This window comes from Dendrobates tinctorius, unplaced genomic scaffold (assembly GCF_039654945.1).
Source record: "Dendrobates tinctorius isolate UK_male_01 unplaced genomic scaffold, ASM3965494v1 ptg000152l, whole genome shotgun sequence".
Lineage (NCBI taxonomy): Eukaryota > Metazoa > Chordata > Amphibia > Anura > Dendrobatidae > Dendrobates > Dendrobates tinctorius.
In genome coordinates, this window is record NW_027361819.1 from 4,773,049 (window position 1) to 4,904,757 (window position 131,709).

Genomic DNA, 131,709 nt, shown 5'->3' on the forward strand with positions numbered 1-131,709 from the left:
CATGACAGTGCCTAGTGTAAAAGGTCCATAAAGTCATGGGGAAGAACATGGGCACAGAGCCCGGACCCCAACTCCATCCTGTAATGGGGATTGTGAGCCTGTCACCCCCTTACATCAGTGTCTGACCTCACAAATGCTATTCTAGAGGAAGAATCCCCACAAACGTCTCAAAAATCTTGTAGAAGTCCTCAGAAGAGCGGGAGCCGTTAGGTCTGCAGAGGAGCCACTCCATATTAATGTCTATGGATGTAGAATGGGAGGTCAGGAAAATTCCTGGAGGGGGCACTTACTTTCCTCCATTAGTGTTCTTAGTATAAATTTTACACAATGACCACAAGATGGCACCATCTCCCAGAGAAAAACTTGCATGCCCTATGAAGGAATGTCTGCGGCACATGTCGCTGGGATCACTGCTCCGCCGTCCAAGGCTCCGCGCGGCCCGTATCCCACACAGCACAAAACGGCGTGAATTGCTATAATTTATTGTACTATAATCAATATCACAATATAATAAATTAATATAAATTATTGCATTTTTATTGCTGAATTACGAGGTTGTGTTCACACTTTGCAAAATCTCCGTAAAACCATTCTGGATTTATGGAGATTTTGATCCTTAGAAACATGAATGACTTGGCCACATCTCATCTGTTAGGAGGTTCCCACAGGTAACCCCCCCCCCCCCCCCCCTCATTGTTCTTGGTCCTGCTGGTACTTTTCTTATCCGGTCTTGATCCAGGAACAGGTTAATCTCTTTTATATTCTCTGTTAGAGAATATGTGGCTATTAGGGGGATCCTATCAGGTGCAGCCCCCTCTATTGGCCAGGGTGTCTCCCTCTCCAGAGGATACAGGGTTCTGTGCATTACACCCATCGGGATTCGGCTTGGTTACCTATAGGATTGCACGCTGGACCGGTCCTGGCCGCCTCAACAAGTTTTCTGTGCCTTTAAATAAAATGTTCTCTGCTGGTTAGAATGGCAGTGATATAGAATATATAGATAAATGGAAACATATATAGGCCGTCGTTCAGACAGCGCTTATTACCAGGCAGCGGAGGAGGATTTCTCATCTATTTTTACAAGAGAGAACATTGGATATTTCTGATTCAGCCACTGTAGTAACGATCCCAGCCTGTAGGTGGTGTGTGAGGAAGTAAATCATGTAAGAGAGATCTCCACCTACAGATTGTAAGTGGTACTGCAACGTGCAGGCTGTAGTGATCATTGCCCCCGTTATCTGTATTGTATAGTGACCAATGCCCCATTATCTGTACTGTACAGGGACCGGTGCCCCATTATCTGTACTGTATAGTGACCGGTGCCCCATTATCTGTACTGTATAGTGGCCGGTGCCCCATTATATGTACTGTATAGTGACCGGTGCCCCATTATATGTACTGTATAGTGACTGCTGCCCCATTATCTGTACTGTATAGTGACCGCTGCCCCATTATCTGTACTGTATAGTGACCGCTGCCCCATTATCTGTACTGTATAGTGGCCGGTGCTCCATTATCTGTACTATATAGTGACCGGTGCCCCATTATCTGTACTGTATAGTGACCGATGCCCCATTATCTGTAATGTATAGTGGCCAGTGCCCCATTATCTGTACTGTGTAGTGACCGGTTCCCCATTCTCTACTGTACAGGGACCGCTGCCCCATTATCTGTACTGTATAGTGACCGGTGCCCCATTATATGTACTGTATAGTGACCGATGCCCCATTATCTGTACTGTACAGTGACCGGTGCCCCCATTATCTGTACTGTACAGGGACCGGTGCCCCATTATCTGTACAGGGACCGGTGCCCCATTATCTGTACAGGGACCGGTGCCCCATTATCTGTACTGTACAGTGGCCGGTGCCCCATTATCTGTACTGTACAGGGACCGGTGCCCCATTATCTGTACTGTATAGTGACCGGTGCCCCATTATCTGTACTGTGTAGTGACCGGTGCCCCATTATCTGTACTGTACAGTGGCCGGTGCCCCATTATCTGTACTGTACAGGGACCGGTGCCCCATTATCTGTAATGTATAGTGACCGGTGCCCCATTATCTGTACTGTATAGTGGCCGGTGCCCCATTATATGTACTGTATAGTGACCGGTGCCCCATTATATGTACTGTATAGTGACTGCTGCCCCATTATCTGTACTGTATAGTGACCGCTGCCCCATTATCTGTACTGTATAGTGACCGCTGCCCCATTATCTGTACTGTATAGTGGCCGGTGCTCCATTATCTGTACTATATAGTGACCGGTGCCCCATTATCTGTACTGTATAGTGACCGATGCCCCATTATCTGTAATGTATAGTGGCCAGTGCCCCATTATCTGTACTGTGTAGTGACCGGTTCCCCATTATCTACTGTACAGGGACCGCTGCCCCATTATCTGTACTGTATAGTGACCGGTGCCCCATTATATGTACTGTATAGTGACCGATGCCCCATTATCTGTACTGTACAGTGACCGGTGCCCCCATTATCTGTACTGTACAGGGACCGGTGCCCCATTATCTGTACAGGGACCGGTGCCCCATTATCTACTGTACAGGGACCGGTGCCCCATTATCTGTACTGTACAGGGACCGGTGCCCCATTATCTGTACTGTATAGTGGCCGGTGCCCCATTATCTGTACTGTGTAGTGACCGGTGCCCCATTATCTGTACTGTATAGTGGCCGGTGCCCCATTATCTGTACTGTACAGGGACCGGTGCCCCATTATCTGTACTGTACAGGGACCGGTGCCCCATTATCTGTACTGTACAGTGACCGGTGCCCCATTATCTGTACTGTATAGTGACCGGTGCCCCATTATCTGTACAGTGACCGCTGCCCCGTTGTCAGGGTCATCGGCTCTTTTCCCCCTCCTCGAAGCTCCTCACCCAGGCCACCGTACGCCGCTTACTCTCCTCCCAGCTGAACAGTGGCCGGTAACCGAAGTGGCGCTCCGCCTTGTCCGTCTGCACGGTGAACGTGGTGCTGGCCACCGCCAGGGTGTAGGCGTTGAGTATCGGGGCGTAGGTGCAGAATGGGTGGAGAAGCCATTGCAGAACAGAATTCAGCAGCGCCAACAAGTAGAGGAGGAAATAAGGCACCAGCGGGCGCGAGCCGACCATCCGAAAGCCGCAGGGCGACAGGAACTCCATGTTGAAGTCCTCGTAGCTCTTATATGGAGAGCTGTCATAGCAGAAGTAGACCTGACCGCCCAGCGCGGACGGGCGGTCCTGGAGGTGGTGGGCCGCCAGGAGATGCATCCAGGCCACGTTACCTGCAGGAGGAAGGAATGATGAGAGGACATGGCGTCCTACAGCAGAATGATGAGTGCAGCTCCGCATGGGACGTCCTTACCGACATAGACGCGTCCGTGTTCTGTGGATGACGGAATGGCTCTGAACACCCGCCGGCCCTTCTTCAGCCCCTGCTGATAAAACTGCCTCATCAGCTCGTGGCCCTCGCCGTAGATCCCGGTGGGGCGTAGCGCGCAGGTGTAGAGCGTCTTCCCGCCTTTTATCTGCGTGCACAACATAGGTTATCCCCCCCGTGATGACATCATACACCACGTGCACAGTGCTGACCCCTGCGGGACGCTCAGGGCATTACCTTCCTCCCATTGGCCTCCAGCACCAGCTTCTCGGCTTTGGACTTGCTCAGCGGGTATGGCTGGTTGTGGTAGACGGTATACGCCGTGTCCTCGTTACCCCTGCCACCGGCAGAAACCACAAGCTTCTTAAAGGACAGGTCTGAAATGGCTGATAACAGGGAACAACAGAGAGCATAGACATTACCTATAGAATGGGTCCTTGTGTAAATTGGGCCCCACGACCTCCATGCTGCTGGTGTAGAGCAGGTACTGGATGCCTTCCTCCTCGCAGACCCTCAGCACGTTCTCCGTCCCTGCGGACACATGAGCGGTCGCCAGTCACCGAGCTGCCAACCAGTCACATTTACAGAAGTGTCACATGGGGGGTAGGACCGGGGGACACAAGGGCCACACAACGGCTCGTACGTGTCGCCACCTGGTGGTCAGTGCTGGAGGTGCATCGCTTTCATCTGCATTTACAGGCAATATAAGGGGACGATCTCTGACACCATTCACACCATGCACAAACACCTGACGAGTGTCTATGGGGGCAGAAGGAAAAATCCTCCGTCCCAAAATTAGGTTATGAAATGGTTTTTCCTACATTTGTGGAGCTGCACAATGTGACTCATCTGTCAGATCCGGAGGCCGGAAATGGTAAAATAATGTACAACATGTGCAGAGTAATAGTCCAACATCACAAAACACTCCGCTCAGTGTGATGTCCAAGAAAGTCAGAGCTCCGATGTAGGGAAGGTGACCGGATGGACGGACTAGTCTGAGTGAAGAAGGAAAGGTTTGCACAGTGTAGGTAGGTGTCAGTTATTACCGGGGGAAACAACTAGGTAAGTGTAGTGGACGTGCAGTACCTTGGGTGGACATTAGATGGCAGGGAGGAGTGTGAGCAAAGGACTTGACAGCAGCTTAGGGCTTTAGAAACCGTTGGTCATGGGGGGCGTGGTGACAGTTAGTGACAGTTTCAAGGAACCGGGTGAGCTATAAATTCTGAGGGAGGGTTCCAGAAGATTCCAGTCCCCAGGGGGAGCTCAGGTGACAGGAGGACTGCGACAGTCTGTGCGCTCTGAGGAGAATCCGACCAGGGGGACTGAGGAGAGAGAACGTCAGGGGGGTGGTCCTGACAGGAAGAACCGCAGAAGAGACGTGGCAGTGGGTGCAGGATACCGTATTTAACACGACGACTGACCAGTGGAAGCGCTGTTGGTTTATGGGCCTAGGGCGGCCACAGTGACGGACCTGTCAGGAACGTCAAACACTGAAGGAGGGACGGTACGTACAAATACGTCCCTGGTGACAGTGTGAAAACGGCTCTGAAATCGAAGAGCCGACAAGTGAAGAGAAGTGCGGTGTGTTGCGGAGGCCGTTAGGTGAACGGCAAGTAAAGAAATAAACTTGGACCTGTTGTACCCAGTAACTGCCTCCATCTTGTCTCTGTGTCATCTCTGCGCGGTATAAAAGAGGGACCACCCCCCCAGCTCAGCCCGGCCCCACCATCACCTATACATTTGGCGTAGTCGGCAGGATCGCCGCCGCTAATACATCATCTTCTGCGGCAGACCTGCCTTAAAGGATGGAGAAGGACTTGGACTGTGCTGCTTGGATTATAAATACCTGTGGATTACAAATTGGGAGCGCTGTGGTGACTCCGTGATGCTGACAGAAGATCCGGGGCGGTATCAGGAGCTGCGCAAGATGGCGGCATTACTGCAGCGCAGGGGAGAGGTCCGGGTGTTTGCAGTCATGTTGAATGGACTGGGACCCCCTCCAACGTACCCCCGTGGACAGCAGTATGTACCCGGAGGCCGACGCTCCCATGTACTGGACCCTAGCAGATGGGTGGAGAGGCCTGCCGACACCCCACCTCACAGAGGTAGTGGCACAGAAGAAAAACTTGGCTGCGGCTGTCTGATGCCATTCGAGTGCTGCCCATCGGACGGTATGAGACGCTGCGGGTGTCGGGGCATCGGCCGACTAGCGTGGCAATGGCGGCAGGAGATGGAGCTGCACCAGAAGTCATCTGTAGAACCACGGGCAGGCAGCGGGATGCTGAGTCGGGGAGCAGAGCCTGAGCGGAGTCAGCGAGAACGGCCGCCACCAATACCAGCAGAGGACTTCTCAGCGGAGCCCCCGGGTCCGGAGGGAAGGCCCGCAGGACAGTGGAGCAAGGAACGGAGGCTGCGGGGGAAACCGCGTGATGATGGGACGGAGGCCGCAGCGCCGGGGAAGGTGAGAGTAACCCCGGCCCTACTAGTGCCTCCGCAAGTGGCCCCCACCATTCTGCTGCAGCACGCGGCCCCCTGCGCACCGGAAGGCCTAGTTACCACGGGCCCCGTGGTGTATGCGGAGCTGAGCGAGGCCCCCGCTCATGTCCCCGAACTACCCCGCCCGGAGTCACCAGTGCAGAGCTCACCCAAAGAAGACGCTGCTGCGCTTTCCCTGCTAATAGCAGCTGCATCGTTGAAATCGGCCGTTACTCCGGCTCCGTTGGAAGTAGTGGATGCGGCCTGTACTGGGGCCGCGGTTATGCCGCTGCTGGAGTCGGCTGCGACTGACTTAGCGGGCCCTGTGATTCCAGCCCCCGAGGACCCGGTTGTCCCCATTTGCCACCTGACCCCAGCGGCTGCTGGGCCACAAATCTTCGGCCGTTTCTGTCTTGCGGTCTTTTTCAGTGGAGTCCCGCCCACCGGACTCCAGGGCCCGTGCTGTTCCCTCCGTGTGGGAAGCGGAGGTGATCAGGAAGAAAAAGGCCCGGGAGCAGGAAGTGTGGAACCTGCTCCACACTCAAGGAGAGGCCGTCATGGAAAAGAAGAGGACATGAATGGACACTCTCGGTTCCCCCAGGAGTTTCACGGCTGTGGGGCCCTCACCTCTGTCCACTGAGAGGAGGATAGACTGTCAGGAGTTCGATGCACCGTTGTGCAGATTATAAGGACAGTTTCATTTAGAAAAAAAAGTTTTGTTGTTGTTTAACTGATGCAACTATTTTCTCTCTCTCTTTCTTTCTTCTTTCTATGTTCTTTATATACGAAAATATGTTTACCTGACAGAACGGGGATACAGAAAGCGGAGGAGTGTCCAGGTCTAAGGAAGGGGGGAGGAGGAAAGAAGACATGCAATGTTATGTTATATTTTGGTTTTAAAAGCAAGAGAAAATGAAAAAAAAAAAATTATAAAAATGGGTACTTGTGATATTGTAAAGTTGTTTTGGTGTACAATATGCACAAGTAAAATGCAACAGGTCCGGGTAAGGGAAGGTCTGCGGGACCAAAGGAAAGTGTGAGATCCGGTAGGGATCTAAGAGTTGAGGAGGTCTGGGAGACCGGGACGCCGACCATGACATGTAATTTAAAGAAGGGTAAATGAGTTGGAAGACGTGAGAGAGACAGCCGTCCTAGGTCAGGCCCCCAACACCACGGACACCCCTGAAGGAGGAAGGCGGGCGCTGGTAATGATCTTGAAGGTAAGAGACCTCGATCATGGCGTACCGAATAGTGAAAGGTAACAGAAGGGGAGAGTAGGGGAAAGATACACGCCGTAGAGAGAATACGGGTGTACCTTGCCCAGTTTGAAAGACGTCATGTGGCGTGCGCGCTGGTGAGTAGCAGTAGGCTGCTCAGAGCATAGTGCTCCCAGTATGGTTCGGCCCCCGCAGATAGTGGGTTTGGCTCAACAGCTGGTCCGACAACAGAATGTAGGTGTAGCTTCAGAACGACGAAGGCAGGGATGACGATTGTCGAGGACGACAATGGACAAAGGGGGAGTGTAGGGAAGGTGACCTGACGGACGGACTAGTCTGAGTGAAGAAGGAAAGGTTTGCACAGTGTAGGAAGATGTCAGTTATTACCGGGGGAAACAACTAGGAAAGTGTAGTGGACGTGCAGTTCCTTGGGTGGACATTAGATGGCAGGGAGGAGTGTGAGCAAAGGACTTGACAGCAGCTTAGGGCTTTAGAAACCTTTGGTCATGGGGGGCGTGGTTGGAGTGACAGTTTCAAGGAACCGGGTGAGCTATAAATTCTGAGGGAGGGTTCCAGAAAGTTCCAGTCCCCAGGGGGAGCTCAGGTGACAGGAGGACTGCGACAGTCTGTGCGCTCTGAGGAGAATCCGACCAGGGGGACTGAGGAGAGAGAACGTCAGGGGGGTGGTCCTGACAGGAAGGTACCGCAGAAGAGACGTGGCAGTGGGTGCAGGATACCGCATTTAACACGACGACTGACCAGTGGAAGCGCTGTTGGTTTATGGGCCTAGGGCGGCCACAGTGACGGACCTGTCAGGAACGTCAAACACTGAAGGAGGGACGGTACGTACAAATACATCCCTGGTGACAGTGTGAAAACGGCTCTGAAATCGAAGAGCCGACAAGTGAAGAGAAGTGCGGTGTGTTGCGGAGGCCGTTAGGTGAACGGCAAGTAAAGAAATAAACTTGGACCTGTTGTACCCAGTAACTGCCTCCATCTTGTCTCTGTGTCATCTCTGCATGGTATAAAAGAGGGACCACCCCCCCCAGCTCAGCCCGGCCCCACCATCACCTCTACACCGACACCCACAGGGGCAAGGAAATCTGCTCTGTAGATGTATACAAAAAAACATCATTTGAAAGGTAACTCACCAAGCCCTGACTGATGCACTGGCCGGATGCAGCAGAGCCCCATTGATAAAGGCTGGGGCAGCACAGGTGCATACCACTGATAAGGACAGCCAGTAACCCTATATGGTCCAGCTGCCCAGTGGAAAACGGTTATTAGTTATATTCTTGTACATAGGGGGCAGTATTATAGTAGTTATATTCTTGTATAAAGGGGCAGTATTATAGTAGCTATATTATTGTATAAAGGGGCAGTATTATAGTAGTTATATTCTTGTATAAAGGGGCAGTATTATAGTAGTTATATTCTTGTATAAAGGGGCAGTATTATAGTAGCTATATTCTTGTATAAAGGGGCAGTATTATAGTAGTTATATTCTTGTATAAAGGGGCAGTATTATAGTAGTTATATTCTTGTATAAAGGGGCAGTATTATAGTAGTTATATTCTTGTATAAAGGGGCAGTATTATAGTAGCTATATTCTTGTACATAGAGGCAGTATTATAGTAGTTATATTCTTGTATAAAGGGGCAGTATTATAGTAGTTATATTCTTGTATAAAGGGGCAGTATTATAGTAGTTATATTCTTATACATAGAGGCAGTATTATAGTAGTTATATTCTTGTACATAGGAGCAGTATTATAGTAGTTATATTCTTGTACATAGAGGCAGTATTATAGTAGTTATATTCTTGTATAAAGGGGCAGTATTATAGTAGTTATATTCTTGTATAAAGGGGCAGTATTATAGTAGTTATATTCTTATACATAGAGGCAGTATTATAGTAGTTATATTCTTGTACATAGGAGCAGTATTATAGTAGTTATATTCTTGTACATAGAGGCAGTATTATAGTAGTTATATTCTTGTATAAAGGGGCAGTATTATAGTAGTTATATTCTTGTATAAAGGGGCAGTATTATAGTAGTTATATTCTTATACATAGAGGCAGTATTATAGTAGTTATATTCTTGTATAAAGGGGCAGTATTATAGTAGTTATATTCTTGTATAAAGGGGCAGTATTATAGTAGTTATATTCTTGTATAAAGTGGCAGTATTATAGTAGTTATATTCTTGTACATAGGAGCAGTATTATAGTAGTTATATTCTTGTACATAGGAGCAGTATTATAGTAGTTATATTCTTGTACATAGGAGCAGTATTATAGTAGTTATATTCTTGTACATAGGGGCAGTATTATAGTAGTTATATTCTTGTATATAGGAGCAGTGTTATAGTAGTTATACTCTTGTACATAGGAGGCAGTATTATAGTAGTTATATTCTTGTACATAGGGGCAGTATTATAGTAGTTATATTCTTGTACATAGGAGGCAGTATTATAGTAGATATATTCTTGTACATAGGAGCAGTATTATAGTAGTTATGTTCCTGTACATAGGAGCAGTATTATAGTAGTTATATTCTTGTACATAGGAGCAGTATTATAGTAGTTATATTCTTGTACATAGGGGCAGTATTATTGTAGTTATACTCTTGTACATAGGGGCAGTATTATAGTAGTTATATTCTTGTACATAGGAGCAGTATTATAGTAGTTATACTCTTGTATAAAGGGGCAGTATTATAGTAGCTATATTCTTGTACATAGAGGCAGTATTATAGTAGTTATATTCTTGTATAAAGGGGCAGTATTATAGTAGTTATATTCTTGTATAAAGGGGCAGTATTATAGTAGTTATATTCTTATACATAGAGGCAGTATTATAGTAGTTATATTCTTGTACATAGGAGGCAGTATTATAGTAGATATATTCTTGTACATAGGAGCAGTATTATAGTAGTTATGTTCCTGTACATAGGAGCAGTATTATAGTAGTTATATTCTTGTACATAGGAGCAGTATTATAGTAGTTATACTCTTGTACATAGGGGCAGTATTATTGTAGTTATACTCTTGTACATAGGGGCAGTATTATAGTAGTTATATTCTTGTACATAGGAGCAGTATTATAGTAGTTATACTCTTGTACATAGGGGCAGTATTATTGTAGTTATACTCTTGTACATAGGGGCAGTATTATAGTAGTTATATTCTTGTACATAGGAGCAGTATTATAGTAGTTATATTCTTGTACATAGGAGTATTATAGTAGGTATATTCTTGTATATAGGAGCAGTGTTATAGTAGTTATATTCTTGTACATAGGAGCAGTATTATAGTAGTTATGTTCCTGTACATAGGAGCAGTATTATAGTAGTTATATTCTTGTACATAGGAGCAGTATTATAGTAGTTATACTCTTGTACATAGGGGCAGTATTATTGTAGTTATATTCTTGTACATAGGGGGCAGTATTATAGTAGTTATATTCTTGTATATAGGAGCAGTATTATATTAGTTATATTCTTGTACATAGGGGCAGTATTATAGTAGTTATACTCTTGTACATAGGGGCAGTATTATTGTAGTTATATTCTTGTACATAGGAGCAGTATTATAGTAGTTATATTCTTGTACATAGGGGGCAGTATTATAGTAGTTATATTCCTGTACATAGGAGCAGTATTATAGTAGTTATATTCTTGTATAAAGGGGCAATTTTTATTATAAAAACCCAAACATAAATACAATTATAATAAAACAAAAATCATCCAGTATTACAAAACACAAACCACTTAGGTAATATATACACAGCACTAATGATCAGATCATATTCATAAATAAATTAAAGTGTCCACACCTGGGGATGGAAAAAGAAAGTTAGAGGGAAAAAAAAACAAAAAAAACATTATCATATTTTCTAACTGAACTTTACGTTTCTCCATAACGTTATGTTTCTTGGACTCCTTCCAACTTCCAGTGATTTTATCCTGACATAACCTGATTGGCGGCAGCGGTGTGATCGAACAGCTCATTGTGCAGTGACACCCGGGTTCTCATGTGCCAGTGATAGTATTTGATGACACTGATTATAATGTACATCGTCTCTCTGTCGATGTTACTAACAGTGTAGGGGACACCATAGATTATGTCGGGATACTTTAGGGTCCGCAGTCTGGGGATTTTTAGATTATCTGACACTTCCTCCCAGATCTTCCTCCCTCCCCAGCAATCACATATAAAGTGCTCCATAGTCTCCTCCTGCTGACAACCAAGGGGACACGTCCGATCAGAGACACACAGATGTTTCAGGTTCCCTTTGACAAAGAGCCGACTATGCAGTGAAAGCCAAGTGACATCAAACAGTTTAGGAGGTAGCCGTTTCCCGTTTAGGAACCTAAGGCTTTCCTGCAGGGCGGTGGTGACACAATCTCTCAGGGCCAGTGGAGAGTAGAAGAAAGTCCTACATACACGAGCATACAGGTCTCTTCTCGTACTGCTCTCAATGTAAGACCTCTCCAGTCCCCACTTCCTAACACACTTCAGACCATAGTCCAGATACTGGGGGAGGTGGTCACCTGTCCATCTCCTCCTCTTGAGACTGCCGCCTCGCACCCAAGATTCTGCAAAAGGCAATATCCAGTACCTGATACTATTTACCCACAGGGAGCTACTGTTTGAGTCCATGTTCCCAAAATTCACCTTTAGAAACAAGGAGTCAAAGAAAACCCTTGGATTCAACATATCCAGCCCACCCTCTCTCCGCCGTAGGTACGTTATTCCCCTCTTTATTAGGTCCAACCTATTCCCCCACAAGAGCTGGAAGAACAGGCTGAAGAGCCTCGCTGAGAAAGATTCTGGGAAAGCGACAGAGACATACAAGAAAACGGGGACCAGGTACGTCTTCAACATTGTGACCCTTTCTCTGTAGGTCAGCCTCCAGTTCTTCCATCGCTGAACCTTTGCATTTCCGGTTTCCAATTTCTCCTCCCAATTTAGCGTGGCATTATCATCCCTCCCAAATTTAACCCCTAGGATCTTAATATGGGTGGAGGCTTTGGAAAACTGCGGCAGATCAAAGCTGGGCTCAGTATCTAATGTCCATAGAGCTTGACTCTTTTCAAGGTTGACCAGAGACCCGGAGGCCTCTGAGTAGCTTCTGATGGACGCAGATAACATCTGCACCTCACAAGGATTGGAGATCACCAGTGTCACATCGTCCGCATAGGCAACAACATTCAGAGGCGGGCAGTGGGGGACCGGCACCCCCTGAAAATCGCACTGCTGCAGTGACCTCAGAAACGGGTCTAGGGCAAAAACATACAGGAGCGGACTCATTGGGCAGCCCTGTCTCACCCCCGCCTCAACTCCAAAAGTGTCACCCTGCCAACCATTAATCAGAGGAAAGCTCACCGCCTCTCTGTACAACGTCTTCAGCCAATCCACAAATTGTCCCGGAATACCGTACTTTGACAAAGTGGCCCACAGATAGTCATGATCAACCCTGTCAAAGGCTTTAGCCTGGTCCAGACTAACAACATATCTCCCACACCGCAGAGCTTTACATCTCTCAAACATCTCTCGTATCGAGATGACTGCTCCAGAGATGTTCCGCCCTTTTACTGTGCCAAACTGAGAGCCTGCCAACAGTGCCGGGGACAAACAGACTAATCTAGAAAATAGGATCTTTGCTAGAATCTTCCTGTCCACATTCAAGAGGGCAATCGGCCTCCAGTTCTTGATGTCACTCGGCTCTTTACCTTTAGACAGCAGAATTAACGAGGACACTCTCATGGATGGAGGCATCAGGTGATTTTCTAGACAATTTCTATACACATCCACGAGAATTGGAGCCAGGAGGTCTCTGAATTTCTTATAAAATTCTGCCGTTATACCATCTGGACCTGGTGCCTTCATCAGATATAACTTATCAATAGCCTCCTTAACTTCCTCCACCGTTAATTCTGCCGTCAAAGGAGAAAAGTCCAGATCATTAGTATCAGGCACTGGAGTTGCCTCCAAGAATTGAGTCATCTTATCTTTATCCAAAACTTTCCTCTGAAACAAGTCAGCATAGTAAGATCTCACCACCTCCAGGATACCCTCCCGTGAATCCTGCAATACACCCTGGGAGTCAATGAGACCCGTGACCATTTTTTTGGCCACCCTCTCCCTGCAATTCTCAAAGGGATCAGGGGCCCCTAAGGACCCATAATCCCGTTCAAGAACCAGGGAGGTATACCTGCTATACTGATACTGCTTTATCTCAGATTTCAGGCGGTCGATCTTCACTATGTCATCCCCGCCCACCGAATACAGTGACTCCAATTCTTTGCGCAGCTTTAGGTACTGGCTGTACTTATTCCTCCCTTTATTAACTGACAGTCTCTTTAAGAGGGATCTGATATCCTCCTTGACGTCCTCCCACCAGTCGGTCATGTTGTCATAGAAGTCAAACCTGTCTAGATGAAGCTGGATAAGGGAGTGAACACGGCTCTGAACATAGGCATCATCCAGGAGACTGGAATTGAGCTTCCACAACCCTCTACCAATGTCCGGACGGTTAGAGGAACCCAAAGAGAAGCACAAGGCAAGGTGATCAGAGTAAGGGACGACCTTCTCACTCAGGGCGCCGACAGCCTCAGTAGGACTGACAAAAGCAAAATCTATTCTACTGCTCCTGTTGGAACATGAATATGTGAATTTTGGTTGTCGCCCACCCTGTGTGAAAAAGTCGGTCAATCCTGCCTGCATTATGACGTTATGTAGGACCTTACCGTCCCTGGTCACTGCCCTGCCCGAGGAGCTGTCACCTGATGTCATTATGGTATTAAAGTCCCCCGCCATCACCACTGGAAGAGAAGTGAAGAGGTAAGGCTTGACGTCATTAAACAGCTGGATCCTGTCCGTCACTGTCTGTGGCCCATAGATGTTAATAAGCCGGAGTCGCCTCCCATGGACAGTGACTTCCAGGACCAGACATCTTCCCATGACCACCTCCGTCATCCTATGCACAGTCACATCATTGGTGTTAAACAGGACAGCGACCCCGGCGTAAGGCTCCACAGCCAGTGACCAGAAAGAAGGACCGGACCGCCATTCCCTCTCAGCCTCTCTCATAAGCCCCAGAGACGTCAGTCGTGTCTCCTGCAGGAAGATGACATCTGTGTCCAGATATTTGAGATGTTCATACACCGTGTGTCTAGTTCTCCTCAGCTTAATGCTATTCACATTGCTCGAGGTCACTGTCAATGAGAACCCCGCCATCACAACACAATATAGAAGGAGCAGAGTAACAGCCATCATCATGAGTCAGAGATGTTCTGTCCACCACTTGTGTCCATGTCAGACTCTACCTGAGGGTCCACAGATAAGGGCTTCCGCTTTGGCGGGGGGTGGTCCTCTATGTCCCTGTCACACTCAGCATCAACTTTCCTCAACTCTTCCTCATAATCGTCACCATTGGAGTCAGATAAAACTCCATACTTGTTGGACATGACCATCACTCCTGCAGAATTCTGAACCTTCTTACTAGCTCTCTGACCAGTGTCATATTCTGCCTCAGGTTTACGGGAGGATGTGTTCTTTTTCTTCCTTTTATTATTATTAATGCTCCAGTCATCAGATACAGACAGCGATGCTGAAGGGGGGCTATCTGAGGCTGCTGGACCTGATGGACGACCTCCATGTTCCCCTCTGCACCCTGCTTCTCTGGTGCTGCCTGAGTGGACTCCTGGTGGGCATCTGAGCTGGTCAGCATCTCTCCTGACATTAAATACTCCTCCTCATGTGTCCCTGCCACCACATCCTCATCCTCCTGAGCCTCTGCCCCTGCCATCACAGACTCATCAGGGGAGACTCTGCAGATGTTGTGCCAGGCATCTGGACAGTCCCTGTGAGGGTGGCCCATCCTACCACAGAGGTTGCACCTGACGTCCCGGCAGTCTGCAGCGACATGGCCGATTGCCCCACACAGACTGCACTTCACCACAGTACAGGCGTTAGCCAGATGACCTTTCCCACCACATTTGAAGCACTTTCTGGGTTGCCCGGGATAATAACACCTTCCCTTCTCCCTCCCAATGAAGAAGGAGTTGGGTAAGTGGGCAGTGATGTTATCACACTGCCGCAATTTTACCAAGACCCGCCACCCCATTGTCCAGATACCATCCTCATCTCTGACCTTCGTGAGTCCAGAGACGAGGTCACAGTGTCTCCGGAGCCACACCTCGATGTCCTGTGGAGGAACGGCCTCATTCCAGAACGTGATGTTTACTGTGACAGTGTCCGGCCTGGAGATAGGAACCAACACAAACTTATTCCAGCCCTCAACATCTCTGAACTTGGGGTAATTGGCCCAGAATCTATCCAGGTCAGACATGAGCTTGAAGCTGACCTCGTAGCCCTGCCTGTCCTGAAGATTAGACACTGCCAGTATCTCATTTGCCACAAACCCCATCTGGCCGCAGAGCAGCTCTCTCACCACATACCTGCGTTGTGGCAGATCCTCCTTGGCACCTATGTATTTAAGCCGCACCACATTAATGCGTTTGAATGTCTGGCCGGTATACCTGGTGCTGGAAGTGAAGGATGAGGCGCCGCGGCTCCAGGCATTCCTGGGGGGCACCTGCGGGTCACACTAGGCTGACTGACAGGGAGAGGGCCTGCAGCAGGGGGGGCTGTCACACCTTGTGGACTGGATGGCAAAGGGGGATAGTCACACATATCATGCACATTATCATGAGCAGCATCATTATCAGACAGTGCGACGTCCAATACAGAATGTGAAACCCCTCCAACCCCCGACCCCATGGGCACAGCATCCCCAGCCACAGTCTGTGCTTCAGCCTCGGCCTCATCAGCATAAACAGTCTCAGAAATACTGTCCTGCTCCTGTGTGGGGCATTCTGGGACCTGTGGTGCCTCTGCTGGAGTCTGCAGTGTGTGCTCCTGTTCACACTCGGCTGCCTCAGCCTCATCAGCACAAACAGTCTCACATACACTGTCCTGCTCCTGTGTGGGGCATTCTGGGACCTGTGGTGCCTCTGCTGCAGTCTGAAGTGTATGCTCCTGTTCACACTGAGCTGCCTGCTGCTGCAGCTGTTTTCCCTCCTGGAAGCAGAAGCGGGCAGCCTGTAACAATGGCCGTGTCCGCTGCTGGGGGGTCCCGTCGTGAACATCAGGGGTCCTGGCCTCTACAGCACAGTCCTGTTTATAGGAGGTGAACCGCTCGCGGTTCCTGTAGGTCTCTGCCAGGGGCCCCATGCTCTCCAGCACAGATTCAGTGTCCTGCACAACACTCGCCAGCTGTACACCCAGTGTGTTCAGTCTCAGGTCATACGCGTCATTACTGGCAGGATTAGTGGTCTTTAGGCTATAGATGAAGTCTACCTCCATTTGCAGCGCTTTTTTTTGCTGCTGTAACTCACCCAGTTTTCAGACAAGTCCCTGTATCTCATCTGCTAGCTGCAGCTCGGGTGCACGCGCCGGCTCCACAGGCTTAGTCTTGACCACGGGTACAGGGGTTTTGAAGACAGTCTTGTGCGGGTCCACCACGGATGGTTTTGTGGCCCCTTGGCTGGATGCAGGCTCCACAGCAGGTTTATCGCTGCCACCTGACTGCGACCGTGTGCGTCCTGACCGCGCCATACTGCCATGCTGCTGTAGGTTCTCCTGCATTGTCTGCCTTTCCAAAGACGTCCGTCTCTGCCTGGAAGCAGGAGAGGTGATCTGCACAGCTGGGGCCGATCTCACCTGTGCACCTGGCAGGAGCTGCTTACTGACTGGGGAGCTACAAGACTTCATGTTCTGCTGGTTTCCATCACTCACTGACACATTGCCTTCTTGTTTCTTTGCTGGAACTGGAGAAGGTTTTCCTCCCAAAACTTTACTCACAACTGTTTCTTTCTTCATAGAACTGCTGCAGCTTTGACTCGCTGCATTCACTGGACTCACAGCGGCTTTGGGATTAACATTCCCATTAGAAGCCTGGGAGGCTAGTCCCAGTGTAGGCCGGGAAGCCTGGGCCTTGCCAGGGGAGCTTCCCCGCCCAGGGTGGCCCCTCCCTGGGCTGGCTGCAGACATGAGGAGATCCACTGACACACAACCTCACAGCTAGGAGGCAGTATTATAGTAGTTATATTCTTGTACATAGGAGCAGTATTATAGTAGTTATATTCTTGTACATAGGGGCAGTATTATAGTAGTTATATTCTTGTATAAAGGGGCAGTATTATAGTAGTTATATTCCTGTACATAGGAGCAGTATTATAGTAGTTATATTCTTGTATAAAGGGGCAGTATTATAGTAGTTATATTCTTGTACATAGGAGCAGTATTATAGCAGTTATATTCTTGTACATAGGGGCAGTATTATAGTAGTTCTATTCTTGTATATTCTTGTACATAGGAGCAGTATTATAGTAGTTATATTCTTGTACATAGGAGCAGCATTATAGTAGTTACATTCTTGTACATAGGAGCAGTATTATAGTAGTTATATTCTTGTACATAGGGGGCAGTATTATAGTAGTTATATTCTTGCACATAGGAGCAGTATTATAGTAGTTATATTCTTGTACATAGGAGCAGTATTATAGTAGTTATATTCTTGTACATAGGGACAATATTATAGTAGTTATATTCTTGCACATAGGAGCAGTATTATAGTAGTTATATTCTTGTACATAGGAGCAGTATTATAGTAGTTATATTCTTGTACATAGGGGGCAGTATTATAGTAGTTATATTCTTGTACATAGGGGGCAGTATTATAGTAGTTATATTCTTGTATATAGGAGCAGTATTATAGTAGTTATATCCTTGTACATAGAGACAGTATTATAGTAGTTATATTCTTGTACATAGGAGCAGTATTATAGTAGTTATATTCTTGTACATAGGAGCAGTATTATAGTAGTTTATATTCTTGTACATAGGGGCAGTATTATAGTAGTTCTATTCTTGTATATTCTTGTACATAGGAGCAGTATTATAGTAGTTATATTCTTGTACATAGGAGCAGTATTATAGTAGTTATATTCTTGTACATAGGGGGCAGTATTATAGTAGTTCTATTCTTGTATATTCTTGTACATAGGAGCAGTATTATAGTAGTTATATTCTTGTACATAGGAGCAGTATTATAGTAGTTATATTCTTGTACATAGGGGCAGTATTATAGTAGTTCTATTCTTGTATATTCTTGTACATAGGAGCAGTATTATAGTAGTTATATTCTTGTACATAGGAGCAGTATTATAGTAGTTATATTCTTGTACATAGGGGGCAGTATTATAGTAGTTATATTCTTGTACATAGGGGGAAGTATTATAGTAGTTATATTCTTGTATATAGGAGCAGTATTATAGTAGTTATATCCTTGTACATAGAGACAGTATTATAGTAGTTATATTCTTGTACATAGGAGCAGTATTATAGTAGTTATATTCTTGTACATAGGAGCAGTATTATAGTAGTTTATATTCTTGTACATAGGGGCAGTATTATAGTAGTTATATTCTTGCACATAGGAGCAGTATTATAGCAGTTTATATTCTTGTACATAGGGGCAGTATTATAGTAGTTATATTCTTGCACATAGGAGCAGTGTTATAGTAGTTATATTCTTGTACATAGGAGCAGTATTATAGTAGTTATATTCTTGTACATATGAGCAGTATTATAGTAGTTATATTCTTGTACATAGGAGGCAGTATTATAGTAGTTATATTCTTGTACATAGGAGCAGTATTATAGTAGTTATATTCTTGTACACAGGGGGCAGTATTATAGTAGTTATATTCTTGTACATAGGGGCAGTATTATAGTAGTTATATTCTTGTACATAGGAGCAGTATTATAGTAGTTATATTCTTGTACATAGGAGGCAGTATTATAGTAGTTATATTCTTGTACACAGGGGGCAGTATTATAGTAGTTATATTCCTGTACATAGGAGCAGTATTATAGTAGTTATATTCTTGTACACAGGGGGCAGTATTATAGTAGTTATATTCTTGTACATAGGGGCAGTATTATAGTAGTTATATTCTTGTATATAGGAGCAGTATTATAGTAGTTATATTCTTGTACATAGGAGCAGTATTATAGTAGTTATATTCTTGTACATAGGAGCAGTATTATAGTAGTTATATTCTTGTACATAGGGGGCAGTATTATAGTAGTTATATTCTTGTACATAGGGGGAAGTATTATAGTAGTTATATTCTTGTATATAGGAGCAGTATTATAGTAGTTATATCCTTGTACATAGAGACAGTATTATAGTAGTTATATTCTTGTACATAGGAGCAGTATTATAGTAGTTATATTCTTGTACATAGGAGCAGTATTATAGTAGTTTATATTCTTGTACATAGGGGCAGTATTATAGTAGTTATATTCTTGCACATAGGAGCAGTATTATAGTAGTTTATATTCTTGTACATAGGGGCAGTATTATAGTAGTTATATTCTTGCACATAGGAGCAGTGTTATAGTAGTTATATTCTTGTACATAGGAGCAGTATTATAGTAGTTATATTCTTGTACATAGGAGCAGTATTATAGTAGTTATATTCTTGTACATAGGAGGCAGTATTATAGTAGTTATATTCTTGTACATAGGAGCAGTATTATAGTAGTTATATTCTTGTACACAGGGGGCAGTATTACAGTAGTTATATTCTTGTACATAGGGGCAGTATTATAGTAGTTATATTCTTGTACATAGGAGCAGTATTATAGTAGTTATATTCTTGTACATAGGAGGCAGTATTATAGTAGTTATATTCTTGTACACAGGGGGCAGTATTATAGTAGTTATATTCCTGTACATAGGAGCAGTATTATAGTAGTTATATTCTTGTACACAGGGGGCAGTATTATAGTAGTTATATTCTTGTACATAGGGGCAGTATTATAGTAGTTATATTCTTGTATATAGGAGCAGTATTATAGTAGTTATATTCTTGTACATAGGAGCAGTATTATAGTAGTTATATTCTTGTACATAGGAGCAGTATTATAGTAGTAATATTCTTGTACATAGGGGGCAGTATTATAGTAGTTATATTCTTGTACATAGGAGCAGTATTATAGTAGTTATATTCTTGTACATAGGGGGCAGTATTATAGTAGTTATATTCTTGGACATAGGGGGCAGTATTATAGTAGTTATATTCTTGTACATAGGGGGCAGTATTATAGTAGTTATATTCTTGTACATAGGAGCAGTATTATAGTAGTTATATTCTTGTACATAGGGGGCAGTATTATAGTAGTTATATTCTTGTACATAGGAGCAGTATTATAGTGGTTATATTCTTGTACATAGGGGGCAGTATTATAGTAGTTATATTCTTGTACATAGGGGGCAGTATTAGAGTAGTTATATTCTTTTACATAGGAGCAGTATTATAGTTAGTTATATTCTTGTACATAGGGGGCAGTATTATAGTAGTTATATTCTTGTACATAGGGGCAGTATTATAGTAGTTACATTCTTGTACATAGGGGGCAGTATTATAGTAGTTATATTCTTGTACATAGGAGCAGTATTATAGTTAGTTATATTCTTGTACATAGGGGGCAGTATTATAGTAGTTATATTCTTGTACATAGGGGCAGTATTATAGTAGTTACATTCTTGTACACAGGGGGCAGTATTATAGTAGTTATATTCTTGTACACAGGGGGCAGTATTATAGTAGTTACATTCTTGTACATAGGGGGCAGTATTATAGTAGTTATATTCTTGTACATAGGGGCAGTATTATAGTAGTTACATTCTTGTACACAGGGGGCAGTATTATAGTAGTTATATTCTTGTACATAGGGGGCAGTATTATAGTAGTTATATTCTTGTACATAGGGGCAGTATTATAGTAGTTACATTCTTGTACATAGGGGGCAGTATTATAGTAGTTATATTCTTGTACATAGGGGGCAGTATTATAGTAGTTATATTCTTGTACATAGGAGCAGTATTATAGTTAGTTATATTCTTGTACATAGGGGGCAGTATTATAGTAGTTATATTCTTGTACATAGGGGCAGTATTATAGTAGTTATATTCTTGTACACAGGGGGCAGTATTATAGTAGTTATATTCTTGGACATAGGGGCAGTATTATAGTAGTTATATTCTTGTACATAGGGGCAGTATTATAGTAGTTATATTCTTGGACATAGGGGGCAGTATTATAGTAGTTATATTCTTGTACATAGGAGCAGTATTATAGTTAGTTATATTCTTGTACATAGGGGCAGTATTATAGTAGTTATATTCTTGTACATAGGGGCAGTATTATAGTAGTTACATTCTTGTACACAGGGGGCAGTATTATAGTAGTTATATTCTTGTACACAGGGGGCAGTATTATAGTAGTTACATTCTTGTACATAGGGGGCAGTATTATAGTAGTTATATTCTTGTACATAGGGGCAGTATTATAGTAGTTACATTCTTGTACACAGGGGCAGTATTATAGTAGTTATATTCTTGTACATAGGGGGCAGTATTATAGTAGTTATATTCTTGTACATAGGGGCAGTATTATAGTAGTTATATTCTTGCACATAGGAGCAGTATTATAGTAGTTTATATTCTTGTACATAGGGGCAGTATTATAGTAGTTATATTCTTGCACATAGGAGCAGTGTTATAGTAGTTATATTCTTGTACATAGGAGCAGTATTATAGTAGTTATATTCTTGTACATAGGAGCAGTATTATAGTAGTTATATTCTTGTACATAGGAGGCAGTATTATAGTAGTTATATTCTTGTACATAGGAGCAGTATTATAGTAGTTATATTCTTGTACACAGGGGGCAGTATTATAGTAGTTATATTCTTGTACATAGGGGCAGTATTATAGTAGTTATATTCTTGTACATAGGAGCAGTATTATAGTAGTTATATTCTTGTACATAGGAGGCAGTATTATAGTAGTTATATTCTTGTACACAGGGGGCAGTATTATAGTAGTTATATTCCTGTACATAGGAGCAGTATTATAGTAGTTATATTCTTGTACACAGGGGGCAGTATTATAGTAGTTATATTCTTGTACATAGGGGCAGTATTATAGTAGTTATATTCTTGTATATAGGAGCAGTATTATAGTAGTTATATTCTTGTACATAGGAGCAGTATTATAGTAGTTATATTCTTGTACATAGGAGCAGTATTATAGTAGTTATATTCTTGTACATAGGGGGCAGTATTATAGTAGTTATATTCTTGTACATAGGGGGAAGTATTATAGTAGTTATATTCTTGTATATAGGAGCAGTATTATAGTAGTTATATCCTTGTACATAGAGACAGTATTATAGTAGCTATATTCTTGTACATAGGAGCAGTATTATAGTAGTTATATTCTTGTACATAGGAGCAGTATTATAGTAGTTTATATTCTTGTACATAGGGGCAGTATTATAGTAGTTATATTCTTGCACATAGGAGCAGTATTATAGTAGTTTATATTCTTGTACATAGGGGCAGTATTATAGTAGTTATATTCTTGCACATAGGAGCAGTGTTATAGTAGTTATATTCTTGTACATAGGAGCAGTATTATAGTAGTTATATTCTTGTACATAGGAGCAGTATTATAGTAGTTATATTCTTGTACATAGGAGGCAGTATTATAGTAGTTATATTCTTGTACATAGGAGCAGTATTATAGTAGTTATATTCTTGTACACAGGGGGCAGTATTATAGTAGTTATATTCTTGTACATAGGAGGCAGTATTATAGTAGTTATATTCTTGTACACAGGGGGCAGTATTATAGTAGTTATATTCCTGTACATAGGAGCAGTATTATAGTAGTTATATTCTTGTACACAGGGGGCAGTATTATAGTAGTTATATTCTTGTACATAGGGGCAGTATTATAGTAGTTATATTCTTGTATATAGGAGCAGTATTATAGTAGTTATATTCTTGTACATAGGAGCAGTATTATAGTAGTTATATTCTTGTACATAGGAGCAGTATTATAGTAGTTATATTCTTGTATATAGGAGCAGTATTATAGTAGTTATATTCTTGTACATAGGAGCAGTATTATAGTAGTTATATTCTTGTACATAGGAGCAGTATTATAGTAGTTATATTCTTGTACATAGGGGGCAGTATTATAGTAGTTATATTCTTGTACATAGGAGCAGTATTATAGTAGTTATATTCTTGTACATAGGGGGCAGTATTATAGTAGTTATATTCTTGGACATAGGGGGCAGTATTATAGTAGTTATATTCTTGTACATAGGGGGCAGTATTATAGTAGTTATATTCTTGTACATAGGAGCAGTATTATAGTGGTTATATTCTTGTACATAGGGGGCAGTATTATAGTAGTTATATTCTTGTACATAGGGGGCAGTATTATAGTAGTTATATTCTTGTACATAGGAGCAGTATTATAGTGGTTATATTCTTGTACATAGGGGGCAGTATTATAGTAGTTATATTCTTGTACATAGGGGGCAGTATTATAGTAGTTATATTCTTTTACATAGGAGCAGTATTATAGTTAGTTATATTCTTGTACATAGGGGGCAGTATTATAGTAGTTATATTCTTGTACATAGGGGCAGTATTATAGTAGTTACATTCTTGTACACAGGGGGCAGTATTATAGTAGTTATATTCTTGTACATAGGGGGCAGTATTATAGTAGTTATATTCTTGTACATAGGAGCAGTATTATAGTTAGTTATATTCTTGTACATAGGGGGCAGTATTATAGTAGTTATATTCTTGTACATAGGGGCAGTATTATAGTAGTTACATTCTTGTACACAGGGGGCAGTATTATAGTAGTTATATTCTTGTACACAGGGGGCAGTATTATAGTAGTTACATTCTTGTACATAGGGGGCAGTATTATAGTAGTTATATTCTTGTACATAGGGGCAGTATTATAGTAGTTACATTCTTGTACACAGGGGGCAGTATTATAGTAGTTATATTCTTGTACATAGGGGGCAGTATTATAGTAGTTATATTCTTGTACATAGGGGCAGTATTATAGTAGTTACATTCTTGTACATAGGGGGCAGTATTATAGTAGTTATATTCTTGTACATAGGGGGCAGTATTATAGTAGTTATATTCTTGTACATAGGAGCAGTATTATAGTTAGTTATATTCTTGTACATAGGGGGCAGTATTATAGTAGTTATATTCTTGGACATAGGGGCAGTATTATAGTAGTTATATTCTTGTACACAGGGGGCAGTATTATAGTAGTTATATTCTTGGACATAGGGGCAGTATTATAGTAGTTATATTCTTGTACATAGGGGCAGTATTATAGTAGTTATATTCTTGGACATAGGGGGCAGTATTATAGTAGTTATATTCTTGTACATAGGAGCAGTATTATAGTTAGTTATATTCTTGTACATAGGGGGCAGTATTATAGTAGTTATATTCTTGTACATAGGGGCAGTATTATAGTAGTTACATTCTTGTACACAGGGGGCAGTATTATAGTAGTTATATTCTTGTACACAGGGGGCAGTATTATAGTAGTTACATTCTTGTACATAGGGGGCAGTATTATAGTAGTTATATTCTTGTACATAGGGGCAGTATTATAGTAGTTACATTCTTGTACATAGGGGGCAGTATTATAGTAGTTATATTCTTGTACATAGGGGGCAGTATTATAGTAGTTATATTCTTGTACATAGGAGCAGTATTATAGTTAGTTATATTCTTGTACATAGGGGGCAGTATTATAGTAGTTATATTCTTGTACATAGGGGCAGTATTATAGTAGTTACATTCTTGTACATAGGGGGCAGTATTATAGTAGTTATATTCTTGTACATAGGGGGCAGTATTATAGTAGTTATATTCTTGTACATAGGAGCAGTATTATAGTTAGTTATATTCTTGTACATAGGGGGCAGTATTATAGTAGTTATATTCTTGTACATAGGGGCAGTATTATAGTAGTTATATTCTTGGTCATAGGGGGCAGTATTATAGTAGTTATATTCTTGTACATAGGGGCAGTATTATAGTAGTTATATTCTTGTACATAGGGGCAGTATTATAGTAGTTATATTCTTGGACATAGGGGGCAGTATTATAGTAGTTATATTCTTGTACATAGGGGGCAGTATTATAGTAGTTATATTCTTGTACATAGGAGCAGTATTATCTCTCTTCACACAGGTAATCAACTGAGCCACCCTGCATGTATTTACTCCATTCACTGCCAGCAAGCAGCCTGAATGATACAACTTCCCACCTCTGCTGCCTCTATTCTCTGCTGTAATATATCCAAATGGTAATCAACTGAGCCACCCTGCATGTATTTACTCCATTCACTGCCAGCAAGCAGCCTGAATGATACAACTTCCCACCTCTGCTGCCTCTATTCTCTGCTGTAATATATCCAAATGGTAATCAACTGAGCCACCTTGCATGTATTTACTCCATTCACTGCCAGCAAGCAGCCTGAATGATACAACTTCTCACCTCTGCTGCCTCTATTCTCTGCTGTAATATATCCAAATGGTAATCAACTGAGCCACCCTGCATGTATTTACGCCATTCACTGCCAGCAAGCAGCCTGAATGATACAACTTCTCACCTCTGCTGCCTCTATTCTCTGCTGTAATATATCCAAATGGTACAACTCCATACTTCTGCTGCTTTACCATTTTGCTGCATATTTAAATGTGCTTGCTAAAGCTTTGGTATAATTCATTTGTTGCACTGTATGTAATACTTACTGCTTTAGATCTGTGACTGGGGCCTTTCTAGATCTTATCAGGTGGAAGGTGCTATAGCATTTTGCCACATCTTGGTCTAGTGCCTTTGATCATCTAACCATCCCCTGGTGTGCTGGCCCCAGCTGCCAAATTATACCCAACCATCTCCCACAATCCCTCTCTCCTGACCCTGTAGTGTGGCCTATATATGTAGTAGTTGCTAAGGGTAAGCACGCAGTGTGGGGTACAGCACGCAAGCATCCCATAAGCAAAGCATCACAGAAGATAAGCATCCAGCAAAACGGCAGTTATACATGGCAGTTAGTCAGGGCAGGAGTCAGGTAACCCACACCTTGCCTTCCCCTTTAACCATGAGCTTTATTTTTATCCTCCTGTGTTCCCTTGCCATCCACATTCATCACCCTATCCCCCCTCCATCACGACTCATACACATCAGCCCCTCTATACTTCCCTCTCCCATGTACAGCTCCCACACACTCCTCACCTTCCTGAGAAACCTCAGCCCATCTTGCCCAAACACATCGCAGAAAAAAACTACTTACAATTCCAACAACTATTGGCTCTTTATCTTCCTTCTCCTACTGATTTCAGGGGACATCTCCCCCAACCCTGGTCCACCATCCCCCAACCTCAACCCCTACCCTACCTCATATCGAAACCACAATAATCTGATTAACATTACTTGCACTCCCTCATCTCCATCTTTTAATTGTGCCCTCTGGAATCCACGGTCTGCTTGTAACAAGCTTCCTTTCCTACACAACTACTTTCTGAACAACTCTCTTAATCTGTTGGCCCTCACTGAAACCTGGATTCAGGATTCTGACACTGTCTCTCCTGCTGCCATTTCCTACGGTGGCTTACAATTCTCTCACTCCCCGAGACCCACAAACAGACCTGGTGGTGGAGTTGGCATACTCCTGTCCCCACAATGCACTTTTCAGGTCATCCCCCCCCAGTCCCATCACTCTTATTCCCTTCTTTTGAGGTCCACACCATCAGGCTCTTCCGTCCCCTCTCCCTCAGGGTAGCGGTCATATACCGGCCCCCAGGCTCACCCACCCACTTCCTTGACCACTTTTCAGCCTGGCTGCCACACTTCATGTCCTCAGAACTACCAACCCTCATCCTGGGAGACTTCAACATCCCCATTAACAGCCCTAATTCCACATCTGCATCCCAGCTTCTATCACTAACCACCTCTCTAGGCCTCTCACAGCTTTCAACCTCTGAGACACATAAGGACGGTAACACCCTTGATCTGGTCTTCTGCCGGCTCTGTTCAGTCTCCCACCTAAACAACTCACCGCTTCCACTCTCTGACCACAACATTCTCTCCTTCACGCTCACAAATCCTCGCCCACCCCAGCTCATTCCTACCTACCACACAGTCAGAAATCTACAAGCTATTAACCCTCAGACACTTTCAGATTCCCTACATTCATCTCTGTCCCCAATCTCCTCTCTTTCCTGTCCTAATCTGGCTGTTCATCACTACAATGACACTCTTAGAAGCACCCTTGACCAAGTAGCTCCCCTCACCCTCAGAACCTCCAAACACAGAGTAAAACAGCCCTGGCTCACATCGCAAACTCAACTTCTCCAGCGATGCTCCAGGAGTGCTGAACGCCTATGGAGAAAAACCTGCACACCAGAAGACTTCATCCACTTCAAATTTATGTTAAGAACCTATAACGCTGCCCTTCACCTTGCCAAACAGACCTACTTCACCACCCTGATCTCCTCACTAGCCAACAACCCCAAGAAACTTTTTGACACTTTTCACTCCCTCCTCAGGCCAAAAGCACAAGCCCCTATCACAGACATTTGTGCTGATGACCTGGCCTCCCACTTTACAGAAAAAATAGATAATATCCGTCAAGAAATCTGCTCCCAACCACCAAGTGCTGTGACTCCCATCCCTTCCTACATCTCCCCTGGCTCACTCTCCACATTTGATCCCATCACAGAAGAAGAAGTCTCCAGACTCCTCTCTTCTTCTCGTCCGACTACATGCACTACCGACCCCATTCCCTCACATCTCCTCCAGTCTCTCTCTCCAGTCGTCACAACCCACCTAACTACAATCTTTAATCTCTCCCTCTCCTCGGGCATTTTCCCATCCTCCTTCAAACACGCCATCGTTACTCCATTACTAAAGAAACCTGCTCTCGACCCATCCTGCACAAACAACTACAGACCAGTCTCCAATCTCCCCTTCATCTCTAAACTTTTGGAACGCCTAGTTTACTCCCGCCTTACCCGTTACCTCTCCATTCACTCCCTTCTAGACCCTTCACAGTCCGGCTTCCGCCCCCTACATTCGACTGAAACTGCACTTATCAAAGTGACCAATGACCTTCTGACAGCAAAACGTAACGGTGACCACTCTCTGCTCATTCTTCTTGACCTATCTGCAGCTTTCGATACTGTTGACCACCATCTCCTACTCTCTAGGCTCCAGTCACTAGGCATTAAGGACACTGCACTCTCCTGGTTCTCTTCCTATCTCTCTGACCGCTCCTTCAGTGTTTTGTTCTCTGGCTCCACGTCATCTCCTCTTCCTCTTGCTGTCGGGGTACCTCAGGGCTCAGTCCTTGGCCCCCTTCTTTTCTCTCTCTCTACATGGCCCCAATTGGACAGACCATCAGCAGAATTGGCTTTCAGTACCATCTTTATGCTGATGACACACAACTATACACGTCTTCCCCCGACCTTACCCCCGCTGTACTACAGAACGCCAGTGACTGTCTGTCCGCAGTCTCCAATATCATGTCCGCTCTCTATCTGAAACTCAACCTCTCCAAAACTGAACTTCTTCTGCTCCCGCCGTCTACTAACCTCCCTAAATCTGACATTTCCCTCTCCGTGGGTGGTACCACAATAACACCCCGGCAGCAGGTGCGCTGTCTGGGTGTTATGTTTGACACCAATCTCTCCTTCACATCCCATATACAATCCCTTGCCCGCTCTTGCCGCTTACACCTAAAGAACATCTCTAGAATCCGCCCTTTTCTCACTATGGAAACAACAAAACCCCTCACTGTTGCATTGATCCACTCTCGCCTGGATTACTGCAACGCTCTATTAATTGGCCTCCCCGTCACTCGACTATCCCCTCTCCAGTCCATACTTAATGCAGCGGCCAGGATCGTCCATCTGGGTAATCGGTACTCGGACGCGTCCGCTCTTCGCCAGTCCTTACATTGGCTGCCCATTCATTATAGGATCCAATTCAAAGTACTTCTTCTCACCCACAAAGCTCTCCACAGTGCGGCACCCCCTTACATCCATTCTCTCATTTCTGTCTATCGGCCTAGCCGATCGCTGCGCTCTGCAAACGACTTTCGACTAACCTCTGCACTAATCCGTACCTCCCACTCCCGACTCCAAGACTTCTCCCGTGCTGCTCCTATCCTCTGGAATGCTCTACCCCAAGAAATCAGGACTATCCACAATTTGCATAGTTTTAGGCGCTCCCTCAAAACACACCTGTTCAGAGCGGCCTATCACATTCACTAATCAAAGTCATTCTCTGTGTAAGTGTGCGTGTGTAGCCCATTCACTATCTCCATCCATCCTTCACTCCCGCAAGATGGCTGGACCTTCATTGTAAATACACCATTGTAAATACACACCTGTACTCTGTATCTCCCTCACCTCATTGTAGATTGTAAGCTCTCACGAGCAGGGTCGTCTTATTTCGTCTTATTTTGCTTTAATTATTGTATTGTTAGCGTTGTTACTTATGACTTGTGTTTTGAAACTGTTAAACTGTAAAGCGCTGCGGAATATGTTGGCGCTATATAAATAAAGATTATTATTATTATTATTATTATTATTAGTTATATTCTTGTACATAGGGGCAGTATTATAGTAGCTAGATTCTTATACATAGAGGGCAGTATTATAGTAGTTATATTCTTGTACATAGAGGGCAGTATTATAGTAGTTATATTCTTGTATATAGTTGGCAGTATTATAGTAGTTATATTCTTGTACATAGGGGCAGTATTATAGTAGTTATATTCTTGTACATAGGGGGCAGTATTATAGTAGTTATATCCTTGTACATAGAGGGCAGTATTATAGTAATATTCTTGTACATAGGAGCAGTATTATAGTAGTTATAGTCTTGTATATAGGGGCAGTATTATAGTAGTTATATTCTTGTACATAGGGGCAGTAGTACAGTAGTTATATTCTTGTACATAGGAGCAGTATTATAGTAGTTATATTCTTGTACATAGAGGGCAGTATTATAGTAGTTATATTCTTGTATATAGTTGGCAGTATTATAGTAGTTATATTATTGTACATAGGGGCAGTATTATGGTAGTTATATTCTTGTACATAGGGGCAGTATTATAGTAGTTATATTCTTGTACATAGGAGTAGTATTATAGTAGTTATATTCTTGTACATAGGGAGCAGTATTATAGTAGTTATATTCTTGTACAGAGGGGACAGTATTATAGTACTTATATTCTTGTACATAGAGGCAGTATTATATTAGTTATATTCGTGTACATAGGGGGCAGTATTATAGTAGTTATATTCTTGTACATAGGAGCAGTATTATAGTAGTTATATTCTTGTACATAGGGGCAGTATTATAGTAGTTATATTCTTGTACATAGGGAGCAGTGTTAAAGTAGTTATATTCTTGTACATAGGGGGCAGTATTATAGTAGTTATAGTCTTGTACATAGGGGCAGTATTATAGTAGTTATACTCTTGTACATAGGGGCAGTATTAAATTAGTTATATTCTTGTACATAGGGGCAGTATTATAGTAGTTATAGTCTTGTACATAGGGGCAGTATTATAGTAGTTATATTCTTGTACATAGGGGGCAGTATTATAGTAGTTATACTCTTGTACATAGGGGCAGTATTATAGTAGTTATATTCTTGTACATAGGAGGCAGTATTATAGTAGTTATATTCTTGTACATAGGGGCAGTATTATAGTAGTTATAGTCTTGTACATAGGGGCAGTATTATAGTAGTTATATTCTTGTACATAGGGGCAGTATTAAATTAGTTATATTCTTGTACATAGGGGCAGTATTATAGTAGTTATATTCTTGTACATAGGAGCAGTATTATAGTAGTTATATTCTTGTACATAGGGGGCAGTATTATAGTAGTTATATTCTTGTACATAGGGGCAATTTTTATTGTAAAAACAAACCAAATACAAATAACATTCCTCCAATAATACAAAACTGAATTCACTAGGATTGTACATACATTCATTACATATCCAGTTTATACATATCAAATTAACTTAGAGTCCATACTCCTAGTTTGAGGAGAGAAAAAAAAAAAGAAAAAAACACTTTACAAACAAAGCTCATCATGTTCCTACCCAGTGACTCATCTTTCCATATCTTAACAATTTCCTAATTTCTCCTAATGATTTTCCCTATCTGAGTTTGGACATTATCTGGTTGACAGCGTCACAGATCTGAGTCGGAGTTATTCTGTTCACCACCGGTCTCCATCTCAGACTCTACCCGAGTGCCCTCAGGTAAGGGCTTCCGCTTTGGCGGAGGACAGTCCTCTACGTCCCTATCACACTCTGCGTCAATTCTTTTAAGGTCATCTTCAAAATCGCCGTCAGACTCAGACAGAACATCAAACCTGTTAGATACGACCATTACACCTGCAGAGCTCTGGAATTTCTTGGCCAGTGTCATACCCCTCAGGTTTACGGGAGGCCTTGTCCTTTTTCTTCCTTTTCTGATTATTGCTATACTCTTCAGACACAGATGGTAGCACTGAAGTAATGCCTTCCTGTGACCGCTGCCCCTGAGGTACAACCTCCATACTCCCCTGTTCTCTCTCTGAACCCTGCTGCTCTGGTGTTAGCTGAGTAGACCCCTGGTGGACCTCTGGTCTGGTCAGTATTTCCCCTGACAGTAAAGCTGCCTCCTCCAGAATCTCTGCCCCTGCCACCAAGTCCTCGTCAGGAAAGTCCTTACAGATATTGTGCCAGGCGTCTGGACAGTCCCTGTGAGGGTGACCGATCTTCCCACAGAGGTTGCACCTGATGTTCTGGCAGTCTGCAGCTAGATGGCCGACCTCCCCACACAGGCTGCACTTCACCACAGTACAGGTATTTGCCAGGTGACCTTCCTTGCCACATTTAAAGCACTTACGAGGCTGCCCAGGATAGAAACACACACCCCTCTCCCTCCCAATAAAGAAGGAGTTGGGTAAATGGGCAGTGATGTTATTGCATTGGCGCAGTTTCACCAAAACCCGCCACCCTCCCGTCCAGATACCATCGCTGTCTCTGCATTTGGTGAGGTCAGAGACCAGGTCACAATGCCTCCGGAGCCACACCACAATGTCCTGCGGGGGAACAGCCTCATTCCAGAAGATGACATTTACAGTGACAGTATCTGGCTTAGAGATAGGAATAAAGCTGAACTTACTCCATCCCTCCATGTCTCTAAACTTGGGGAAACTAGACCAGAATCTGTCCAGGTCAGACATGAGCTTAAAGCTGACATCATAGCCCTGCCTGTCTGGAAGATTAATCACTGCCAGGATGCTGACTGGCACAAACCCCATCTGTTGGCACAAGAGCTCCCTGACCACAAACCTCCTGTCCGGCAGGTCCTCCTTGGCACCTCTGTGCCGGAAACGCACCACGTTTCTCCGTTTAAACGCCTGGCCTGTATAATTGGTACCAGAGGTAAAGGACGGAGCACCAAGACTCCAGGCATTATTGGGGGGACCGTGCGGGGTCACGTTGGGTTGACTGACGGGGTGAAGGTCTGCAGCAGGAGGGGCAGCCACACCTTGTGTGCTTGAAATTAAAGGGGGGAAATCACAGACATTATCATGCACATTGTTATCATCAGCATCAATGTCATTATCAGACTGTGCAGCGTCCACCAAAGATACTGTGCTCCCCCAAGCCCCCGACCCCCCAGATACAGTGCGGTTATCCCCAGCATCAGAGCCCTGCTGGGCACCATCAGTAATGACCGGCACATGTCCACTTCCCAACTGTTGTGCTTGGCATTCTGAGACTTGTAGTCCCTCTGCTGGAAAGTGCAGTCCATGCTGCTGCTTGGAATCTGCTGCAGGCTGCTCTGCTGGGCATTCTGAGACTTGTGGTACACCTGCTGGAATCTGCATAACATGCTGCTGCTTGGGGTCTGCCGCAGGCTGCTGCGGCTGCAGTATTTCACCCTTTTGGAAGCAGAAACTTGCAGGCTGCAGCACTGGCCGCACCGGCTTCTGGGGCCCACCTGGGACAATGTCTGAGCTGGAACCTGCAGAGTCCTGCTTGTGTGACATAAACAGTTCCTGGTTCCTATAAGTCTCTGCCAGGGGCCCCATCCTCTCTAGGACACAGTCCATGTCCGTCACCACTTTTGCCAGCTGTATGCCAAGCATGTTCAGAGTCTGATGACAAAAGGTGTGATCCCCACCAGGATTAGCAGCCTTTACATTATAGCCCATTTCTATTTGCTTCTGCAGCAAGTCTTTGAGCTGCTGTAACTCACCGAGCCTCTTGACCAGTCCTGGGATCTCCTCTGCGACCTGAAGCTCAGGTGCACATGGCGTCTCCTCCTGGGATCCTGCTTTCAGCAATGTCCCTGGATGCTTGAAACCAGACGTCTCCTTAACTTTCACCACCGCTGGTTTCGTGGTTCCAGGCTCCACAGCACTTTTACTGCTGCCACCTGACTGCGACCTTGTGCGCCCAGAGCTCGCCATGCTGGCCACCACATGCTTCTGCTGCAGGTTCTCCTGGAGCGTCTGTCTCTCCAGTGAGGTTCTCCTCTGTCTGCTGGGAGTCAGCTGCACACCTGAAGTTGGTGATGGCACCTCCTGACCTGCAGTCTGCTTTCCTCCATTCAGCTTCTCACCAGTAGATTTCTTCTGGATTTCTCCTAGTTGCACTTCACTCTGCTTGCCTTGGCTGGCCGACTGCTTAACTGGAACTTTCTTACCCACAGCCAGGGCTTTTCCTTGTTCCGTTACTTTTTGCACTTTCACAGCTTCATCTTTCTTGCTGCTGCTGCTGCTGCTGCTACTTCCATTCTGAGCTTTCTTTCCCTCAGAAACAACTTTGGGACTTGCATCCGCCTTAGACACAACTTGAGTGTTACTTCCAAGTGTAGGCCTGGAAGCCTGGGCCTTGCTTGGGGAGTTACCCCGCCCAGGGTGGCCTCCCCCTGGGCTTGCTCCAGACATCAGGAGAGCTACAAACACACAACCTCACAGCTAGGAGGCAGTATTATAGTAGTTATATTCTTGTACATAGGGGCAGTATTATAGTAGTTATATTCTTGTACATAGGGGCAGTATTATAGTAGTTATATTCGGCTAGTTATAGTCGGCTAAACGCTTGAACCCTAGACAGGCTAGGTGGGCCTTGTTTTTTACACGTTTTGATTTTGTGGTCTCTTTCCTTCCTGGAACTAAGAATGTCAAGGCAGACGCCCTCTCTAGGAGTTTCTTTGCTGATTCTCCTGTGGTGACCAAGCCTGCTACCATCTTAGGCGAAGGGGTAGTTCTTTCTGCCATCTCGCCCGATTTGAGACTTGCTCTGCAAGAGATCCAGGAGGACAAACCTGAGCGTTGCCCCAGTGGAAAGTTGTATGTTCCTGACTAGTGGAAGAAGAGAGTGATGTCTGAAGTTCATTGCTCTGCATTGGCTGGTCATCCAGGTATTTTTGGTACTAGAGATCTGGTGAGTCGCTCGTTTTGGTGGCCAACCTTGTCTCATGATGTCAGGAATTTTGTGCAGTCCTGTGGGACTTGCTCCCGGTCTAAATCTTGTTCTCGCTCTAGTGGGTTGTTGATGCCTTTGCCGGTCCCCAGGAGGCCATGGACCCATATTTCAATGGATTTCATTTCTGATATGCCGGTCTCTCAAAGAATGACTGTTATTTGGGTGATTTGTGATAGGTTCTCTAAGATGGTTCATCTTGTACCACTCCCTAAGTTGCCATCTTCCTCTGAGTTGGTGCCTCTGTTTTTGCAACAGGTGGTTCGCTTGCACGGGATTCCTGAGAACATTGTATCTGACAGAGGAGTTCAATTTGTGTCTAAATTTTGGAGGACTTTCTGTTCCAAGTTGGGAATTCAGTTGTCCTTCTCCTCTGCTTTTCACCCTCAGACCAATGGGCAGACAGAGAGAACAAACCAGACCTTGGAGTCGTATTTGAGATGTTTTATTTCCGCTGATCAGGATGATTGGGTTTCATTTTTGCCCTTGGCCGAATTTGCTTTAAATAATAGAGCTAGTTCTGCCACTTTGATGTCACCTTTTTTTTGTAACTTTGGTTTTCACCCTCGATTTTCTTCAGGGCAGGTGGAGCCTTCTGCCTGCCCAGGTGTTGACACTGTGGTGGAGGGAATGCACCAGATCTGGGACCAAGTGGTGGATAAGTTATCTCTCTCCCAGGAAAAGGCCCAGCGGTTTTCCAATCGACATAGGACCATTGGTCCCCAGTTTAAGGTTGGTGATATGGTGTGGTTATCATAAAAAAATATTGCTATGAAGGTGGCTTCTCCTAAGTTTAGGCCTAGATTTATTGGACCTTACAAGATTTTGGAGATTATAAATCCGGTCTCTTTTCGTTTGGCTCTTCCCGTCACATTTAAGATCCATAATGTGTTCCATAAGTCCTTGTTGAAGAGGTTTGTTGAGCCAGTTGTGCCTGAGGTGGCACCTCCGGACCCTGTATTGGTTGAAGGTAACATGGAATATGAGGTAGAGAAAATTCTGGATTCCCGTCTGGCTAGACGGAGACTCCAGTATTTGGTTAAGTGGAAGGGTTATGGTCAGGAGGATAATTCCTGGGTCTCTGCCTCTGATATTCATGCCAAAAGATTGGTGCGTGCCTTTCATCGGGCTCACCCTGATCGCCCTGGTAGCGTTGTTGAGGGTTCGGTGACCCCTTCTCAAGGGGGGGGGTACTGTTGTGAGTTCATTTTCCCCTCCGTCACTGAGGCCTGGTGAACTCCCTATTCTAGTGAAGGAAGGTAAAGAGCCTGATTATCAGGCACCTGGGACTAATGAAGACGATTGGCTGAGTGGAGTCACTGACTGGATTTAAGGCAGCCTACGCCCTTTCTGCCCTGCGGGTGACTTCTCTGTGGACTCTTGGACACCAGTCGGATTCCTGCTCTCCTAAAGCTAAGTTTTCAGTTTTGCCTTTTTGCATCTAAGATTTGTTTTTGTTTTTCTTGCTTTTTGGATTCTGCCACTCCCTGCTGGAGTGTGCAGTGTTCCGTGAGCTCTGTCTTCTGAAGGTACCTGAGTGCTGATTTAGTTTTTGAAGCTTAGTTGCTTCAGGGCCATTTTTATATCAGCTTGTTGGCTTTTGTCTCTGATAGGGTTTTGGCAGATTGCAGACAGCAGCCTTCCTATCCGTTCCTATCTAGGTAGTTTTTGGGCCCCGTCTTTGCTCAGCCTGTCTTTCTGTCTGTGTAAGTGTTTTCATCTTGCTTCACCGTCATTATATGTGGGGGGCTGACTATTGCTTTGGGGTCTGCTCTGGGGCAGTTAGATTTCCCCTTTCCTTCTTTAGGCCTATGTATCTCTCCGGCTGTGATCGAGGGGTCTAGGGCATCGTAGGAACCCCCCACGGCTACTGCTAGTTGTGTTGATAGGTTCAGAGGTCTGCAATCTGATAGTTGCCAACATCTCTGGTTTTCAGGACTTAGCTAGCATTTCTGTTTTTGCCTCCTACGGTGACTCAATCATAACAGTACTTATCTTCTTGTACATGGGAGCAGTATTATAGTAGTTATATTCTTGTACATAGGGGCAGTATTATAGTAGTTATATTCTTGTACATAGGAGCAGTATTATAGTAGTTGTATTCTTGTAGATAGGAGCAGTATTATAGTAGTTATATTCTTGAAAATAGGAGCAGTATAATAGTAGTTATATTCTTGTACATAGGAGCAGTATTATAGTAGTTATATTCTTGTACATAGGGGCAGTATTATAGTAGTTATATTCTTGTACATAGGAGCAGTATTATAGTAGTTATATTCTTGTACATAGGAGCAGTATAATAGTAGTTATATTCTTGTACATAGGAGCAGTATTATAGTAGTTATATTCTTGTACATAGGGGCAGTATTATAGTAGTTATATTCTTGTACATAGGAGCAGTATTATATTAGTTATATTCTTGTACATAGGAGCAGTATTATAGTAGTTATATTCTTGTACATAGGAGCAGTATTATAGTAGTTATATTCTTGTACATAGGAGCAGTATTATAGTAGTTATATTCTTGTACATAGGGGCAGTATTATAGTAGTTATATTCTTGTACATAGGAGCAGTATTATAGTAGTTATATTCTTTTACATAGGAGCAGTATTATAGTAGTTATATTCTTGTACATAGGGGCAGTATTATAGTAGTTATATTCTTGTACATAGGAGCAGTATTATAGTAGTTATATTCTTGTACATAGGCGCAGTATAATAGTAGTTATATTCTTGTACATAGGAGCAGTATTATAGTAGTTATATTCTTGTACATAGGAGCAGTATAATAGTAGTTATATTCTTGTACATAGGAGCAGTATTATAGTAGTTGTATTCTTGTTGATAGGGGGCAGTAGTTGTATTCTTGTACATAGGGGCAGTATTATAGTAGTTATATTCTTGTACATAGGGGCAGTGTTATAGTAGTTGTATTCTTGTATATAGGGGGCGGTATTGGACTCTGGAAGCCGCTGGGAGTTGCCCCCAGGTATATTGAAATTGGATTTTTATTATAGTTGTGGTGCCATTCATGGTACATTTGCACTATTATGGGAATGTGTGCCATATTTGCCAATTATATTTAATTGAGGGCCTTGGTGATTTGTATATACTGAGATACCATTAGCTTATCACCCTTGCTCGGCTTTCCATTTTCCAGCCCCTTTGCTGCTGTGCCCATTTGGTATGGTTGTGACACTACACGGCCCTGTATCCCTATCTGTCCTTATTATTTACTTGTTGTTATGTAATGAAGTATATTAATAAATTCATATTTTATGATATTATGTGTGGACCTTCTATCGTTTTTTTGGAGCTTCGCTCATGTTTTTCTTCGGGGCGGTATTGTAGTAGTTGTATTCTTGTACATAGGGGCAGTATTATAGTAGTTATATTCTTGTACATAGGGGCAGTATTATAGTAGTTATATTTTTGTACATAGGGGCAGTATTATAGTAGTTATATACTTGTACATAGGAGCAGTATTATAGTAGTTGTATTCTTGTAGATAGGATCAGTATTATAGTAGTTGTATTCTTGTTGATAGGGGGCAGTAGTTGTATTCTTGTACATAGGGGCAGTATTATAGTAGTTATATTCTTGTACATAGGGGCAGTGTTATAGTAGTTGTATTCTTGTATATAGGGGGCAGTATTATAGTAGTTATATTCTTGTACATAGGGGCAGTATTATAGTAGTTATATTCTTGTACATAGGAGCAGTATTATAGTAGTTATATTCTTGTACATAGGAGCAGTATTATAGTAGTTGTATTCTTGTACATAGGGGCGGTATTATAGTAGTTATATACTTGTACATAGGAGCAGTATTATAGTAGTTGTATTCTTGTAGATAGGAGCAGTATTATAGTAGTTGTATTCTTGTTGATAGGGGCAGTATTATAGTAGTTGTATTCTTGTACATAGGGGCAGTATTATAGTAGTTATATTCTTGTACATAGGGGCAGTATTATAGTAGTTATATACTTGTACATAGGAGCAGTATTATAGTAGTTGTATTCTTGTAGATAGGAGCAGTATTATAGTAGTTGTATTCTTGTTGATAGGGGGCAGTAGTTGTATTCTTGTACATAGGGGAAGTATTATAGTAGTTATATTCCTGTACATAGGGGCAGTGTTATAGTAGTTGTATTCTTGTATATAGGGGGCAGTATTATAGTAGTTGTGTTCTTGTAGATAGGGGCAGTATTATAGTAGTTGTATTCTTGTATATAGGGGGCAGTTTTATAGTAGTTATATTCTTGTACATAGGGGGCAGTATTATAGTAGTTGTATTCTTGTACATAGGAGCAGTATTATAGTAGTTATATTCTTGTACATAGGAGAAGTATAATAGTAGTTATATTCTTGTACATAGGAGCAGTATTATAGTAGTTATATTCTTGTACATAGGGGCAGTATTATAGTAGTTATATTCTTGTACATAGGAGCAGTATTATATTAGTTATATTCTTGTACATAGGAGCAGTATTATAGTAGTTATATTCTTGTACATAGGAGCAGTATTATAGTAGTTATATTCTTGTACATAGGAGCAGTATTATAGTAGTTATATTCTTGTACATAGGGGCAGTATTATAGTACTTATATTCTTGTACATAGGAGCAGTATTATAGTAGTTATATTCTTTTACATAGGAGCAGTATTATAGTAGTTATATTCTTGTACATAGGGGCAGTATTATAGTAGTTATATTCTTGTACATAGGAGCAGTATTATAGTAGTTATATTCTTGTACATAGGAGCAGTATAATAGTAGTTATATTCTTGTACATAGGAGCAGTATTATAGTAGTTATATTCTTGTACATAGGAGCAGTATAATAGTAGTTATATTCTTGTACATAGGAGCAATATTATAGTAGTTATATTCTTGTACATAGGAGCAGTATTATAGTAGTTATATTCTTGTACATAGGAGCAGTATAATAGTAGTTATTTTCTTTTACATAGGAGCAGTATTATAGTAGTTATATTCTTGTACATAGGGGCAGTATTATAGTAGTTATATTATTGTACATAGGAGCAGTATTATAGTAGTTATATTCTTGTACATAGGAGCAGTATAATAGTAGTTATATTCTTGTACATAGGAGCAGTATTATAGTAGTTATATTCTTGTACATAGGAGCAGTATTATAGTAGTTGTATTCTTGTAGATAGGAGCAGTATTATAGTAGTTGTATTCTTGTACATAGGGGGCAGTATTATAGTAGTTATATTCTTGTAGATAGGAGCAGTATTATAGTAGTTGTATTCTTGTACATAGGGGGCAGCATTATAGTAGTTATATTCTTCTACATAGGGGGCAGTATTATAGTAGTTGTATTCTTGTACATAGGAGCTGTATTATAGTAGTTATATTCTTGTACATATGAGCAGTATTATAGTAGTTATATTCTTGTACATAGGAGCAGTATTATAGTAGTTATATTCTTGTACATAGGGAGCAGTATAATAGTAGTTGTATTCTTGTAGATAGGAGCAGTATTATAGTAGTTGTATTCTTGTACATAGGGGCAGTATTATAGTAGTTATATACTTGTACATAGGAGCAGTATTATAGTAGTTGTATTCTTGTAGATAGGAGCAGTATTATAGTAGTTGTATTCTTGTTGATAGGGGGCAGTATTATAGTAGTTGTATTCTTGTACATAGGGGCAGTATTATAGTAGTTATATTCTTGTACATAGGGGCAGTATTATAGTAGTTATAAACTTGTACATAGGAGCAGTATTATAGTAGTTGTATTCTTGTAGATAGGAGCAGTATTATAGTAGTTGTATTCTTGTTGATAGGGGGCAGTAGTTGTATTCTTGTACATAGGGGCAGTATTATAGTAGTTATATTCTTGTACATAGGGGCAGTGTTATAGTAGTTGTATTCTTGTATATAGGGGGCGGTATTGTAGTAGTTGTATTCTTGTACATAGGGGCAGTATTATAGTAGTTATATTCTTGTACATAGGGGCAGTATTATAGTAGTTATATTTTTGTACATAGGGGCAGTATTATAGTAGTTATATACTTGTACATAGGAGCAGTATTATAGTAGTTGTATTCTTGTACATAGGGGGCAGCATTATAGTAGTTATATTCTTGTACATAGGGGACAGTATTATAGTAGTTGTATTCTTGTACATAGGAACTGTATTATAGTAGTTATATTCTTGTACATAGGAGCAGTATTATAGTAGTTATATTCTTGTACATAGGAGCAGTATTATAGTAGTTATATTCTTGTACATAGGGAGCAGTATAATAGTAGTTGTATTCTTGTAGATAGGAGCAGTATTATAGTAGTTGAATTCTTGTAGATAGCAGCAGTATTATAGTAGTTGTATTCTTGTACATAGGGGCAGTATTATAGTAGTTATATACTTGTACATAGGAGCAGTATTATAGTAGTTGTATTCTTGTAGATAGGAGCAGTATTATAGTAGTTGTATTCTTGTTGATAGGGGGCAGTATTATAGTAGTTGTATTCTTGTACATAGGGGCAGTATTATAGTAGTTATATTATTGTACATAGCGGCAGTATTATAGTAGTTATATACTTGTACATAGGAGCAGTATTATAGTAGTTGTATTCTTGTAGATAGGAGCAGTATTATAGTAGTTGTATTCTTGTTGATAGGGGGCAGTAGTTGTATTCTTGTACATAGGGGCAGTATTATAGTAGTTATATTCTTGTACATAGGGGCAGTGTTATAGTAGTTGTATTCTTGTATATAGGGGGCGGTATTGTAGTAGTTGTATTCTTGTACATAGGGGCAGTATTATAGTAGTTATATTCTTGCACATAGGGGCAGTATTATAGTAGTTATATTTTTGTACATAGGGGCAGTATTATAGTAGTTATATACTTGTACATAGGAGCAGTATTATAGTAGTTGTATTCTTGTAGATAGGAGCAGTATTATAGTAGTTGTATTCTTGTTGATAGGGGGCAGTAGTTGTATTCTTGTACATAGGGGCAGTATTATAGTAGTTATATTCTTGTACATAGGGGCAGTGTTATAGTAGTTGTATTCTTGTATATAGGGGGCAGTATTATAGTAGTTATATTCTTGTACATAGGGGCATTATTATAGTAGTTATATTCTTGTACATAGGAGCAGTATTATAGTAGTTATATTCTTGTACATAGGAGCAGTATTATAGTAGTTATATTCTTGTACATAGGGGCAGTATTATAGTAGTTATATTCTTGTACATAGGAGCAGTATTATAGTAGTTATATTCTTGTACATAGGAGCAGTATAATAGTAGTTATATTCTTGTACATAGGAGCAGTATTATAGTAGTTATATTCTTGTACATAGGAGCAGTATAATAGTAGTTATATTCTTGTACATAGCAGTATTATAGTAGTTATATTCTTGTACATAGGAGCAGTATTATAGTAGTTATATTCTTGTACATAGGAGCAGTATAATAGTAGTTATATTCTTTTACATAGGAGCAGTATTATAGTAGTTATATTCTTGTACATAGGGGCAGTATTATAGTAGTTATATTATTGTACATAGGAGCAGTATTATAGTAGTTACATTCTTGTACATAGGAGCAGTATAATAGTAGTTATATTCTTGTACATAGGAGCAGTATTATAGTAGTTATATTCTTGTACATAGGAGCAGTACTATAGTAGTTGTATTCTTGTAGATAGGAGCAGTATTATATTAGTTGTATTCTTGTACATAGGGGGCAGTATTATAGTAGTTGTATTCTTGTACATAGAAGCAGTATTATAGTAGTTGTATTCTTGTACATAGGGGCAGTATTATAGTAGTTATATTCTTGTAGATAGGAGCAGTATTATAGTAGTTGTATTCTTGTACATAGGGGGCAGCATTATAGTAGTTATATTCTTGTACATAGGGGGCAGTATTATAGTAGTTGTATTCTTGTACATAGGAGCTGTATTATAGTAGTTATATTCTTGTACATATGAGCAGTATTATAGTAGTTATATTCTTGTACGTAGGAGCAGTATTATAGTAGCTATATTCTTGTACATAGGGAGCAGTATAATAGTAGTTGTATTCTTGTAGATAGGAGCAGTATTATAGTAGTTGTATTCTTGTACATAGGGGCAGTATTATAGTAGTTATATACTTGTACATAGGAGCAGTATTATAGTAGTTGTATTCTTGTAGATAGGAGCAGTATTATAGTAGTTGTATTCTTGTTGATAGGGGGAAGTATTATAGTAGTTGTATTCTTGTACATAGGGGCAGTATTATAGTAGTTATATTCTTGTACATAGGGGCAGTATTATAGTAGTTATATACTTGTACATAGGGAGCAGTATAATAGTAGTTGTATTCTTGTAGATAGGAGCAGTATTATAGTAGTTGTATTCTTGTACATAGGGGCAGTATTATAGTAGTTATATACTTGTACATAGGAGCAGTATTATAGTAGTTGTATTCTTGTAGATAGGAGCAGTATTATAGTAGTTGTATTCTTGTTGATAGGGGGCAGTATTATAGTAGTTGTATTCTTGTACATAGGGGCAGTATTATAGTAGTTATATTCTTGTACATAGGGGCAGTATTATAGTAGTTATATTCTTGTACATAGGGGCAGTATTATAGTAGTTATATACTTGTACATAGGAGCAGTATTATAGTAGTTATATTCTTGTACATAGGGAGCAGTATAATAGTAGTTGTATTCTTGTAGATAGGAGCAGTATTATAGTAGTTGTTTTCTTGTACATAGGGGCAGTATTATAGTAGTTATATACTTGTACATAGGAGCAGTATTATAGTAGTTGTATTCTTGTAGATAGGAGCAGTATTATAGTAGTTGTATTCTTGTTGATAGGGGGCAGTATTATAGTAGTTGTATTCTTGTACATAGGGGCAGTATTATAGTAGTTATATTCTTGTACATAGGGGCAGTATTATAGTAGTTATATACTTGTACATAGGAGCAGTATTATAGTAGTTGTATTCTTGTAGATAGGAGCAGTATTATAGTAGTTGTATTCTTGTTGATAGGGGGCATTAGTTGTATTCTTGTACATAGGGGAAGTATTATAGTAGTTGTGTTCTTGTAGATAGGGGCAGTATTATAGTAGTTGTATTCTTGTATATAGGGGGCAGTTTTATAGTAGTTGTGTTCTTGTAGATAGGGGCACTATTATAGTAGTTGTATTCTTGTATATAGGGGGCAGTTTTATAGTAGTTATATTCTTGTACATATGGGGCAGTATTATAGTAGTTGTATTCTTGTACATAGGAGCTGTATTATAGTAGTTATATTCTTGTACATAGGAGCAGTATTATAGTAGTTATATTCTTGTAGATAGGAGCAGTATTATAGTAGTTGTATTCTTGTACATAGGGGGCAGCATTATAGTAGTTATATTCTTGTACATAGGGGACAGTATTATAGTAGTTGTATTCTTGTACATAGGAGCTGTATTATAGTAGTTATATTCTTGTACATAGGAGCAGTATTATAGTAGTTATATTCTTGTACATAGGAGCAGTATTATAGTAGTTATATTCTTGTACATAGGGAGCAGTATAATAGTAGTTGTATTCTTGTAGATGGGAGCAGTATTATAGTAGTTGTATTCTTGTACATAGGGGCAGTATTATAGTAGTTATATACTTGTACATAGGAGCAGTATTATAGTAGTTGTATTCTTGTAGATAGGAGCAGTATTATAGTAGTTGTATTCTTGTTGATAGGGGGAAGTATTATAGTAGTTGTATTCTTGTACATAGGGGCAGTATTATAGTAGTTATATTCTTGTACATAGGGGCAGTATTATAGTAGCTATATACTTGTACATAGGGAGCAGTATAATAGTAGTTGTATTCTTGTAGATAGGATCAGTATTATAGTAGTTGTATTCTTGTACATAGGGGCAGTATTATAGTAGTTATATACTTGTACATAGGAGCAGTATTATAGTAGTTGTATTCTTGTAGATAGGAGCAGTATTATAGTAGTTGTATTCTTGTTGATAGGGGGCAGTATTATAGTAGTTGTATTCTTGTACATAGGGGCAGTATTATAGTAGTTATATTCTTGTACATAGGGGCAGTATTATAGTAGTTATATACTTGTACATAGGAGCAGTATTATAGTAGTTATATTCTTGTACATAGGGAGCAGTATAATAGTAGTTGTATTCTTGTAGATAGGAGCAGTATTATAGTAGTTGTATTCTTGTACATAGGGGCAGTATTATAGTAGTTATATACTTGTACATAGGAGCAGTATTATAGTAGTTGTATTTTTGTAGATAGGAGCAGTATTATAGTAGTTGTATTCTTGTTGATAGGGGGCAGTATTATAGTAGTTGTATTCTTGCACATAGGGGCAGTATTATAGTAGTTATATTCTTGTACATAGGGGCAGTATTATAGTAGTTATATACTTGTACATAGGAGCAGTATTATAGTAGTTGTATTCTTGTAGATAGGAGCAGTATTATAGTAGTTGTATTCTTGTTGATAGGGGGCAGTAGTTGTATTCTTGTACATAGGGGCAGTATTATAGTAGTTATATTCTTGTACATAGGGGAAGTGTTGTAGTAGTTGTATTCTTGTATATAGGGGGCAGTATTATAGTAGTTGTGTTCTTGTAGATAGGGGCAGTATTATAGTAGTTGTATTCTTGTATATAGGGGGCAGTTTTATAGTAGTTATATTCTTGTACATAGGGGGCAGTATTATAGTAGTTGTATTCTTGTACATAGGAGCTGTATTATAGTAGTTATATTCTTGTACATAGGAGCAGTATTATAGTAGTTATATTCTTGTAGATAGGAGCAGTATTATAGTAGTTGTATTCTTGTACATAGGGGGCAGCATTATAGTAGTTATATTCTTGTACATAGGGGACAGTATTATAGTAGTTGTATTCTTGTACATAGGAGCTGTATTATAGTAGTTATATTCTTGTACATAGGAGCAGTATTATAGTAATTATATTCTTGTACATAGGAGCAGTATTATAGTAGTTATATTCTTGTACATAGGGAGCAGTATAATAGTAGTTGTATTCTTGTAGATAGGAGCAGTATTATAGTAGTTGTATTCTTGTAGATAGGAGCAGTATTATAGTAGTTGTATTATTGTTGATAGGGGGCAGTAGTTGTATTCTTGTACATAGGGGCAGTATTATAGTAGTTATATTCTTGTACATAGGGGCAGTGTTATAGTAGTTGTATTGTATATAGGGGGCAGTATTATAGTAGTTGTGTTCTTGTAGATAGGGGCAGTATTATAGTAGTTGTATTCTTGTATATAGGGGGCAGTATTATAGTAGTTATATACTTGTACATAGGAGCAGTATTATAGTAGTTGTATTCTTGTACATAGGGAGCAGTATAATAGTAGTTGTATTCTTGTACATAGGAGCAGTATTATAGTAGTTATATTCTTGTACATAGGAGCAGTATTATAGTAGTTATATTCTTGTAGATAGGAGCAGTATTATAGTAGTTGTATTCTTGTACATAGGGGCAGTATTATAGTAGTTATATTCTTGTACATAGGAGCAGTATTATAGTAGTTGTATTCTTGTACATAGGGGGCAGCATTATAGTAGTTATATTCTTGTACATAGGGGACAGTATTATAGTAGTTATATTCTTGTACATAGGGAGCAGTATAATAGTAGTTGTATTCTTGTACATAGGAGCTGTATTATAGTAGTTATATTCTTGTACATAGGAGCAGTATTATAGTAGTTATATTCTTGTAGATAGGAGCAGTATTATAGTAGTTGTATTCTTGTACATAGGGGCAGTATTATAGTAGTTATATTCTTGTACATAGGGGCAGTATTATAGTAGTTATATACTTGTACATAGGGAGCAGTATAATAGTAGTTGTATTCTTGTAGATAGGAGCAGTATTATAGTAGTTGTATTCTTGTACATAGGGGCAGTATTATAGTAGTTATATACTTGTACATAGGAGCAGTATTATAGTAGTTGTATTCTTGTAGATAGGAGCAGTATTATATTAGTTGTATTCTTGTTGATAGGGGGCAGTATTATAGTAGTTGTATTCTTGTACATAGGGGCAGTATTATAGTAGTTATATTCCTGTACATAGGGGCAGTATTATAGTAGTTATATACTTGTACATAGGAGCAGTATTATAGTAGTTGTATTCTTGTAGATAGGAGCAGTATTATAGTAGTTGTATTCTTGTTGATAGGGGGCAGTAGTTGTATTCTTGTACATAGGGGCAGTATTATAGTAGTTATATTCTTGTACATAGGGGCAGTGTTATAGTAGTTGTATTGTATATAGGGGGCAGTATTATAGTAGTTGTGTTCTTGTAGATAGGGGCAGTATTATAGTAGTTGTATTCTTGTATATAGGGGGCAGTTTTATAGTAGTTATATTCTTGTACATAGGGGGCAGTATTATAGTAGTTATATTCTTGTACATAGGGAGCAGTATAATAGTAGTTGTATTCTTGTAGATAGGAGCAGTATTATAGTAGTTATATTCTTGTATATAGGAGCAGTATTATAGTAGTTATATTCTTGTAGATAGGAGCAGTATTATAGTAGTTGTATTCTTGTACATAGGGGCAGTATTATAGTAGTTATATTCTTGTACATAGGAGCAGTATTATAGTAGATGTATTCTTGTACATAGGGGGCAGCATTATAGTAGTTATATTCTTGTACATAGGGGACAGTATTATAGTAGTTATATTCTTGTACATAGGGAGCAGTATAATAGTAGTTGTATTCTTGTACATAGGAGCTGTATTATAGTAGTTATATTCTTGTACATGGGAGCAGTATTATAGTAGTTATATTCTTGTAGATAGGAGCAGTATTATAGTAGTTGTATTCTTGTACATAGGGGCAGTATTATAGTAGTTATATTCTTGTACATAGGAGCAATATTATAGTAGTTGTATTCTTGTACATAGGGGGCAGCATTATAGTAGTTATATTCTTGTACATAGGGGACAGTATTATAGTAGTTGTATTCTTGTACATAGGAGCTGTATTATAGTAGTTATATTCTTGTACATAGGAGCAGTATTATAGTAGTTATATTCTTGTACATAGGAGCAGTATTATAGTAGTTATATTCTTGTACATAGGGAGCAGTATAATAGTAGTTGTATTCTTGTAGATAGGAGCAGTATTATAGTAGTTATATACTTGTACATAGGAGCAGTATTATAGTAGTTGTATTCTTGTACATAGGAGCAGTATTATAGTAGTTGTATTCTTGTAGATAGGAGCAGTATTATAGTAGTTGTATTCTTGTTGATAGGGGGCAGTATTATAGTAGTTGTATTCTTGTACATAGGGGCAGTATTATAGTAGTTATATTCTTGTACATAGGGGCAGTGTTATAGTAGTTGTATTCTTGTATATAGGGGGCGGTATTGTAGTAGTTGTATTCTTGTACATAGGGGCAGTATTATAGTAGTTATATTCTTGTACATAGGGGCAGTATTATAGTAGTTATATTCTTGTACATAGGGGCAGTATTATAGTAGTTATATTCTTGTACATAGGGGCAGTGTTATAGTAGTTGTATTCTTGTATATAGGGGCAGTATTATAGTAGTTATATTCTTGTACATAGGGGCAGTGTTATAGTAGTTGTATTCTTGTATATAGGGGGCGATATTGTAGTAGTTGTATTCTTGTACATAGGGGTAGTATTATAGTAGTTATATTCTTGTACATAGGGGCAGTATTATAGTAGTTATATTCTTGTACATAGGGGCAGTATTATAGTAGTTATATTCTTGTACATAGGAGCAGTATTATAGTAGTTGTATTCTTGTAGATAGGAGCAGTATTATAGTAGTTGTATTCTTGTACATAGGGGCAGTATTATAGTAGTTATATTCTTGTACATAGGGGCAGTATTATAGTAGTTATATACTTGTACATAGGAGCAGTGTTATAGTAGTTGTATTCTTGTAGATAGGAGCAGTATTATAGTAGTTGTATTCTTGTACATAGGGGCAGTATTATAGTAGTTATATTCTTGTACATAGGGGCAGTGTTATAGTAGTTGTATTCTTGTATATAGGGGGCGATATTGTAGTAGTTGTATTCTTGTACATAGGGGTAGTATTATAGTAGTTATATTCTTGTACATAGGGGCAGTATTATAGTAGTTATATTCTTGTACATAGGGGCAGTATTATAGTAGTTATATTCTTGTACATAGGGGCAGTGTTATAGTAGTTGTATTCTTGTATATAGGGGGCAGTATTATAGTAGTTATATTCTTGTACATAGGAGCAGTATTATAGTAGTTGTATTCTTGTAGATAGGAGCAGTATTATAGTAGTTGTATTCTTGTACATAGGGGCAGTATTATAGTAGTTATATACTTGTACATAGGAGCAGTATTATAGTAGTTGTATTCTTGTAGATAGGAGCAGTATTATAGTAGTTGTATTCTTGTTGATAGGGGGCAGTATTATAGTAGTTGTATTCTTGTACATAGGGGCAGTATTATAGTAGTTATATTCTTGTACATAGGGGCAGTGTTATAGTAGTTGTATTCTTGTATATAGGGGGCGGTATTGTAGTAGTTGTATTCTTGTACATAGGGGCAGTATTATAGTAGTTATATTCTTGTACATAGGGGCAGTATTATAGTAGTTATATTCTTGTACATAGGGGCAGTGTTATAGTAGTTGTATTCTTGTATATAGGGGCAGTATTATAGTAGTTGTGTTCTTGTAGACAGGGGCAGTATTATAGTAGTTGTATTCTTGTATATAGCGGGCAGTATTATAGTAGTTATATTCTTGTACATAGGAGCAGTATTATAGTAGTTGTATTCTTGTAGATAGGAGCAGTATTATAGTAGTTGTATTCTTGTACATAGGGGCAGTATTATAGTAGTTATATTCTTGTACATAGGGGCAGTATTATAGTAGTTATATACTTGTACATAGGAGCAGTGTTATAGTAGTTGTATTCTTGTAGATAGGAGCAGTATTATAGTAGTTGTATTCTTGTACATAGGGGCAGTATTATAGTAGTTATATTCTTGTACATAGGGGCAGTGTTATAGTAGTTGTATTCTTGTATATAGGGGGCGATATTGTAGTAGTTGTATTCTTGTACATAGGGGTAGTATTATAGTAGTTATATTCTTGTACATAGGGGCAGTATTATAGTAGTTATATTCTTGTACATAGGGGCAGTATTATAGTAGTTATATTCTTGTACATAGGGGCAGTGTTATAGTAGTTGTATTCTTGTATATAGGGGGCAGTATTATAGTAGTTATATTCTTGTACATAGGAGCAGTATTATAGTAGTTGTATTCTTGTAGATAGGAGCAGTATTATAGTAGTTGTATTCTTGTACATAGGGGCAGTATTATAGTAGTTATATACTTGTACATAGGAGCAGTATTATAGTAGTTGTATTCTTGTAGATAGGAGCAGTATTATAGTAGTTGTATTCTTGTTGATAGGGGGCAGTATTATAGTAGTTGTATTCTTGTACATAGGGGCAGTATTATAGTAGTTATATTCTTGTACATAGGGGCAGTGTTATAGTAGTTGTATTCTTGTATATAGGGGGCGGTATTGTAGTAGTTGTATTCTTGTACATAGGGGGCAGTATTATAGTAGTTATATTCTTGTATATAGGGGCAGTATTATAGTAGTTATATTCTTGTACATAGGGGCAGTGTTATAGTAGTTATATTCTTGTACATAGAGGCAGTATTATAGTAGTTGTATTCTTGTACATAGGGGCAGTATTATAGTATGGAAAAAGAGGTTCCTGCATGTTGAAAATCCTCTAAAAATCCATTTTTATTAGGAAAAATAATTATGAACAGGTTGTGTGATCCCTCTCATTAGTACAGTAAAAGTTAAATCCATGTAGTAAGTCCTTAGTGACGCGTTTCGATCTGACAAGCTCCTACTCTCTGCTATAACATTCACTGTAGTGAAATATACATCATTAGTCCATATAAATTCATGAAAACCCATTCAATGCAAGAGATAAACAAGGCTACCCACTGAACTGGACTGACGCAGGAATGTTATGGTTTAAAAATACATATTCTATTATTTTTACACAAAATGTTTTTTTGATATGTTGACAAAACCAATGATAATGATGTCTGCAGCCAAAGAGATCGCATTAGATTCCAGCTCTATATAGGTATAAATCAAGAAAAATAGAGTGCCGAGTGCCACATGTTCTATGAATCTTGTCTGCATAATAACTTTTAGTTTTTACATTTGTCTGTTTCAAAGGACCAAACCCAATAACCACAATGCGTGTGACTACTGTTAGCCGTTGCAATCAACTAAATGGCTATATAAAGATTCATTACCTGATTAGGGGATTCGCCTGGATCTGCCACCCCAACGTACGTTTCGATACATTCTTCTTCACGCCCCCGGAATCGCGATCTGTTTGGCTAGAGGCATCATTGTAATTGGTTTTGTCAACATATCAAAAAAACATTTTATGTAAAGATAATAAAATGTGTATTTTTAAACCATAACATTCCTGCGTCTGTCCAGTTTAGTGGGTAGCCTTGTTTATGACATTCACTGAAGTGTATGCTGAGGATTCTCGGATGAGGGGCAGATAATACCGCCGCACGTTCCTAGAAGAAATCTGAGCTGAACATTTTGGTTTCGCAGACGAGTGATGTTCTGGATCTGGTGTTCTCCACCCTTTGTTCTCCACCCTGTGGATAGTTTTTCATGGACTCCATTAATAACACATTGTACGGTTCACATTGGTGTCAGCCAAGATGAGACCTGATGTTTTTCACGTTTTTTTCTTACCTGTCACATTGACCTCTGTGATCTTAGTGGCCGGGACACGACCCCACACGTCCACCAGGCTGGCTGTGTGTATGACCACGTGGCCACCGCGGAGGGCGGATTGGACGTCCGCCACAGACGAGATATCTCCTTGGATCAATCGGACCGTCACGTGGTCTGTGGCAGAAGAGAGCAAGAGTCAACTCTTGTATTCCTGATGGTCGACAACACTTATAGGGGGACTCCACCTCACTGGTTAGAGGAGGCTGGACACCCTAAATGGATGCTTCATGAGTCATCACCGAGGAGCGGGGCGCTGTGAATGCTACGTGATATCTGAGGCAGGAATACCCCTTTAATCTGCTTCCTCCAGAGCTGCGTGCGTCCTGCACTCGGAGAGACGTATGAGCCATTTACTCCGCGGTTTTTGGCCGCAGAGTCTGGAACATTTGATTCATTTTCCGTTGTTTTCGATCGTCCTCGAAGATCCAAACCGCAAATGCTGCACTAAAGTCTGCTGCTGCTTCATCTCACACTGCTGAGGCTCTGTCACAGTGTATCAGTCTACATAAACCCCAAACTGCTCTCAGAAATTGATTCAATGTATCGCAGGGTTGTGTGGACTGGATACAGTGTGACAAACCCTCAGCTGTGATCAGTGTTGGGTTTAGAGGGGTTTTCAGTATATACAGGAGCTGCTCACAGAATATCATCAACAGGTGACTCTCCTGTATCCTATAGAGTCATTACACCCAGAGTGATCTATGTCACGGGTTTATTCCTGGTAATGTTGAGGATTATGGCTTACAGCCAATGAAAACCCAAAACTTTATGATGATATTCTGATTTTGTTGGAAACCCTTGTATAATATTATACATTATATATCGTATTTAGTAGAGCCACCTAGTGAACAAAAAAGGGATCAACCGCTACATATAAATTCCAGTATAAGAATGAAAGGCTCCCTGTACAGACCACAGTGATCTCCTCACACAATTCATTATTTATCAATACCAAATAACAACAACGAGCCACAAAGAATGTAAGGCTGGAGTCACACACAACGAATACAAAATCGGTCCCATTTTAACGGTCCGAAATCGCACAAAAGTATCTAAACCAGTGATCCGTTTTTGATGCGATTTTTCTTCATTTTAATCGCATGTAAGGATCCGTTTGACATCCGTCTGGCGAGATTTTCTGGCAGGATAGCTAAATGGACATATAATGGGGCCCAATGACAGGTTTCCCCACACAAACGATTTAATAGATCTAGACACATATATATATATATATTTTATACATGTCGTAGAGACACATTAATATATATATTTCTAATTCATACAGTTCTTCATAGCAGAATAGTTGCTGAAACATTTGCCGGCTTTTGTATAATCATTCTCCTGCCCGACATGAAATGACACATGGCTTACATATAGTTAACCATTTCATTTCATGTTTTTTTTTATGTCTATCACTATTAATTAGATGAGGGTTTGTGGGTAAAATTTTGGACTTGTAGGGGTTCATTTAAGGGGTTAATTTGTTGTATGAAATTACGGGGACTCCCTGCAGCCTCAGTGACGTCAGCGGGAGTCCCTGCAATTTAATACAACGAATTAACCCCTTAAATTAACCCCTACAACTCCATAATTTTACCCAGAAACCCTCATATAATTAATAGTGATAGACATAAAAAAAAACATGAAATTAAATGGTTAACTGTATGTAAGCCATGTGTCATTTCATGTTGGGCAGGAGAATGATTATACAAAAGCCGGCAAATGTTTCTGCATCTATTCTGCTCTGATGAACTGTATGAATTAGAAATATATATATATATATGTGTCTCTATGACATGTATAAAATATATATATATATGTGTCTAGATCTATTAATTTGTTTCTTTATTTAACCGGTCATTGTGATTTTACTGTATTTAAAAAAAAAATTGGGCTTTTGATGCGATTTTACCGCAACTCACACATCAGGTCCATTTGTCATCCCATTTTTTTTTCTCGCCCCCATAGACTTGCAGTGTCGAATCCGATCCGAAAATCGGTGACAATCGCAGCATGCAGCAATTGTCTCAGTCTGAGGATCGGATCCGATCAAAAATCGCATGATGGGAGCTGCCCCATAGAATAACATTGGGACGAATGCAATGCGATTTCTTATCGCATTGCATTCGTCCGATTTAATCGCCAGTGTGACCCCGGCCTCAAGATATAAAAAGCTCAGAAGATGGCAAGAGCGAGTCCAGGAGCAGCACATAATTATATCACCCATTTCATTTACTGCAGGAAAAGCGCAGAATGTGTTATAAGACGTTGGCAAAGTTATATGTGATTAACCTCAGAGTACAGAGACTCCAGAGCTGCACTCAATCTGATTCTGAGTTATATCTTATCCTCCAGTCACCTCCAGAGCTGCAGTCACTATTCTGCTGTTACATCCTGTCTTATCCTCCAGTCACCTCCAGAGCTGCAATCACTATTCTGCTGTTACATCCTGTCTTATCCTCCAGTCACTTCCAGAGCTGCACTCACTATTCTGCTGTTACATCCTGTCTTATCCTCCAGTCACCTCCAGAGCTGCAGTCACTATTCTGCTGTTACATCCTGTCTTATCCCCCAGTCACCTCCAGAGCTGCCCTCACTATTCTGATGTTACATGGTGTCTTATCCTCCAGTCACCTCCAGAGCTGCCCTCACTATACTGATGTTACATGGTGTCTTATCCTCCAGTCACCTCCAGAGCTGCCCTCACTATTCTGCTGTTACGTCATGTCTTAGACTATGTGCACACGCTGCGGATTCACCAACGGTTTTTCCTGTGAGGATCTGCAGGTAACACCGCAGGTAAAGTGACCTGCGGTTTTCCTGCGGATTGGCCAGCGGATTTCCCCTGCGGTTTGACACCTGGACAATGGAACAGGTGGCAAACCGCAGCGGAATCCACAGAAAGAAGTGACATGTCAATTATTTCTGCGGATTCAAAACCGCAGCTTTTCCGCAGTGAAAAAACGCAGCGTGTGCACAGCGGATTTCACATAGACTTACATGGTACTGTACATTGTCTGCGGAACTGCTGCAGATCCGCAGCAAAATCCGTAGAGTGTGCACATAGCCTTATCCTCCAGTCACCTCCAGAGCTGCAGGCACTATTTTGCTGTTACATCATGTCTTATCCTCCAGTCACCTCCAGAGCTGCCCTCACTATTCTGCTGTTTCATTATACAAAAAAACATGAGGATGTGAAATTTCTTAGATTTATTTCTAAGCAGGGGCGGAGACAGCTGCGCTCATGGGTGGAGCTTAGTGACATCACTGTGCAGGGCCTTGTGATGTCACATAATGTCCGCCCCTGCGGGACCCCTGCTGTGGTGTCTGACGACATTTTGCCTCTTCCCCAGCAATCGATCATTTCCTGAGCTGAAGATAATAATAAAGGACGAGATTATCGGGAACAGGAAATCTCCACTGACCCAAGAGACATGACAGGACAATGTGCAGAGCTAAAGGAACCATAGAGATGTTGTGGGACTATAAGACTCAGCACGACATTACAGAACCTGTCAATCAGGGGTTCATCAACTCAAAAAGGGAGCGGGGGCAGCGCCTCACCATTACTGAGCGTCCGCAGCGTCTCATCCAGGTGCAGGTCAAATACTCTGATCTCAGACACGTTCCTGGAGCGTTCCGCCAACATCCGCACCAGGTGGGACCCGAGGAACCCGCAGCCCCCGGTCACCACATACACCTGACCCCGCTCAGCCAGCATCTGTGGGAGAGATGAGATACAGGAGTCAGCGGGTACCACAGCCCCCAACATGTGCCGTATCTAATCCTCTCCTGTGTGATACTGTCTGCTGAGCCGTGTATCTAATCCTATCCTGTGTGATACTGACTGCTGAGCCGTGTATCTAATCCTATCCTGTGTGATACTGACTGCTGAGCCATGTATCTAATCCTATCCTGTGTGATACTGACTGCTGAGCTGCGTATCTAATCCTCTCCTGTGTGATACTGTGTGCAGAGCCGTGTATCTAATCCTATCCTGTGTGATACTGACTGCTGAGCCGTGTATCTAATCCTATCCTGTGTGATACTGACTGCTGAGCCATGTATCTAATCCTCTCCTGTGTGATACTGACTGCTGAGCCGTGTATCTAATCCTCTCCTGTGTGATACTGACTGCTTAGCCGTATATCTAATCCTATCCTGTGTGATACTGACTGCTGAGCTGTGTATCTAATCCTCTCCTGTGTGATACTGACTGCTGAGCCGTGTATCTAATCCTCTCCTGTGTGATATTGACTGCTGAGCCGTGTATCTAATCCTATCCTGTGTGATACTGACTCCTGAGCCGTGTATCTAATCCTATCCTGTGTGATACTGACTGCTGAGCGTGTATCTAATACTCTCCTGTGTGATACTGACTGCTGAGCTGTGTATCTAATCCTATCCTGTGTGATACTGACTGCTGAGCTGTGTATCTAATCCTGTTATCTGTGATACTGACTGCTGAGCCGTGTATCTAATCCTCTCCTGTGTGATACTGACTGCTGAGCCGTGTATCTAATCCTCTCCTGTGTGAGACTGACTGCTGAGCCGTGTATCTAATCCTATCCTGTGTGATACTGACTGCTGAGCCGTGTATCTAATCCTATCCTGTGTGATACTGACTGCTGAACTGTGTATCTAATCCACTCCTGTGTGATACTGACTGCTGAGCCGTGTATCTAATCCTCTCCTGTGTGATACTGACTGCTGAGCCGTGTATCTAATCCTCTCCTGTGTGATACTGACTGCTGAGCCGTGTATCTAATCCTATCCTGTGTGATACTGACTGCTGAGCCGTGTATCTAATCCTCTCCTGTGTGATACTGACTGCTGAGCCGTGTATCTAATCCTCTCCTGTGTGATACTGTGTGCAGAGCCGTGTATCTAATCCTATCCTGTGTGATACTGACTGCTGAGCCGTGTATCTAATCCTATCCTGTGTGATACTGTGTGCAGAGCCGTGTATCTAATCCTATCCTGTGTGATACTGACTGCTGAGCCGTGTATCTAATCCTATCCTGTGTGATACTGACTGCTGAGCCGTATATCTAATCCTATCCTGTGTGATACTGACTGCTGAGCCGTATATCTAATCCTATCCTGTGTGATACTGACTGCTGAGCCGTGTATCTAATCCTATCCTGTGTGATACTGACTGCTGAGCCGTGTATCTAATCCTATCCTGTGTGATACTGACTGCTGAGCCGTGTATCTAATCCTATCCTGTGTGATACTGACTGCTGAGCTGTGTATCTAATCCTATCCTGTGTGATACTGACTGCTGAGCGTGTATCTAATACTCTCCTGTGTGATACTGACTGCTGAGCCGTGTATCTAATCCTCTCCTGTGTGATACTGACTGCTGACCCGTGTATCTAATCCTCTGCCGTGTGATACTGACTGCTGAGCCGTGTATCTAATCCTCTCCTGTGTGATACTGACTGCTGAGCCGTGTATCTAATCCTCTCCTGTGTGATACTGACTGCTGAGCCGTGTATCTAATCCTATCCTGTGTGATTCTGACTGCTGAGCCATGTGTCTAATCCTCTCCTGTGTGATACTGACTGCTGAGCCGTGTATCTATTCCTCTCCTGTGTGATACTGACTGCTGAGCTGTGTATCTAATCCTATCCTGTGTTATACTGACTGCTGAGCTGTGTATCTAATCCTATCCTGTGTGATACTGACTGCTGAGCCGTGTATCTAATCCTATCCTGTGTGATACTGACTGCTGAGCCGTGTATCTAATCCTATCCTGTGTGATACTGACTGCTGAGCCGTGTATCTAATCCTCTCCTGTGTGATACTGACTGCTGAGCCGTGTATCTAATCCTATCCTGTGTGATACTGACTGCTGAGCCGTGTATCTAATCCTCTCCTGTGTGATACTGTCTGCTGAGCCGTGTATCTAATCCTCTCCTGTGTGATACTGACTGCTGAGCCGTGTATCTAATCCTCTCCTGTGTGATACTGACTGCTGAGCTGTGTATCTAATCCTCTCCTGTGTGATACAGTGAGCCTCTGCTCAGCTGTGGTGCTGGCTCAGTGTGGCGGTGGCTCTGGGGTGTGGGGTCCGGTGTGTATCCCCCCCAGCTCTGTATATGAGGGGTCCGCACAGTCTGCAGTTGGGTGTAATATAGAGAAAACATCTATTGCTACATGGAAACCATTACCAAGCTGGTGAACAGCTTGAAGTCCTAATGGGCTTCCTGTATAAAGGAAAGCTTGTACAACATAATGGGGGGGACAGCTCTGTCGCTCGGGACCCCCTATATTACATCGACAGACATGGGCCCCCGGCCCCTCCACATCACCTCCTGGCAGGGCAGCCACAGTCTGTGCTGACACTTGTGGTAGGATGTGGCTGCTGTTTCCTGCCCCTCCCCGGCTCCTCTCTGTGTTGGGGGGTCACAGTGACATGTTTATGGGGGGTCAGGGTGTGCTCTTATCTTAGCAGCTCAGGATGGGGTCAGAGTACAGGGTGACAGCGGCACAGTGACCCCGCACACAGTCACCCCGGTCACATGTCTATAGGATCCATTATAATCTATATCACAGAAATAAAGGCGGCGTCAGCGTCTAACCTGGAGCCGGCAGAAGTGGAGAGGTACCGTATAGAACATGCCGGTGTATATACCGCCCTGTACCGTATAGAACATGCCGGTGTATATACCGCCCTGTCCTGTACGTATAGAGCATGCCGGTGTATATACCGCCCTGTACCGTATAGAACATGCCGGTGTATATACCGCCCTGTACCGTATAGAACATGCCGGTGTATGTACCGCCCTGTACCGTATAGAACATGCCGGTGTATATACCGCCCTGTACCGTATAGAACATGCCGGTGTATATACCGCCCTGTCCTGTACGTATAGAGCATGCCGGTGTATATACCGCCCTGTACCGTATAGAACATACCAGTGTATGTACCGCCCTGTACCGTATAGAACATGCCGGTGTATGTACCGCCCTGTACCGTATAGAACATGCCGGTGTATGTACCGCCCTGTACCGTATAGAACATGCCGGTGCATATACCGCCCTGTACCGTATAGAACATGCAGGTGTATGTACCGCCCTGTACCGTCTAGAACATGCCGGTGTATGTACCGCCCTGTACAGTATAGAACATGCAGGTGCATGTACCGCCCTGTACCGTATAGAACATGCAGGTGTATGTACCGCCCTGTACCGTCTAGAACATGCCGGTGTATGTACCGCCCTGTACCGTATAGAACATGCAGGTGCATATACCGCCCTGTACCGTATAGAACATGCCGGTGTATGTACCGCCCTGTACCGTATAGAACATGCCGGTGTATGTACCGCCCTGTACCGTATAGAACATGCCGGTGCATATACCGCCCTGTACCGTATAGAACATGCAGGTGTATGTACCGCCCTGTACCGTCTAGAACATGCCGGTGTATGTACCGCCCTGTACAGTATAGAACATGCAGGTGCATGTACCGCCCTGTACCGTATAGAACATGCAGGTGTATGTACCGCCCTGTACCGTCTAGAACATGCCGGTGTATGTACCGCCCTGTACCGTATAGAACATGCAGGTGCATATACCGCCCTGTACCGTATAGAACATGCCGGTGTATGTACCGCCCTGTACCGTATAGAACATGCCGGTGTATGTACCGCCCTGTACCGTATAGAACATGCCGGTGCATATACCGCCCTCTACCGTATAGAACATGCAGGTGTATGTACCGCCCTGTACCGTCTAGAACATGCCGGTGTATGTACCGCCCTGTACCGTATAGAACATGCAGGTGCATGTACCGCCCTGTACCGTCTAGAACATGCCGGTGTATGTACCGCCCTGTACAGTATAGAACATGCCGGTGCATGTACCGCCCTGTACCGTATAGAACATGCAGGTGCATGTACCGCCCTGTACCGTATAGAACATGCCGGTGCATGTGCCGCCCTGTACCGTATAGAACATGCCGGTGTATGTACCACCCTGTACCGTATAGAACATGCCGGTGTATATACCGCCCTGTACCGTATAGAACATGCAGGTGCATGTACCGCCCTGTACCGTCTAGAACATGCCGGTGTATGTACCGCCCTGTACAGTATAGAACATGCCGGTGCATGTACCGCCCTGTACCGTATAGAACATGCAGGTGTATGTACCGCCCTGTACCTCTAGAACATGCCGGTGTATGTACCGCCCTGTACAGTATAGAACATGCAGGTGCATGTACCGCCCTGTACCGTATAGAACATGCAGGTGCATGTACCGCCCTGTACCGTCTAGAACATGCCGGTGTATGTACCGCCCTGTACAGTATAGAACATGCCGGTGCATGTACCGCCCTGTACCGTATAGAACATGCAGGTGCATGTACCGCCCTGTACCGTATAGAACATGCCGGTGCATGTGCCGCCCTGTACCGTATAGAACATGCCGGTGTATGTACCGCCCTGTACCGTATAGAACATGCCGGTGTATGTGCCGCCCTGTACAGTATAGAACATGCAGGTGCATGTACCGCCCTGTACCGTATAGAACATGCCGGTGTATGTACCGCCCTGTACCGTATAGAACATGCAGGTGCATATACCGCCCTGTACCGTATAGAACATGCAGGTGCATGTACCGCCCTGTACCGTATAGAACATGCCGGTGTATGTACCGCCCTGTACCGTATAGAACATGCCGGTGCATATACCGCCCTGTACCGTATAGAACATGCCGGTGTATGTACCGCCCTGTACCGTATAGAACATGCAGGTGCATATACCGCCCTGTACCGTATAGAACATGCAGGTGCATATACCGCCCTGTACTATATAGAACATGCTACTGTATATACCGCCCTGTACCCAGGCTCGGGCTGGCCCATAACAGGGGAATCCCCAGGTGGGCCCCTGTGCAGATTTGGGCCCCCAACCCCACAGTATGGTCAGTACTTGGCATAATTCACTTGATTCACTCTGTACAGAATAAAGCAGCATCTCATCATTCATTACACAAACTACCCAGCTTATTATTATATGGAGAGATAGGTAAATGTGTGAACGAGACTTGTGTAATATTTGAATGCAGGTGATAAGTGGGCCCCCAAAGTCATTGTTACTGGTGGGCCCTTGGCACCCCAGTCCGACACTGCCTGTACCGTATAGAACATACCGGTGTATATACTGCCCCGTACTATATAGAACATGCAGGTGTACATACTGCCCCGTACTGTATAGAACATGCATTCTATACAAGAGACATGGAGTGTCAGCTCTGTGGTCCGGGCTGTACGGTGTGTGTGGAGTGTCAGCTCTGTGGTCCAGGCTGTGCGCTGTGTGTGGAGTGTCACCTCTGTGGTCCGGGCTGTACGGTGTGTGGAGTGTCACCTCTGTGGTCCATACTGTACGGTGTGTGTGGAGCGTCAGCTCTGTGGTCCGGGCTGTACGGTGTGTGTGTGGAGCGTCAGCTCTGTGGTCCGGGCTGTACGGTGTGTGTGGAGCGTCAGCTCTGTGGTCCGGGCTGTACGGTGTGTGTGGAGCGTCAGCTCTGTGGTCCGGGCTGTACGGTGTGTGTTGAGCGTCAGCTATGTGGTCCAGGCTGTACGGTGTGTGTGGAGCGTCAGCTCTGAGGTCCGGGCTGTACGGTGTTTGTGGAGCGTCAGCTCTGTGGTCCGGGCTGTACGGTGTGTGTGGCGTCACCTCTGTGGTCCGGGCTGTACGGTGTGTGTGGAGCATCAGCTCTGTGGTCCGGGCTGTACGGTGTGTGTGGAGCGTCAGCTCTGTGGTCCGGGCTGTACGGTTTGTGTGGAGCGTCAGCTCTGTGGTCCGGGCTGTACGGTATGTGTGGAGCGTCAGCTCTGTGGTCCGGGCTGTACGGTGTGTGTGGAGCATCAGCTCTGTGGTCCGGGCTGTACGGTTTGTGTGGAGCGTCAGCTCTGTGGTCCGGGCTGTACGGTGTGTGTGGAGCGTCAGCTCTGTGGTCCGGGCTGTACGGTGTGTGTGGAGCGTCAGCTCTGTGGTCCGGGCTGTACGGTGTGTGTGGAGCGTCAGCTATGTGGTCCGGGCTGTACGGTGTGTGTGGAGCGTCAGCTCTGAGGTCCGGGCTGTACGGTGTTTGTGGAGCGTCAGCTCTGTGGTCAGGGCTGTACGGTGTGTGTGGAGCGTCACCTCTGTGGTCCTGGCTGTACGGTGTGTGTAGAGCGTCAGCTCTGTGGTCCGGGCTGTACGGTGTGTGTGGAGCGTCAGCTCTGTGGTCCGGGCTGTACGGTTTGTGTGGAGCGTCAGCTCTGTGGTCCGGGCTGTACGGTTTGTGTGGAGCGTCAGCTCTGTGGTCCGGGCTGTACGGTGTGGAGCGTCAGCTCTGTGGTCCGGGCTGTACGGTTTGTGTGGAGCGTCAGCTCTGTGGTCCGGGCTGTACGGTTTGTGTGGAGCGTCAGCTCTGTGGTCCGGGCTGTACGGTGTGTGTGGAGCGTCAGCTCTGTGGTCCGGGCTGTACGGTTTGTGTGGAGCGTCAGCTCTGTGGTCCGGGCTGTACGGTGTGTGTGGAGCGTCAGCTCTGTGGTCCGGGCTGTACGGTGTGTGTGGAGCGTCACCTCTGTGGTCCGGGCTGTACGGTGTGTGTGGAGCGTCAGCTCTGTGGTCCGGGCTGTACGGTGTGTGTGGAGCGTCAGCTCTGTGGTCCGGGCTGTACGGTGTGTGTGGAGCGTCAGCTCTGTGGTCCGGGCTGTACGGTGTTTGTGGAGCGTCACCTCTGTGGTCCGGGCTGTACGGTGTGTGTGGAGCGTCAGCTCTGTGGTCCGGGCTGTACGGTGTGTGTGGAGCGTCAGCTCTGTGGTCCGGGCTGTACGGTGTGTGTGGAGCGTCAGCTCTGTGGTCCCCGGGCTGTACGGTGTGTGTGGAGCGTCAGCTCTGTGGTCCGGGCTGTACGGTGTGTGTGGAGCGTCAGCTCTGTGGTCCGGGCTGTACGGTGTGTGTGGAGCGTCACCTCCGTGGTGCAGGAAAGTATGTGACCCCCACCCACAGCCCGCTGGCTTCTTACCTCCCTGCTGCTGTCGCCCTCACTGACGGTCTCTGCTGTACAGTGTGGTAGAGGAGTGAGGGTGGAGGGAGTGATGGAGGCGGAGGGAGCTCAGTGATGCTGTCACCATCTGTTAACCCTTCCACACTGGCCCGGTGTCGCGTCCCTTGCACCTTCCTTGGTTTCTTCTGTCATCGTCCTCCATCGCTCCCTGCTGTCACCTGCCACGGCTGCCATTTCTGTTTTGATTTTATTGTTGCGCATAGCAACCAATCAGGACTCGGCTTTCATTTTGTAAGCCGCTCTGGATAAATAAAAGCTGTGCTCTGATTGGTTGCTATGGGCAACAAAGACAGTTTTGATAAATGAGGCCTACTGAGCTAAGCGAGTGAGCGGGGCCCTCACACACCGGGGCCCGAAGTGACTGCGGCATGATATAGAAACGCTCCTCTGTACTGACGGGCTCAGCACTGATCTGTACCATATTCAACATGTCGCTACATTGCTTTGAAAAAGTCTTCATACCCTGTGGACTTTTCCACACTTATTCACGTTACATTCACAAACTAAAATGTATTTTTTAATGACATCAACTCAGAATAACAAGTGATGGTGATGTGTGGAGGAAATGATACAGGATTTTCTAAATATTTTACACATCAGCCCCCCGTAGTCTGATGCCCCTAAATAACATCATGAGGGACCAATCGCCTCCACAAGTCACATAATTAGTACATTGTGTCCCCCCGGGTGTGATCTCTCCTCACTATAACTACAGCTGGTCTGTGAAGGCCTCAGAGGTTTGTGTGAGAATATTAGGGCTCAAACGGCATCGTGAAAACCAAGGAGCCCACCAGACAGGTCAGGGATAAAGTTGTGGCGAAGAGAAAAGCAGGGCTATATTATAAAAAAATAGCCCAAGCTCTGAACGTCTCATGGAGCACTGATCAATGCATCATCCAAGAATGGAAGGAGTATGGCACAACTGCAAACCTCCCAAGACATGGCCGTCCACATATCCTGACATCCCAAGCAAGGAGAGCACTAATGAGAAGCAGCAGAGAGGCTCATGGTCACTGGAGGAGCTGCAGAGATCCACAGCTCAGGGGGAGAATCTGTCCACAGGACAAGTATTAGTCGTATACGCCACTGGCATTTGTGGAAGAGTGGCAAGAAGAAAGACATTTGTGAAAGCCATAAGAGGTCCCGTTTGCAGTTTTCAAAAGCCATGTAGGGGACACAGCAAGGATGTGGAAGAAGGGGCTCTGGTCAGATGAGACCAAAGGAGGAGTTCTGGGCTAAAAACAACATGTGTGGTGGAAAATTAACACCGCACATCACCCTGAAAACACCATCCCCACAGTCACACATGGTGGTGGCCGCATTCTGCTGTGGGGAGGCTTTTTTTCAGCAGGGGCAGGGAAGCTGATCAGAGTAACATATCAATACATAATCCACAGCCAGACACCATCATGGCGAGAGACACTTCATACCAAATAACAGGTTTGTCACATCGGCTTACTGCCGGTTTCAAGGTGACAAAGGGGAACATAATTTGACAAATGTTCACAGTGTCACAGGATGTGCATTACTCTGAACAGCAATCCCTGGAGACCTACAGGTTGTGTGCGAGATGAATGGATGGAGAACAGTGCAGAGATAAGTGACCCCGTCTCTGGCTCCCGGGCGTGGAAATATCTGGCATATTTCAGAAGTTTATAATCTGGAGGATCCGCCGTCATAAATCGCCAACGTGGAAACAAACATTTCTTGTGGGGATTTTTGCCTAATTTCTGCATTCACTTGTTTCTCTTTTCATTGTAATTTTATAATTTTTTCTTGTTTAGATCTTTGTTGTTTTTCATCTCTTGTTATTGTAGATTAGGTGTAAATCACCCAGATATTAAGCAGAACATGGATTTTATTTCTTTTCTTCTCACTCTGCCTTCTGACTATGCACATTTCTCTCTCCATGCCTGCAGATTTGGTGGCCTCTTCCTAGTGCGATGCCAGAGAAGTGATGTACGTCTGCCCTACAGCTCCCTGTCCCCTCTCACAGCACGCAGTCTCAAAGAAGCTTCAGCTGCATCTCCCTCCTCTCCCCTCTCCCATGTCTACAGACTCAATGGGCTTTTCATGGTGTGATGCCAGAGCGGTGACGTGACGTCTACCCTACAGCTCCCTGTCCCCTCTCACAGCATGCAGTCTCAGAAAAAGAAGCTTCAGCTGCATCTCCCTCCTCTCTGCTCTTCCATGTCTACAGACTCAATGGGCTTTTCATGGTGTGATGCCAGAGCGGTGACGTGACGTCTACCCTACAGCTCCCTGTCCCCTCTCACAGTATGCAGTCTCAGATAAAGAAGCTTCAGCTGCATTTCCCTCTTCTCCCCTCTCCCATGTCTACAGACTCAATGGGCTTTTCATGGTGTGATGTCAGAGCGGTGAGGTGACGTCTACCCAACAGCTCCCTGTCCCCTCTCACAGCATGCAGTCTCAGATAAAGAAGCTTCAGCTGCATCTCCCTCCTCTCCCCTCTTCCATGTCTACAGACTCAATGGGCTTTTCATGGTGTGATGCCAGAGCGGTGACGTGACGTCTACCCTACAGCTCCCTGTCTCCTCTCACAGCATGCAGTCTCAGAGAAAGAAGTTCCAGCTGCATCTCCCTCCTCTCCCCTTTCTTCCATGTGTAGACACAAATTTCATGGTGTGATGCCAGAGCTGTGACGTGTGCCTCCCTCTACAGCTCCATGGTCCTCTCACAGCATACACTCTCACAGAAAGAAGCTTCAGCTGCATCTCCCTCTTCTCCCCTTGTCCTTTTCTATGTCACCAGTACACTGGAGTGGCATGATTATAGTCTGATAATCCAGACATTCTGATCATCTGGAGCTTGACATAACCAACCAACAAGAGGGCCGACGATTACAGACGTATACAAGCAGTGTGGTATGATGGACGTAGACCATGCCACCAGCTATGGGACCTGACATTGATCTGCTTCATTACCAGCAGCCACCACTGGAGGGAGCTCACTGCAGACAGGTTTGCACATTCCCAATGTGTTTGAGGTGTAGTGAACGCCATCTAGTGGCAGTGGCAGATAATCAAAATGATTCTCAGTCCAGTGATAGGAAATGGGATCGCAGTTGCCCCATCGCCCGGCCTCTACTGGTTTGTGATGCCCGCCTGCCCGTCCACGTGATGGAAGACGTGATTCATCACCCCGGCCGCCTCTGATGACCATGTGTCCACCGTAGGTGCTTTTCAGCGTGGATAGTATGGGTTCCTAGCCTGCGTACCATCTCATCTGTGACCCACAGAGCTGACGCTCTAATGTTCTCCGTCTTTTTGTCCTCGAGACATTAATTATGTAGAGGTTTTCCGTTCGTGCCGATGGCGGATCAGATCTCACTGAGTCACAAATGGAAAGTTATACTGTTTCCTGGCAGGAACGAGGGCGAATTCCCTGGCAAGGAAAGATCCCACCTAAGACGACGCTGCGAAAATAATCATTTGCTCCACAACCAAACAATCTCTATTTTCTTTCTTTCTTCCCGCAGGTCTCCGCGGCCGACGCTTTATTACGTGAACCCTAGAGATATCTCTGCTCCTAATGAAGACAATGCCAGGACTGCAGTGAAGACTGACACAGGAGCGCAGGAGGGACCCCTCAGTAGTGTCCAGGCGGGACCCCGGCGATATTCCATCACATACACAGATGTCACGGAGACATTACTTCCATATGTGTGGAGGAGGAATCCGAATGATGTCAGACACGTGGCCCCCGGAGTCCCCCCACATAGCGGACCCCCAGGTCTGGGCGTGCACATTCCCTCATGTGGTGGACGACGAGAATCCCTTTAATTTCTTAGATTTGTTCCGTGTGGTGGACACAGGTTTCCTCGCACGGAAGAAGTCACGAAAACTGAGGAAGTCGATTACAGCTGTTAGTAAAGAGTCCAAGCGAGAGTCTGAACAGGAAGGGGCAAAGGAAACCCCGCTATACAAGCAGCGTGCGTCGGGGTCACTCAGCAGGACAAGGAGATCATGTAACACTATGATATAATACAATGCGATAATGATACAACAGCATAGTGATATAATATAACCGTATAACGATGCAATACAACACTATGATATAATATATAACTACACCCCGTGCAGAATTATTAGGCACGTTGTATTTGAGAGGATTCTTTTTATTATTGAATAACAACTATGTTCTCAATCAACCCAAAAGACTCAGATATCAAAGCTTAATATTTCTGGAAGTTGGGGTTTTTTTTTTTTTAGATTTGGCTATCATTGGAGGATATCTGTTTGTGCAGGTCACTATTACAGTGCAGAATTATTAGGCAACTTAATAAAAACCAAATATATATACCCATCTCACTTGTTTATTTTCACCAGGTAAGCCAATAAAACAACACACAATTTAGAAATAAACATTTCTGACATTCAAAAACAAACAAAAAAAAAAATCAGTGACCAATATTGCCACCTTTCTTCACGATGACACTCACCTTCCTTCCATCCATAGATTCTGTCAGTTGCTTGATCTGTTTCCGATCCACATTGCGATGTGCCGCAGCCTCCACAGCCTCCCAGACACTGTTCCCAGAGGTGTACTGTTTTCCCTCCCTGTAGATCTCACATTTTATGAGGGACCATAGGTTCTCTATGGGGTTCAGATCAGGTGAACAAGGGGGCCATGTCATTATTTTTCCTTCTTTTAGACCTTTACTGGCCAGCCACGCTGTGGAGTATTTGGATGCATGTGATGGAGCATTGTCCTGCATGAAAATCATGTTTATCTAGAACGATACCGACTTCTTCCTGTACCACTGCTTGAAGAACGTGTCTTCCAGAAACTGGCAGTAGGTCTGGGAGTTGAGCTTCTCTCCATCCTCAACCCGAAAAGGTCCCACAAGTTCATCTTTGATACAAGCACATACCAGTACCCCACCTCCACCTTGCTGGCGTCTGAGTCGGAGTGGAGCTCTCTGCCCTTTACTGATCCAGCCTCGGGCCCATCCATCTGGCCATCAAGAGTCGCTCTCATTTCATCAGTCCATAAAACCTTAGAAAAATCAGTCTGAAGATATTTCTTGGCCCAGTCTTGGCGTTTTATCTTATGTTTCTTGTTCAGAGGTGGTCGGTTTCCAGCCTTCCTTACCTTGGCCATGTCCCTGAGTATGGCACACCTCCAGTAACGTTGCAGCTCTGAAATATGGCAAAACTGGTGGCAAACGGCATCTTGGCAGCTTCACGCTTGATTTTCCTCAATTCACGGGCAGTTATTTTGCGCCTTTTTTATCAACACGCTTCTTGCGACCCTGTTGGATATTTGCCATGAAACGCTTGATTGTTCGGAGATCACGCTTCAAAAGTTTGGCAATTTCAAGACATCTCACAATTTGTTACTTTTCAGAGTCCGTCAAATCTCTCTTCTGACCCATTTTGCCAACGGAAAGGAAGTTGCCTAATAATTAAGCGCACCTTATATAGGGTGTTCATGTCATTAGACCACACCCTCCTCATTACAGAGATGCAAATCACCTGATTTACATAATTGGCAGTTGGCTTTCAAGCCTATACAGCTTGGAGTAGGACAACATGTATGAAAAGGATGATGTGGTCAAAATACTCATTTGCCTAATAATTCTGCACCCAGTGTATGCTACATTGCAAAGCAGTATAATGATACTACTCTATACTGACACAATATAACGGTATATAACAAAATTATAAAACCGTAATGAAATAGACTCACAGGAAATCAGTGCTCCGGTCCCTGGTGTCCAGTGTTTTCAGGGCAATAGTTCCTGGTGTCCAGTGGTTTATTGCTCCGGTCCCTGGTGTCCAGTGGTTTAGTGCATTGGTCCCTGGTGTCCAGTGGTTTAGTACATTAGTCCCTGGTGTCCAGTGGTTTAGTGCATTGGTCCCTGGTGTCCAGTGGTTTATTGCTCTGGTCCCTGGTGTCCAGTGGTTTTGTGCATTGGTCCCTGGTGTCCAGTGGTTTATTGCTCTGGTGTCCAGTGGCTTAGTGCATTGGTCCCTGGTGTCCAGTGGTTTAGTGCATTGGTCCCAGGTGTCCAGTGGCTTAGTGCATTGGTCCTTGGTGTCCAGTGGCTTAGTGCATTGGTCCCTGGTGTCCAGTGGTTTAGTGCATTGGTCCCTGGTGTCCAGTGGTTTAGTGCATTGGTCCCTGGTGTCCAGTGGTTTAGTGCATTGGTCCCTGGTGTCCAGTGGTTTAGTGCATCGGTCCCTGGTGTCCAGTGGTTTAGTGCATCGGTCCCTGGTGTCCAGTGGCTTAGTGCATCGGTCCCTGGTGTCCAGTGGTTTAGTGCATCGGTCCCTGGTGTCCAGTGGCTTAGTGCATTGGTCCCTGGTGTCCAGTGGCTTAGTGCATTGGTCCCTGGTGTCCAGTGGTTTAGTGCATTGGTCCCTGGTGTCCAGTGGTTTAGTGCATTGGTCCCTGGTGTCCAGTGGTTTAGTGCATCGGTCCCTGGTGTCCAGTGGTTTAGTGCATCGGTCCCTGGTGTCCAGTGGTTTAGTGCATTGGTCCCTGGTGTCCAGTGGTTTAGTGCATTGGTCCCAGGTGTCCAGTGACTTAGTGCATTGGTCCCTGGTGTCCAGTGGTTTAGTGCATTGGTCCCTGATGCCCAGTGGTTTAGTGCATTGGTCCCTGGTGCCCAGTGGTTTAGTGCATTGGTCCCTGGTTTCCAGTGGCTTAGTGCATTGGTCCCTGGTGTCCAGTGGTTTAGTGCATCGGTCCCTGGTGTCCAGTGGCTTAGTGCATCGGTCCCTGGTGTCCAGTGGCTTAGTGCATCGGTCCCTGGTGTCCAGTGGCTTAGTGCATCGGTCCCTGGTGTCCAGTGGCTTAGTGCATCGGTCCCTGGTGTCCAGTGGCTTAGTGCATCGGTCCCTGGTGTCTAGTGGCTTAGTGCATTGGTCCCTGGTGACTTCAAGTCTCTAATGTTCCACCTTCTGCTGCGGTCGGGCTATTCCAGTCGTTCTCACAGTGCAGATCATTATTGGGGTCCTGCGTCCCCTGCGGGTGGGGGGTCACTTGCTGAGAGAAGTGCAAGAGTCGAGGCGGCACGTGGCCCCATCCTGACAGTGAGACTGGAACCGTAGTAAGACACAGAGCTTTTGGGAAAACTAGCAGAACTATGAATGCAGCTCTGGATGTAACCAAGTATGGGCCATGACATAGTGGGAAGACTAGGATTGCTGCTCTGGATATTCACCCACTGATCTGGAAGAGCTTTGCAGGACAATGTGAGCTCCTGCAACCTGAGAGTGAACAGTAAAGCAGCAGAATTGTGAATGCAGCTCTGACTGTGACCAGAAAATACAAATTATATGGCACTAAAATAATTTGCAATTGCAGCTTTAAATGTGACTGGAGTAGAAGTCAGAAGTGAAGGTCCCATGGCCCTGGCGGATCTCCATGCCTCCTGTTTGTAGGTGAAGGGCAGAGCCGGGGATTTGCCGCCTCAACGCCGCAGGGATCTTCCCGGATCCCGATATTTACTGACGGTCATTGAGATTAACCCATTCCCAGCCGCTGCCATCGTGGTTAACCGTCACTGGTAAGGGTCCGCCGGCGGGTCACTTACACCGTGTGACATCATAACTCAGCGACTGATGATGCAGCAGAGGTCACCGCTGGGCAAGGTCACGTGAGATTAGAGATGGGCCCAGCTGGCCCAGGGCCGCAGCCGGACTCTGCTGTAATCCCAGCAGGTGCTGGAGGCGTTAACCCTGTCACAGCCACAGATGACCTTATTCTGTTCAGTACAAGTCTCAGGGAGAAGGCGTCCTGACAACTGGACGATGAACCGACAGCCACATGGAGAGCAGGAAGGGACCGACATGGCCGCTCTACAGGGGTTGTCAGACGGCTACGGGAACGACGTAATATTGTGCTCGGACCCCGAAGTGAACAACCCCTGGGCAGGTGACATCACTGCACCTGATGACATCATAGTGCCTGGTGACATCACTGAGCCTGATGACATCATAGTGCCTGGTGACATCACTGCGTCTGGTGACATCATAGTGCCTGGTGACATCGCTGCACCTGGTGACATCATAGTGCCTGGTGACATCATAGTGCCTGGTGACATCGCTCTACCTAGTGACATTATAGTGCCTGGTGACATCACTGCGCCTGGTGACATCATAATGCCTGGTGACATCGCTCTACCTAGTGACATTATAGTGCCTGGTGACATCACTGCGCCTGGTGACATCACTGCGCCTGGTGACATCACTGCGCCCGGTGACATCGCTGTGCCTCATGACCTCTCTGCGCCTGGTGACATTGCTGTGCCTCGTGACCTCTCTGCGCCTGGTGACCTCGCTGTGCCTCATCACCTCTGCGCCTGGTGACCTCGCTGTGCCTCGTGACCTCTCTGCGCCTGGTGACCTCGCTGTGCCTCATGACCTCTGCGCCTGGTGACCTCGCTGTGCCTCATGACCTCTCTGCGCCTGGTGACCTCGCTGTGCCTCATGACCTCTCTGCGCCTGGTGACCTCGCTGTGCCTCATGACCTCTCTGCGCCTGGTGACCTCGCTGTGCCTCATGACCTCTCTGCGCCTGGTGACATCGCTGTGCCTCATGACCTCTCTGCGCCTGGTGACATCGCTGTGCCTCATGACCTCTCTGCGCCTGGTGACATCGCTGTGCCTCATGACCACTCTGCGCCTGGTGACATCGCTGTGCCTCATGACCTCTCTGCGCCTGCTGACATCGCTGTGCCTCATGACCACTCTGCGCCTGGTGACATCGCTGTGCCTCATGACCTCTGCGCCTGGTGACCTCGCTGTGCCTCATGACCTCTCTGCGCCTGATGTGATCATCGCGTGACTGCAGATGGCTAAGTGCCAACACGCCATGGTATTTAGCTGAATCCCAGTTCACAGACATATCTGAAAATACCTTAAAGGGATGGTCCAGAATGGGAAAATGAATTTGCTATATATTTTTTTTTTTTTAATAGAACCAGCGCCGCTCCTGTCCATGGTGAGGTTTGGTATTGACAGTCAGCATTATGTGCGAATACAAATCAGACTACTTTTCTAATCCTGGACGGCCCCCTTAACACATGGACTTAAACCCTTTAATACCTCCAGTTACGCAACATGTAGATGTTATCACAGAGCAGGAACGTGCGCAGCGACCGGGAGTGACCCCGTAATCAGACATAAACAGAGCGGCTTTCTCAGGGACACTGAGCTTTTCCAGGTATTGTGCGAGATTCTCTGCAACAGATCGATTCTCCCCCGCTACGACCTGGGGATATACGGCTGACACCAGAAGTTTCCCTCCATTTCATTAGTATTTGGTGCCATTGCCCTTACACTGAGTGACTTGGGTTAGACGTTTGGGTTCTCCTTCCACAAGCTTCTCACAATAGTTGGTCGGAATTTAGCCCATTTCTCCTGACAACACTGGTGTAACTGATCCCGGTTTGTAGGTCACGTTGCTCGCACCGGCCATATATTTTCCATAGGATTGAGATCAGGGCTTTGTGATGGCCGCTCCACAACATTGACTTTGTTATCCTGAAGCCTCTTTGCTACCATTTTGGCAGTATGCTTCAGGTCATCGTCTACTTGGTAGACCCATTTCCACCCAAGCTGTAACTTCCTGGCTGATGACTTAAGATGTTGCTTCAGTATTGCCACATAATCTTCTTTTCTCATGACGCCATGTATTTTGTGAAGTGCACCAGTCCCTCCTGCAGCAAAACAACCCCACAGCATGATGCTGCCTCCCCCATGTTTCACAGTGGGGATGGTGTTCTTAGGCTTCCAAACTTCTCCCTTTTCCCACAGAGCATAAAGATGGTCATTATGGCCAAAAAGTTCTATTTTATTTTCATCAGACCACAGGACACGTCTCCAAAAATTAAGGTCTTTGTTCCTGTGTGCATTTGCAAACATTAATCTGGCTTTTTATGTTTCTTTTGGAGTAATGGCTTCTTCCTGGCAGAGTGGCCTTTCAGCCCATGTTGATACAGTATTCGTTTCACTGTGGATATTGACACAATCTTACCAGCTTCCACCATCATCTTCACAAGGTCTTTTGCTTTTGTCCTTGGGTTGATATGCACATGTCGGACCAAAGCACGTTCATCTCTGGGACACAGAACCCATCTCCTTCCTGAGCGGTATGATGGTTGGACGTTCCCATCTTGTTTGTACTTGTGTATAATTGTTTGTACAGATGAACGAGGCGCCTTCAGGTATCTTAAAATTGTACCCAAGGATGAGCCAGACTTGTGCAAGTCCACGATTCTCTTCCCGATATCTTCAGACTTTCCCATGATGCTACACAAAGAAGCAGTGTGTTTCAGGTGTGCATTAACATACATCCATAGGTGTGTCTCTAATTAACCCTGATGTTGCCCAAAAAACCTATTAGAAGCTTCCAAACACATGACCTCATCATATGGGCAGTCCAGAATTGTGTAAAGGCATAGCAATCTTAGCGTATGGAAACTTATGACTTTGCAGTAATAAAAATCAATTAAAACATTCTCTCTCTCATTATTCTGGCATTTGGCAAATATTAATAATTATGGTAATCCTTATTGGCCTAAAACGGGAAAGGTTTATTCTGATTTCATGTCGGACGTTGAGAAAAACATGAAATGTGTCTTTATATATAGTGGATGGAAACTTCTGGATTCAACTGTACATAGTAATGGATTAGCACTGCTATAACCCAGGCACATAGCTATATACCAGCCATACATAGGATGTACAGTGCCTTGTGAAAGTATTCGGCCCCCTGGAACTTTTCAACCTTTTCCCACATATCATGCTTCAAACATAAAGATACCAAATATAAATTTTTGGTGAAGAATCAACAACAAGTGGGACACAATTGTGAAGTTGAACGATATTTATTGGTTATTTTACATTTTTGTGGAAATGCAAAAACTGAAAAGTGGGGCATGCAATATTATTCAGCCCCTTTACTTTCAGTGCAGCTAACTCACTCCTGAAGTTCATTGTGGATCTCTGAATGATCCAATGTTGTCCTAAATGACTAATGATGATAAATATAATCCACCTGTGTGTAATCAAGTCTCCGTATAAATGCCCCTGCTCTGTGATAGTCTCAGGGTTCTGTCTCATGCACAGAGATCATCATGAAGACCAAGGAACACAACAGGCAGGTCCGTGATACTATTGTGGAGAAGTTTAAAGCCGGATTGGGATACAAAATGATTTCCAAAACTTTAAACATCCCAAGGAGCACTGTGCAAGCGATTATATTGAAATGGAAGGCGTATCATATCACTGCAAATCTACCAAGACCCGGCCGTCCCTCTAAACTTTCATCTCAAACAAGGAGAAGACTGATCAGAGATGCAGCCAAGAGGCCCATGATCACTCTGGATGAACTGCAGAGATCTACAGCTGAGGCGGGACAGTCTGTCCATAGGACAACAATCAGTCGTACACTGCACAAATCTGGCCTTTATGGAAGAGTGGCGAGAAGAAAGCCATTTCTCAAAGATATCCATAAAAAGTGTCGTTTAAAGTTTGCAACAAGCCACCTGGGAGACACCAAACATGTGGGAGAAGGTGCTCTGGTCAGATGAAACCAAAATCAAACTTTTTGGCAACAATGCCAAACGATATGTTTGCCGTAAAGTCAACACAGCTCATCACCCTGAACGCACCATCCCCACTGTCAGACATGGTGGTGGCAGCATCATGGTTTGGGGCTGCTTTTCTTCAGCAGGGACAGGGAAGATGGTTAAAATTGATGGGATGATGGATGGAGCCAAATACAGGACCATTCTAGAAGAAAACCTGTTGGAGTCTGCAAAAGACCTGAGACTGGGATGGAGATTTGTCTTCCAACAAGACAATGATCCCAAACATAAAGCAAAATCTACAATGGAATGGTTCACAAATAAACGTCACCAGGGGTTAGAATGGCCAAGTCACAGTCCAGACCTGAATCCAACCGAGACTCTGTGGAAAGAGCTGAAAACTGCTGTTCACAAACGATCTCCATCCAACCTCACTGAGCGCGAGCTGTTTGCCAAGGAAGAATGGGCGAGAATTTCAGTCTCTCGATGTACAAAACTGATAGAGACATCCCCCAAGAGACTGCAGCTGTAATCGCAGCAAAAGGTGGTGCAACAAAGTATTAAAGGGGCTGAATAATATTGCACGCCCCACATTTCAATGTTTGAATTTTTTCAAAAATTTAAAATAACCAATAAATATCATTCAACTTCACAATTGTGTCCCACTTGTTGTTGATTCTTCACCAAAAATTTACATTTGGTATCTTTATGTTTTAAGCATGATATGTGGGAAAAGGTTGAAAAGTTCCAGGGGGCCCAATACTTTCGCAAGGCACTGTATATAATGATGGGGAAATGTACTGCTATAAAAAAAGTTATACATCTTCTATATAATAATATGGAATGGAGCATTCTGGTATAACCTGGGTACCTTCTGTATATATATCTATGTACGTACAGCCCATATAACCTGGGCGTCTCCAGTATATAGTTGTATACGTACAGCCGGTATAACCTGGGCGGCTCCGGTATATAATTGTATACGTACAGCCGGTATAACCTGGGCGGCTCCGGTATATAATTGTATACGTACAGCCGGTATAACCTGGGCGGCTCCGGTATATAATTGTATACGTACAGCCGGTATAACCTGGGCGGCTCCGGTATACAATTGCATACCTACAGCCGGTATAACCTGGGCATCTCCTGTATATAATTGTATACGTTCAGCCGGTATAACCTGGGCATCTCCTGTATATAATTATATATGTACAGCCGGTATAACCTGGGCGTCTCCAGTATATAATTATATATGTACAGCTGGTATAACCTGGGTATCTCCTGTATATAATTGTATACATACAGCCGGTATAACCTGGGCGGCTCCGGTATATAATTGCATACGTACAGCTGGTATAACCTGGGGATCTCCTGTATATAATTATATATGTACAGCCGGTATAACCTGGGCGGCTCCTTTATATAATTGTATATGTACAGCTGGTATAACCTGGGCGGCTCCTGTATATAATTGTATACGTACAGCCGGTATAACCTGGGTATCTCCTGTATATAATTATACTATATATATACAGCTGGTATAACCTGGGCGGCTCCTATATATAATTGTATACGTACAGCTGGTATAACCTGGGCATCTCCTGTATATAATTGTATATGTACAGCCGGTATAACCTGGGCATCTCCTGTATATAATTGTATATGTACAGCTGGTATAACCTGGGCGTCTCCTGTAAATAATTATATATGTACAGCCGGTATAACCTGGGCATCTCCTGTATATAATTGTATATGTACAGCTGGTATAACCTGGACGGCTCCTGTATATAATTGTATACGTACAGCTGGTGTAACCTGGGCATCTCCTGTATATAATTATATATGTACAGCCGGTATAACCTGGGCGTCGCCAGTATATAATTGTATATGTACAGCTGGTATAACCTGGGCGTCGCCAGTATATAATTGTATATGTACAGCGGGTATAACCTGGGCATCTCCTGTATATAATTATATATGTACAGCTGGTATAACCTGGGCGGCTCATGTATATAATTATATATGTACAGCTGGTATAACCTGGGCATCTCCTGTATATAATTGTATACGTACAGCCGATATAACCTGGGCGTCGCCTGTAAATAATTATTGATCCGCTGCCAATTTTGCCAGTTTTCCTGCGTATAAAGAATGGAGAGATCTGTAATCTTTGTCGCAGGTACACTTCACCTGTGAGACAGAATCTAAAAATAAAAACCAGAAAATCACATTGTAGGATTTTTATACAATTAATTAGCATTTTATTGCAGAAATAAGTATTTGATCACCGACCAACCAGCGAGAATTCTGCCTCTCACAGACCTGATAGTGCTCCTGTAAGAAGCCTCCTACTCCGCGCTCATTACCTGTATTATTTGTACCTATGTCACCTCGTTACCTGTATAAAAGACACCTGTCCACACAATCAATCACACTCCAACCGCTCCACCACGGCCAAGACCAAAGAGCTAGGGACACCAGGGACACAATTGTAGACCTGCACGAGGCTGGGATGGGCTGCAGGGCAATAGAAGCTCGGTGAGAGGTGACAACTGCTGGCACAATTATCAGAAAATGGAAGAAACACAACATGACGGTCAATCTTCCTCGGTGGGGGGCTCCATCCAAGATCTCACCTCATGGGTAAGGATGATTCTGAGAAAGGCCAGGAATCAGCCCAGAACTACACGGGAGGACCTGGTCACTGACCTGAAGAGAGCCGGGACCAAAGGTTCAACCATTAGTAACACACTACACCGTCATGGATTACAATCCTGCAGGACACACAAGGTCCTCCTGCTCACACCACCACATATACAGGCCTGATTGAAGTTCCCCAATGCCCAACTGGACGATCCAGAGGAGGCATGGGAGAAGGACATGTGGTCAGATGAGACCAAAATAGAACTTTTTGGTATCAACTTCACTCGTGTTTGGAGGAAGAAGAAGGATGAGAACAACCCCAAGAACACCATCCCCACTGTGAAGCATGGTGGGGGAAACAACATACTATGGGGGTTCTTTTCTGCAAAAGGGACAGGACGACAGCCCAGTATTGAAGGGAGGATGGATGGGGTCATGTATCACAAAATTTTGGCCAACAAAGTCCTTCCCTCAGTTAGAGCACTGAAGATGGGTCGTAGCTGGGGTCTTCCAGCATGACAATGACCCGAAACACATAGCCAGGGGAACTAAGGAGCAGCTTTGTAAGAAAAAGCATTTCACGTTCCTGGAGTGGCCTAGTCAGTCTCCAGACCTGAACCCAATAGAAAATCTTTGGAGGAGTTGTCCAGCGACAGCCCCGAAACCTGAAAGATCTGTATGGAGGAGGGGGCCAAAATCCCTGCTGCAGTGTGTGCAAACCTGGTCAAGAACCACAGGAAACGTCCGACCTCTGTGACTGCAAACAAAGGTTTCTGGACCAAATATCAAGCTCTGTGTTTCTATTGTATCAAATACTTATTTCCTGTGATAAAATGCAAATTAATTATATAAAAATCCACAGTGTGATTTTCTGGATCTTAACTTTAGATTCTGTCTCTCACAGGTGAAGTGACCTACGATAACAATTACAGCCCTCGCCATTCTGTGTAGGCGTGAAGACAAAACCGGCAGAGGATCAAAAATACTTATTTCCCCACTGTATGTACGGCCGCTATAACCTGGGTATATTTTATATACTCATACACTGGACTATAGCCCTACAAAATCCCTGACTGACATGATGGAGGTGACGGGCGGTCACCAGATACTGATGACGGAGGTGACGGGCAGTCACCAGATACTGATGACGGAGGTGACGGGCGATCACCAGATACTGATGACGGAGGTGACGGGCGATCACCAGATACTGATGACGGAGGTGACGGGCGATCACCAGATACTGATGACGGAGGAGACGGGCGATCACCAGATACTGATGACGGAGGAGACGGGCGGTCACCAGATACTGATGACGGAGGTGACGGGCGGTCACCAGATACTGATGACGGAGGTGACGGGCGATCACCAGATACTGATGACGGAGGTGACGGACGATCACCAGATACTGATGACGGAGGTGACGGGCGGTCACCAGATACTGATGACGGAGGTGACGGGCGGTCACCAGATACTGATGACGGAGGTGACGGGCGGTCACCAGATACTGATGACGGAGGTGACGGGCGGTCACCAGATACTGATGACGGAGGTGACGGGCGGTCACCAGATATGGAGGAGACGGGCGGTCACCAGATACTGATGACGGAGGTGACGGGCGGTCACCAGATACGGATGATGGAGGTGACGGGCGGTCACCAGATACTGATGATGGAGGTGACGGGCGGTCACCAGATACTGATGATGGAGGGGACGAGCGGTCACCAGATACTGATGATGGAGGGGACGAGCGGTCACCAGATACTGATGATGGAGGTGATGGGCGGTCACCAGATACTGATGAGGGAGGTGATGGGCAGTCACCAGATACTGATGAGGGAGGTGCTGGGCAGTCACCAGATACTGATGATGGAGGTGCTGGGCGGTCACCAGATACTGATGATGGAGGTGACTGTGACTACAGAACAAAACAGAAAAATAGTGACTGCAGCTTTGGCTGGGACTGGGATAATATACACAAAGTCAAACTACTTCTGCAGCTCTGGGTAGTACTGGAGTATAACAGCTGAATAGTGAATACTGCTTTGGCTGTAACTAGAGTAAAAGTCTGTTTTTACAGCTCTGGATGTGATTGCAGTATAACAGCAGGACCATGACTCCAGCTTTGGATGTGACTAGAGTAGTATACACAAAGTAACTGTTGCTGCAGCTCTGCCTGTGACTAGAGTATAAGTGCAGGATGTGACTAGAGTAAAACAGCAGGATTTTGACTGCAGCTTTGGATGTGACTAGAGTAAGTTTGTTTCTGCAGCTCTGGCTGTGAGTGGAAGGCTCACTCCTCTGTGGGTCTGTAGTTTGGGCTGTAGAACGCCCCCCGATGGAGGATCGAGGCTCTGCACACACATCTGGGGCCAGTAACCGTCACGTCCGCACCTGAATAAACAGGATGAGCGCAGGCTAATATTTATCATTCTCGGCCACGGGCCGCACACGTCACTGTGCCGGCGGACGCCACGTCCCGGGTCGTCTGTGCACGCAGGGGAATACACAGATGAGTGACAATGCATGAAAACAGCGGTTCTAGAAGATGATGATTTTTGGGGCTGAAAACTCCACATCCAGAAGCTCCGTGTGAACGAAGCATTACACAAGGTGGATGCTGTGATGGACCCTGTACAAACTGCCGCGGCGACATCACCCAGGAAGATTCCCGCAAGGAAATGGCGATCTGCAGCGGATTCTTGAGCGCTTGGACCTTCAGGTGCTGTGCACATGGAGGATTTTTTTCTTTTTTTGGTGGGGTCGGGAGGGGGGAGTTTAGGCCAAAACAAAATTTTTCCAATGGAAACGGCTTCAGGAACTTTTCTGAGTTTTTCGCTCCAAAATCTCATTTACACGTTGCAGAAAACCGGATTACTTACCGGTAACACTCTTTTGTAGAGTCCACGACAGCACCCACTGAGAGAGGGGATCCGCCGCTAGGAAACCTACAGAGAGATAAATGGGGCGGTCCCAGGTTGCAGCCTTACATATTTGCTCAATTGGGACGTTCGCCCTCTCGGCCCAGGAGGATGACATGGCTCTAGTAGAGTGCGCCTTCATACCCTGTGGAGGGTCCTCTCCTTTTGCCGAATATGCCATTGTGATCGCATCTCTGATCCACCTGGACAACGTGCCTGTCGTAACTCTAGCCCCCTTCTTGTTACCCTGGAAGGAGACAAAAAGAGACCTACTCTGCCTCCAGGGACTGGTCCTATCTAAGTAGGCTAGCACAGCTCTTCTTACGTCTAAAGTGTGATATTTAACCTCGTCCTGTGTTGTTGGGTTCTCATAGAAAGAAGGTAGGCAGATCTCCTGAGACCTATGAAACTTAGTTGCCCGTTTGGGAAGGTAGGACGGGTCCGTTTTCAATACCAATCTGTCCCGTGTTACTGACAGGAACGGGGGGTCTACTGACAGGGCGTGAAGATCACTTACTCTTCTAGCTGATACTAAGACCACTAGCGTAGCAGTTTTTAATGAGAGGCATTTCATTGATGCTGAACTTATGGGTTCAAACGGGGCCTGAGTGAAGGCATCCAAAACAAGACTAAGGTTCCATGCTGAGGAATATGAACTGGCTCTGACCACTGACAAGCTGAAAAAAACCGGGTCACCCACCTATTACCTGCCACGTTGTAGTTAAACAAGGCTCCTAGGGCCGATACATGGACCTTTAGAGTATTTACTGAGAGCCTCAATTCTCGGCCCTTCTGAAGGAATTCTAGAATGGCCGTAATGGGCACTTCACCGGATAATTTTGCTGGGTGAAAGGCCAGGAATTTCCTCCACACCTTAGTGTATATTCTTGTTGTAGATTCCTTCCTACTTTGCAGAATGGTACTAATGAGGTTTTTTGAGAAGCCTCTCTACTTCAATAGTTCCCTTTCAAATTCCAGGCCGCTAGGCGCAGGGCTTTGACCTGTGGATGGTAGCAGGGTCCCTGTGAGAGAAGGTCCTGGTGTAGCGGCAGAATCCATGGGTCGGTTATTGACATGGCTCTCAGCCATGAAAACCAAGGCCTCTTGGGCCAAAACGGGGCTATCAAGATGACCCTCGCCTTTTCTTGTCTTATTTTCCTGACCACGGTTGGTAACAGGACCATTGGAGGGAAGGCATAGGCTTGCCGGAATGTCCAGGATGCTTGGAGGGCATCTAGTATGTCTGGGTTGTCTGCTCTGTAGAGAGAAGCAAACTTTTTTACACGCCTGTTGGCTCTGGTCGCGAACAGGTCTATTTCTGGTCTGCCCCATTTCACCGCTATCATCTCGAAGATGTGCCGGCTGAGGACCCACTCGCCCTGATATACGGTTTGGCGGCTGAGGTAGTCTGCTCGAGAATTGTCCACTCCTCTTATGTGGAGTGCAGACAAGGAGTGAAGATGCACTTCGGCTATCTCTAAGATCTTTTCCGCGATAGACATCAATGGTCCTGATCGCGTACCTCCTTGCCAGTTTACATATGCCACTGTGGTGGTATTGTCTGACTGGATCCTCACATGGGTTCCTCTTAACTTCGGGAGAAATTGAGATATAGCATAGTAAATTGCTGTTAGTTCCTTCATATTAGAGGAGCTTTCTGCTTCATGCTCCAGCCACCGGCCCTGTACCATCTCTTCCTCCAGGTGGGCCCCCCACCCTGAGGGGCTAGCATCCGTGGTGAGTACCATAGAGGGAGTAACCCACCATTGAACTCCTTTTGACAAATTGGTAGGATCCAACCACCAACCTAGGGAGTTAATAACTTCGGGCGATAGGGACATCTTCCCTTCCAACCGCCCCTGTAGTCTGTCTGTCTCCTGTAAAATAGCCCACTGCAATTTTCTGGAGGGGAATTGGGCCCATTGCACCGCTGGAAAGCATGATATTAGGGACCCTAGCAAGGACATACCCTGTCTCAATGATATTACGGGTTTTTCAGTAATGTTCCGTATTTTATTAACTATGGCCTGCGCCTTAGCATCTGGTAGAAAGCATTTCTGACTTACGGAATCTACTTGCAGACCTAGGAACTTCTGACAGGTTGCCGGTTTCAGCCTGGACTTCTCCCAGTTGATTAGCCAGCCTAATGTCTGTAGGGATGAGACAATATCAGCTATTCTTCTTCCACATTGGGAACCAGATTTTCCTACTATGAGCAGGTCATCCAAGTAGGTCACCACTAGGGTGTCATTCAGCCTTATATATGACATCACCTCTAGCATCAATTTGGTAAACACTCGAGGAACCATAGATAGTCCGAACGGCATTGCCGTAAACTGGAAATGTTGAATCCGACCCTTGAACCAGACTGCTACCCGCAGGAACTTCTGGTGCCCTTGGTGTATGGGGAGATGGTAATAGGCATCCTTTAGGCCCAAGACTGCCATATAGCACCTGGGGAACAAGAGTTTTATTGCCGAATTTCTTGACTCCATTTTAAACGGCCTCAGCTTCAAGAATGTATTAAGCTTTTTTAAATTTATTATAGTCCTAAAAGAGCCGTCTGGTTTAGGGACTAAAAATAGGGGAGAATAAAAGCCCCTTCCCTTTTCGTCCCCCGGGACCTCTATCAGAACACGCTTAGTTAGCAGGGCTGCAATCTCCATCTCCAGTGCTTCCTGCTGTGTTTGGGACTTCACAGAAGTCAATAGGAAGGAGTTCGGTGGATGCCGAACAAATTCTAGTTTTAGGCCCGATGAGATGATATCAATGGCCCAGGGGTTGGATGTAATTTTTCCCCATTGGTGGCTGAATTTCAGTAGCCTGTCACCTCCCGGTGTACTGGTACTAGCGGAACCTGTCTCCTCTGAAGGGACGTTTCCCAAACAGGCTGCCCCTCTGTTTGGGATCCTTATTTCCCCAGCGGTCCTGAGGTTTGAAATCTCTCTTCCTGAAGGCCCTCCTGTTAAAGGGAATATACGGGTTAGGAAAACCTTTCTCTCTCCCCCACTTTTGTTAGGATCTCATCCAGCTCCGTGCCAAATAGGTACTTACCCTGGCAGGGTCTAGCACAAAGTTTAGTCTTTGTCTGCGTATCTCCTCTCCATCCTTTCAACCATGAGGCCCGCCGGCCTGAATTGGTTAGCCCTGCTGCTCTAGCAGATAGTCGGAGACAGTCCGCTGAGGAGGACAGGAAAGCCGCTGCTCCTTTAATCAAGGGAATAGAGGAAAGGCGCTCGTTTCTAGATACTCCGCTTTTAATTTTCCCCTCCAGGTCATCCGGCCATAACAACATTGACCTTGCTGTGCACGTGGCTGCTATTGTGGGCTTAAAAGCTGCCGTGCATGCCTCCCAGGATCGCTTAAGAAAGGTATCTGTCTTCCCTGAATCCTCCACCGGCAGGGAGGATCTACGAGAGGTAGAGGCCACTGCCGCATCTACTTTGGGGGCTCTCGACCAAGATGTTAAGTCCTCGTCATCAAATAGATATTTGCGTTTTGAAGTCAAGGGGAGGAAGGTTCTCTGACCCTGCTTCTCCCACTCCCTCTTTACCAGCTCCTTAATAGCTGGGATTACTGGGAAAGCACGGATCTTCCTCCGGGAAATTCCTGCGAACATCATGTCTTGCCGAGTTTTGGGGTCCTTAGTCTCGGGTAGCCCCATGGTATTTCGGACAGACTTAACCAAGTTATTATCACTGTCCGTAGGGAAACAAGTCTGTTCCTCTTCATCTGAGGAAAAGTATTCCTGGGATCTGAGTCTAGTTCCCCAGTTTCTGACGGCAATCCTGACGCCGGTGAAGCTACTCCTCTGACAGAGGAGTGACCCCCCAGACTACTGGAGCTGCCCAAGGCCCGTAGCTCCTCTCTAATTATCGCTCGGATATCCTCTTTTCTCCCTGAGGATTCCTCTTGCAAGGTCTTTTCAATACAAGACTGGTATAATCTTTTAGGATAGCCATCTGGGAGGGGCTGAGAACATAAGGCACACTCTCTATTTTTCGCCTTCTCCGTTCTTTTGGCCTAAATGGTATGGATCAAGGAAACGTCATCAGCTATAAGCCTGACTAAAAACACTCACCCGTGAATTCCGTCAGCAAATTACCGGCTGCGGGGTTCGCGACTCAGGCTGAGGCGAGGCGTGGGACGGCTTTTTCTCCTTCCGTTTTTTCTCCGCGGGCTCATTTTGCCTGGCATGGCCGCTGGACTCTCTTCTGGAGCTGCTGCTCCTTCTTGTAGCACCGCTCTTTCTGCTGCCCTGTGGGGACTCGTCTGGCTGGCTCAGTTGGAGCGAAACCGGGTCGTTTGTGGAAGACATAGCTGCGCACCGCTGTAGCATTACCGGTGTCTTTTATGCAGCTTACCGGTTCCACCTCTCTTTCTCTCCCCTTTTTTTCGGCCATTTTTTTTTTTTTGCCTCCTACTGCACATGCGCGGCTCCTGCTCCCGCGATACCGCTCTTACCTGCGTCCTCTGACCCGGGAAGCTGTTGCAGCACTTCCGGGTCGCCTCAGCCTGGGAGCGCCGGCTACCTGCCCGACCTGTCGCCTCATCGCTGACTCTTAGACCGCCGGACACCTCCCAGGTATTTTCCTCAGCGCTGCCCCGCACCTCATAATCTGCGAGCTCAGGTCTTCATGGTTTACCCCGGCCTCGCTGTAACGGGGGGGCCTCACCTGCATTACCAGCCGGGGGGGGTCTTCTCTCCACCCGACACTGCATTCAGTCCTGGAGCCCGCGCTGCTCATATCATGCATGCGGGCGGCTACCAAACCAGGCATCCTCTTCTAAGGGTTCCTTCTAGGAACAGGAAACCAAACTGAGGGAGCGAGGGGGACCTCCCCATTTATCTCTCTGTAGGTTTCCTGTTCCTAGGGGCGGATCCCCTCTCAGTGGGTGCTGTCGTGGCGAAGAGGAAAATTTTCCGTTTTGAATTCTGCGGCTCGTCGAGTCTTTGTAAGATGTAGGATGAAGCATGCAGCGGATTAGCTGCAATCAGGGGGACTGGACGTACATGGACCCCCAGGCAATGGCCGCTGATCGCACGCTGCTGGTGGACACAAGGCCACGTGATCTACAGACACGGATTACCACAGGCCGGGGACAGGCAGGTTCTGGATGAGGAACAGACTTCGATTTACTAAACATCCGGCCACTTCTAAGAATCTCAGGTGCAGGAAACCTCCGGATGAGGGAAGTGATGGAGGAAACACTTGCACAAACATCTTGCACATCACCCTAATCTTCAGCAGGTTCTCACCATCAGCCTCCAGTTAGTTCAAGAGCATTGGACGGGGGGGGGGGGGTCACACGGAGCCCACTACGGTTCCCCTAGACCGTGCAAGAAAACCCCAGACAGGAAGTAATGTTAAACGGGCTTTGCACATCACTCTAATCTTCAGGTTCTCACCATCACCCTCCAGTACATGAGCAGTGGGGGTCACAGGGAGCCAACTGGGGTGAACAAAGAGCCCACTACGGCTCCTCCAGACTATGCAGGAAACATCCAGTTGGGGGAAGTGATGTGAAACGTTTCTGTGAAGGAAACACTCTCACAAATATCTTACATATCACCCTAATCTTCAGCAGCTTCGGAACTGGGTTCTCATGATGCCTCCTCTGCAACTTACCTGGATATTTGTACAGGGGGGTAAGGGAACTTAAGAGTATTTTCTGAAGAAGCAGAACCGTATCTAGAACTTTAGGTCAGTACCTGGTTCTGCGTCCATGGCATCCAGTCGTCACTTCTGTGTCCCGCACCTCAGTGCCCATCGCCTTACTAGGACCAGAGCCATCATGAGTTCACGGGATCTTAGCAAGGACATGGACTGCCCATGACAGCGGCCACAGAAGTGAGTACCGGGTGCCAGAGAGGACCGGACATTGCACCAGGGCAGCACAACTCTGTTTGCGCTTCCCTATCAGACTGCACAGGATGGTCTGTGATGGTCACGCGATGCTCTGCAAAGAAGACACTCTCCACCATCAGATATACCCGACCTTGCTCTTTGCCCAGCCTTGAGATAAGCAGTGACGCCGTCACCTCTGACCGTAATCCCAGGAGACGTGGAGTCAAGGTCTCCGTCCGTCCAATCGCTGCAGCTTATCTCGTCCTCCCCTTCCCCCCTCTGAAATAATGAGGCAGACTCGGGGCACGTACGTAATAAACTCGTGTTTCTACAAGAAACAAAGCAGTTAATATACAGAATATACAACTTTCTCAAGCCCTGACCCCCTCCCCGACCCCCAAACAATAGGCGTCTAACACGCCGAACATCAACAGCACAAACGGGGGGGGAGGGAAAACAGAAAAGGGAAATATCTAAAGAGCCACGCCGCTCCCCTTCCGGCTTAAAAAATAATAATGGCCACTGAATGAAGTAAATTATGGACCCCCTGAAGCTTCGTCCTCCGCCGATACGGACCCCCGGAGGGCGGAGCATCGTCTCAACCTTAAAATCCAATTGGAATAAATAAAACAATGAAAAACAATCGGGGGGGAAAAAAAAAAAAAAGCTAAAATGTGACGTCGGCGCAGCGATACCGTGTGTGGCGGATCTGTACACACTTAACGTCGCTGCACGCCACGCACAGGACAGGGTCTACATCACAGCTGCGGGGTCGTCGCAGTCTCAGATCTTGGGTCTATGTACAGGGCGTAGTGTATATACAGAGACAAGGGGTAACTTGTGCGTTCTGGGGTCGGGGTCCGGAGAGTCTTGGGCTTTAAGGTTGGCAATGGGGGGGCTGGGAGGGTCCGGATCTCTCGCCCGCTGCCCGCCATAAATAACATAATCCCAGAAAGGAATAAAAAAAAAAATAAAAACAGTAAACTAAAATGTATAGAAAAACAGGAACAAAAAAAAAAATGAACCTATACATGGAGAACATGACGACGGCATGAAGGAAGTGGGGGAGCTCGGCAGGAACGTGCTCAGGCGTCGTGTTAAAGTGCCACAGACGGGTCAGGCTGGAAACAAAAACATGGCCGCCACTGTACCAGTAAATGCCCCCCGCGCTCCGTCCACACCGGGGGCCGGACGAGCCTTTGGCTGATTCCACCACCGGCGTTAGTTCAGGGTGCCCCGGCAGTTCTCGGTGCCGCACAGGCAGGGAATCTTATTCTCCTCGATGGGGAACTTGTAGTCGTAGGTGATCTCCTCGTTCACGCCGATCGGCTGCTTGGAGTAGATGACGATCTTCTTCTGCGACTCGATGGTGATGACTTTGGCGTAACAATTAGGCTGCAATGGAACGAAGCAGAAGTGTAAAAAGGGGCGGACGCCGTGTGCAGCTAATCGCGGGGCAGCTTGCTGGTAATGTGACCGGCCGCGGCAACTTACCGTGCAGCAGTGGTTTATGAAACGCGCCAGGTTTCCACTTTTGGTGGCGTCTATGATGGTTTCGTGGTCCACGCGGAATAGGTAGCTGCTGCCGATCCCTTCCTGAGCGTAGCGCTTCTCCCTCATGTCAGCTACGACCTGCACAGACACCGCGTCACGTTACACCACACCGCCGTCACAGCTGCGGACTTGTTACAGTGTGTCAGCCGCGCAGCGCTGAGATCAGGACTGGCCCTTTAAATTTATCATTCTGCTGCTCTGTCCCCAAGAGGCCGCAATCTAATCTGCCCATTACAAATACGAAAACAACAGATGAGATCCGTCCAGAAGTCTTCTATAACAGGGCGGACAACTGGTCCCAGCAGACAGAACCTCCCTGACCTAATCCAGAGGGAACACGTCCAACCAAGAAGTGCGAACAGCTCCCGGATACTAATAGCCCACACCATCAGCCCCTCTGCCTGGGATGATGGGAGTTGTGGTCCCACAGAGATCCCTAATACTACCCCCCATCCTCAGCCTCACCACATGGGATGATGGGAGTTATGGTTCTACATAGATCCTCGATACTACTCCACATCGTGAGCCTCACGCTGCCTGGGATGATGGGAGTTATAGTTCTACATAGGATCCCTGATACTACTTCACATCGTGAGCCTCGCTGCCTGGGATGATGGGAGTTATGGTTCTATATAGGATCCCCGATACTACTCCACGTCTTGAGCCTCGCTGCCTGGGATGATGGGAGTTATGGTTCTATATAGGATCCCCGATACTACTCCACGTCTTGATCCTCACGCTGCCTGGGATGATGGGAGTTATGGTTCTACATGGGATCCCCGATACTACTCCACGTCTTGATCCTCACGCTGCCTGGGATGATGGGAGTTATGGTTCTACATAGGATCCCCGATACTACTCCATGTCTTGAGCCTCACGCTGCCTGGGATGATGGGAGTTATGGTTCTACATGGGATCCCCGATACTTCTCCATGTCTTGAGCCTCACGCTGCCTGGGGTGATGGGAGTTATGGTTCTACATAGGATCCCCGATACTACTCCACGTCTTGAGCCTCGCTGCCTGGGATGATGGAGTTATGGGTCTACATAGGATCCCCGATACTACTCTACGTCTTGAGCCTCACGCTGCCTGGGATGATGGAGTTATGGGTCTACATAGGATCCCCGATACTACTCCATGTCTTGAGCCTCGCTGCCTGGGATGATGGGAGTTATGGTTCTACATGGGATCCCCGATACTACTCCACATCGTGAGCCTCACGCTGCCTGGGGTGATGGCAGTTATGGTTCTACATGGGATCCCCGATACTACTCCACGTCTTGATCCTCACGCTGCCTGGGGTGATGGGAGTTATGGTTCTACATAGGATCCCCGATACTACTCCACGTCTTGAGCCTCGCTGCCTGGGATGATGGAGTTATGGGTCTACATAGGGTCCCCGATACTACTTCACGTCTTGAGCCTCGATGCCTGGGATGATGGAGTTATGGGTCTACATAGGGTCCCCGATACTACTCCACGTCTTGAGCCTCGCTTCCTGGGATGATGGAAGTTATGGGTCTACAAAGGTCATAACTACCTTAACACAGAAATGTCAGTTCATTGACAGCGAGCAGAGACAGTGAAAGTGATCAGGAATTGAAGTCCGAAGTCTAGAAATAATATTGCAGCGGGATTCATTCCACAGCGTCTGAGCTCTCTGTACAGAGGATGCGCCGGCCCTTTAATAAGAACGCGGCGTCACATTCCCTCCTCTGTGCTGGTGACTCTATCATCAGCCGGTGGTGTAGGGATGAGCGAGCAGGGAGCACTGGGCTCGGCTCTGCTCTGATACTACCACTCCCAGCAGGCACAGAGCCGCCCGAGCTGTGAGCACGGACAGTGAAGGAGCAGCGACACCTGGTGGTCGCTCCTGGTATAACCTCACCTGCCGTATGTTCTGTCCCACGTATTCTATCACCATCTCGTCGGCGGCGATGGGCTCCATAGCGAACAGACCCCACTCGTGAATGCGACTGCGGCCGAATCGTAGCTTCTTCTTCCGGAACTGTAAGAGGTGAAGCGAGAATAAGCCCCTTGCACACGTACCAGCTCAGCAGTGCAGCGGCGCTCCCCGGGGGTCCACATTACCTTCAGTTGGTTGAGCTTCAGTAAGTCGCTGTCCAACAAGGAGAAGGAGCCAATGGCGTTGAGGAGACGTCTCTGCTCGGAGCGACGCTCGGACAACACGCGGTTAGTGCCCTGGAAGAAAGTAAAGTAAGGTCAGGCATCGGTGTGGAAGCGCCCCCTAGTGGGGGGAGGTGGTGACAGGCACTAACCTGGGTGTCGCTGTCCAGCTCTCGCACAGACACGGGGATGACGTCCAGATATTTGTCCTTGTCCTTCTTGCTGATGGCGTAGTAGCCCTCGCTCCGGGCGCAGCCGGTCTGGTGCTCGCGCAGTCCATCCTGACGGTTCCTCCGCCGTTTGGGGTCCGCGATATTGGTGAGTGAGACTGGGGTTAAGGGTTAATAGTGACACACAACGGAGGATAACCCCCACCATCATCGTCATACACAACCGTCAGGTCACGTCAATCAACCCACGCGGCTGAGGCCATCCTCGCACATTGACCCGGATGTGTGAACGGCCGTTTTTCGTTTTTTTCTCCCCTTCTACACGGAGCCATAACTTATTTCCCTGCCTCCCAGACCCGGACGACGGCTCGTGTTTTGCGGGATGAGTTGTAGTTTTGTTTTGAATGACAGCATTTATTTTCCCCTGTAATGAAAAACAGAGGGGAAAAAAAAAAACCAAATGCGGTGAAAAAAACCCAAATCGGCCATCGATGTTACGTCATTCGCTGTACGGCAAAAATAACAAGATGACGCGACTCAGAGCGACGCCAGCGACACCGAACGGGGTCATTTTTAATTTTTTTTTTTTGAGAATAAATAAATTGGAAATTTGGAATAAAAACAATCTATTTGTGCTGCCATTTTCTGAGAGCTGTCGCAGGAGCTGCGCGTCTTCTTGACCTTTGCGCCCAGGGCCGGCGCCGTTATTGGTCCCAGGTACTTGCGATGGTTTCATCACAGATTTGGGGCGAATGCATTGACTGAAATAATCCAATGCCGGCGATTCAATTTTCGCCGTTTACCATACAGGTTTTATCCATTTTAGGTTTCGATGGATCAGACTATTACTTAATAACAAAACAAATATATATATATATATTTTTGAATTGGGGGGAATAAACTTATCTTTCTAATATATTTTAAAACCATTTTTCCCGGGGCGCTTGAACGTGTGAGATTGTTGGATCGCGTCCTCTATATTCTGCCGTAAACGGTGAAACTGAAGTACTCCCATGAAGCTCGGTCATTGGAGGACCAAGATGGCAGCCACGGGGACCTTCTGTGGACCCCTGCTGTTAAGCTAGCCCATCGGGAGGCTCAGCTTACAGAGCCCTAACCTATATTATGGAGAACCCTGACCCAGCTGCGCTATAAGGACACCATGGAGGTGCTGTCTGTCCCTGTAAGACCCCCTGGATAAGACTTTCTCCCTCAGCCAGTGCCCACCCGGCGACTGCAAGCTGCAGCAGCCTCCCTCCCTCGTGATACACTGATTTTAGAGGATATTGGTGTGGGGCACCCAGTGGGTGTCGTTCAGCCAGTCTGTGCTGTGGTCCTCCTGCAGCAGCCGCTCGTATGTGTCCCTTAGGAAGACCAGGTCCTCGATGTCAAGTCCGCTGTTCCAGATGTCATAGAGGATGGTCATCTGCTCGAACTCGCTGCGGATCTCGTACTTAGGTGGAGACCGGGGAGGAGCAGAACGCCGGTTCTTGTGTGATCTCAGCTCCCGTGTGCACACCCAAAAGTCATCTTCATCCACATCATCCTCTTCCTCCGTCGTGATTTCTCCCGGCTCCGTAACCTCCTTCACTTCTTGCTGTCTCCGTTTCTTACTCTTTGCCTCCTCGCGGGCACATTTCTCCCCAGTTTTCCTTGAAGATGATAAGTGCAAGTCCCCAACATCAAAGATGCCGGTATCACCCTCCAGGCCGAGCAGCAGACCCTCGCCCACGCACACCACTTCCTCTGGGGCCTCCAGCACAGGCTGTCTGAGGTCCACATGGAGGAGCTCGCTGGGTTTCTCCAAGTCTACAGATATCGCCCGGTGCCGCTTGTACGGCTGCTTCAATGAGGCAGGGATAGAGGCGTAGCTGTGCTCCAGTAAGATCTGCCGCACCGGGGCAAAGAGAAGCTCTTCGGCGGGGTCTGGCCTCTCCGGCTCGTGTACCGGGGGCACCGGGGCCGGTGTTGGTGCTGGAATGGGCAAAGCTTTCACCTCCTCCACGTGGTCATACTCTTCCTCCATGTTTTCTTCTCCCTCCTCCTGCAGAGCATCCTCGTGTCCGGAGCGCGGTGGGTACGACTTCACCAGACACGCGTGGTCCCATGGGAGGTTTAATACCGTTACCTGCTCTGGAGGCCTCTGTGGAGGCAGCTCTTTGGCAGGAGGAGATGGTGGCATCACCACCTCTGGTTTGGGAACTTGGAGACTCTGTATTGCCAACGCAGTTGGAGAAAGAGCCCTGGGGGACAGGAGAGAAGGCTCCGCCGCTGGAGGAGGAGGAGCGGGGGTCTCCTCTGGCTCCTGATGAAGGACATGTGAGATTTCGGGGATAATTTTCTCCGGGACCAGGTGATTAGGCGGTTTAATCTCCGCAGGTTCAGGCTCCTCTTCTGGAGCGAGGAGGAAGGAGACAGTCTTTCGTCTCTTCTTGGGAGGAGGAAGGAGCGGCAGTGGAGGAGATGAAGGGGTGCAAGGCTTGGGGGGGGTGATAGCAGGCAGAGGAGGGAGCAGCTGAGGTGACACTTCTGTACTGGGCTCCTCCTTTATTTCCAAAATGAGAGACTTATCTGTAGATGGAAGAAAGAAAGAAAATAAGATGAATTCAGAGACCAAGACGCATCCTGAGTGACATCCTGTATTATACTCCAGAGCTGCACTCACTATTCTGCTGGTGCAGTCACTGTGTACATTACATTACTGATCCTGAGTTACATCCTGTATTATACTCCAGAGCTGCACTCACTATTCTGCTGGTGCAGTCACTGTGTATATACATTACATTATTGATCCTGAGTTACATCCTGTATTATACCCCAGAGCTGCACTCACTATTCTGCCGGTGCAGTCACTGTGTACATACATTACTGATCCTGAGTTACATCCTGTATTATACTCCAGAGCTGCACTCACTATTCTGCTGGTGCAGTCACTGTGTACATACATTACATTACTGATCCTGAGTTACATCCTGTATTATACCCCAGAGCTGCACTCACTATTCTGCTGGTGCAGTCACTGTGTACATACATTACTGATCCTGAGTTACATCCTGTATTATACCCCAGAGCTGCACTCACTATTCTGCTGGTGCAGTCACTGTGTACATACATTACTGATCCTGAGTTACATCCTGTATTATACTCCAGAGCTGCACTCACTATTCTGCTGGTGCAGTCACTGTGTACATACATTACATTACTGATCCTGAGTTACATCCTGTATTATACCCCAGAGCTGCGCTCACTACTCTGCTGGTGCAGTCACTGTGTACATACATTACTGATCCTGAGTTACATCCTGTATTATACTCCAGAGCTACACTCACTATTCTGCTGGTGCAGTCACTGTGTACATACATTACATTACTGATCCTGAGTTACATCCTGTATTATACTCCAGAGCTGCACTCACTATTCTGCTGGTGCAGTCACTGTGTACATACATTACATTACTGATCCTGAGTTACATCCTGTATTATACTCCAGAGCTGCACTCACTATTCTGCTGGTGCAGTCACTGTGTACATACATTACATTACTGATCCTGAGTTACATCCTGTATTATACCCCAGAGCTGCACTCACTATTCTGCTGGTGCAGTCACTGTGTACATTAATGAGAAAAAAAAATGAACTCACTCAGTGTCAGATCCTTTTCTGTGGGGGGCGTCACTGTGGCGAGTGGTGGTGGGCTGGGTGGTCTCAGAGGATCAGTAACTGTTGGTGTTACAGGAGAGTCATCCTGGTCTTCCTCATCGTCAGAGGACGCAGGCGATGAAGAGGAGGAGGAGGAGGAGGATGATGATGAGGATGAAGAGGAGGAAGATGAGGACGAGGAGCTGCTGTCGGATTCGCTGGAGCTGTCGCTGTCATCAGACACGATCTTGTTGGACAGTTTGGCGAGCGGCGTCTCATCTGCAGAAAAAGACAACGATAAAAACAAGAGGCCGGAAACCTGCAACATCTACACACCCAGAACTGGTGAATCCAGGCTTGTTAGTAGAGCACCGTCCCTTTAAGAGAGGGTACTTTATGATGTCAGCTTCTTTTCTGGGCTTCTTGCTGTGCTGAAGGTTTTCTGCCCTCACACATACCCACCCCGTACACCATCTCAGCCGGGGGCCCCCCCATGAGCCCTCTCCGGATGAGCACCCCGTGAGCTCTCACCATCCGAGTCTTCATCCTTGCTACTGATGTCATCGTCATCATCCTCGTCCTGCAGATAAAACACATCAAGGCTCAGGTCCTGCTCCGGACACACAAGGACCACGAGGTAAACAGAGCAACACGGGCTCCGCTACTTCAGTGGAGCGAACATAAGGTGTCTGCTCACCCCCCCCGTCGTCCTCCTCACCCCTCTCTGTCCTCCTGCACACCCCTCTCTGTCCTCCTTCTCCTCCTGCACACCCCTCTCTGTCCTCCTTCTCCTCCTGCACACCCCTCTCTGTCCTCCTCCTCCTCCTGCACACCCCTCTCTGTCCTCCTCCTCCTCCTGCACACCCCTCTCTGTCCTCCTCCTCCTCCTGCACACCCCTCTCTGTCCTCCTCCTCCTCCTGCACACCCCTCTCTGTCCTCCTCCTCCTCCTGCACACCCCTCTCTGTCCTCCTCCTCCTCCTGCACACCCCTCTGTCCTCCTCCTCCTCCTGCACACCCCCCTCTGTCCTCCTCCTCCTCCTGCACACCCCTCTCTGTCCTCCTCCTCCTCCTGCACACCCCTCTCTGTCCTCCTCCTCCTCCTGCACACCCCTCTCTGTCCTCCTCCTCCTCCTGCACACCCCTCTCTGTCCTCCTCCTCCTCCTGCACACCCCTCTCTGTCCTCCTCCTCCTCCTGCACACCCCTCTCCGTCCTCCTCCTCCTCCTGCACACCCCTCTCTGTCCTCCTCCTCCTGCACACCCCTCTCTGTCCTCCTCCTCCTGCACACCCCTCTCTGTCCTCCTTCTCCTCCTCCTGCACACCTCTCTCTGTCCTCCTTCTCCTCCTCCTGCACACCCCTCTCTGTCCTCCTTCTCCTCCTCCTGCACACCCCTCTCTGTCCTCCTTCTCCTCCTCCTGCACACCCCTCTCTGTCCTCCTTCTCCTCCTCCTGCACACCCCTCTCTGTCCTCCTTCTCCTCCTCCTGCACACCCCTCTCTGTCCTCCTTCTCCTCCTCCTGCACACCCCTCTCTGTCCTCGTCCTCCTCCTGCACACCCCTCTCTGTCCTCCTCCTGCACACCCCTCTCTGTCCTCCTCCTGCACACCCCTCTCTGTCCTCCTCCTGCACACCCCTCTCTGTCCTCCTCCTGCACACCCCTCTCTGTCCTCCTCCTGCACACCCCTCTCTGTCCTCCTCCTGCACACCCCTCTCTGTCCTCCTCCTGCACACCCCTCTCTGTCCTCCTCCTGCACACCCCTCTCTGTCCTCCTTCTCCTCCTGCACACCCCTCTCTGTCCTCCTTCTCCTCCTGCACACCCCTCTCTGTCCTCCTTCTCCTCCTGCACACCCCTCTCTGTCCTCCTTCTCCTCCTGCACACCCCTCTCTGTCCTCCTCCTCCTCCTGCACACCCCTCTCTGTCCTCCTTCTCCTCCTGCACACCCCTCTCTGTCCTCCTCCTCCTGCACACCCCTCTCTGTCCTCCTTCTCCTCCTGCACACCCCTCTCTGACCTCCTTCTCCTCCTCCTGCACACCCCTCTGTCCTCCTTCTCCTCCTGCACACCCCTCTGTCCTCCTCCTGCACACCCCTCTCTGTCCTCCTCCTGCACACCCCTCTCTGTCCTGCTCCTGCACACCCCTCTCTGTCCTGCTCCTGCACACCCCTCTCTGTCCTGCTCCTGCACACCCCTCTCTGTCCTGCTCCTGCACACCCCTCTCTGTCCTGCTCCTGCACACCCCTCTCTGTCCTGCTCCTCTTCCTGCACACCCCTCTCTGTCCTGCTCCTCTTCCTGCACACCCCTCTCTGTCCTGCTCCTTCTCCTGCACACCCCTCTCTGTCCTGCTCCTCCTCCTGCACACCCCTCTCTGTCCTGCTCCTCCTCCTGCACACCCCTCTCTGTCCTGCTCCTCCTCCTGCACACCCCTCTCTGTCCTGCTCCTCCTCCTGCACACCCCTCTCTGTCCTGCTCCTCCTCCTGCACACCCCTCTGTCCTGCTCCTCCTCCTGCACACCCCTCTGTCCTGCTCCTCCTCCTGCACTCCCCTCTCTGTCCTGCTCCTCCTCCTCCTGCACACCCCTCTGTCCTGCTCCTCCTCCTGCACACCCCTCTCTGTCCTGCTCCTCCTCCTCCTCCTGCACACCCCTCTCTGTCCTGCTCCTCCTCCTCCTCCTGCACACCCCTCTCTGTCCTGCTCCTCCTCCTCCTCCTGCACACCCCTCTCTGTCCTGCTCCTCCTCCTCCTGCACACCCCTCTCTGTCCTGCTCCTCCTCCTCCTGCACACCCCTCTCTGTCCTGCTCCTCCTCCTCCTCCTGCACACCCCTCTCTGTCCTGCTCCTCCTCCTGCACACCCCTCTCTGTCCTGCTCCTCCTCCTGCACACCCCTCTCTGTCCTGCTCCTCCTCCTGCACACCCCTCTCTGTCCTGCTCCTCCTCCTGCACACCCCTCTCTGTCCTGCTCCTCCTCCTGCACACCCCTCTCTGTCCTGCTCCTCCTCCTGCACACCCCTCTCTGTCCTGCTCCTCCTCCTGCACACCCCTCTCTGTCCTGCTCCTCCTCCTGCACACCCCTCTCTGTCCTGCTCCTCCTCCTGCACACCCCTCTCTGTCCTGCTCCTCCTCCTGCACACCCCTCTCTGTCCTGCTCCTCCTCCTGCACACCCCTCTCTGTCCTGCTCCTCCTCCTCCTCCTCCTGCACACCCCTCTCTGTACTCCTCCTCCTCCTGCACACCCCTCTCTGTACTCCTCCTCCTCCTGCACACCCCTCTCTGTACTCCTCCTCCTCCTGCACACCCTTTTCCATCCTCTCTTTACAGATCTCACCTTGTCTGATGCAGAATCCTCAGATGCCTCCTCTCCTTCACTGTCTAGGGGGATGTTGTTCCTGCGCTTGTGCTTCATCCTATCCGCCTCCTGCTGCGGCATCTTTGCTCCTGCACGCGTTTCCGACGGTGTCTCTTTCTGTCGATCTAGTAGGTGAAGCAATTGAAGTAGTGAAGATGCGAGATTCCGTCGCAGGATGTGAGCGCCCCCTCTGGTCCCAGACACTTACCGTCCTCCTCCTCCTCTGCAGGTGTGGAGGGTCGTGGTCTCTTTTGTTCGCCATCTTCACTCTCTGAGAGCTGCTTCCTCTTCACCTGCGCGGGTGGGTGAAAAAAGTAAGAAGGCGACACAAGATTATGAGGGGCCAGGTGTCCCCCGAAACAAATGGAAGACAGGAGTGCCAAGACTCACCTTGAAGGAAGGAAGCCGCAGAGCCTCCCGGAGACCAGAACCAAAACTGAAACCTTCGGCACCTCCGCTCTTGGCCCAGTCCACAAGTGACAGAAGCCCAGGCTCCTTGGGTCGGCTCTTCTCCTTGTCTTCTTCCCGGGGAACTGGTTTGGGCGCATTTTGGAAAGGCTACAGATAGAAAACGGATTGGTGATCAGGATGCTGGTGTCTTACCTAATGCTGCCAGTGTCCTCAGCCAACGCTTACCTTCGCCTTCTCCTCCTTGCAATCCCACCATTCATCGAAGGCTCGGAAGGCCACATTCTCCACCATCTTCCTGTTCAGGTCTCTCTGCATTGTGCTCTTCATCTCCTGGATCAGAGATGACAGTACACTCACGACGGTAGCTGCATGGGGGTCCACTTCTTGCACCCAGCCCATGGTTCGAGGCTCCTGGCCCAGAGTTCTATTTGTCCTGGTGGTGAGGTCCCTCAGTGGTAACAAGGGTTGGGGGTCTTGGGATGGGAAGTGGGGATATGCCCCACCAAACACCGGCTCGGTAATGAGCGGCAGCAGCTGTCGATGTCTGTGGGCCAGCAGGTGAGGGAGCAATGGTGGGGGGTAGGGGTCGTCAAATGACTGCCCTTTATCCTGCCTGCACTGCTGTAGGCGGCTGAGCATCTGCGTCTGCATCTGGAAAGACATGGACATGCCACCCCACTGGTTTCCCAGCCTGTTCACCAGTTCCAAGGAGTTTACAAAGTCATAGATATGGGGAGCGGGCACTGCTGACGAGGAGGCAGGGTCGAGAGGGGGAGGGGAGGCCGGTCGCCCCCCAAGTTCTCCAATTCGACCTCTGACAGCTGTGGGGGCCATGAGAGAATAGGCATTAGGGGCTTGATGGTGGGGGAGAGGGGGCATCGACAGAAGAGTTGTCGGGATAGTTTGAGAGGGGTAAGTGCCCACAGGACCTGTGAGGTGGGGCACCATGGGATAAGGTTGGCCGGGAGCGCCAGGCATCTCGACGGCAATTTCTTCATCAGAGATTTCCATGTCCTCACCGGACGATAGCTGAGGAGACAGAAGGAAGCCATTAATAGAGAGAACCTCCCGAGAATAACCAAAACTATGCTAGACAAGTGGCAACATGAGGTGGGATGCGCATATGTAAACAGACTAGCGCCAAAACAAGGCAGGATGCACAGACGCAACCAGATGAGCGCCAACACGAAGCAGGATGCACAGACGAACACCAACACAAGGCAGGACACACAGACGTAACCAGACGAGCTCCCACAGAAGGCAGGACACACAGACGTAACCAGACGAGCTCCCACAGAAGGCAGGACACACAGATGTAACCAAACGATCACCAACAGGAGGCGAGACACACAGACGAATGCCAACATGAGGCAGGAGAGATGCACAGACGTAACCAGATAAGTGCCAACACAAGGCGGGACACACAGACGAACGCCAAGGGAGGAGAGAAGCACAGACGTAACCGAGCACCAACACGGCGGAATGCAGACCTAACCAGACAAGCTCCAATCGAAGGCGGGATGCACAGACGAGGACGAAAGCGAGGCAGGACACACAGACTTAACCAAACGATCACCAACAGGAGGCGGGACGCACAGACGTAACCAGACGAGCGCCAACACTAGGCGAGATGCACAGACGAATGCCATCACGAGGCAGGAGGCACAGACGTAACCAGACGAGAGCTAATGGGAGACGGGACATACGAACGAACGCCAAGGGAGGAGGGAGTGTGAGGAACGACGCACAGACGTAACCAGACAAGTGCAAACACAAGGTGGGATGCACAAACAGAACCAGAGGAGCAACAACACGAGGTGGGATGCAAAGACGAGTGTCAACACAAAGAGGGACGCACAGACATAACCAGACGAGTGCTAACACTAGAAGGGACAAAGACTTAACCAAAAGAGCAACAACACGAGGCGGGACGCAGAGACGAACGCCACCACGAGACAGGACACACAGACGTAACCAGACGAGCTCCACCAGAAGGTGGGACGCACAGACGTAACCAGACAAGCTCCAAAGGAGGAGAGACGCGCAGATGTAACCAAACGAGCGCCATCACACTGTGGGATGCACAGATGTAACCAGACGAGCTCCAACAGAAGGCGGGACACAGAGACGAGGGGCAATGCGAGGCAGGACACACAGACGTAACCAGACGAGTGCCAACACAAGGCAGGAAGCACAGATGAATGCCAAGGGAGGAGGGAGTGCGACTAGGGACGCACAGACGTAACCAGACAAGCGCCAACACAAGGCGGGATAAACAGACGTAACCAGACGAGCTCCAACGGAAGGTGGGACACACAGACGTAACCAAACGATCGCCAACACGAGACGGGACGCACAGACGAACACCACCACGAGACAGGCCACACAGATGTAACCAGACGAGCGCCAACACAAGGCGGGAAGCACAGACGAGCTCCAACACGAGACGGGATGCATAGGCCAGCTCCAACACGACGCGAAAAGCACAGACGAGTGCCAACACGAGGCAGGATGCACAGACGTAACCAGACAAGCTCCAACAGAAGGCAGGACGCACAGACGAGGGCAGCCACGAGGCAGAACGCACAGACGTAACCAAACGATCACCAACACGAGGCAGGACGCACAGACGTAACCAGACAAGCTATAACACGAGACGGGACACACGTGAGTTCCAACACAAGGCGAGACGCACAGACGATTGCCAACACAAGGTAGGACACACAGACATAACCAGACGAGCTCCAACAGAAGGCGGGACGCACAAGCGAGCTCCAACACGAGGCGGGATGCACAGGCGAGTGCTAACACGAGGCAGAACGCACAGATATAACCAGACGAGCGCTAACAGGAGGCGGCACAGACGAATGCCAAGGGAGGAGGGAGTGCGAGGAAGGATGCACAGACGTAACCAGACGAGAACTAACATGAGGAGGGACACACAGACTAGCGCCAACACAAGGCAGGACCCACAGACATACCCAGAAGAGCGCTAACACGAGGAGGGAAGCAGACTTAACCCAAGGAACAACAACACGAGGCGGGACGCAGAGACGAGCGCCAACACAAGAAGGGATGCACAGACGTTACCAGACAGGCGCCAACACGAGGAAGTACGCGTGGACATAAGCCAACTTGCACCAACATGAGGCAGGACGCATGAAAGTAATCAGACGAACGCCGTCACAGATGTAACTAGACGTGCATCGACACAACGCGGAACATGCAGAAGTAACTCAATGACATCCAACACGAGGCGACAAGCACAGACGAGCACCAACAGAAAGTGGGACGCACAGACGAGGGCCAACACGAAGCAGGATGCACAGACGTAACCAGACGAGGACCAGTACGAGGCGGGATGCACAGACGTAACCAGACGAGCGCCAACACAAGAAGGGACGCACAGACGCAAACAGACGAGTGCCAGCATGAGGCGGGACACTAAGACTTGCTTCTACACGAAGCAGGAAGCACATATGTAATCAGACGAGCGACAACACGAGGTTGTACGCAGACGAGCGCCAACACAAAGCAGGATGCGCAGACTAACCAGACGAGGACCAGCACGAGGCAGGACACATAGACGTAACCAGATGACCGCAAACACGAGACAGGACACACAGATGTAACCAGATGACCGCAAACATGAGACAGGACACACAGACGTAGCCAGATGAACACCAATACAAAACAAGACACACAGATGCAACCAGATGACATCCAGCACAAGGTGGGATGCATAGACATAACCAGATGAGCGCCAACATGTGGCAGGATGCGCGGAATAAACCAGGCATCGTCCAACAGGAGGCGGAACGCATGAAAGTAACCAGGCGAATGCCAACATGATACACAGATCTAAATAGACAAGTGCAAACACGAGGCACAACGTGCAAAAGTAACCAGACGAGGTTCAACACGAGGTGGCACTAGCGGACATTACTAGACGGGTTCCAACAAGCCCAGACAAGTGGACGTAACTAGATGTGCAACAATACGAGGTGGGACACAACTAAATGACATCCAGCGCTGCATGACGCGCAAATGTAAACAGATGAGCACCAACATGATAAGGTACACAGATATCAAACTCAAACAAAATGGCGAGTGCAGCTTTGGATGTGGCTGGAGTAGAAGAGACGTTAGAGCTTGGGGTATAAGAGTATGTATCCTGTTCTGATGTACGCGTGGTTTCTACTGGAGCCAGTGGGGTCTGGAGGGGTTACACACCAGCCATGGGTTTACAAATCACATGATCAGCAGGACTACCCCCTCATAATGTACCCGGTCTCCACAATATTCACTGTGAGGATGCCGCAATGCTTAGCGGACTGACATGTATGCAGACGTTTGTGTTGAGTTTCCAGTAAATCTTCTACTCCAGTCACATCCGGAGCAGCATTCATGTACAGAGGTGATGGCCAGAAGTTCCACTGTTTATTCCTCAGACTTCTGCGTCCTCCAGTGAAAGCCATAAACTTTATCGTCAGTAGACTTGCGATGAATGGTCTCCTCTCTAGTTACACCCCAATCTCTCCTGCACCCTGTAAAGTGTCCCAGGGTCAGAGTTCACAGACAGAAAAGGGAAGAGGGAGACTTGTATGCAACTCTGATCGCAGAATGTACAACGCAGAGATTAAAGGAGACAGACGCCTCTGGGAGAGTTTCTTCTTTTTCCTCCCACGCATGCATTTCTGGCTAAAAGTCATTTTCACAATAGGGCTTCAATATATTTCTTTCCTCTATGTATCACTGTACAAAGTGTGCAGAACGGGTTACCAGTGAATCCATCAACAAGCTCGTTCTCTGGGATCTTACGATCATCTCTTCTCCATCCTCTATGCATCACCGTACATAGACTGGAGAATGAGTTAGCTTCCAGTGCTCCACCGGGAGCTCACTGTTCCGTACTTATTTACCTCCTTTCCATCCATGGTTTTGTCTGATTTATTAAGTCGACTCCTCATCAGGTCTCAAACAGCTTTAAAAATGGTCCAGAAGAGAGATCAGTGTTACAGCCCTGAGGCGGAGTTCATTCTGCTATGTTCAGTCATAGGCCGGGATCACACATGCGAGAAACACGGCCAAGTCTCCCATGTTAATACCCGACACTGCCGCCGGCACTCGGATCGGAGAGTGTGGCCGCATAGTAATACATGCAGCCGCAGGCTCCGCTCCCAAGTGCCGGGTAGTAACGTGCGAGACTTGGCCGTGTTTCTCGCATGTGTGATCCCGGCCATACACAGACGAGGATGTAGATCAGTGCTACAGCCATGAGAAGCTCATTCTGCTATGTTCAGTCATACACAGAGGATGTAGAAGAGAGATCGTGTTACAGCCCTGAGGAGGAGCTCATTCTGATATGTACAGCAATACACAGAGGATGCAGAAGAGAGAGAAGAGCTCCAGCCATGAGGAGATCATTCTGATATGTACAAAGATACACAGAGGAGGTAGAAGAGAGATCAGCATTATAATCCTGAGGAGGAGCTCATTCTGATAAGTACAGAGAGATACACATAGGATGTAGAAGAGAAGGCAGCATTACAGACCAGAGAGTAACCTCCCTAATGTATCATTATTTGCACATTCTGCAATCTGCTATGTACTGTGATACACAGAGGATGCAGAAGATGGGAAAGGGAGATAACCGACAGACCTGAGACAGATACAGCCTGCAGTCTAACAAAAGCTGAAACATTTCTAATCAAACTCAATTACAAACATGACCTTTAGTCAATAAAAAAAATATACATACATGTGAGAAGAAAAAGAAAAAAAAGCTTCTGATGTGGTCCATATTCTATTAAGGGATTGTCCAAAAGTACTTCACTACTGCTCTTATAACATAAAAATCAAGTACTTACTCATGAAGCTAATGTAGGTGGATCGGCCCCTGATTAAGGTCCAGACAAGCCTGGGCTCATGATTGGGTATGAGTATTCTACTACATTGCCAAAAAGGAGACGTAACGTGATCTCGGACGTTTAAGGAAGGCTGTGAGGTGCCGTCACGGAGGGAGAATGGGCCGCACGGCAGTCGGACTAACACGTGCAGGGCTGCTGCGGCTTCACGTGACAATTCGTTGCTTTCTGAAAACTTCCGAGATCAAGTGATCGCTCCCATGTTCTGGTGACCGTGGGATCCCAGCTTATGAAAAGTGATTAGTAACTGCCTCAAGTTCTAATATAAAAAGCTGCGTGAAGTTGGTTTTCTGCCTCCCGACAGCCCTTAACACAAGGTACGGGTGTTGATGGCGGCGATAGCTTTCTTCAGGACTCAACACATTTCTGGCAGACATATTTAATCTACACATAAATAAGGACACAGAAACAATGGCCGATCACTGCGGCGGATGAAGCAGGGGCGGAACTGCAGGAACGTCCTGCATTTTACTGCCTTAAAGGGACGATACTGCTATAAAAAAAAAAAAGAAGAATCACAAGTCTGTGAGGTAGAAACAAAAACAGTCCTGACGGCTGAAGGAGTTGCAGCCCCGGAGTCCTCTGGAGTCCCTGCTGCTGATTGGTTAGTATGTGCGATCCCTGAAGCCGTCCGTGTATGTGTGGGCGCGACGGCCGCGAGAGCGCAAGAGGCCGGGGCGGCACTTTGGTGAGACAGTAAAATAAGCAGGGTGTTATACAGCAGCGCACATGACACCAGGGAGCAAATCGCACACCACAGCTTTTCATATTATAAACACTGGGTGCCACATGCAGTATAAAGAACGGAGGGTTTTATGATTTTTGTAATGGCTTTGCAGACATAACAATGAGAATGAAAACCCTCTTTCTTTACAGTGCAGGCTGCACGCAGACTACATTATATTCACACTTCTGGATTTCATTCCCCACCGACCCTAGACAAGCAGCTGGGCCCAATCTCCCTGTCACAAACCCCCAGCCGTCCGGGCAGGGCTCGAGTGGGGAGGCAGATGGATTGGTCAGGTCTGAGCGGATCTCCAGCGATTGTTTAGGAGCAGTGTGTGATACATAGGGAAGGTCTGGCATCTTACCCGTTCTTGCCCGTTTGCCGTCGTCCTGCCGAGGTCACCGAACCTCAGAATGGCCTCTGCCGACACATCCTCGAAGCTGGCGGGTGGAGGAGGGGTGTAGGGACCGTGCACAGGCGGCGGGACTTCTTCATGGACTGTGGCCTCCTGCCCACAACCCTCGGTGGTTCCTTCATCTTCTTCCTCGGTGTCGGAGGGGAGGAAGGAGAACTTGGAGCGCTGCTCCTTCAGGAGCGCCTCGATGCGGGAATCCAGGCTGCTGCTGTGCTGGGTGAACGGCAGGCTCTCCGAGATACCGTCAGGGAGCGGAGAACATGACCGCGCAGGCGAAGGGGGTGGGGAGCAGGCTGGAAGCGGGGGAGGTGGCGGTGGAGGCTCCCAGCCTTCGGAAGGTGGAGGAGGAGGATACGGTACAGAGGAGGGAGGGGATGGAGGAAGGGGTGGGTGGGCCATTCTGTAGTCATGGTCAGGGTGAGGGTCATCGGGTGGAAGTGGTGGAGGGGTGGGCAGCGGTGGGGTCCCAGGAAAGCGATGCAAGGATGGCTCTTCTGGGGGTGGTGGCGGTTTACGGTGACGGGAGCGGTAGGACTGTGGGGAGGAACGGTGCTGGTGGCGGTGGTAACGTCTGTGGGTGCTGTCATGCTGTGAGGAGGACGACGTCGTGGAGGACGACGTGGCCGGAGAGTAGTGGTGTCCGGACCGGCGAGAGTATGAATCGCCAGTGCTGTTCTCGTGCCGCCGTGACTTATATCCTGAGGAGTCCTGGGAGCTGGAATGGCTGGGTGTCCCCTGCCTGCGAGGAAAGGAGGAGAGCGTCATATATCCGGCCAGGATCCTGGACCCGATACAGACTCCAACCACAACACAGTGAAAAGCTCATCCCACTGCCCGATCTGAAGATATCCCATGTGACCCTGACCGAGCATCCACTAACCAACCAGTGGGAAAACTATAACCCCCATTATACCTGGACAGATAACAGCGGAAGAGTCACAGGACAGACACAGGTGCACCATTTACTGATGTTACAGAGCAGTGCCCCATATACACACTTATAGAATGGTGTATACCCAGTGCTGCCCCCAACTACATGCCGCCATACCGTCTGATGAGGTCTCACCTGCTAGAATAGGCAGAGTCCTGAGAGTAGGGCGTCCCGGCCCTCGGAGTGTATGGGGTGCCCTGTGAGGAAGAGACCGACGGTGTGTACTGGCTGTAGGAGGATCCCAGGTCTTGAGAAGATGGCGTCCCATTCCCGGGAACCAACGTGGTATCACTGGAGAGGCGGCGCCGGCAGTCAACCTAAAGAGAGGAGATGTTTATGTAGCAGGACGCCCCAGTGACCGCACAGACTCCGCAGTCCAAAGTGAATGCTCACCGGCTCAGGAGGCCTCTCCTGCACCCACCGGCTGGTGGTGGGAACGGTCTGGGGGTTGTAGGATCCACTGACGATTAGGTCATAGTATTTCTGTCTTTGCTGACCTGTAAAAAGATGACAATCTGGTTAGGACCTGATGGTGCTGGTATAACGCCTCTATTCAACTGGGGCAGGGTCACACATGGCTAATTGAACAGTGAAAATCCCCAGTAACTGAGCGACATCTGATGTGCGTTTTTTATGTGAGGACGACCCTGACTGACTTCATGTCCTACCCTGCAGTCACGATCGAAAAAAAATGGCAATTTTGTAATTTTCTATTCCATTTTCCTTACAGCACTTACTGGCAAAATTATTTTATATTTTGACAAATTGGACTTGTACAGATATGGCGACACCAATATAAGCTTCTCTCTTTTTTGCTTCTCTCTATTTTTTTTTTTTATTTCTTTATTTTTTGATGAGGAGTTTAATTTTAAAGGTGCTTTTTTATTTTTTTACATTTCCCTTTACTGTTATCAGAAGATACCCCAATCTCAACCCCATCCACCCAACATCTCCGTCCCACTTTTACCTCGGGTGTCGAGTTCTGCGTTGATGATGTTGCCCATGACGGATGTGTTGTGAAGGTGGGCAACGGTCTCCCTCGCGGCTCGGGAGCTGGAGAACAGAACCTTCGCCAGACCGAGGTGCTTGCGAGTTTTTGGGTGCAGCGGGATCTCCACATCTTCCACGTCCCCGAATTTGCGGCACATTTCTTTTAGGAAGAGTTCACGCACGTTGTCATTCAGGTGGGCAAAGGTGACTTCCTTCTGCGGAAGCTGCCCGACGTAAAACTCATCAAACTGGACGGGAAAGTAGAGAACAATGTATTGAGGATCAGAAAACACGACCTGTGGAAGAGTCTGCAGAGCCGTCCACTCCCCCCCGATGAGCCAACCGGGGCCAGTACCTTAAATTTGGGAACAGGAAGGGACACATCTCGAGGTTTACTCCACAGCCGGTGCTGCCGAGGATCCCGCACGTCTCCGACTGGAAGATACGTTCCATCCTGGGAAAGGAGATAGAATCAATGCACACTGCTGAACGCCAGGGACTGCCACCGCCGGAACAGACACCGCACAGAGCCACCACCGCCGGGACAGAGTCGCCGCACAGAGCCGCCACCACCGGGACAGAGGCGCCGCACAGAGCCGCCACCACCGGGACAGAGGCGCCGCACAGAGCCGCCACCACCGGGACAGAGGCGCCGCACAGAGCCGCCACCACCGGGACAGAGGCGCCGCACAGAGCCACTGGGACAGAGGCGCCGCACAGAGCCACTGGGACAGAGGCGCCGCACAGAGCCACTGGGACAGAGGCGCCGCACAGAGCCACTGGGACAGAGGCGCCGCACAGAGTCACCACAACCAGGACAGAGGCGCCGCACAGAGCCGCCACCGCTGGGACATAGGCGCTGCACAGACACCGGAACAAAGGCGTCGCATAGAGCCACCACCAGAACAGTCCACAACCACCGGGACAGAGGGGCCGCACAGAGCCATCACCACCGGAACAGAGGCGCCACCACCACCGGGACAGAGGGGCGGCACAGGGCCATCACCACTGGGACAGAGGCGCCGCACAGAGCCGCCACCACCGGGACAGAGGCGCCGCACAGAGCCGCCACCACCGGGACAGAGGCGCCGCACAGAGCCGCCACCACCGGGACAGAGGCGCCGCACAGAGCCGCCACCACCGGGACAGAGGCGCCGCACAGAGCCGCCACCACCGGGACAGAGGCGCCGCACAGAGCCGCCACCGCTGGGACATAGGCGCTGCACAGAGACACCGGAACAAAGGTGTCGCATAGAGCCACCACCAGAACAGTCCACAACCACCGGGACAGAGGGGCCGCACAGAGCCATCACCACCGGAACAGAGGCGCCACCACCACCGGGACAGAGGGGCGGCACAGGGCCATCACCACCGAAACAGAGGCGCCACCACCACCGGGACAGAGGAGCCGCACAAAGCCGCCACCACCACCGGGACAGAGGTGCCGCACAGAGCTACCGAAACAGAGGTACCGCTGCCACCGCGGGGACAGAGGCGCCGCACAGAGCCACTAAAACAGAGACGCCGTCACCGCAGGGACAGAGGCACCACATAGAGTCGCCACCGCCGTGACAGAGGCGCCGCATAGAGCTACCACCACCAGAACAGAGGAGCCGTACAGAGCCACCACCGCCGGGACAGAGGCACCGCATATAACCACCAGATCAGAGGTGCCACACAACTACTGTGCAGCAGTTCTGTTCCAGAGGCACAGACGCGACCCCCCAAAGAGACCCACTACATAAAGCCTCAACCACCGGGATAGAACCGACCAGACAGGGCCATGTCTACATTACACCCCTCCCCCACAGTGACCACACTCTGCGCCTATTACCGTGATGTTGAAGTGCACTCCATCGTAGCGGTAAACCTTCTGTGCAGCTTTTCGGAGAGCGGGGTCAAGCAGCAGTTTGTAATTCGTCCACTGGAAGTCGGCCGCTCTGTGACTCTCACCCTCGGGCTCCATCTGAGGACATCTGACCTGTGAAGGGGCAAAGGTGATGAGCACATGGGCCCCCTAAGGAGCAGACACCAGAGAGCAAAGTGGACCCTAAGGAGCAGACACCAGAGAGCAAAGGGGTTGCCAGCTCTCAGCACCCATTTCTCTCTGTCATCGCCCGTCTCTCTCGCCCCGTCAGCACTCTTCCCCAATGCCTATCTCTTCCTTCCCCTCAACACCTTCCTCTCTCTCGATACTCGTCTCTCTCTTCGTCAGCGCCCTCTCTCCTCGTCAGTGCCTCAGTCTCTCTCTCTCTCTCCTCGTCAGTGCCTCAGTCTCTCTCTCTCTCCTCGTCAGAGCCTCAGTCTCTCTCCTCGTCAGAGCCTCAGTCTCTCTTCTTAATCATTGAACTTCTCTTTCTTCCCTTCAGTTTCCTCACACTCTTCCCCTCACTGCCCGTCTCTCTCTCCTTCTTCCCCCTCAGTCTCTCTCTCTCTTCCCCCTCAGCCTCTCTCTCTTTCTTCCCCCTCAGCCTCTCTCTCTTTCTTCCCCCTCAGCCTCTCTCTCTTTCTTCCCCCTCAGCCTCTCTCTCTCTTCCCCCTCAGCCCCTCTCTCTCTCTTCCCCCTCAGCCCCTCTCTCTCTCTTCCCCCTCAGCCCCCCTCTCTCTCTTCCCCCTCAGCCCCCCTCTCTCTCTTCCCCCTCAGCCCCCCTCTCTCTCTTCCCCCTCAGCCTCTCTCTCTTTCTTCCCCCTCAGCCTCTCTCTCTTTCTTCCCCCTCAGCCTCTCTCTCTTTCTTCCCCCTCAGCCTCTCTCTCTTTCTTCCCCCTCAGCCTCTCTCTCTTTCTTCCCACTCAGCCTCTCTCTCTTTCTTCCCACTCAGTCTCCCTCCCTCTTCCCACTCAGTCTCCCTCCCTCTTCCCACTCAGTCTCCCTCCCTCTTCCCACTCAGTCTCCCTCCCTCTTCCCACTCAGTCTCCCTCCCTCTTCCCACTCAGTCTCCCTCTCTCTTCCCCCTCAGTCTCCCTCTCTCTTCCCCCTCAGTCTCTCTCTTTCTTCCCCCTCAGTCTCCCTCTCTCTTCCCCCTCAGTCTCTCTCTCTCTTCCCCCTCAGTCTCTCTCTTTCTTCCCCCTCAGTCTCTCTCTTTCTTCCCCCTCAGTCTCTCTCTTTCTTCCCCCTCAGTCTCTCTCTTTCTTCCCCCTCAGTCTCTCTCTTTCTTCCCCCTCAGTCTCTCTCTTTCTTCCCCCTCAGTCTCTCTCTTTGTCTTTCTCGTCTCTCTTCCCCCTCAGCCTCTCTCTCTCTCTTCCCCCTCAGCCTCTCTCTCTCTCTTCCCCCTCAGCCTCTCTCTCTCTCTTCCCCCTCAGCCTCTCTCTCTCTCTTCCCCCTCAGCCTCTCTCTCTTCCCCCTCAGCCTCTCTCTCTTCCCCCTCAGCCTCTCTCTCTCTCTTCCCCCCCCACAGCCTCTCTCTCTCTCTTCCCCCCCCACAGCCTCTCTCTCTCTCTTCCCCCCCACAGCCTCTCTCTCTCTCTCTCTTCCCCCCCACAGCCTCTCTCTCTCTCTTCCCCCCCACAGCCTCTCTCTCTCTTCCCCCCCACAGCCTCTCTCTCTCTTCCCCCCCACAGCCTCTCTCTCTCTTCCCCCCCACAGCCTCTCTCTCTCTCTTCCCCCCCCCACAGCCTCTCTCTCTCTCTTCCCCCCCCACAGCCTCTCTCTCTCTCTTCCCCCCCCACAGCCTCTCTCTCTCTCTTCCCCCCCCACAGCCTCTCTCTCTCTCTTCCCCCCCCACAGCCTCTCTCTCTCTCTTCCCCCCCCACAGCCTCTCTCTCTCTCTTCCCCCCCCACAGCCTCTCTCTCTCTCTTCCCCCACAGCCTCTCTCTCCCCCCCCACAGCCTCTCTCTCCCCCCCCACAGCCTCTCTCTCTCTCTTCCCCCCCACAGCCTCTCTCTCCCCCCCCACAGCCTCTCTCTCTCTCTTCCCCCCCACAGCCTCTCTCTCTCTCTTCCCCCCCCCCACAGCCTCTCTCTCTCTCTTCCCCCCCCCACAGCCTCTCTCTCTCTCTTCCCCCCCCACAGCCTCTCTCTCTCTCTTCCCCCCCCACAGCCTCTCTCTCTCTTCCCCCCCCACAGCCTCTCTCTCTCTTCCCCCCCCACAGCCTCTCTCTCTCTTCCCCCCCCACAGCCTCTCTCTCTCTTCCCCCCCCACAGCCTCTCTCTCTCTCTTCCCCCCCACAGCCTCTCTCTCTTTCTTCCCCCCCACAGCCTCTCTCTCTCTCTCTTCCCCCCACAGCCTCTCTCTCTCTCTTTCTTCCCCCCCACAGCCTCTCTCTCTCTCTTTCTTCCCCCCCACAGCCTCTCTCTCTCTTCCCCCCACAGCCTCTCTCTCTCTCTTCCCCCCCACAGCCTCTCTCTCTTTCTTCCCCCCCACAGCCTCTCTCTCTTTCTTCCCCCCCACAGCCTCTCTCTCTCTCTTTCTTCCCCCCACAGCCTCTCTCTCTCTTCCCCCTCAGCCTCTCTCTCTCTTCCCCCTCAGCCTCTCTCTCTCTTCCCCCTCAGCCTCTCTCTCTTTCTTCCCCCTCAGCCTCTCTCTCTTTCTTCCCCCTCAGCCTCTCTCTCTTTCTTCCCCCTCAGTCTCTCTCTCTTTCTTCCCCCTCAGTCTCTCTCTTCCCCCTCAGTCTCTCTCTTCCCCCTCAGTCTCTCTCTCCCCCCTCCTCTCTCGGTGCTCGTGTGCCTTTTCCTCCCTCGGTATCTCTTCCTCGGTAGCAGTCTCGGTCCCCTCCTGCAGTCTCGCTCTGTCAGTCTCCGTCTCTCTCTCCCGCCCCCGCGCTGTCTCGGCCGTGCTCGTCTCTTTAGCAGCGGTCTCCCGGACGTCTCTGGGCTGCGGGGCGGCCGCTCTCTCACCTGACTGTCTCTCCGCTCCCGGCTGTGTCTTCCCCCGGATCCTCTGTGTCTCAGTAACGCCGCCTGCATCCTGGACCTGCACTTTCGCCGCGGCGCGGTCCTTTCGTCACCGGCTCCTCCGCTGTCCCAGGAATTATTCCGTCTGCTTCCTCGCTACAGTCTCCGCACTCGGCAGCCATCCATTCTCCCGCCGGAAGCCTCGGTTATTAATATAGCCGTATTTACATTGGTGACGAATCTGCGGCGTGAGCGATAGCTTTACTTGCTCCGCTTAACTCCCGCTACACTTTCCATACACAGATGTAAAAATCCAATTTTTTCTATATCCTCACGTTTTGCATCTTTTCCGGGCAGATCACACAGACAAGTCGGCTTCGGCAGGAATAAATAATAATTTTTTGATATTTCCTATCTGCCTTATATCGAATCTGCGACGTTGGATGCGATTATAAACGGCGACATCTGAGGAGGAGCCGTGGCGGCTTGTTGTACCATAGAGTCCGGGGCAGAGGACAGAGCGTCGCGGCTCTCCCAAACTATAGGAATACTTCTCAGGAATAACTTTATTTATCACTGGACGTTGAACAATTGTTACAGTAAACACACATATAAACAATGGTGGGTGGGGGGTTCACATATTTATTGCCATAAATAAACTCTTCTGACTGGTGGCAGCACGTCCCTCTTGTATGTGCATCTTATTTTGATCATTTCAAAATTTGGTCTATTTTTCCCTCTAAGTTTCCATGGCAACGTCCTTCGTAAGGGCCCGTCCTCGACGTCCTTGACCTCCGACTCACACACTTCAGACCGACGTCCTTGACCTCCGGCTCGCACACTTCAGACCGACGTCCTTGATCTCCGGCTCACACACTTCAGACCGACATCCTTGACCTCCGGCTCGCACGCTTCAGACCGACGTCCTTGACCTCCGGCTCGCACATTTCAGACCGACGTCCTTGACCTCCGGCTCACACACTTCAGACCGACGTCCTTGACCTCCGGCTCGCACATTTCAGACCGACGTCCTTGACCTCCGGCTCGCACACTTCAGACCGACGTCCTTGACCTCCGGCTCACACACTTCAGACCGACGTCCTTGACCTCCGGCTCACACACTTCAGACCGACGTCCTTGACCTCCGGCTCGCACACTTCAGACCGACGTCCTTGACCTCCGGCTCACACACTTCAGACCGACGTCCTTGACCTCCGGCTCGCACACTTCAGACCGACGTCCTTGACCTCCGGCTCGCACACTTCAGACCGACGTCCTTGACCTCCGGCTCGCACACTTCAGACCGACGTCCTTGACCTCTGGCTCGCACACTTCAGACCGACGTCCTTGACCTCCGGCTCGCACACTTCAGACCGACGTCCTTGACCTCCGGCTCGCACACTTCAGACCGACGTCCTTGACCTCCGGCTCGCACACTTCAGACCGACGTCCTTGACCTCCGGCTCGCACACTTCAGACCGACGTCCTTGACCTCCGGCTCGCACACTTCAGACCGACGTCCTTGACCTCCGGCTCGTACACTTCAGACGGACGTCCTTGACCTCCGGCTCGTACACTTCAGACCGACGTCCTTGACCTCCGGCTCACACACTTCAGACCGACGTCCTTGACTTCCGGCTCGCACACTTCAGACCGACGTCCTTGACCTCCGGCTCGCACACTTCAGACCGACGTCCTTGACCTCCGGCTCGCACACTTCAGACCGACGTCCTTGACCTCCGGCTCGCACACTTCAGACCGACGTCCTTGACCTCCGGCTCGCACACTTCAGACCGACGTCCTTGACCTCCGGCTCGCACACTTCAGACCGACGTCCTTGACCTCCGGCTCGCACACTTCAGACCGACGTCCTTGACCTCCGGCTCGCACACTTCAGACCGACGTCCTTGACCACCGGCTCCCACACTTCAGACCGACGTCCTTGACCTCCGGCTCGCACACTTCAGACCGACGTCCTTGACCACCGGCTTGCACACTTCAGACCGACGTCCTTGACCTCCGGCTCGCACACTTCAGACCGACGTCCTTGACCTCCGGCTCCCACACTTCAGACCGACGTCCTTGACCTCCGGCTCCCACACTTCAGACCGACGTCCTTGACCTCCGGCTCACACACTTCAGACCGACGTCCTTGACCTCCGGCTCACACACTTCAGACCGACGTCCTTGACCTCCGGCTCACACACTTGAGACCGTTTGATAGCAGATGAAAGCTTTGCCATTTTCTCACGTAACCGTTTTATACGCCCTCTACAGCGCCCTTTCCCCTTCAGAAGGCACACAGTGCCGCCTCTTTTGGCCTTTTCTAGAATGGGGAATCATAATAGATGACGTTATTCCATAGGATGGTTTCCGGCAAGATGGCACACGTTATAGACAGCTATGGGCGATGTGTCCTCACTTCTGCGCCCTACTACAAAGGCCTGAACCGTGACGCAGACGTCTGAACGGCGACGCCGCATGTTCTGGCCGAGCTTAAACACAGGCTGTAAGGAAATGTTAGTATTTCCTCCATTAGAGCAGCACTTTGTGCTCCAGAGCTGCACTTTGTGCCATAAAAGTGATAGAAAGTTGTGATCATAGCCATTTTGGATCATTAAGGGTACGTGCACACACTGTGGATTGTGCTGCAGATTTTTCTGCTTGAATTTTGCTAAATCTGCAGGTAAAATGACTTGCGTTTTACCTCCGGATTTAGTGCAGTTTTACTGTGGAGTTTCTGCAGTTTTTGTGTGGATTCTTATAATGGAAGAGGTTTAAAAACGCTGCACAGAGAATTGACATGCTGCGGATTGAAACCCGCGGAAAACTCCGCAGCATGTGCACAGCGTTTTTTATTTTACATAGAACATAATGGTACTGTACAATGTAGGAGAATCTGCTGCGGATCCGCAACATGTGCACAGACCCTTAAGGAGTAACCCGGTTCCTCTGATTCTCATGTCGGGCCATAAGTGATGTAATAGGTACAGATGTCTGCCAGCTTATGGGCAGGCATTGCGCACCTGTCCATTACACACTGCCGCCATATCTGTAGACACGACATCACCATCCGTGCTCCTGGATCGCCCCTTTCACCTGCGCTCACACAGACTTCAATATGTTTTCTCCCTTTTTGTTAGTGTTGGAATTTCCATAATTTACCCAATTCAGCGGTTACAAATGGACGTCACATTTTTTTCTCGTGTAGCCTGTTCTTCACATAGAGGCCAGCCGGTGCGGAAGTGATGCCAAAATCCTGATGCATGTTTTCATATCCAGACCTCCGGGTTACCGGCTTAAGAATACGTTCACATCTTTTAATGTGGATTTTTTTTTTTGCGCGGTTTTGTAAGATCGTCTGTTTTTCTTATGCTGGTTTTATGCAGATTGTGCCGCGGTTTTCAGTACTGCTTTTAAAGCGCTTTAAAAGAGTTCAAAGGCCGCCACATTTTAGAGTCTTTTTTTATATGACATTCTCTGAGTACGTTTCCTCGCTTTGATATTCAATTTATTTTTGTTTTTTTTCTTCATAATATTTGAAGCCTGATTTTTATTTGATTTCCATTTTTTTTCTCTTGACTATATTGGTGGAGACATGGGCTAAAGGAAATACATGTCTGTTTTCACTTTTTATGATCACAAATGAATACATTTTTTATTTTGTTCCCCTTTCCATATGAATTATTTTTATATATCACATTCTTATTTTATTTTTTGGGGACAGGTCCTGGGCTAGTGACAGTGATTTAACTTGAGAAGAGAAGAAAAAGAACCACTGCAAATAGCGCACACTGAACCAGTACAAAAACAATGTTTTATTAATGCAGCAATACAATTAAAAACATAATAAAAACATATGAAGCATCCCACAATATATAACAGTGAAGTATGGCATATCACAATTATAGATTATGCTGTAATAAGGTATGATCCTGGGTGTAGCACCCACTTGGTTATAGCTGTATTTTCACTGCGACCTTATTATTGGTTGCTCTGGAGTAATTTTTGTGTGGTACAATTGAATATTGGATTGTGGGCATTGGCCATATTGCTGTTGGCTTATTATGGCCTGTGTGACCTAACCAGTGAATATTTAGGGACACATGCATGGAATTATTTCATGCATCGATTGTGCAATATTAGGGCCCTTGGTCTCCATGAGCAGGTTTATGGGGTGGTTGTTGTGATTAATTGCAGTGAGGTTGGACCACATGGTTGATATACAGGTTATTACAGCATAATCTATAATTGTGATATGCCATACTTCACTGTTATATACGCACTTATTTCACACACTGTGTCTCCCCCATAAGTTCATAAGAGACATTTGGGAGGCTTTTTTTTATAGTTTAATTTTTTTTATTTTATTTAATCATCTCTGCCTTCTGTGGGGAGTTGGGCTGTGTCTAACCTCCCTGCTCCACCGATCTCCATGGAGTCGCTTACACTCCAATGACATTTTAGATCATCAGTGCAGAGTAATGTGGAGACCGCCTGGATATGTATAGTGTAAGGTTGGTTTGCTAGTAAATAGCTGCACTTTCAGTATGGCGGCTGGACCGCATTGTAACGTTATTCACATGCAGTGAAAAAAAACAAAAAAAAGTCTGCAAACAAATATTTACTTCTTACATGCCAATTTTTGCAGTCTTTACTCCAGTAGAGAATTGTTTGCGGAAAGTGAATTCTACTTTTGAAAATTTTTTGCCCACATGGAGCAAAAATTCCTCACTCCCAAAATGACCTCTCTCCTAGCCCTGGATGTTCAAGTGGACGCAGGAGCGCCGTGTAATGATGAGTTATACCAGTGTCATGCCAAGAACTGCTGGTTGCTTGGAAATTCACTGGCACTCAGAAGATTTGCCAATTTTTTTTTGGGACAGGTTCCCTTTTCTCCCCAGTAGCTCCAAAGCTGAAGATCTACACTCTTGATTTTGCTCTAAGGCTCTGTCCACACGGTGCGGATTCTGCTGCGGATCCGCAGCGGATTTGGCCGTGCGGATCCGCAGCAGAACTGCAGGTGATGTACAGTACCATTATTGGCTATGTTAAAAAAAAAAACGCTGTGCACATTCTGCGGATTTTTCCACGCGGATTTCGTGCGGAATAAAAAAAGCAGCATGTCACTTCTTTTGTTCGGTTTTGCTGCAGTTTTTCACCTGCTCCATTCTACAAATCCGCAGGTGGAAAACCGCACAAAAACGGCAATAAAACCGCACAAAAAATGCACTACATCCGCAGGAAAAATGCAGGTCATTTGACCTGCGGATTTAGTAAAATCCTCTCGGAAAAATCCGCGGGAGGATCCGCACCGTGTGCACATAGCCTAAAATGGTCATTCCATAGAAGTGCTATAGTGTTCTGGTGCCACAGTCTATGGGACTCCCTCACATGTAAGTCTGTCGAGTATGTGTGGTAAAAGTTTTCACTCGTACCGGAGACACTTACACACATAGTCCCATTCAGAACAACATAGAATGGTAATAAGATATATCGACGACCTGTTAATTGTATGGAAAGGGGATGTAGATCTTATTCCCCTGTTTATCGATTATATTAATGTTAATCATTTTAATTTGAAATTCACATATACTTTTGATAAAACAACAATTTGTTTTTTAGATCTTGGGGTACCGCAACAGTGTATTTCTTCTACTACATACCGCACAGAAATCGCAGGCAATACAACCCTGCGCGCTCATTCCTTTCATCCTGCTCAAACAATCAAAGCGATTCCTGTGGGCGAATTAACTAGAGCAAAAAGGAACTGCAGTGAAGAAAAGTCTTTTAATGGGGAATTTAACTCCATAAAAAGTCGCCTAAATAAACGCGGTTATCCAAATTGGATAATAAATAGAATTGCTAACAATAAAACAAGGGAATCATTAATTGAATCGAAATATATGTCTAAAGACAAAAATCAGCAAAATGATTGTCCCACATTAGTCTTTACTTATAGTCCCTATTTCAAGCAGATTAGTAACATAATTAATAAAAATTTGCATTTACTTTGTAATGATGATATCATGGATCAATTATTAATGAATGGTGTCAGAATTGTTTCCAGAAGAGCTCCAACTTTGGGAAATTTTTTGTCCCCTAGTTTATATAATACCAATTCAAACAAAAGTTGCAAAACTAAAAATTGGTTATCGGTAATGGGCTGTCACAAATGCGGTCAGTCCCCTTGCAAAACGTGTTCCTTCTCATCTAAAACCCTTTCTTTTTTTAATTCCTCTAATAGTAAAGAATATAAAATTAAAGATTTCTTAAATTGCAATTCAAACTTTAGTAGTTTATGTTGTGGAATGTACACATTGCAATTTGAAGTATGTGGGATCTACTATTCGTAGATTAAAGGGTAGGATTCGGGAGCACTTATACGATATTGTACAACCCACGATCCGAAACATATCTAACTTGTCAAAGCATTTTGTATCCATTCATCATAGGGACCTTTCATACATTAAAATCTATGCAATAGAACAAATAAAACGAAGAATTCGTGGAGGAGACAGAGAGAAATCATTACGCGACAAAGAAGCATTGTGGATCTACCTTCTTAACACACGGGCACCTGCGGGTATGAATTTAAGAAGAGAGTTCATGTTACATTATTAATTATATGTGCATTATTGTTATTCATTATGATTTATTGTGTAATATATGGAATTGTTACTATTCTTATGTTATATACAATTTATTCATTTTTGTTTTTTTCTTTTTGGTATGTTGTGGGCTTTTCCCTTGCAAGTTTTAGTTGTATAGTCTTAAAATGCTGCTCAGTTAGTTCCTTGAGGTCATTCTGAGTCTAAGAACGCACAGCGTTTGAAACGCGTTCAGAACCTCCTGGGCATCTCTCCCTGCGGTCATCCCATGCCAGGGTGAAAACCGCAAATGACGATCATAGCAGCCATGTTTGTATTTTTAATGGAATAAAGAATATCTTGGATTTTACGCCTTGAGCTGGACATCCTTTTTTCTATGAAGCATTTTAAGACGTCTTGGTGGAGACGTATCCTTGCTCAGACTTTGCTGCATTGCCGGTGATTGCAGGGGTGAGCTGAAATTGTTCCTTTTTTCCCAATAGTGTTCTGGTGCCACAGTCTAAGGGACTCCTTCACATGTAAGTCTGTCGAGTATGTGTGGTAAAGGTTTTCACTCGTACCGGAGACACTTACACACATAGTCCCATTCAAATTAATGGGTCTGTGCACAAGTCAGTATGTTTCCATGAACCATGTGTCCGTGGGCAAAACATGCTGGCATGTCCATTTTTTTATCAGCAACATGGGCAACAAACCGTCCCGCACACATGCGCACCAATAACCCTCGGATCACTGTTATGATTGGGTCACCGAGGAGGAAAACAAAACCAAGCTAAGTCACAGAAAACCAGAGAGGTTGGTAACTACGCGGATTGCAGATCCCTGATCCTAACCACACAACTAACAGCAGCCGTGGAGCGTACCTACGATGATTCTAGACGCCTCGTCACAGTCAGAGGACTAAATAAGCCTAAAGCAAGAAAAGGGGAAATCTAAACTGCCCCAGAGCAGACCCCAAAGGAATAGACAGCCCCCACACATGTATTGACGGTGAAACAAGATGAAAGCACAAACACAGGTAGGAAAATAGGCTGAGAAAATGATGGGGCCCACACTAGCTAGAAAGGACAAGAAAGGAAAGATACTGTCTGCAATCACGCCAAAAAACCCTGCAAAAATGTCCAACACTTCTGATAGCAAAAAACCCTGAAGTCACTAGACTTCACCTACTATATCAGCACTCTGGCATATTCTGAGAACAGAGCAAAAATAGGTCAATCTAATAAGGGACAAAAAGCAAACTGGCACATACAGTAACATAAGAGTGGAAATTTAGCACAGCCCCAGCCGGGGCTGGCTGACCACACAAAAACTGAATAGACAAAACCAAAGCAAATGTGAACATTAGCAGAGAAAACTTAGGTTTGAGAAGACAGGAACTGAGCTGGAAACCAAGACCTCAGGAGGCAGGAAAAAATCACCAGCATGGGAATAGGGAGTCGGCTGTCTTAAATCCAGTCTGAGACTCCAGATGTCCAATCGTCATCCTCCTTATCAGGTGGCAGGTCTCTGTTAATTAGATCAGCTTCATTACCTCCTGCGACCACCAGAGGGAGCCCGGAAAGAGAACTCACTACTCCTCTGTCAGCACAAACAGTTCCCTCACCAGAAACCAGAGGCAGACCAGAAAATGAGTTAACAACAGATCACATCTGTGTGTCATCAGTGTGACACGTACCCACACCTGGGAGAAAGCAGTACAGTTAACGCTGTTCCTAGGCACTGGATGCTGAAGGCAGCTCTCACCATTGTTGCCTGGTCTCCTTGAGATCAGTGCGACCATGAAACAGGGTTGGGAGTTGTATTCAGCGCCCACTGTGTAAATTCTGTGTAAAATAAATAATAAAGAAAGGCGTGAACTCCCGCGTAATTTTCATAACCAGCAGAGGGAAAGTCCATGGCTGGGGACCGATGTTAATAATCTGGAAAAAGGGGCAATGTCACAAGAGGTTCCCAGGCTAGTAATAATAGTTCACAGCTGTTTGCTTAGCCATTACTGGTTAGTTTATGGAGACCCCAGAAAAAAAGTGATGTAGTGTCCCCTATAAATTTCAACCAGCAAAGGCTAAGCAGACAGCTGCAGGCTGATATTAGCCTGAGAAGGGGCCAGAGATATTGTCCCCCCCCCCAAGGCTACCAATATCAGCCTTCAGCCGCCCTAGAAATGGAGCATCCTTGAAATGCGCCAAACCTGGAGCTTAGCCTCGCTCTTTCCACTTGCCCTGGTGCAATGGCAAGTGGGGTAATAGGGTTGTGGTTGATGTCAGCTGTTTTATGGTCTTTTACATCAAGCCCAGGGTTTAGTAATGGAGAGGGGTCTATAAGGTGCCCTCATAACTAACCTCATAGTGATATTTTAAAAAATACACAATCAGAATAAAGTCCTTTAATCGAAAGACACAGACTCTGTTATTTGAAATAACCAATTCACACCCTCTTTTTTCCTATTTATTTCTGTAAACATCAAAATCATAAAAAGCATATTCCTCACCCGTCGACAACAATCCATTTGTCCCACGAAGAACTCCAGCTCTGCTATATCTGGATTAACCTCGCTGAGCAGTGGCATGATGCGACTGCTCAACCATTAATCCAGGACACACAGAGCAGAGTTTGGGGCGCAGCTTCGGTGATGAGAGGTGACATTATTGAGGTCACTGCCAGCTGTTCCCGTGTCCAGTTCAGTGTGAGCCGGCCAATGAACTGCAGTGACCTTCATGACGTCACCGCGAGCACCGTGAGAAAGCTATGAAACAATAAGCGAAATGCGTGTTGGGGACGTTATATTTTTCCTGGGACCAACCAGTAGAAAGGATAAGGTTTGGCAACACTTATTTGGCTGCATCTGAATTTATGATGATATGATGATATGGTGTTGGTGGAGATGTAATTACCATGGAGAAATATATATATATATATATATATATATATATATATACACTCACTGGCCACTTTATTAGGTACACCATGCTAGTAAGGGGTTGGACCCCCTTTTGCCTTCAGAACTGCCTCAATTCTTCGTGGCAGAGATTCAACAAGGTGCTGGAAGCATTCCTCAGAGATTTTGGACCATATTGACATGATGGCATCACACAGTTGGCGCAGATTTGTCGGCTGCACATCCCTGATGCGAATCTCCCGTTCCACCACATCCCAAAGATGCTCTATTGGATTGAGATCTGGTGACTGAGGAGGCCATTTGAGTACAGTAAACTCATTGTCATGTTCAAGAAACCAATCTGAGATGATTCGAGCTTTATGACATGGCGCATTATCCTGCTGAAAGTAGCCATCAGATGTTGGGTACATTGTGGTCATAAAGGGATGGACATGGTCAGCAACAATACTCAGGTAGGCTGTGGCGTTGCAACGATGCTCAATTGGTACCAAGGGGCCCAAAGAGTGCCCAGAAAAAAATTCCCCACACCATGACACCACCACCACCAGCCTGAACCGTTGATACAAGGCAGGATGGATCCATGCTTTCATGTTGTTTACGCCAAATTCTGACCCTACCATCCGAATGTCGCAGCAGAAATCGAGACTCATCAGACCAGGCAACGTTTTTCCAATCTTCTACTGTCCAATTTCGATGAGCTTGTGCAAATTTTAGCCTCAGTTTCCTGTTCTTAGCTGAGAGGAGTGGTACCCAGTGTGGTCTTCTGCTGCTGTAGCCCATCTGCCTCAAAGTTCGACGCACTGTGCGTTCAGAGATGCTCTTCTGCCTACCTTGGTTGTAACGGGTGGCAATTTGAGTCACTGTTGCCTTTCTATCAGCTCGAACCAGTCTGCCCATTCTCCTCTGACCTCTGGCATCAACATGGCATTTCCGGCCACAGAACTGCCGCTCACTGGATTTTTTTTCTTTTTCGGACCATTCTCTGTAAACCCTAGAGATGGTTGTGCGTGAAAATCCCAGTAGATCAGCAGTTTCTGAAATTCTCAGACCAGCCCTTCTGGCACCAACAATCATGCCACGTTCAAAGGCACTCAAATCACCTTTCTTCCCCATACTGATGCTCGGTTTGAACTGCAGGAGATTGTCTTGACCATGTCTACATGCCTAAATGCACTGAGTTGCCGCCATGTGATTGGCTGATTAGAAATTAAGTCTTAACACACAGTTGGACAGGTGTACCTAATAAAGTGGCCAGTGAGTGTATATATGCAAGTTCTTCTCACAAAATTAGAATATCATCAAAAAGTGAATTCATTTCAGTTCTTCAATACAAAACCCAATGAAAACCCAAAAGTCACACCTGCAAAGGCTTCCTAAGCGTTTATAAAGGTTAAGGTCCCTTAGTCTGTTTCAGTAGCTCCACAATCATGGGGAAGACTGCTGACCTGACAGATGTCCAGAAGGCAGACACTGACACACTCCACAAGGAGGGGAAGCCACAAAAGGTCATTGCTAAAGAAGCCGGCTGTTCACAGAGCGCTATATCCAAGAATATTAATGGAAAGTGGAGTGGAAGGAAAAAGTGTGGTACAAAAAGGTGCACAAGCCACCGGGATAACCGCAGCTTGGAAAGGATTGTTACAAAAAGACCATTCAGATCAGCTCTCCACCCTCCTGTCAAGATCACACCTCACCACTTGTGCGCTTGACCCGCTCCCGTCCCACCTCATCCCTAACTTTGCCACAGTCTTCATCCCAACTCTAACACATCTCTTCAACCTTTCACTTACAAATGGTGTCTTTCCCTCATCCTTCAAACATGCCTCAATCATACCCATCCTCAAAAAGCCCTCCCTCGACCCATCCTCTGTGTCTAACTATCGCCGGATATCTCTTCTCTCTTACGCCTCAATACTACTGGAACAGCATGTATATCTTGAACTGTCCTCCCACCTCTCCTCCTGTTCCCTCTTTGACCGGTTACAATCTGGCTTCCGACCTCATCACTCAACTGAAACTGCCCTAACTAAAGTCACTAACGACCTACTAACCGCCAAGAGCAAGCGACACTACTCTGTTCTCCTTCTCCTGGACCTGTCTTCTGCCTTCAACACTGTGGACCATTCCCTCCTGCTGAAGATTCTCTCATCTCTTGGCATCACAGATTTGGCCCTATCCTGGATCTCATCATACCTAACAGACCGAACATTTAGTGTCTCCCTCTCACACACACCTCCTCACCTCGCTCCCTGTCTGTCGGTGTTCCTCAAGGCTCAGTCCTCGGACCCCTACTCTTCTCCATCTACACCTTCGGCCTTGGACAGCTCATAGAATCCCACGGCTTGCAGTACCACCTCTACACCGATGACACGCAGATCTACCTATCTGGACCTGACCTCACCTCCTTACTGACCAAAATCCCACAACGTCTATCTGCTATTTCAGCCTTCTTTTCTGCTCGCTTTCTCAAACTGAACATGGACAAAACATAATTCATCATCTTTCTCCCATCTCACTCTACCCCTCCAACAGACCTATCCATCAATGTCAATGGTGCTCTCTTTCCCCAGTCCCGCACGCTCGGTGCCATGGGGTGATCCTTGTCTCTGCGCTCTCTTTCTAACCCCATATCCAAGCCCTTGCCTCCTCCTGCCACCTCAAACTCAAAAATATTTCCTGGATCCGCGCATTCCTCAACCAGGAAACCACAAAAACACTTGTGCACAACTTTATCATATCACGCCTCGACTACTGCAACCTCCTACTCTCTGGCCTCCCCTCCAGCACTCTGGCACCACTCCAGTCTATCCTACACTCTGCTGCCCGACTAATCCACCTGTCTCCCCACTATTCCCCTGCCTCCCCCCTATGCGAGGCCCTTCACTGGCTTCCTATTGTCCAGAGGCTACAGTTCAAAACCCTAACCATGACATATAAAGTCATCCACAACCTGTCTCCCCCATACATCTGTAACATGGTCTCCCGGTGCCTACCCGCAAGCAACCTTCGATCCTCTCAAGAGCTCCTTCTCTACTCCCCCCTCATCTCTTCTTCCCACAACCGCGTACAAGACTTCTCCCGTGCTTCCCCCATACTCTGGAACTCTCTGCCGCAACACATCAGACTCTCACCAACAACGGAAACCTTCAACAAGAACCTGAAGACCCACCTGTTCCGACAAGCCTACAGCCTGCAATGATCCTCGATCTACTGAACCACCGCACAACCAGCTCTACCCTCTCCTAGTGTATCCTCACCCATCCCTGTAGACTGTGAGCCCTCGCGGGCAGGGTCCTCTTTCCTTCTGTACTCACGTGTCCCTTGTCTTACACATGTTTATTGTACTTGTTTATATTTCCCCTTTTCCCTGTAAAGCGCCATGGAATAAATGGCGCTATATAAATGCATAATAATAATAATAATAATGTGGGGGAGATTCACAAGGAGTGGACTGCTGCTGGAGTCATTGCTTCGTCACCGCACACAGACGTCTCCAGGACATGGGCTACAAGTGTTGCATTCCTTGTGTCAAGCCAGTCATGACCAATAGACAACGCGAGAAGCGTCTTAACTGGGCCAAGGAGAAGATGAACCGGACTGTTGTCAGTGGTCCCAGAGTATGTAGGAAGAGTGGAGTGGCCACAATCCAAGCTGCTGGAGGTCTAATGTGAAGTCTCCACAATCAGTGATGGTTTGGGGCAGAGGCGTATCTAGGCTTTCTGGCACCCGGGGCAAGAATTCGGTTCGGCGCCCCCCCCCGCCCAAGTACATATGCGACTTGAACACTTAGCCATGTACCCACGAGCTGCTCCTCCTAATGCTCTCAATGTTCAGTAAAAAACTGAGAGAAGCAGGAAGAGAAGCTCGTTGTCACAGGATCATACCTATGAAAATCGCATATGAGTGAAGTGTCCATGTGATGACTACGGCAACCTGCAGAGCTGAATCCTGACATTGCAGCTTCTGAATTCTCACAACGAATGCACTGCACACTTTTAGGATTCTCCCTTGCTGATGTACCTTCATGTCAGCACAAGTATGTGATTTATATACTTCTGGCCACATTCCGACTAGACGTGCCCGGCCTCGCTCCGTTCATTTTCATTGAGTGAGGCCACACATGTCTAGTCAGCATGTGACCGCATGTATGTAAATTACCGGCACGAGAGAATCCTGACAGCGTTCAGTGAGCACTGTGAGAATTCAGAAGTCTGCAGTCACATAGAATGACTGCAGACTCATCACAGACCTGGAGAACCCCTGTAATGCTCCTAACAAATAAAAACATGAGAATAAGTCAGTATCACAAATAACATTTACATCCAAGTACCTTATAGATGACGTCGTCTCTGCAGTCAGTCTCCTTTTCTTCTAGACCCCATGATGAGTTTTCTCATCCACATCTCGTCTCTGTAGACGTCCATCTTCTCTGGTCTTCTGCAGAAAATCTCCACACGACGCCCTTAAAGATAGAAGTGTCATTATAATGCCCCTAAATACAAATATCTGCAATATACTGTCTCCTCACACTATTCCCCTCTAGCATCCCACCTGTTCACCATACTGTCTCCTCATATATTTACCCCCTCACTCTCTATACTGTCTGCTCACACATATCCCCGACTCCCCATACTGTGTCCACATACATTAACCCATTCGCTCCCCATACTGTCTGCACCAATCTCCCATGCTGTTTCCTCATACATACTCTTTATTTTGTGTCCTCAAATCTCCCCACACATTAAATCCCCCCATCCCCAATCCCCCACACACATTAAGTACCCCCATCCCCATTCCAAATCCCCCCCACACATTAAAAAATCCCCCCACACATTAACCCAATCCCCACTCATTAACCCCCATCAGCACTCCAAATCCCCCCACCCCCACTCCAAATACCCCCACACATTAACCCCAACCCCACTCATTAACGCCCCCATACATTAACCCCCACGCACATTAACCCAATCCCCACTCCAAATCCCCCCCACACATTAAATAACCAACTGCACTCCAAATACCCCCACACACATTAACCCCCATCCCCACTCATTGATGCCCCCACACATTAATCCCCATCCCCATTCATTAACCCCCCGACTCATTAACCCCCATCACATTAAATAACCCCCATCTCCACTCCAAATCCCTCCACACATTAACCCCATGGCATCCCCACTCATTAACCCCCACACACATTAACCCCCATCCCCACTCTAAATACCCCCACACATTAACCACCATCCCCTCTACAAATCCCCCCCATCTCCACTCATTAACTCCCCCTCATCTCCCATCTTCGGTGGTTCTTCAGCTCCACAGAGGAGCACACTTACCACCAGCGTTTGCTTTGGGCGCCGGGGAGTGACGTCAGCAGCGTGATCACATGACCTGATCGCGCTGCTGACGTCGCTCTGGCCCGGCGGTCAGAGCTTGAATTGTACAGGCGTCTGTATAGACGCCACTACAATTGCTCCCTGGGAGCCGGCACGGCCTCCTTCTCTGCGTCGGCTGTCAGCTTGACAGCTGACACAGAGAACCGCCGACTCTCAGGCGGGGGGCGGCAGAACGCAGCCGCCAGGGAGGACACTGCGGACCGCTGCATTAGGCGGCCCGACTGCGCCCCCCTGCTGGCTGCGCCCGGGGCAACTGCCCCGGCTGCCCCCCCCTAGATACGCCACTGGTTTGGGGAGCCATGTCATCTGCTGGTGTAGGTCCACTGTGTTTTATCAAGACAAAAGTCAGCGCAGCCGTCTACCAGGACATGTTAGAGCTCTTCATGCTTCCCTCTGCCCACAAGCTTTATGGAGATGGAAATGTCATTCTCCAGCAGGACTTGGCCCCTGTCCACACTGCCAAAAGTACCAATACCTGGTGTAAAGACAACAGTATCACTGGGCTTGATTGGCAGCAAACTCGCCTGACCTTAACCCCATAGAGAATCTATGGAGTATTGTCAGGAGGAAGAGGAGAGACACCAGACCCCACAATGCAGACGAGCTGAAGGCTGCTATCAAAGCGACCTGGGCTTCCATAACCCCTCAGCAGTGCCACAGACTGATCACCTCCATGCAACACCGCATTGATGCAGTAATTGATGCAGAAGGAGCCTGACCAAGTATTCAGGGCATTTACTGATCATACATTTCAGTAGGACGACATTTCAGATTTCACAATCATTTTTCAAGCTGGTGTTATAAAGTATTCTAATTTAGTGAGATAATGACTTTTGGGTTTTCATTGGCTGTAAGCCATAATCATCAACATTAACAGAAATAAACACATGAAATAGATCTGTCACGGGGTTACCGTGACAGTGTGAAGCCAGAAGACCACAGCATCTGATTCCTCCTACTCCAGCCCTGAGAAGAAGCATTTCTCCTTAATTTTAAATGGGTTATTTCTTCTGGCAGATCAGGGGTTAATCGGCCATGTTGGATTCCATGTTCTCACACCTGTGCTCGGTTAGGCACTCCTTTCCCCTTTATAACCTGGTCTCTGTTACTAATCCTTGTCAGAGCTAGCATTTGCTGCATGGCTAATGGTGGGAGAGGAGCACGATGAGGAGAGTTGGAGGAGTTATCAGTGACTGTTGTTTGGTTTGTATGCGTGGTAATATATCCTTCTCTATTTTGGTTTATTCCCCTACCTTCACACCCCAGTGCATTCCTCTGTTATATGTGAGTGAATATTTTGTATGCCTGAAGTTTTCTGTTAACTCTTGTTTGTGTTGCCTTGTTTGTTGGGTTGGTGTACTATGGTGCACAGTAGCGCCCCTCTTCCCTCGGTGGAGGAAGAGAACAGACTGAGGGCTATCTTAGGAGATAAGGCAAGGGTGGCGGCCCCGGCATCTTCACCTTCAGAAGTATCCCGGGGAGTTGGGCGAGCTAGGGAGCCCTCTAGTGGTAGGGACAGGGAAGGAGCCCCTGGTCCCGGGTCACACAACAGCTGTGTTTGTGACATTAGCTCTGACCACTACCATTTTCTCTGATCCATGATGGATTCAATCTCTGCTCTGATGGGGCAATTGCAGCAGCTCTGTCTGGAGGTGGCTGGTTTACACATGGTGGTTTTGCAGCACGCTGATACATATGGTGTAGGACTCCCATCTCCCCAACAAACCATAGTGGAGCCCAAGAAAGGTTTGCATGACAGGTTCTCTGGGGGCGTGACAATTTAATTGTTTTCAGAGAGGCTTGTAAACTGTACTTCAGGTTACGTCGGGTTTCCTCAGGTACAGAGGAGCAACGTGTGAGGATAGTAATCTCGCTCCGTCAGGGGAACCCACAAGCATGGGCGTTTTCTCTCCCATCTGACGCACAGTCGCTTCAGACGGTGGAGGGATTTTTTCTGGCACTGGGCTTTATATACGATGATCCCAATCGCGTCTCCTTAGCTGAGTCCACACTGCGCCAACTTCAGCAAGGAGACCGGCCAGTGGGGGAATATTGCCCTGAGTTCCGGAGGTGGTAGCTTGGAGGATTCCCATTCAAAATAAAACATAACCTTTAATAATTCATTAAAACCTGAGACATCACATAAACAACACATAAACAGACATAATAGCGCTCGTGTGTATCAGTGCTCATTTAAAAAATGGTTCGGTCTCACCATTACTCATGGACAAAAACGCCCCGGCGTATATTTCAGAGGTCCCCTGCCGGGTATTCGGGTCCATATAGCAGCACAAGACAGCGTGTGGGCAGGAGTAATACCTGGGCACGACAGGGAGGATAGGGAAAACTTCACACCTGTAACCCTTTAACCTCCTTTTCCACACGCTGTCTTCTTTGCCACAGCTGATCTTGTTTGAGTTCCGGAGGTGGGTCACGGCCACCAAGTGGAATCACTCTGTAGTCAGTTCTGTGAGGGGCTCACAGTAAGGGTGAAGGATGCCTTAGCTCTGTATGAGACACCTGACTCCCTTGAGGCAGCCATGTCTCTGGTGATCCGGGTTGATTGCCGTCTTCGCCATAGACATAGGGAGTCACCTCGGGGTGTGGGAGGTCCGGGGTAGAGGAAGATCAGCACTGAGCCAACTGAGGAATCCATGCAGGTGGGTGCAGCGTCACATTCTGGTAAATTGTCTGTTGTCTGACATAAGGGGGGAGTGTGTTTCTTTTGTGGTAAAAAGGGCCATTTCGTGGGCACGTCTCCTTCCCAACCTCATAGTAAACAACTGCCAGGAAAACTAGATGGCCCTGGTTGCGGGGAGATTAGCAACCCAGGTGTACTCATCACCTCTGTGGGTAGGACACAATTTTTCCTACCAGCTGTAATCCACCTGGGTCGGCTTAAGGTGGACATGTCTGCATTTCTGGACAGTGAGCCGAGGTTTAGTTTGATCGACACTAGGTTTGTCCAGGTCCAAGGCCTCGTCCCACATACACTGTCCAGACCCTTACCCATAATCGACATCGACTCTGCCTCAAGTCATCCGAGACATGCGGCTTCAGGTGGGGGCCATGCACACTAAGGTGTTAGACTATTATGTGCTAGAGGGTCTGCCCTCACCTGTATTACTGGGACTTCCTTGGCTCCCTCTACACAATCCTGTAGTAGATTGGCAGACTCAGGAAGTAGTAAAATGGATTGCGTATTGTCAAGGGCACCCGGTTGGCTGGGGTGGATATCCACCCAGTATGTGCCTAGTTACCTGCCGGATTTTGGGGATGTGTTCTCGGAGCTGGTGTGCCAAGAACTCCCTCCCCATTGTCCTTATGATTGCGCCATTAAGCTTGTTCCTGGTGCCAAGCTGCCTAAGAGCAGACTCTATAGTATCTCTGGTCCAGAGAGACAGGCCATGAAGGACTACATCGCATAAAGTCTGGTTAATATCAGACCATCCTCAACTCCCATTGCGGACAGGGTTCTTTTTTTGGAAAGAAAAAAGATGGGTGTTACGTCCTTGCCTGGATTTCCGGGAACTTAATGCGATCATTGTCTGTGATCCTAATCGGCTCCCTCACAATCCAGACCTCTTTAAACAGATTGTAGGGCAAAATGGTTCACTAAGATGGACCTGAGGGGGCGTATAACCTCATCCGCATTAAAGAGGGGGATGAGTGGAAAACAGCATTCAATACGCCTGAGGGACACTATGAGAACATGGTGATGCCTTTTGGGTTGAAGGCGTCCGCCGTCTTTCAGCACTTTGTAAATTAGATCTTTAGTCACCTGGGAGGCAGATTTGTGGTTATCTACCTGGATGACATATTAATTTATTCACCTGACCTTGAGTCACACCAGGTACATGTCAGGCAGGTTTAACTTATATTCCGAGACAATAAATAATATGTCAAACCAGAGAAGTGTATGTCCTTTGTTGAGAAGATCCCTTTCCTAGGGTATGTATTGTTTGCCAATAATTTTTGCATTGATCTGGCGAAATTCCAGGCGGTATTGGATTGGGATCCTCCAAAGGATTTGAAGGCGTTACAAAGGTTTTTAGGTTTCGCCAACTACTACCGTAAATTCATAAAGAACTTTTCAGTGGTAGCCAAACCCATCCAGGAAGGGGACAGACTTCTCCAAGTGGTCCAATTCCTGCCAGAGAGGCATTTGATACGTTGAAGAGGTGTTTTTCTTCTGCTCTGCTCCTTATCCAGCTTGATGTCTCTCAGCCATTTATCGTTGAGGTCGATGCGTCTGAGGTGGGAGTGGGGGCTGTGTTGTCGCAGGGTGTAAATGGCAACCATGTGCCTATTTTTCTAAAAAAGCTGTCACCAGCTGAGAAAAATTATGACATTGGTAACAGGGAACTCTTAGCAATGGGCTTTTGAGGAGTGGCGTCATTTTTTGCAGGGAGCGGTTCACCCAGTTATGGTAATCACGGATCATAATAATCTGGTATATTTGGAATTGGCGAAACATTTAACATGTTGATAGACATTTTTTTTTTACCAGGTTTAACGTTTTGTCACTTATAGGGAACAAAAACATTAAGGCAGATGTCTTATCCCGTTGTTTTCCTGGGGGAGGAGATACGTGTTAACCGATTCCTATTCTTCAAAAAGGGCTGGTTATGGCGTCTATAAGCTCCGATATGGAAAGGGAGGTTGTTGACGCTCAGAGGGATGTCCCTGCTGCCTGTCCACTTGGTAAATTGTTTGTTCCTGTTAATCTTCATCTTATAGTCCTCAGTGAACATCACGATTCAGTGTTGGCTGGACACCCTGGTAATAAAGCCACCGCTGATCTGCTTACTCAGTGTTTTTGGTGGCCAGGATGTCCGGGAGTATGTAGCCACCTGTTGTGTCTGTGCGCATTCTAAGACCTCTCATAATCGTCCGTCGGGGGCTCTCCAACTGTTGGAGATTCCCAGCAGACCTTGGACTCACTTGTCGGTCGATTTTATCACGGATCTTCCCGTGTTGGCGGGGAATGCTGTAATACTGGTGGTCATGGATAGAGTCAGTAAAATGTCTCATTTTGTCGCTTCACCGAATGCCAAATCCTTTGCGCAAGTTTTTGTCAGGGAAGCAATTAGATTGCATGGGATCCCGACCGATATTGTCTGTGACTTGGGGGTTCAGTTTATTTCCAAGTTTTGGAGGGCATTTTGATCCATTTGTCATTTTCTTTCGCTTTTCACCCGCACTCTAATGGGCACACTGAACGGGTTAACCAGAATCTAGAGACGTACCTCAGGTGTTTTGTGTCTGAGAATCAGGAGGACTGGGTGAACTAGTTACCGTTAGCCAAATTCGCTGTAAAGAATCAGGAATCGACCAGTAAGTCCCCGTTTTTCAGGACATATGGGTTCCAGTCTCAGTTTAGTTCATTTAATAGTAATCGCCCTTCTGGATTACCAGAGGAAGAACGGTTTTCATCTTCCATTTCTAACATATGCCAGGGGTTACAGATAATTTGAGGAAGATGGGATCCAAATATAAGAGTGTGACTGATTGGAAATGTTTGGGGGGTCCAGACTAGTGATGGGCGAGTAGCATTGTTGCTCGGGTCTCTCCGAGCATGTTCGGGTGTCCAGACTAGTGATGGGCGAGTAGCATTGTTGCTCGGGTCTCTCCGAGCATGTTCGGGTGTCCAGACTAGTGATGGGCGAGTAGCATTGTTGCTCGGGTCTCTCCGAGCATGTTCTGGTGTCCAGACTAGTGATGGGCGAGTAGCATTGTTGCTCGGGTCTCTCCGAGCATGTTCGGGTGTCCTCCGAGTATTTTGACGTGCTCGGAAATTTAGTTTTTCCATCAGCATTTGTAGCTAAAACCAGGAGAGGAACAATCAGAGGAAAAATATAATAGAAACATGTCACCACTCCTGGTTTTGGCTTACAAATACTGATGTGAAATACTGACCAAATACTGATCGAGTGAACATGGCCTTACGGCTAGGGTAGTAAAATTCTTAAAAAATAAAAATGTGTTGAAAAGGCAATGTAAGAAGTCAGTGATTTTTCTTAAAAGCAAAAAATAAATGGGGGCTCACTGGATCCAATTTCAGTACATTTCTGGTCATTTTTTACAGTCTGTGTGTCACCCATTTCTCTTGTGCTACGTCTGTGTGTCATCCATTTCTCTTGTGTTAGGTCTGTGTGTCACCCATTTCCCTAGTGATAGGTCTGTGTGTCACCCATTTCTCTAGTGATAGGTCTCTGTGTCACCCATTTCCCTAGTGATAGGTCTGTGTGTCACCC

At 46.6% G+C, this 131,709-nt stretch overlaps 2 protein-coding genes across 3 annotated transcripts; both read right to left on the bottom strand.

The window, feature by feature from the left end:
* Positions 1-466: 466 nt before the first annotated feature.
* On the bottom strand, positions 467-62,690 carry HSD3B7 (hydroxy-delta-5-steroid dehydrogenase, 3 beta- and steroid delta-isomerase 7). 2 transcript variants are annotated; one of them, XM_073547459.1, is made up of 7 exons: positions 62,461-62,689; positions 54,999-55,155; positions 51,393-51,548; positions 3,802-3,910; positions 3,617-3,716; positions 3,365-3,527; positions 467-3,284 (listed from the first exon to the last, which is right to left on the bottom strand). In XM_073547459.1, the coding sequence occupies exons 2-7, from the start codon at positions 55,153-55,155 to the stop codon at positions 2,863-2,865; spliced, it is 1,107 nt and encodes a 368-aa protein (XP_073403560.1). In that variant the 5' UTR covers positions 62,461-62,689; the 3' UTR covers positions 467-2,862. The 2 variants fall into 2 exon arrangements, with proteins under 2 accessions (XP_073403560.1, XP_073403561.1); XM_073547460.1 differs by lacking the exon at positions 51,393-51,548 and having other exon boundaries at positions 62,461-62,690.
* A 23,092-nt stretch (positions 62,691-85,782) lies between these two features.
* Positions 85,783-110,956, bottom strand: SETD1A (SET domain containing 1A, histone lysine methyltransferase). The gene is made up of 19 exons (XM_073547461.1): positions 110,550-110,956; positions 107,550-107,696; positions 106,071-106,169; positions 105,693-105,963; positions 105,119-105,222; positions 104,861-105,042; positions 103,744-104,533; positions 96,951-97,754; positions 96,705-96,872; positions 96,523-96,607; positions 96,294-96,439; positions 93,496-93,544; positions 92,968-93,243; positions 90,614-91,897; positions 89,309-89,478; positions 89,121-89,231; positions 88,918-89,037; positions 86,969-87,106; positions 85,783-86,869 (listed from the first exon to the last, which is right to left on the bottom strand). Exons 1-19 carry the CDS (start codon positions 110,616-110,618, stop codon positions 86,696-86,698), a joined length of 5,187 nt encoding a protein of 1,728 aa, XP_073403562.1. The 5' UTR covers positions 110,619-110,956; the 3' UTR covers positions 85,783-86,695.
* Between the last annotated feature and the right edge of the window lie 20,753 nt (positions 110,957-131,709).

What these genes read in the sequence shown, in the direction of transcription:
- HSD3B7 (XM_073547459.1), bottom strand. Translation starts at nt 55,155, where the DNA reads ATGCTGGCTGAGCGGGGTCAGGTGTATGTGGTGACCGGGGGCTGCGGG. An exon ending in GCTGCGGACGCTCAGTAATG is followed by an intron (nt 51,549 to 54,998) that starts GTGAGGCGCTGC and finishes CTTCTGCCACAG; the next exon opens with ACCACGTGACGGTCCGATTG. An exon ending in CACAGAGGTCAATGTGACAG is followed by an intron (nt 3,911 to 51,392) that starts GTAAGAAAAAAA and finishes ATGTGTCCGCAG; the next exon opens with GGACGGAGAACGTGCTGAGG.
- SETD1A (XM_073547461.1), bottom strand. Translation starts at nt 110,618, where the DNA reads ATGCAGGCGGCGTTACTGAGACACAGAGGATCCGGGGGAAGACACAGC. An exon ending in TGCGGCTTCCTTCCTTCAAG is followed by an intron (nt 96,608 to 96,704) that starts GTGAGTCTTGGC and finishes CCACCCGCGCAG; the next exon opens with GTGAAGAGGAAGCAGCTCTC. An exon ending in CCACTGGGTGCCCCACACCA is followed by an intron (nt 89,479 to 90,613) that starts ATATCCTCTAAA and finishes CCCCAGTCTCAC; the next exon opens with TCACCAATATCGCGGACCCC.